Genomic DNA, 144,179 nt, shown 5'->3' with positions numbered 1-144,179 from the left:
TAAAATCATTTATAATTTGAAGATGAGAATCATGATGTCTACAGCATTGCTCTTATTGCTCAGAATTGCTTTGGCTATTTGGGTCTTTTATTTGTCCACTGAGTAAAATTCCATTAATTTTGGAACTGTTCTTTTCTAGTTTTGTGAAGAATGTCTTTGGTATCTTGGTGGGGATTTCATTGACTCTATATATCACTTTAGGAAATATGGACTTTTTAACAATATTAATTCTGTCTGTCCAATAACATGGAAGTTCTTTCCATTTTTAGTGTCATCTTCAATTTCTTTCTTCAGTGTTCTGTAGGTTTCACTGTAGAGAATTTCACTTCCTGATTAGATTTATTCCCAGCATTTTTTATTTACTTGTTTATTTTTGTTTTTGAGGCTACTGTGAATGGAATTGTTTTCCTGACTTCTTTTTCAGCCAATTCATTACTGGTATATATAAAAGCTGAAAATAGTATCTTTTGACATCAGAGCCCTTTAGAAGTTCTCAGTGCTGCTGTGTCTTGCTCAAACATCACCTGTAACTCAATATTCAGAAGAAGGTCAGTTGGTATTTAGACCCATCTGAGTCTCCTACAGACAATATGGATCTGCATATTCTTCTGTGAGCTATAATGAAGAAGGAATCTTTCAACCTGATTACCAAGGAGACATGATGATACACCCATCTAGCCACTCCTAGAAGCCAGGCAAAAGTAAAGCAGAAAGGATTACATATAAATAGGACAAATCAAAGCAGATACTGAGGAAAACAGAGTTCCTCTTACTTTTTCATTTAAGAAAATGCCCTCCTCTCTTCCCTGAATCAATACCAAACAAAAGCTTAACTTACATAATGTTTTAAAGATTAACACACTTGAGCTTTGCCAGACTCCAAAATAAGGGGAATGAAAAAACTTGAGCTATCCATTCAGAAAGATCTTCTGCTCAAGTTCAAGTTCATGTCTTCCAGATGTTTACTCTTTTCCTCCAGGTTCACTTTCTTCTTTCTGACTTGAATCTGCCCTTACTGTATTCATGAATCTGGATGGAGGCAGCCACTGCTTACCAAGAAGCTTCCTACAACCCATGCTAAAGGGCCCACTTGACTCTACTCAAAAGGGACAGATGCTCTGTTGAGGAGCAAGGATAAAATCAGAGTTATTATTCAGGGTTCTCTAGAGGAACAGAATCAATAAGAAGTATAATTATGAAAAGGGGATTTATTAGGTTGGCTCATGAATCCAGAAGCTGGATAGTGCACAATGGCCATCTGCAGGCTGGAGATCTGGAAGAATCAGTAGCTGCACAGTCCAAGAGGCTGAAGCCCCAGAACATGAGGGATCAATGGTGCTACCCTAGTCTGAGACTAAAGGCTTCTGGAGAATCACTGGCAGAGCCTACTTTGGAAGAGTGAAGAAGTGAGAGTCCGATAGCCTCAGATGAACAGAACAGCAACCAAGAACCTGTTCAAGAAGAACAGAGCTTGCATCTGCTGCTGCTTCCTTGTTCTTCCAACTTTTATTCCATCCAAGCCACCATCCTATTGGATGGTGCTTCCCATCCTTAGGGAGGGTCTCCATTTCAGCCAGTCATTCCTAGACACACTCTCACTGACACACCCATAAGCCTCTTAATCATTGGCTTCTCTTAATCCAATCAAGTTGACAATTCAAATTAACCATTACATGGGGATGCATGCAGAGTATAATGCAGTAACATTTAAGGAAATGATGTCAAAATTCTCATCTCCCTTGTTATTTTTTCACTTCTTCCTCCTTACCTTATCTGCATGGTGTAGTACAGAGTCACTTAGGGGTGTCCCCTGCTCCTAAAATAGGATTCGGTGGAGGACATACAGGTTTCTTTGTAGGGCCAACGGGAATTCAAAGGCCCAGTTCATCATAATGAGAGACAGGATTGCAATCTAAAGTTGAAACTCTAGTGTGTAATAAAGAGGGGAAATTTTCTAAAGCAGAAGTCTCAATCTGGGGACTATCTGTACAACAGACTAAATGTTTTTGTCCCTTCCACCTCTACCACCACCAGAATTCATATGTTTAATCCATAACCCCAGTGTGATGGGATTTGGTGTCTTCAAGAAGTAATTTGGGTTATTTTGGGTTATATTTGGGTTATATTGGTTGGTTACGTTGGGTCAGAACTCTCATGATGAGATTAATACCCTTATAAGAAGAAACATGAAAGAATTTTCTCTCCCCACCATTTGGGGACACAACAGGATGACAGCTTTCTGCAGACCTAGAAGGGAATCCTCACCATGTATCAAATCTCCTGACACCTTAGTGTTTGACATCCCGGCCCTTAGACCTGTGATAAATGTTTGTTTAAGTCACTTAGTCTGTGGTATTTTGTAATAGCAGCCTATGCTGGCTGAGGTACTCTACATACATTGAATGGTTCAAGGGACGTGTTTAACCTTAAAAATTATAATTAATATTTTTCAGAAAAGGGGCCTGAACTCTCATCAGAGATTCAAAGGAGAAAATCTGACACCACACTCAAAAGATTAAAGACTACTGACTTGGATTGACCTTTATGTTCTTACTCTGTAGAATTGCAGGAAACTAGGCTTATTTCATATCCTACTTGAACATATAACCAATATCTAACAGTACTTAGAAATAGGAAGAAATAAGAAACATTCAAGAGTATATATACACATTTTATTTGTCCAGTGTTGTTAATGTTCACCTGAGAAAGTTTATTATCCACAATAAAGTGAGTAGATTATTAATAAACAGAATGGATTCACTCTGTTTACAAAGTAAAAATCTACAATCTTGGGCTGGGGTTGTGGCTCAGTGGCAGAGCGCTTGCCTCACACCTGTGAGGCACTGGGTTCGATCCTTAGCACCACAAAAAAATAAACAAACAAAATAAAGATATTTTTTTAAAAATCTATAATCTTCAGCTTATATTCACACTATGTTCCCTATAAGCTTTAAATAATATCAAGTTTAGCTTCCTAGAAAACTAAATCATTGGGCCTATCCCTATCCCTGCTTTTTTCCCTGTTCTCCATCTACATATTATAATGTATCCCAAAGTCAAATATAGCTTTTTGATTTTCATTGTGATGAATTTTCTGTTCCACTGAGCCTATCCAAAGCACAGGTAATGCAACTTTGGAGCAAAAGGTAGGTGGAAAAAATATTTTTTGTACCATATGGACAGTATAGCAAAGGTCAAGGGACAGTATGAGTATTATTACACCATTGAGTGAAAAGCTTTTCATGAAAAGAGACCAAGAAACATATGACTCAACACAGATGAGCCTTAAAAACATTTATGCTAAGTGAAAGAAACCAACACAAAAGACTACATATTGTGTGATTCCATTTACATGAAATGTCAATAGGCAAATCCTTAGAAACAGAAAGTAGATTAGTGGTTGCCAGGGGGCTGAGGAAAAGGGAAAGGAGAGTGACTGCTAATGGGTATGGGGATTTCTTTGGGGATGATGAAAAAGTTTTGGAATTAGTGGTGATGATTGTACAAGTTTGTAAATATACAAGAAAACACTGAAATGTACACTTGAAAAGACTGGTTTTCTCATATATGAATTATGTCTCAAAGAAGAATTATTATCACTTATTTAGCAATTAATTTGGGACAGGCTTGAGAATTATTATTGAGTATTATTCTGTGCTGTTGAACCTCTACCTCAATCCCAGCCAATGGGTATCATTTCTTTGCTTTCCTATTTACAAACTAGTACATATGCACTTTCTGAAATTCAGAGAATACAAGGAGACATTAAAATAAAATAACTTAAAGAGCAACCACCCACTATTAACATTTTAATGTTATTAAAATACAATTTGGTGTATATTTTCCCAGATTATTTTTGTATGCATACGTAAAAAAAATATTTTTGAAATATATTAATGAGATTTTCTCTTTTATACTTCCTTGTGTGTAACCACTCCTCATCCTATATGAAGCAATAAATTTTTCCTTAGATGATTGAGATTCTTAGAACAGGAAAACATGGAGTGGGAAAAGAATGAATGTTCATTTTTTTTACTTTCAAAATAATATTTTTGAGCAGATATTAAGAGTTTGGCAGTCAATCTTTGAGATCAGAGAAAATAATTTTTTAATGACTGCTTCCTACAAACATAAAATAGAGCCATCACTTCATAAAGTTTTACAAAAAGCCAGGAGTAGAGAAATCTCAAGATGCAGGAAATATATCTTGGGGTGGGGGTTGAATCAGGGGATAGTGGGAAAAAGAAAAAAATGGAGAAAGGGAATGTAGATAGTTAGGCATATATATCTCCATGGACTAAAGTCCTGCCAGGAAAAAGAATGTTAGAGAGATGGAGGGGTAAACTCAAGGAGAAAGAAGTCTTAGTCCTGCTCCCCTAAGAAAACTGGGAGGAGACTTCAGCTCAGGAAGATCCCATTCTAGAAGAAGGATGGGTCCTGAGCCATAGCAGAGCCTAGTGGGGTGTGACTAAATAGACCAAGCAGAGTAGCAATCCCAAGTAAGTCTGGGATCCACTGTAAGGTAAAGGGACTTCTCCAGGGGAAATCTAAAAATTAGCCAAGCGTTAGTTGGGGAGCATGTAGTATACTTGAACGGGACAAACTGCCTATAGTGAAAACCAGCCCTCACCCAATACCATGAAGTTTGGAAAGTGCCCAAAGTACTCAGCCATTCTGAGAAGGAGGAAGCAGGGGAAGAAACAGTCTTATTAGGGAATTGAACTTTGAAATGACTATTTATCTGACATTGACCAATTTTAATGAAAGGGCAGGAAATTGGATAAACTAAGAAAAGTAAAGAAGCTACATGCTTTTGCTCCCAAGTAGCATTAGTGAATAGTCTGTTTTTCTGCTACAGATACTACACATATTTTTATCAAGGACTAAGGATGTGCCTCAGTGGTAGAGCACTTGCCTAATATGCACAAGACCCTGGGTTTGATCCCCAGCCATGCAAAAAAAAAAAAAATCTTTTTTAAAAATTAAAAATGTATGATATTTTCAGCATACACACTTTTGTAGCCTGATGCTTTTCACTTTACAACATTAATATTTCTGTTTAGAATGTCATTCTCCCAAGTAGGCTATAAATACCTTGAGGATAAGGACTGTGTTTTATCCTTCTTTGTATACTTCTTTGAGTCAACCTCAGTGCTGAGCACAGATACTCCATATCATTGCCATCTGAAATATTGCTGTAGACATGAAAGTAAAACAAGTACACAAAAGCCTTGAAGCAAGCAAAAGATAGTTTGGAAGAAAATGCCAGTGGAAGGAATTGAAGAGGCACCTGAGTTCTCATCCTAAGCAGTCACTGACAGGCAAGTCACTTCTCTTACTGTCTCATGATCCCCATCGGTGATCTGGGGATAATGTTTCTATTATCCTACAAGCATGTCATGAGCCTCAAGTAAGGACATGTACATGAAGTCACTTACAATGAAAGATAATCAAAAACAATGTTTAATTCCAATCTAATTTTACTAGTGACCTCTGACTAGACTAGAAAGTGCCTGAAGGCAGGCTTCCTTTGCCGACCTCCCCCCTTGCACAATCGGATTTCTAAATGTGTTGCTAAAGCATCTGCCATCCCCACTAAATACCACCATCAGCTTTGTCTGTCGTGATCTTCTAGTAAATACCGACTTTTCAAGAACAACTGCAATATTTTTATTTAGCTGACTTGTGACAATTTCCTGGACATGGATGGAGAAAGGTTAATTAGAGGCAGGAAAACAATCAAAACATTTTTCATTCTAACAGTGATTAAAGACCTTTAATCATTTCCACTTCACTAATTAGCAGGTCTTATAGGTCTTGATTGAAAACAAACAAAAAATAGGGATTTTCTCCACATGCCAGTAGTCTTAATTTAGGGAATAAGTAAGCTGTGGAGCCAGAATATCATTAGGCAAGGCAATGTACCTTGATTTGTGACCAGGAGGCCTCTGATATCATGTTCTGTGACATGTGGCATATAGTTCTAGTGCCTTGGTAAACCCCAGAGCCACCTGTGGTGGGCTCACGAATGAAAGCAGGTATAGTCCTGAATAATTTCATCATTATGTTTTTCATCAAATTCCAATTCAGTTATTATTCACTATTTAAACAGATTTCTGAGAAGAATATTTTGAAAAATAAAAACACTTCCTAATGTTGAACAGTTATTTATTAACTTAGAAAACATTAAATGAGCATTTGTCATGTTTCAGGAGTTGTGTTAGGTACTAGGATACAAAAATGAATCAACTTCAGTTTTGGGAAGGGAAACACATATGTCAAATAAGGCATTCTTCTGCAGTGTGAAAGTACAGTAATTGATGTCCACACATAGAAAGGGGAGAGAACTCAGCCTGGGTGCTTCAGAAAAAGGTTAATGGAAGAGGCCCTTGAGCAGAATATTCTCATTCATGCGTTCATTCCACAAATAGTTACCAATCTATGTGGCCAGTACTTTCCTAGGAATTGGGTTTGTAGAAGTAAAAAAATACTTGAAGATTGCTGCTCTCATTGAATTTGCATTCTTGTATAGACAATAAAGAAGAGTTGTGAATACTTATCTAACTAGTGGTAAGTGCTAAGAAAGAAGAATTAAAACAATGAATGTGAACTTAACATTGTAAATAAGAAAGTCATGGAAGGTTTCACTAAGAAAGTGACTCTTGGAGCTAAGGCTATATTTCAGTGGTTGTGCTCACTTACTATATATGAGACTCCAAAAAAAAGACAATGACAAAAACACTAAATATCTGAAGAAAGTGGAGAATGAGCCCTGGGGTTAATAGGGGGTAATATGGCAGAGGGAACAGCAAGCACAAAGGCCCTTAAGTAGTCTTGTGCCTGGAGTGTTTGAGGAATAAAAATAAGTTCAGGGTCCTTAGAGAAAAGTAAATGAGGGAAGAGAAGTAGGGAATGAGATTGGAGAGGCAGACTTTAGACAGGAAGTCATTGGAAATAGATTGTGAAATATGAAACAAAGGAGTAAAAATCAAGTATAGTGGCACACACCTGTATTCCCAACAACTAGAAAAGCTGAGGCAGGAGGATTACAAGTTCAAAGCCAGCCTCAGCAACTTCATTGCTTAGTAAAGCCCTAAGCAACTTAGCAAGACCCTGTCTCATAATAAAAATAAAAAGGGCTGGAGATGTTGCTCAGTGGTTACCCCCCTACCTCCAAAAAAAGAAAAGAAAAAGAAAGGAGTAAAAAAAGTACTAAGGTACTTTACTAAGTAAGGTATTTGGCCTGAACAAAAGCAAAGATGGAGTTGCCATCAACTGAAATGGAGCAGTGGCAAGAGCTGGTTTAAGAGAACTCATCTAGAGTATAACTTCAACATATTTGGGTTTGAGATATTTATTATATTCAACTAGTAATATAATAGTCAGGGCAAAGGTTAGGTTTGAAAATATAAATTTGGGCATCATGTGTATATATCAAATGTAATACTATTAATTTGTATAAAATCACCTAGAGAAATATGAAGATATCCAAGAGAATAAAAGGAAATAAGTAATTAAAAAACAAAAGCAGGGCTGGGGATGTGGCTCAAGCGGTAGCACGCCTGCCTGGCGTGTGTGCGGCCCGGGTTCGATCCTCAGCACCACATACAGACAAAGATGTTGTGTCCGCCAAATACTAAAAAATAAATATTAAAAATTCTCTCTCTCCCTCTTTCTCACTCTCTCTCACTCTTTCTTTAAAAACAACAACAACAACAAACAAACAAAAGCATTCCATGAAGACAAGAGAATGAGTACAGGAATTAGTTTGTTAAGCTAGAATAGGAGTTGACAAACTTTTCTATAAAGGGTCAGATTACAAATATTTTAGATTTTAATTATTTTAGACTTTGTAGGTCATATGACTTCAGCGACTCAACTCTGACATTAGCCATAGACAGACAACCACTGTAACTATCAGAACCAGCAGGATATTAAGGAGGAACTGACTCCCATGGTTATAGAGGTTAAGAAGGCAAGCTTGAGACCCAAGAAAGCCAGTGGTGTAGTTCCAGTGCAAACTTGATAGCCTGAGAACTGAGGAGCTGACCATGTAGGTCCCACTCTAGAGATCAAAAGCCTAAAACCCAAGAGCACTAATGTCCCAGGGCAGAAGAAGATGGGTGTTCCAGCTCAAGTAGAGAGCATGTTTGTCTTTTCTCCACTCTTTTCTTGTATTCAGACTCTCAGTTGATAGGATGATGCACAGTCATATAGGTGAGGGCAATCTTCCTTACTAAATCTACTGATTAAAATGCTGAACTCTTCCAAAGCATCTTTACAGACATATCCAAAAATAATGTTTAATCTAGGCACCCTAAACAGTCAACTGGACTCATAAAAGTAGCCATTGTTATACCTAATGAATGAGTTAGCTGTATTGAAATAAAAGATTTATGGATATTAGACATTGAATTTAATATAATTTTTACATGCCACCAATGTTTTTTATTTTTTCAATCATTTTTAAGAATATAAAACTCAGGGCATACAAACACAGATTAACAGGCTAGATTTGGCCCATAGGCTAGAGTTTTCTGACTTACAAGCTCATGTATGAGATGAATAAGAGGGAACTGGAAAAATGAAGTTGCAGAAGTAGTCAAAGTTTATGTCATGGATCAGAAATATTAGGTACAAAGTGACTGGTACATGATATTCATTAATAAATGGTAGATGATATTAGTATTGATTTGATGGGTCATATGTAGAAAGCTAGACAACTTTAAGGAAATGAGATTTATTTTCAAACTAGGATCTATAGTCATGGGTTTTTAGCAATAGCTAAACCAACAGGAGAAAGAGGATAAATGGGGCCTTAACAGAAATAGGATGGGGGATGACTTGAGGGGCCTCACAGGTACCAGCAAAACATACTTTGTCATAGGTACTGTATGAGGGTGCATGCTTCTAATCCTAGCAGCTGGGGAGGCTGAGACAGAAGGATCACAAGTTCAAGGCCAGCCTTGTCCATTTAGCAAGGCCCTAAGCAACTTAGTGAGACCCTGTCTCAAAATAAAAAAATATAAAGTGCTGGGATGTGTTCGATGGTAAAGCATCCCTGGGTTCAATCCCAGTGCCCACCCCCCACAAAAATGCACACATGAATGATGAGATAAAATGATACTTTAAAATTTTATAAAACATGCATGGAAATTTATTGCAGGCATGATTTACTTGTAGCCCATGAACTATGATCTTAAAATCACTAAAACAAAAGGTGCTTCAGAGCAAATGAAGCATACTTCTGTCGTGTAGAAGCTTCTTTAATTATATACAAGCTTATCAAACCAGAGCTAATCATGGTGTACAGATGAGATTTGAGTTTGGGTTTTCTTGTCATTCTCCCATTTAGTTGAATGATCTTAGTCCAAGCCCCTCACTCTTTAGGACTTTGCTCTTCTCTTCTATAAATGGAATGAATATATTTACTCATTTGAAAGCTTGAAAATAAATTATTCACCTTTTTGTTTCCTTCAGTTAATTATAAATAAATGAATAAATAAATAAATAAATCATCCCAATGTCTTGGTTATAGTTTGGATCTTAAATGTCTCCCACAAGGGCCAGGTGTCGAAGGCTTGTTCCCCAGCCAAGGCCCTGTTGGGAAGTGGTGGAACTTTTAGTAAGCAGGCCTCATAGAAAGAAATTAGATCAGTGAGGTGTGCTGTTGAAGGGAATATTGGGACTCTGTCCCCTTCCTCTATTTTTGTTTGCTTTCTGGCCACCATAAGGTGAATAGTCATCTTCTGCCAAGTGTTTCTGCCATGATGCCCAAAGCAACAGAATCATGGACTGAAAGCTCTGAAACCCTGAGCCAAAACAAACCTTTTCTCCTCTGAATTGATTTATCTCAGGTATTTGTTACAAAAGTAACAAAAGCTGACTAACACACCTGACCTGTATGATTCTTTAATTACCATTATTTTGTTTGTTTATTTTGTGATGATGGGGATTAAGACCTGGAACTTGGGCTGGGGCTGGGGCTCAGTGGTAGAGTGCTCGCTCTCCTTGCACACCTAAGGCATTGGGTTCTATCCTAAGAACCACATGAAAATAAAATAAAGGTATTGTGTCCACCTACAAATAAAAATATACATTAAAAAAAAAGACAAGGACCTTGTGCATGCTAGACAAGCACTCTGCCACTGAGCTGCGTTCCCAGCCCTTAATTATCATTATTTTAAAAATAAAATTTATTTTATTTCATTATAGAAAATATGAAAAATACCCAAAAGGAGAAGTATGGTCAATAGGGACAGAAAAACATCCCCATATTCCAATAAAATTTTGAAGTAGTTCTTTTTTGTTCTTATGTAATTATTATTAAATTTACAATTTTCAAACTTTTTGTTACCACAAAATTTCAAGACTGCCATAAAAATAACCCCAAAATACTAAAATATATTAATGTTATATAATAGGCATTGTCTTTCAGTATACAGAATAAAACCTCATAGTCCACCAACAATATAGGATTAAAATTCTTGAGGCTGTGCTTCAGTATTGTTTGTTGGATACTTAAAAATAAAAATCAGTGTTTCATTCTTAAAGAACAGCTGGCTATGACTCCTCTGCAGTTTTGTGTGTGTGTGTGTTTTTTTTTTTTTTTTTTTTTTGCTTTACAGTCCTTTCTAATCCTTAGCCATAATTAATTTACTGGAAAGATTTTATGAGATTGAATTAATAATGCAAACATATAGTTGTATGATAAAACTCTGTTTTGTTACTGTCTTTGTGCCTCTATGTTTTTTAATATTCTAACTATTTTTCAAGGAGGCTATCAGATACAGATCAAATTATATTCCATGGCAACTATAAAACTCTTTTTTAACCACAATAAAAACATTCTCAAGAATCATCTAATAGCCTACAAATGAATTTAATTCCAGTCCATCAAGATACTTTCCCTTAAAAAAAAAATGTTTAAAAGAAGCTAGAGCTATCATAATGAATTGACAAATGACTGTTGAGTGTTTCCTGGCTGTTTATAAGTTCCAATATTTCTGTTTTGCCCTCCATAATATCATTGTTGTGGTGGGGAAAAGGAATCCCTAGTTAATGATTTCTGCCTCTGTTGTTTTGCCCACATTCTCCAGAAATCCTTTTCAAAATTGTTCTTTAGAGTCTGGTTTTACGCATGAAGGCCAAGTCAAAGTTGGGCATTCGATAGTGAATTCAATGTCAGCATCCATTGTAGGGTCCAGGAACCTTTCTGTGAAAGGCAAATTGGTTTAGAGGAAAGAGCACTGGACAAGGTTCCTGGGTCCTAATTCGAACACTGTCCCTTTTTAGCTTTGTGTCCCTTGATGATTCATTTAAACTAAATGATATTTCATTTGCCCATCTGTAAAATGAAGATAATAATGATTGTCCTGCCTATCTCTAAGAGTCATTATGAAAAACAAGAAAATGCAGGTGACAGTGATTATGAATTTTAAAGTGCTAAGTAATATCAAAGTGCTAAGTAACTATGGTAAAATATAACATAAAATTCTCTATTTTAACCATTTTTAGATATACAGCTCAAAGGTATTTAGTGTCACATTGTAGTACGACCATACCTAACCAACTTGAAACTACTCATTAAACAACAGTACCCTATTCCCCTCTTCCCTTGGGTCCTGGAAACTACACTTCTGCTTTCTGTATCTATTTATTTAACTTTATAAATTTATTTTAGTAGTACAAGGGGTAATCTACCACTGTGATACACCCCCAGATCTTTTTATTTTTATTTTGAGACAGGGTCTTGCTAAGCTACTATAGCTGGCCTTGAACTTGCCATCCTGCCTCAGCTTCCTGAGTCACTGAGATTACAGTTATGCCACCCAGTTCAGAATTACTCTTTGTATATATGAATTTGACCACTTTAGGCAGCTCATTTAATTGGAATCCGTCTGGCTTATTTCACATAACATCACAGTCCATCCATGTTATGGCACATGTCAGAATTTCCTTCTTTTCGATTTTTATTGAATTCTTTAATCAGCCGGGCGTGGTGGCACAAGCCTGAAATCCCAGTGGCTCAGGAAGCTGAGGCAGGAGAATTATGAGTTCAAAGCCAGCCTCAGAAACTTAGCAAGGTCCTGAGCAACTTGGTGAGCCCCTGTCTCTAAATAAAATATAAAAAGGGAGGGACTAGGATTGTAACTCAGTGGTAGAGCGCTCGCCTAGCATATGTGAGGCGCTGGGTTCGATCCTCAGCATCACATAAAAAAATAAAAAAAATAAAGGTATTGTGTCCAACTACAGCTAAAAAAAAAAAAATGTTTTTTTAAAGAAAAGGGATAGGGATGTGGCTCAGTGGTTAAGTGCTCCTGGGTTCCATAGTGGTTCAAAAAAAATGTTTTTTTTCTAAACCATATGGTAATTCTATGTTTAATATTTTGAGGAACTACCATACTGTTTTCCACAGTAGCTGCATCATTTTATATTCCCACTATCGATACTCAATAGTCATCCTAATAGTTGTGAAGTAATATTTCATTGTGGTTTTGATTTGCATTTTCCCTAATGATCTATGATGTTGAGCATCTTTATTATTATTATTATTATTATTATTATTATTATTATTATCAGGAATTGAACTTGGGGCACTTAACCACTAAGCCACATCCCCAGCCCTTTGTTTATACTTTATTTAGAGACAGTTTCTTGCTGAGTTGCTTAGTGCCTCACTAAGTTGTGGAGGCTGGCTTTGAACTCTCAATACTTGGGCCTCAGCCTCCCAAGCCACTGGGATTACAGGTGTGCACCACCATGCCTGGCTGATGCTGAATGTCTTTTTATGTGCTTATTGGCCATCTTTCTTTGTTCTGTGGATAAATTTTTATTAAGTCCTTTGTTTATTTTTAAATAGGGTTTTTTTGGTTGTTGTTGATTTGTAAATGTTCTTTATATATCCTGGATTTAACTCCCTTATTACATATATGGTTGACAAATATTTTCTTTCATTTCTAAGTTGCCAGTATTTTTTTATTTTTATTCATGTACAAAATCCTATAAAAATATTTTTAGCTCTTGACAATGGAACTCTAGGAGCTGAGAACCCTCCCCCAAACAAACTTCATCTATATTAAAATAATACCATAATTTAAAGGTCAGAAGAGAAATTTTCACTGGCAAAGTTTTTTCTTCAGATTTAAGTAATAAAAACAATATTTCAAACTTCCTCTATTTACAACCTGCCTCAGTAAAATACAGTCATGCTCCACAGTAACAATGACTTGGTCAATGACAGACCACATATACGATGGTGGTCCCATAAGATTCTATCATCTTTCTTAGTTTGTATTAAGTGCACTCTGTGATGTTCATATAATGATGAAATCACCTAACGACACATTTCTCAGAACTTATGCCCATTGTTAAGTGATGCATGACTATGCTTAGTTTATTAGCAAGCTGGAAAGTGGCTTTCTTTACTGGCACAATAATCACACAGATTAACAGATTTGACAACAGAAAGCTAAAGCTGTGTGTGCCTGAGGGGAGAATATAAAGACACTTCTTTTGTTTTTTTCTTAACTTTTTTTGGTGGTGCTGGGGATTGAACCCAGGGTCTTATGCATGCAAGGCAAGCACTCTACCAACTAAGCTATAGTCCCAGCCCCATAAAGACACTTCTTTAGAATAACATTTCTTGGTTGTACCTTGGCATTCATTGTTTACAAAGGAAAAGCCAACAAGCCATATCCTAGCAAAGAATAAATTCTCTTTCCAGAGACAAATTAAATTATATATGTGGGGGGAAATCATTGAAAATACATTGAGTATCTGAAGGTCCCTCATTCATACTTCTTATGAACTGGATAGGTTCAACTCTACATTAGGCATGGGAGAACAAAAATGAGTGAGCATGGTTCCTGCCTTCAAGGAGCTCTCTGATTGGGAGGGGGAAATGATCAAGTAAACAATTACCATACAATATGGTGAATATCAAGGTCTAAGATGACCTTGATTTTAAGATGCATTCTAAATTCAAGTGTGCTAAAAAGTAAGGAGAGAATAAGAAGGATTTTGGTAAGCACTTGAAGTCATGGATTTATGTGTGCAGAGAACAGAAGCACCAAAGTAGGCCTGGGCAAACTGTACAGGAGAATCAGAAAGAAACCTGGATTGCATGATTAAAAGAAGATGCTATGGGGCTGGGGATGTGGCTCAAGTGATAGCGCGCTTGCCTGGCGGGGCGCTGGGTTCGATCCTCGGCACCACATAAAAAAATAAAATAAAATAAAGATGTTGTGTCCACCAAAAACTAAAAAATAAATATTAAAAACTCTCTCTCTCTCTTAAAAAAAAAAAAAAAAAAAAAGATGCTATGTAGGTGTGGTGGCACACACCTATAATCTCAGTGGTTTGGGAGGCTGAGACGGGAAGATACAAATTTAAGGCCAGCCTCAACAACTTAGCAAGGCTCTAAGCAACTTAATGAGATCCTGTCTTAAAATAAAATATATAACAAGGAAAGGAAGGAAGAAATGAAGGAAGGGAGGGAGGGAGGGAAGGAAGAGAGGGGAGGAGAAGCTGTTCATTTTCATACTAATGTTTTGTACTTCCAGGTGAACTTTTAGGAATATTAAACTAAGAGGTGACCATTCCCCCAAAGTCTCAGCTCCTAGAAGATGCTGTTTATATTCCCAAAGTTGTACTTAACACCTTATGAGTAGGTTAAATGATCCTCACCCTTTGGAAGATTTATTTTGTTTTACTCAAATGAAACTTTTCCTGGAAGAAGATAAATCTCTAGTTTCTGAAACATTGGTCAATATGTATATATTGGTCCCACATGGACTGAACAAATACAAAGGAGCATATGGCTTTTTAAAAATTCATTGCCCTATATTTATTTTCTGTGCTAAAATCCAAAGGGTTTTAAGAAATGAAAAATGTTGGGATGTAACCTGTCCAACCGTCAGGTTGCTTTGTCTCAGAGACATTAAGGAAGTAGTATGCTATAACATAGTGAAACACAAAGACCTGTGTATGGAGAAACCTGGGTTCTACTCTTAACTCTACCACTAATTAGATGTGTAATTTTAGATAAATCATTTAACCTCTCTAGACCTCTGTTTCTCGTCTCTAATTACCCTATCTAGTCCACAGGTTATTAAGAAGATCAAAAGAAATTATAAATATGGAAGCATTTTTAAAATGTAGCACATGCATATTATAAGATATTATTAATACTTACACTTATTATTGGTCTGTAATGCCACTCTTAGACAAGAGGAGCCCCTACCCTGAGGACTGTATTTCAGAGGGCCCTGCATATCAAAGCACACAGGCACACACATTTATTAAACTTCTATCAACATGTTCCTAGGAGACATAGCCTCAACTCTGATAATAGCATTGACATTCTTTAGAGTGATTCAAAAGATTATATACAATATATTCTGAAGCATCTTGATTAAACACACATCAAATTTGACCTCATAGCCACTCTTGATTAACAACAGATATGCCACTTAAAATGCTGTTAAAGCAGTTAGATTTAATTGAGACCAGAAAGTGAGTTGTTTAGGAGAGTTAAGTGAAACAGCAGAGGATCCTCAAATAATAAGGAATTGAAAATACTTTAGATTTTGTGCCAACCACAGTTTTTAGTGTGGACTATTTCTTGCTATAAATGGTATTAGCAAAAGCTTATAAAAGGCATTGGACTAATCTAAGTTTGGCTAGTTCCCTTTTAAAATAATTTAATAGTTTTTAAATAAAATTTTAATAGAAAAATACAAAATGTGGCATATGTAACAAAAATTATATTCCAATAAAAGAAAATTGAAACAGGAAATCAAAATTATATGCATGATTATAAAGGAGAAGTTCATATACAAAATCATATCTATATGTATGTGTCATTTTCTATATATTCTAGATTGCAGTATGGTCTCCTTGAAAAGAGATTTGAACAAATTGAACCACATATTATTCTTTTATTTTTCTTTTTGATATCTCAGCATTATAAAAAACAAAGGTTGGGCTGGGGTTGTGGCTCAGTGGTAGAGTGCTTGCCTAGCACACGTGAGGTCCTGGGTTCAATCCTCAGCACCACATAAAAATGAAGTAAAGATATTGTGTTCACCTACAATTAAAAATAAATAAATAAAATAAACATTTAAAAAAAACAAAAAAACAAAGGCAAATTAAATACTATATGGATAGGTACTGCTTTAAGGGCTAGCAAAAAATAAAAATAATAGAATTCATGTGATAAAATTAAAATTATAATATTTTCTATGATTATCATTATTGTAATCTCATTAAAAAATGTCTGAACATGGTATTTAAAATTTATGGTTCATTTCCAAATTTAAGTATTGATTTGGAAATTAAACTGACAATGCCAGTTGCTTATGCCTCAGCAGAATAAAATTTCTCCAATTGCACTGAAATGAATTTGTAAAATATGTTTTAAAATATAGATATCTCTTATATAACATCCAATGATAAATTTTACTGATAGAACAAAGGAAAAGGGGTTCGGGCTTCTAAAAACAGAAATTGTGGGAAATGTATGGAGGAAACTAATGGAAGATAAGGTTATTTTAATAAGATTTGTTTGTACAGACCCATTTCAGTGCTGACTTTCTGTCTCCAGTAATAAGGGTTGTTTAGGAGGACAGCTTTTTTTTTTTTTTATTTGCTACTGTTACATATTTATTTGTTTTTGCAGAGCAAAGGGGTGGAACCCAGGGCCTCATATTCTAAGCAAGTGCTCAACCACTGAATTATATCCCCAGTTTCTGCATTTGCTACTTCTTATTTGCCTTCAGTGCAAAATAATCCTTATGCCAAAGTAGCATGTTTTAGAGTTGCAGACTCTGACACCACTTGAAATACCTTCATTGAAGAAAAGTTGTCTATTTTGCTATTATTGTTAACAGAGGACAAATTACATGAAAATATGGATTATGATATAATTATTTGCCGAAGAAATTCAATATTCTATGTAATACATAGTAATTTCTAAATTGTGTACAAATTTGTTTTATAAACATCAGCAGTTGATCAGCAGACTGCCCAAATACACAACAGCAAAGTCAAGTCATTTTTCTGTTTCACTTTCAGTCATAAAATTCATTGCTTTACACATTTTTAATAATATTGTCATAATAATGGCATACATGACAATTTATCAAGGAAAGTGGATATAATATATTTATGTAATAGTTTGATAGCTTGATATTTATTTTATTTATGCAGTACTAAAAGCCCATGAGTGCTCTACCACTGAGCTACATCCTCAAGCCTTTTTATTTTCAGACAGGGTCTCGCTAAGTTGCTCTGCCAGGCCTCGAACTTGTGACCTTCTACCTCAAGCCTGAGTAACTGGGATATAGGCATGTATCATCATGCCTGGTTTGATTTATAATTTTTAATGATTTCAACCTATTATATGTAGACCTCTACTTGTACTCTTGTCCTGAATACTACAAATGTTAGAGACAAACACATTCCAAGAATTTTCTTTCTTTTAAAATTTTAACAGCCAACATTGTTTGGATGAGGATCACTAGAATAGTTTTATTCAATTTATAGTCAAACCACAATATTTTAGAAAACTACCATATAATTTTACTGAATATTGGAAATGGGCCTCAGAAATCTCTGAATATTTTACCCTCAGCAGGAGGCATGTACTATAGATTTATGGTTGTGTTGATACTCAGCCTCAGTATAAGATAGTTGTCATCACTCTAGCAAGAAAACATAGGGTCATTGGGTGTGGTGGTACATACCTATAATCACAGCTACTTGGGAGGCTGAGGCAGGAGGACTGCAAGTTAAGATAAGCCTTAGCAACTTAGACCTTGTCTCAAAAAAAATGGTGGGGATATAAGCTTAGTGATAAAGTTCCCCAGGTTCAACTTCTAGTACAAAAAAAAAAAAAAAAATGGGTCAAGTTATAGTTCTTTCAGGAAGACCTTAAGGTGGTTTGAGATAAATGGTCATCCACATCAAGAATGTTCTGCAGAGAGTTTTGTTTAAAATCTACACTTTTGGTCAATATAAATTTATGACTTACGACCATTAACGTGAGGAGATAGTTTGAGATCCCTTATATGATGGAAACATTTTACTTCATATTTCTTTTGCATTTGATCCCCAACTAGAAAATTCAAAAGGATAAGAAGGCTGAGGTAATTATTAGAAAAGTTAGTCCAGATAACCAAAAAAGCAGTAAGTTTTGTCTAAACTATACATAAATTCCTTCCCCAAAGTCCTTTTTCATCTGTATAAAGCAAATCTCTGTGGACATTTTATTTTTCTTGAAAAAATAGGTTGTGTCCAGTAAGGTATATTAACCACGACATTTCTTTAGTTCCAAGATAGTTTTTATTATACAGTTGGCAGAAAAGGTAGTAATTACCTTTTAAAGAGAGGGAAAAAGACAGTAAAATTAATTCCAATTTCAGAAACATTGAAATGTGGAAAAGGCATGTATGTTTTAAAATTTAAAAAAACACTAAAATATTTTTTAAAGTCCCCCATCCCCACCCTCTCTTTCAGTTCTGGGGATTGCCAGGGTCTCATACATGCTTAAAAGTGCTCTACTGCTAAGCTACACCCCCAGGCCTTTAATTTTTTTTTTTTTTTTTAAATAGGGCCTCCCTGGTTGCCTAACCCTTAGAACTTGGGATCCTCCTGCCTCAGCTTCCAAGTAACTGAGATTATAAGTATGTACCATCACACCTGGCTTAAAGTGTTTTTTTTAGAATTAAGAAAGGTAATATTTTTATGGCAGCCTTAGGGAATGACAGGAGCCAGAGAAAAGTATGCATGTGTATCATTATGTAGAGACAGCATTTTGTCCCTTAGCTATGCTTATAAAGGCATAGCATCCAATAAGGATCAAGTGGAGAAGGATTTGAAGGCAGTTATGCAGGGATGGGGCATAAAGATATGTTACATCATGAAACTTGCCTCTGTCTGGCTCTGACTCCAAATAATCCTAAATAACCAGAAACCTACATGAGTTTATTCAGGCCCCCACTTCTGAAACTTCTTACCTCTATTTGTTTTCAAAACCTGACCATCAGGAAAAGAACACAATTATTTAGCCTGCTTGAGAAATTAGGTTGAGTGTTCTGTATTCTTTAGCATTTGACATTAATCTCTTTTTAGTGTAACATTAAAATATTTTAAATTCTCTGTGTTAAGAAATGCAAAATGTTTTTGAGACTAAATAACAGAGGGTATAGTCATCAGGTGCTACTGTGTTTACCCAATAATTGACTTCTTTTCTATAATGGATGAATCTGTTTCAAAGTAGAAAAATAAATTAAGGAGAAAACAAATACCCTACATAAAGGTCATATGAAATCTTTGTAACCAGGAATGAGGTATTACAGTAAGTTTACTGAGCACCTGGTATTTAGTTCAGGCGGCTTGCTTCACTCTGTAAATGCCAATAACTAGTGCTTGAAAGTCTGAACTATTATAATGGGTACTTTCTTGTAATAATCACATTCTTATCCTCTGAATAAAAAATAACTTAAAAATCGTGAATACTCTATGAGTAAATAGAGGAAATAAGTATCTTTTAATGGTTTGGGAATAGGAACAGTGTTTGAAGATGGAAACTAGAAAAGGGCATTCTAGATCTTCTTGGAAATTTTGATTTTGTCTTCACCATTTCCAAAGTCTCAAGTAGATATATACTGCTAGAAAGTGACTCTCCAACCAGCGAATAGTAATTAGTCAGATGAAGTGTGGTAAAGGAGTGTGAAAGAGCCCTCTTGTCAGAAGGGACAAAAATACAATTGACAGAAATTGGTGAGTCATCAGATGGGGGGCTGGGGCAAAAAAAGAAAAAGGAATATCACAGACAGTGCTATGTTTGGATATAAAGTGTTCCCCAGAAGCTCCTGTGTTAATTCAGGAATACTCAGAAGTAAAATGATTACATTATGACAGGTGTAACCTAATTTGTGGATTAATCCATTTTATGCATTAATCCATTTGATGGGTTAATCATTGAACAAACTAACTAGGTGGCAACTATAGGCAGGTAGGGTATGGCTGAGGGGAAGTAGGTCACTGGGGGTGTGCCTTTGGGGTTCATATTTCCCTGGCACCTTGCTTGCTTTCTCTCTCTCTGCTTCCTGGTGGCCATAAACTGAGCAACCTTTTTCTGCCATGCCTTTCCCCCAGGATATTCTGCCTTACTTTGGGCCCAGAGCAATGGAGTTGGCCAACTATGGACTGATTCTCTGAAACTGTGAGTCCAAAATAGATTTTTCCTTCTCTAATTTGTTTTTTTTTGTTTTTTTTTTTTTCAGAAATTTTGGTCTCAGTGGTTAAAATCTGGCTAGCACAGAAATTGGTACTGAGAATTTGGATTATTGTTGTGATTAACTTGACCATGTGGTTTCAGAAGACTTTGGAACTGCTTTTCGGAGAAGTTTAGAGATACAGGATAGAGAAGCTTTAGAATGTTGTAAGCAGAGCTTAATGGGTGATTCTCAGAAAACCAGAACACCAACAGGAATGTGGAAAGTAAAGATTGTGCTTAACAAGGTTTCAAAAGGGAATAGGGACATTTTTGGGAATTGGACTAGAGGTCATCCATGTTACATATGGTGAAGAACTTGTCTACATCTTGCCCATGTCCTGAAACTTCATATGAGGCCAAATTGAAAGGTGATGGGTTAATTAATCTGGTGAAGGAAATTTCAAGACAGCACAGCATTCAAGTGGTGGCATGGATATTGCTGGCAGCTTTTAACCAGGTTCATTGTGAGAATTGGGAGCAAAAATCAGACAGAAAATATCTGAAAAACTTGCAGTTTGTCTAGAGAAGAAACGCATGTAAAATTCGGGGCAAGGAAAATGTGACTGTTAAAAAAATTACCACCTCTAAAGAGAAGCTAAGTACTTTGCACAGAAACAATAGAAAAAATTCCCTCAGCAAGACCACACACATGGTAGGTTCAAGGGTGTAAAGCTGAAAACTTATTTGAGAAGAAACCTTGGGGCACCCTGCTTGCACAGGGGTGCCTAAACATGTGCTTCCTCGGGATTTGTTTCACCATGCTTGGATACCCAAGCACTCAGAGGCCACTGCAGCCATGGCTCAAGAGTTACCACTTGAGCTAGTGGCAGATCTTAGTATCATTCATGTGGTGTAGATTCTGCAGGAATGCAGGATGATGGCATTAAATGGTCATGGAGGCTTCTGTTGAGATATGAAAGGAAGGCCTGGGAGTTCAGGCAAGTGCAGAAGGGTCAGGATCCCTGTGGATAGCCTCTGAGAGGTCATTACATGAAGTGAGAAGGAAGCTGAAGCTGCAGTGGAGACCCCCCAGGATTAAGAGATGCTACTAATATGGAATGTCTGCCAAGGAAAGCTGCTGGCTGTGGACAGAGCCAGCCTAAAAGATAGGCCACATGGGCTGCAACCAACAAGGCCAAAGAGGTGGGGCTGCACGAGCCTTTGAAGATCACATCTCCTCACTATATGCCCCAGATGCTGGACATAGAGCTACAGGACTTGTTTGCCCTTCTGGGTTTTGGCCTTACTTTGGTCACTTCTTTCTATGTTCCTATTCTCCCCTTTGGAATGGAATGTTTACTATGTGTTGGCTGTGTGTAACTTTCTTTTTGAGTTTTACAGAGGCTCACAGCCAAGTATTTGTCTTAAGTCATAGAGAAGACTTTGGATTTAGATAACTGTTAAACTATTTTGTCCTGGAAATGGACTAAATGCATTTTGCATTGTGAGATGGACATAAGCTTCTAGGGGTTGGGTGGAATGTTATAATTTTTTATGAGGTGTTCCTCAAAAGCTCCTGTGTTAATGTAGGAATGTTTGGGGATGAAATTATCATATTAAGATAGCCTTAACTTAAACAGTGGATAAATCCATTTAATGAATCAATAATTTGAATGAACTAACAGGGTAGCAGCTATTGACACATAGGGTGTTGCTGGAGGAAGTCGGTCACTGAGAGCGTGCCTTTGGGATTTATATTTCCCTGGTGCCTCTCTCGTGCTTTTTCTACTTCTTGGCTGCCATGAGCTGAGAAGCTTTCCTCCCCAGTGTCCCTTTTTTAAAAAATAATTTTTTAGTTGTCAATTGACCTTTATTTTATTTATTTATATGCAGTGCTGAGAATCGAACCCAGTGCCTCACACAGGCTAGGCATGCGCTCTACCACTGAGCCACAACACCAGCCCCACATCCACCATGTCCTTTTGCCATGATATTCTGCCTGTCCTCAGTCCCCAGAGTAAGAACCTTTGAAACCATGAGCCAAAATAAGCTTTTTCTCCTCTAAGTCAGGTATTTTGGTCACAGTGACAAGAATCCAACTAACACAGATGGGCAGGTAGAAGCTACAAATTGGTGGGCAGAGCAATCAAAATTAGATATCAATATTTCTTTTGTCAGCTCTGCTTTGGGAATTGCCCCTTCCCTTGTTGATTGCTTCCTTCATCTTAACTCAGGTCAGCTTTTTAACCTGGCTCCATTAAAGAAGAGGCCAATAACTAACCTCATCTCTCTGGGTTTGGCAAGTCTTTCTAGCTCCCTCCCTGCTCTCCTTCCCCTGGGTTTATTCTTGTTGAACCCTTTCATTCAGTGGCTTTTGCTAGGGTTTTGTTGCTGTTGATTTGGGGGGCTTGGTACTCTAGAAGCCTAACAACCAGGTAAATCAAACTTAGTTTTTTTATTTATCAGTTTCCCTTTGCTAAAAAGAATACACATACTTGAATAAGAGGTCTGTTAGATTAAAAATATATATATTTCCAAAGAAGAGCCAAGAGCTGAGAGCTAAGGGCGAAGAAAGGCAATAATAATGATAATAGCTACTATAGTAGACATTTGTTGGTTGCCTCCTCAGTGCATTAGTCCTGCCTTCTCTTCTCCATGGTTCCTTGACTTGACTTTGGAGAATCTACTCCTTTGGAAACCCATGTGCTTCCAGAGAAGCTAGCCTCACTCTCTGGTTAGTTATAACCAGCCATCATATTCTATCTTTGTATGTTCAGCTTTTGGTTCCAGATACCAGGACAGGCATGTGACTTAAGCAAGCGAATATCAGGATACTTGCTGAACTGCTAGGACCAAGTCATTCTCTCTGGATATGGACAAAGGAAGATGTACATCTTTGGAGCTGATGGTAGCTATCTTGTGATCCTGAGGGTTCCTGGCCATGGGACAAAGCTGACATTGTAGAAGTCAGTGGGAAAATGAAAAGAAACTGAATTGAATCCTTAGTGACAGTCCTTAGTAACTGAAGGCTTAGAGAATACGAATTCTTAGTGATATAAACTAACCCCAAAATTTGATCTACCTCTGGACTTTTCCATTTCACGAATCAATACATTTTCTTAGTGCATAAGCCAATTTGAGCTATGCTTTTTTTGTTATTTGCAACAAAAAATATTCTATGCTGTGTAGTTACTACTTGCATATGCTATACAACCTATGTGTGCCAGGCATTATAATGGATGTTGTACAAAGACTAATTCTCATCCACCATATTTTTTTCCCTTTTAAAATTGTGTATAATATATATAACATAAAACTTCCCATTTTAATCATTATTTGATATACAATTCTATGGCATTAAATACATTCACAATGTTGTGGAACCATCACAATTTCCAATCACAACCATGTTTTGAGGTGGGTATTAACATCCTCATTTTACTAAAAAGGAAACTTCCTCAGAGAAGTGTATTATCCAGGTTGGACCACCAAGTCTGCCGACTGCAAAACCCATGTTTTTCTACTTCATTATAGTACTAAATTAAATTATAAAGCATGGAAATAGGAAATCTTACCTGCTCAGGGTCCACAACATAAAGGGTCTTGGGAAAAGATGATGCAAAAATAGGAAACAAGGTCAGGAACAAAAAATGATCAGAATGCAAGTCACCAAAGGCAGGACATTAAAGGTTGGAATCAGGGAAATAGGGGAACCATTTAGGTTCATGAAGGGGAGTTAAAAAGGGGGTTCATCCATGGAGATTTCAAGAATATGTGGTTGTACTTGTTCAACCTACTTCGGTTTATAGGTGAACAATCCTTGCATGACCACTTACTTCTCTAAAGGATCCTGATCTAAAGACTAAGAACAAATGATAGTTTCAAATAAAATACCCTCAATTTCATGTTAAGCATTCATTAACATAAGTCATATAGGAACGTTGATCTGTAGCAGGAGGGAGACGAATCCTTTGGTGAGGCCTGGCCCTTTAAATGAGGTCTATAATGACTGGAGAGCTCCAGTTCCTTCTTGTTAGGACAAGATGGGTTCCTGGTAGTGTCCCCCACACCCCCCAAATCACAAGCATCTGTGCTAAAAGCTCTCCACCTTTGATGAGTATCTCTTGTTTGCTTTTTAACTAAGGATTTTAACTAAGCTATTAAAAAGCTAGAAGGTGTTTAATCTGTTGATCTGTTTGTTTTCAAAAGTCTGACTCCTTTCATTTGTGATACTAAGTAAGTAGTAGCTTGAAGGGTTTTACTTGTATAAAAAGATCAGTTCCCTAATTTTCAATTTCCGAAAGTTCTACAGCGTCAGAGGCTATCTTGCAATGTGGGAGGGGAAGTCATGAGGATGGATTGGGTGGGGAAGACTCCTTGATGTTTTTGCACGTCAAAACCTGGAACTCCACACCAAGGCCTCTTCTCCAATTGTGTACTGAACAAAACTAATAACATTTTCTCCAAACCATTTTATATATATAAATGTGCTGGCTGACCTTAATGATTTACTCACTGCCCACTGAATATAAATAAGGGACAGAGGTAGGAGCACCAAAAAGTCAATGTCATTTGATGTAGTTGACACATATATGAGGCTTATCACTCTTCTTCCCCTGGAACAGCATTTGGGGAGAGAATTCTGATCATATGGCATAGTCCGTTGTGTAGTAGTGGATTTTTTTTTTTTTAAGAAATTGAAACATAGAAGACTGAATTCTTTTATCTTCTTTTCCTTTCAGTTTTTGCCTTTGTCTTCTTCTCCACTCCTACCAGTCCTTGCAATAGGGAGTCATGGAAGATGAGGGCTGTGCCACACTGTGTAGTAGGCAGCATAAAGTAGGAAAACAGCAGACAGATTATAGGGTGAAAGACATGCTAAGTAAGGATTGGCTCATGTCACATGGGAGCCTTGGGAAAAAGGAGCAATCTGGCACTCCTTCAAACCAATTCTATTCTTTAAATATCTGAGGACAGAGAGAAAATCATTTTCTATTAATATAAAATGTATAGCTCTTTATGGCCAAAATAAAGAATTTATTACATGCATTGACTATAACAGTATTTTCACTTCTTTGGAATTGTCTTTCATTTTACTTTTTTTCCATCACTTATAACTTGAATAGCAATAGTTACTCATTCACTAAGCAAAGAGGTAAATTATAGTTACAAAAATCATGCTCAAAATACATTTACAAGTTCTTTTATTTTTTTTCTAGTTTTTATAATGTCATAAAAACAGTTCTAACTTTTCCAAAAGTTCTTGTTCTTTCATTTTTCTTTTGGGAATTTCTGAGATAGACAACCTCTTATAAGACATGTACATGGTTTTAGAGCATAGAATATAACCATCTGTCCTCAAAAACAACGTTAGAAATTTAGGGTAGAATTCCAAACATGAATTCTACCCCAACCTTTAACCCAACTGATTCCCCTGACAGAGTGTGTACATCTGTATCTACCCCAAGTACCCCAGTACCATTTTAACTTCAAAAAAAATTTTTTTAAATGGAGATTGAACCCAGAGATGATTAACCACTAAGCATTGCATCCCTAGCCCTTTTTAAATTTTTTTTTTTTTTTTTTAGGGATAGTCTCACTAAATTGCTTAGGGCCTTACTAAATTGCTGAGGCTGGCTTTGAACTTGCAGTCCTCCTCTTTAGGCTCCCAAGTTGTTGGGACCCCACTACCGTTTTAATAATAAACAAGCAAATGCCCTAATTTCTTCTTCTTGTAGTATTGGATCGAACCCGCGGGCACACTATTTCTTTCTTTTCCAACTCCAAAACTAAATCTGTGAATCCCTCAAGTGTGTCAGAGAAAAAAGGCATGACACCTAGGATAAGAAAAAGTCTTAGATGGAGAGATATCAATAGCCAAGTGCAAGTTCACCCACACCACCAGGTGTCAGGATGAGACTGGCTTGCCAGAACCACGGAGTTGGAAGTAAAGGAAAAAGGAGGTCAGGGGTTCCTCAAGAAAGCTAACCCACCCACTTCCTCTCAACACTCTCTTGTCTCTTGGTTTTCTTACTACTTGGACAAAAATATACAAATCAGCCTGTTGCTCGTAAGGGTAGGAAATTTAAAAAGCAGGTACATGGCCTATAGGAAATTAAAGTGAATGCTTTTCAGTGTCATGATCCCCCTTCTATTGAAGTGTCTTTATTGTCTCTGTCTAGTCACTTTTTTTTAACACAATACCTTTATTTTATTTAGTTTGCTTATATGGTGCTGGGGATTGAACACAGTGTCTCCTGCATGCTAGGCAAGTGCTCTACCACTGAGCTACAACCCCAACCCCCTAGTCACTTTTTCTATATAATAAGATCCTGTAAGATGGGATTGAAGGCAGTTTAGAGGAGTTCTGGAGAAAGTGCAGGAAAAGATGCTGAACTACTCCTTACCCCTACAAGCCCTATTATTATATTCTCTAACAGGTAGGCTTAAAAAACAAATTCCTGTTCAGCTAGAACTATCCAACTAGGAGAGATTGGCAACAACCTTAGTTTTTACCATTGATTCTTGCTGTAGCTTCCTTCTTGCATAGTTAAGTTGTTCCTCCCAAGATTTTCTGCAGTGGGCCAGAACAGAATAGATCATGAATCAATTTAACTTCAAGGCCATACTGCACCCTAGATCAAATATTCACACTCTATTTTGTACTTGAAATTGTGCTTACTAATATTGTCCAAATTGGTCAAAGGATGACTTTTAAAAGTCAAACAACAACAACAACAAAAAAAAAGTGGCAAAAAAAAAAAAACAATTAAACAATGAGGAGACCTTTCCATTATTAAATTCCCAGGACAATTCAAGTCCGAAAATGAACTCCTCTTCCTATTGTAAACTGAACTCCAAAGACCTTAAAGCTTGATATTCCTCTCCCTTTTTTCTTGATTTTTTTGCAGTCACAAGATTCTCTCTCCAAATACCTGGGGTTTCTAGGTTCTTGCATGGCTACTACATCTTCTATTACAACAGGTACCTTTAAGTACCTTCAAAATTGAAGTGATCCACCCAAATCTCTTGTATCTCATTGATGTGGAAGCAGACATAATTCCTGCAGTGATAGCACTTTGCAAGCAAACTGCTGCTCTAGAACCTAGTGTATAGAAATTTGTTCCTGTTGCCTATCAAATAGCTGGGGGAAAGAGAATAACCCATAGGGAATAAAAAATGGAGAGAGAACATCTTCTTGATTTCTGCCTTGCCAGGATGCCTATTAGAACATATCAGTTTTCTACTAGGTGCAGTAGCACATGCATATAATCCCAGCTACTAGGGAGACTAAGGCAGGAGGATGGCAAGTTCAAGGCCAGCCTCAGGAACTTAGTGAGACCCTATCTCAAAATAAAAAGGACTATAGATGTAACTCAATGGTAAAGTACCCCTCAGTTCAATCTCTAGTACCAAAACCCCCAAACATCATTCTCCAACTACTGTTAGTGAATTTAAATTCAATTGGAATAGATTTCTCCAAGAGATATCTGCAATGTACACCTTAGTAAGGATATAGTTGACTTCCATACAACATCATTGTCATCCCCTCACCAACCTCATTTTTTTTTTCTAGGAAATTACATTTCTTCATCCAGCTTACACCACCCAAAGCAACACATGCAAGTTTCATCCATCCAAGAGGAATTCATGAATAAGTATAAGGCCCTATTAATTACAAAGAAACATGAGGAGGTTTTAAGTGGTAGCATCTACAATGATGTCTAGATCATTCCCAAGTGTTCCTTTTTTCTATTCATTTCCTTTCCCCATAATTTGAATATTTCTATTTCTATTTCCGTTTTGAGCCTTGTGTTTCTGGTCTGGAAGCACAATGCTGGATTGAACCTATTCTGGTTTCTATCTAATGACACATCTTCCTCTCCCATGTGTGAACATAACATCCCACATTTACACTAGGCAACCCAGCAGTCCACACTTTCAGACGGTGGATGTCTTCCAAGGATTTCTTCATCCACAGCAGGAACCTAAAACTTTTAAAACCTTATGACACATCTGCTACCATTGTTTCCTGTTTAGAACTCCTTAGGTCTATTAATCCTGCTTCCAAGACCCTCTTTTCTAAAATGTGTATTGGTTGGATAATCACTCTCAACAGATTCCCTAATCTGAAGTTGCTATTGATGCTTCCACAGGCTGTAATCTCAAGAGCACAGTGGAGTGCTCTGACATGTCTTCTTCCTTTAACTTTTGGATTCTCTAGCCTTTGAGTAACTTATGCTACTGTGTGTATTACTTTGTGCCATTTCTTTGTCTATTCCTATTCCATTTGTTTCGATCATTTACTACTTTCAAAGGGGCCCAGATGAATGTTTAAATTTCAACCTGCTACTTAAGTGGATGCAATTCTTTCTCTAACACAAACCTTCAACGGATGGCTTCCCCCCCGCTCTAAACCTATGCATTTATTTCTTGACCTACTCCTTTGACTCTTTCTTGAGAGGTTCTGATAGTGAAAAAACATTAGGGTATTCTGGATCTACTAAAAATTCCATTATTGCTTGAGTAGAGAATTCTGTACAGGTCTCCTCCCATCAGTCTCATCCTGCTTCCCTATTACAATATCCATGTAATCTTGAAATTCATCCCTGAAATACCAGCATCAGAAATTAAAAAAAAAAAAAAGGATAACAGTTTACTGAGTCTTTACTATGCACCATGCACTTTTTAAGCATTTTATAGGTATTCATTACTTAACTATCGTGACAATCCCACAAAATGAGGACTGTTATCATCCCATTTTACAGACACAGAAATAAGCACAGAGGTTGAGGAATTTGCCCAAGGTTAGATTGCCAGTAAGTGGCAGAACTCTCTCTTTGTCTCCCACTCACATCTGCACACATTTCTGTCACCTACCAGGACTTCAATAATTGGACATACTTTTATTGTTTTGGCCTAGTCTCTCTCAACACTTAAAATTGGTTCTTCTTTTAAAAAGCAAAAATAAAAATTTATATCCATATATCACAGCCCATCCTAAATTTTGAACATAATTAATTTCTTTTAATAGTACTGTGTCTGCATTATTCCCTAGGGAAGAGTATTAAAGATAGATTCCATAATTCTTTAAAGATAACCCCTATTATGAGTATCACTGAATTGTGTGCTTACCAGGTTTTCCCATACATACATTAAATTTAAATCCTTAGTTCCAAGTTAATTTTCACTACCTAGCTGATAAAATATTATCTGAGCATGTACTAAAGAATGAATTTTTACAGCTTAGTGAGATAAGTCATTCATACTCTAACGAGGATATTTTAAACAGAGCTGGTTATTCCTGTAGGGAACCATATTCAGATCAAACTAATTTCTTAAATGACATAAAAGGAGTGAGCAGCTTCGAGGTGTCTTATGTAACTGACTGAGTGCTGACGGCTTGGAACTAGATGATGGAATGACGGAGGAAAGGGAAGATGAATCTTTGAAATGGCAAAAATTATAATTTAAAAATCATAGTAAATATCACCTGCCAGGTATTAAAATGATTAAAGAGCTTATTTTCTACACTCCTATTGTGATAGGTTTTACAAACAAATAATTTTAAGTACACTAACCTGTTAAGTACCAGTAATTAGTTCAGGAAAACAAACACAAATGTTCTTGAAGAGAGAACAAACCCTGAGGGAATTCAGGCCTCTGAAATTATGCTAAGAGTTACTGAAATAATTCTGGAAGACTCCTACCCCAAATAAAAATACCCTTTAAATTTTTCTTCTGTTTTCTCTTATATATATAACTTCCGTGATAGCTAATTGACGGGATTACTTGCTAATAAGACCTGGTAATAGATCAAACTGGCTGTAGTATTTTGGGTTTTCACCAGAATTAGGGATCTATAATACCTAAGAATGGAAAAAACACTGGATTGACAGACAATAGTTTTGCTACTAAGTAGTATAATGGAATTTGGTTTTGCCATCTCCCTTCTTTGGACTTTAGTTTTCCTGTCAAATACAGAAATGAGATTACATGATCTCCAAGGTCCATTATAAAAACTCCCAAGTTCCACAATTTTTTTGAATATTCTTTTATATATGGAAACAATATCTTCATTTTATTTATTTGTATGTGGTGCTGAGGATTGAACCCAGTGCCTCAAACGTGCTAGCCCAGTGTTTACTGAACCACAACCCCAGCCTGAAGTTCCACAATTTTAAGATGGCTTTGAACACGTTTGTACAAACAAGACTATAACATTTAATCCTGTGAAATAAACAAAAAAAATATGTAGAAAGTGGCAATATGGGAATAGCATAATATTTTCTTAAGTATCTCCCCATAGATCCATTGTTGTTAGTTTCTCTCTTGTACTTCATCAGCCCTCATGGTTCCAAGAAAGGAAGCAGAACAAATCTGGAAAAGGACATAGTACACATAGTACACATAGAAAAGTTTCTGACATATAAGGAGAAAAATTTGCCCTTTGTAACCCTAGAGAATGATGGAAAGAAGAGGACAAGGAAAAAGTAAGACCTAGTGTGCTTTCTTCCCCTCTCTGGGTGGAAACTAAAATTGAATATATGTAGTTGACATATTCACATAAATAATGAGGAAAGTCAAGAGCTGGGGATAATGGTTTGCTTTTCTGGGAATTCCTCTGAAAGGTCAAGACCTCTAGGGGCTCTTCTTTCAGTTTGACACCATACTTAATATGACACAAGGAAATTAATGCAACAATGGAGAAGTGAGATGGTCCAACAAGCCCAAAGCAAGGCCCTTGGTTCATCAAGTCCTACATGAAGTATCTGGAAAATCCAGAAGTGCCCATGGGTCTCAGTGAGAAGATAAAGTGGCATCCAGAGGATCAATGGCCTTGTGGAAACCTGGGGTCAGTAAATATGTTATAGTGTGTAGAGGGGGGAAATGCCTCAGTATGGACTTCAACAAAAAACTGACACTTCTGAAGGACAGAAATAACCAGTTTTACCTTTTTTTTTTTTTTTTTTTTTTTTTAAGGTATATGGATTGAACCCAGGGTCTCACACATGCTAGGTAAGCAAGCCTTCTACCACTGAGCTACATCTCCAGGTTCTTTATTTTTTTTTATTTTGAGACAGCTAAATTGTTCGAGCTGGCTTCAAACTTAGGATCCTTCTGCCTCAGTGTCCTGAGTTGCTGGGATTACAGGTGTGTGCCACCACACCCAGCCTTTTTACTTCTGAGGCTTGCAGCCCTACTCTTAGACCATATCAGCTACTACATCCTAGGACAACATGGCATTTATGGCTTAGATTCTCTTCCCTCATGCCATGTAAGCCTCTGGGCAATTCCCAGCCCACTAGTCACTATGTAAATTTTAAAAAAGGTCCTCCCTTTTTGAAGACACTTTACTTTCATCTTTAGAAAACTGTCAAAATAGAAAAAGAAATGTCACATTACAAGAAGTCACATTTACTGCCATTGGCCAGAGAACTGTCATAGTAGGTTTAGAAATTAGGATATATACAAAAGATACCCTCTATACCTTATACAACAACTCTCTTCCCCCATACATATTTTGGATTAAGGAGAGAAGAAATAAAATCTGAAAGATGATATTTATATAAAATAAATTGGATAAGAAATTCCCGACATACAAGAAGGAGACTTGTATGGACTTGAGGTTAAAAAATACAGAAAACAAGTTACATTTTCTTTGTACATTTGAATAAGTAAATCTTCAACCCTACCACATCAGAATACAAACTCCCTATGCCATTTATTTCATCAATATTTCCCATAGCACCTCACATATTATTTATTCATGGAAGGAACAAATAAGTACTTGAATATAAAAGTAAAATTTTAGAAAAATCAAAAATATGGACACACATTGTAAAAAGTATAGTATCATGTGACTTTCCTGTATTTTTATTCCCCCTGTATTTTTATATTTATTTGAAACAAATGTAAAAATGTGTTTATTTGCACCTAGCCAAACAACCATAACCGTTTGAAGCTCTTCAAGCTGTTTTTTTTTTTTTTTTTTTTAAATAGGTGACCTTTTCAAGAATGTTTTTGAAAAGGAAACCTGGATGTAAGTTTCTCCATTTTCTGGACCAAGTACAGATCATCTCAAAAACACAGAACTTTATATCAGAGAAAACATCTGGAATTTGTTTTTTTGGAATTGGCTAACTTCACTTAGCATTATCTTCTCTAACTCCATCCATTTACCTGCAAATGCCATGATTTTATTTTCTTTTATTGCTGAGTAATATTCCATTGTATATATATGCCACTTTTTAAAAAAATCCATTCATCTACTGAAGGGCATCTAGGTTGATTCCACAGTTTAGCTATTGTGAATTGTGCTGCTATAAACATTGATGTGGCTGTGTTCCTGTAGTATTCTCTTTTTAAGTCCTTTGGGTATAGACAGAGGACAGGGATAGCTGGGTCAAAGGGTGGTTCCAGTCCCAATTTTCCAAGGAATCTCCATACTGCTTTCCATATTGGCTGCACCAATTTGCAGTCCCACCAGCAGTGTATGAGGATTCATAGTGGCATAAGGAGGGGAACATGGGAGGACTAGAGGAAGTCTAGACAGGGCAGAGGGTAAGACAGGAAAGGAGGGGGCATGAGGTCAGAAACAAGGATGGAATGTGATGGTCATCATTATCCAAAGTACATGTATGAGGACACAAATTGGTGTGAATGTACTTTGTATACAACCAGAGATATGAAAAATTTGTGCTCTATATGTGTAATATGAATTGTAATGCATTCTGCTGTCATATATAAATAAAAATAATAAAAACAAAACACAGAACTTTAAAAAGTTAGAAACACCATTATATAGTACAAAATAAGTTCTTATTTAAAAGGGAGTGGAACCCTAATGTCTAGAATGATGGAAATAATTTGCCTAGAGTCACATATCAAATCTGGGACTCAAACACACTATATGATACTGGCTTACATCTCTTGTGCCTCTCCTTCTATCATGCTTTTAACAATTATCTGTCTCAAACCCAGGCAGCAATTGATGAAACTCAAATGAGAGAAAAATCACCAATAGAGCTGAAAACCAGAGAATCGAGAGGTAAGCTCATAGTTTTACCACATCTTAAAAAAAAAAAAAAAAAAAAAAAGATAAACAAAAGAGAGCAAAGAGAATTGACAACAGCTAAGGAATCAAAACCTGTCTTCCTTGGGGAGAGATTATGCTGAGGGGACCAGATACAAATACTAAAGATAAAGCCTCTTGGTGTTTTTCTTTTCTTTTGAGTTTGTGGGTGTGGAATCTAAGTGTTACTGAAATAATTCTGAAAGAATCCTACCCCAAATAAAAATACCCTTTAAATTTTTCTTCTGTTTTCTCTTATATATAACAAAAAAGGAAAAAAGCAAATCACATAAAAAATCTGTCTCAACACATTTACTTTATTTCTTTTCTCATATATTATTTTCTCGAATAGTACATATAGACCATTTTTTCAAAAACCAAAGCAAACTGACCAAAGGTCAAAACCTTCTGAAAGCTTAGATGACTATGATTAAGAGTCAACTCCAAACTTCGGTTACCAACTTCAAAGCTCGGCTAAGTAGATCTCAAAGATTTGCAAGTACCCTCAGCTGGGCTAAAGGGCACAGAACCTCTAGCGCTCCCTACAGCTCATATTTTAAAACTACCCACCCCAGAACACCGGAGTTATCAAAGATTGGCTCCCTCGCTCCACTTTTTTTCCGCTTAAAAAATCGGGGGTGGGGGGGGTGAAACGGCGAAATGAAGGATTAATCACTTCTCCCCATTACATCAGCAGCCCCCGCCCTTTCCTCCGAGTACCTCCTCTCCTCAAACAGTCGCTACGTACTGGCGCTCCCTTCGCCTACCCCCAGCTCTATTATATGCCCCGATACCTCCCCATTATCACCCGCCCCGACACACTCCCCCTTCCCTCTTTTCCCCTCCTCGGCGGGGGAGGGAGGAAACCCAAGAGAGGAAACAGGGCGTTGAAGGAAGGGACTTCGCGATAAGAGCAGAGGTTCCATTGGCCCGAAGGTTGTATGGCCGCTTCCCATTGGTCGTCTGGCCAGAATCCCCGCCTCCAGTATTCCCCGCCCATTCACCCCTCCCCCCCGCCCCGAGGCCCTCCCCCGCGCCCCTGGCCAGCCCCGCGGCGGGGAGGGACCGACTGGGCGAGAGTGAAGGCTCCGGCGGTGTCAATGGCTCCTCCTGCCACGGAGCAGCAGCAGAAGCAGCAGCAACGGGGCTGAGGAGGAGGAGGTGGAAAGGTTCCTTTAAGGAGGAGGAACGACGACGCCTCTTTTTCCCCCAATCTCCTCCCTTTACACTCATTTCCCCTTCGCCGAGGAGAGAAGGGGGGAGGAGAGAGAAGAGGCCGAAGAAAGAAAAAAAAAATTCCTCGCAGAAATCTCTTTCAGGGGGTGTGGGGGGGAGGAAGAGGGGAAAAAAAAGAGCCGGGCGCCCCCCGCTCCCTCCCTCCCTCTCTTCTCCTCCTTCTCCCTTCCTCACCCGCCCGCCCACTCCCCCCGCCGCCGGAGACGCCGCTCGGGAGTCGGCGGGACCCGGGTCTGTCTCCTCGGCCGCCGCCGCCGCGCTTCGTCTCGGGATCCCCAAGCGGGCGGACGCCCTTTCTTTCTTTCTCTCTCTCTGCCCGTCTTTCTGTCTCTGTCCCTCGCGGCCGCCCCGCCCGGCGGCCTCGGCCTTCCCCGTGCGCCAGGCCCGCCCGGCCGTCCTCGCTCGGGCTCAGTCTGTCTCCCCGGCCTTTCTCTGGACTCGGGGTCCCGCTTGCCCCCTCCGCCCACACCATCTCCCCTTCCCCTCGCCCCTCTCTTTCCTCCCCCTCCCCACCCCCTTCTCCTGCCCCGGAGCTCGCTGTGCGTGTGCGCGTGAGTGTGTGTGTCCCTCCGCCAACGCCGCCACCTCAGCCCGGCAAATGAACTCCGTCCGAGCCGCCAACCGGAGACCCAGGCGAGTGTCGCGGCCGCGCCCGGTGCAGCAACAGCAACAGCAGCCACCGCAGCAGCCGCCGCCGCAGCCGCCCCAGCAGCAGCAGCCGCCGCCGCAGCAGCAGCAGCAGCAGCCTCCGCCGCCGCCGCAGCAGCAGCCTCCGCCGCCACCACCGCCGCCTCCGCCGCTGCCTCAGGAGCGGAACAACGCCGGCGAGCGGGGTAAGGCCGCTCTCCCTCCCCGCCGCCCGCAGGTTCGGGCGCCTGGCCGGCCGGGCACGGCGGGCGGGGAGCCCGGGCGGGTGGGGGCGGCCTGTGCGCTCCGGGGGTGGGAGACGGAGGCCGAGCGGAGGCGGGTCCCGTGGTGCCGCAGTGTCAGCCCCGGCCCGGCCGGGCCGTCAGGAAAAGCCGCGGCTTTCTGTCTTTCCTGGGCTCTTGCTCAGGCCGCGCTTTGTTTGGTTTCGGGGGCTCGGCACCCTCCACCCCCACCCCTCCCTGGGGCTTCTCGCCTCGTCTGCGAACCCCGTGGGAGTCTGTAGGTGGCTGGAGGTAAGGCTAAGGGTGGGATTTCCCCCTTTTCTGCCGCCTTCCACGGTCCGATCTCCCCCTTTCTGTTGGTAGGTGGGGGAAATGGCTGGGAGTGATGGGGCGGTGGGGTTGGCTGGGGAACTTGTTTTCCCCTTTTCTCTCTCTTCGCCTCCCCCTTCCTGTGGAGGAGGGGGAGAGGGGATCCGAGTGGTCCGTGGTGTTGGCCAGGGAACTTGTTTCTCCCGGCCCACCCCCACCCCCACCCCCGGTCACGGGGTAGGGGGAGCAGCGACTCCTCTTCCAACCCCACGATGTTTGCTGCGTAGTTTGTCTTTAGTTATAGAACCTCTGGGAAAGACCCGTTAAATCGAGTCCTTTAGATAAATAAATATAGAATCCATCGGCCATTTCCATCCCCCTCCCTCGTGTGCTGTGCAGTTACCCTTCCGCTCTGTCGGCACCCCCTGGGTTTTTCTCCCCTCGCTACCCTTCCACGCCGCGGTGCTCCCCTCCATCTCCTAGGGGGGTTTGAACACCCCTTCCATAGAACCGGCCTCTTGGGAGTGAGTGTGTGTGTGTGTGTGTGTGTGTGTGTGTGGGCGGGCGCGCGCGGGCGCTCGCGTGTGTGTTGTGACCAAGGCCTAGTGAAATGTGTCATTTGGACCCAACTGTGCAGCACTGTCTGGTAACCACCATTGTCTAAGGGCTGAGGCTCCCCGGGGTTGGATTCCTGCTTTAGCAAAAATAATGTTCAGCTTTACTTGGATGATATGATTATTTTGGGAGGTTTGTGAAATAGAGGTGTTGCTCCTGGATCTCTAAACACAACTATTTTCTTTATTAATTAGCTGCTTGCAGTGGGGTGGAGGTCAATACCGTATTTTTTGTGTATGGTTGTTGTTTTAAGGAGGAGAATTGTTAGGAGACATTTTGCCTGTTTTAGTTGCCGGATTAAGGTTAATTTCACTTGCGTTGGTTGTCACATCCCCGTTGGTTAAGAGAACTAAAGGCATTTTTAAAATTATACATTCTTTCCTTAAAAACTGTTTCATTGTTTTGATCCAAATATTTAACCAGTGAAGATGTTAATCTGAAAAATAGTTTATAGGTTTTACTGTAGTCACTGTTACGGATAGTCTTTGAGAAAACAGTTTGCTATATGTTGCTTGAAAGATGTTTCAAGCCAGTTAGAAGTCTTGTGCAACATAATTGGTAAATATGTTTTAATGATTCTTTGATGCGTTTACTAGTTTCTTGGCATATTTAAAAATTTTGAGTCTCATCATTTCCTTTCACATATATCAGAGTTCTGGTATTCCATTCAAATTTTCAAGTCTCCTTCCAGAATTACTATTATGTATGATCATATATTAAAGTGTTTTTGAGAAAACAATGACAAAATTGAAATTCTAGCATTTAATATTAAGGATTCTGCTACTACAGTAAGCTTTTTCAAGATGTGATTTGTTAATAACATGAGCACTGAATCAAAATATTTCAGCCAAACTTAATTTACTCCAATTGTGTATTTTTTTAGATGTTTATTCTGCATCTCCATTTTGCAATTTGTGTGTAATTTCAAACCTGGTTCAGGTGATTTTTGGACAGTGTTCTTCAAAATTATTAGCTACTGAACTCTTTGTACTTAAATTGGAAGTAAAGTGACTTGGTTGTTGGTAGTAACAAACTAGTGGTAGTTTTCTCTTTAATTGATATTCATAAACTGACAAATGATGTTCATGAATCAGAATTTCAGTATGTACCTAACCAAGTGGTAAATGAAATTGTACTGTAGGATTGTTCCCTTGCTGCAGCCAGTAGGTTCTGGAGGTTCAGTGTTGGCACTGAGGGGAACTATTTTCCCTGATTAGCCTTCAGGGAAAATAGTCTCTCAAAGAGCAAATAAATGGCCTCAAAATGAATTAAACATTAAGAAAAATTAAAAGACTAAAATAATCAAAGTTTTGCAGGCCTTAGTTAAAATAGACCATTTTTTGAAAGATTGGCATTTTGATTACATTTTTAAAATAGGAAAGTCACATAATGTTCAAAAGTTAGCTAAGAAGAACATTATCTTAAGTTTTATGGAACATACAGAATATCACTACTTCTAGTTTGGAAAAGAGGTTTTGTTATTGGTATTTGTTTAAGAATATGCTGGATTTAATTTGATAAGGTTATTAAGGAACTAAAACAAGTGTGTGCCCTCCCCCCACCCCCAAACCTTTTACTAACTCTTGGTGAGTATGTAACTCTTGCGTTAGTCTTGGATAGAATTACATAATAGTGGACCAGCCAACTTTCCGGTAGGAAATCAAAATGAGACTCACTGTTTTAAGGTTAGTTCAATATATTTAAAATCATGTGCTTTAGGCTTTCAAAGAAAAATTTTAGCACCCTGGTTTTAGCTGCTTTCTCACCCACAGGTTAACTGGAATAAAAACTTGATAACACTTTTAAATATATTTACATATACATAACATATTTGTGTTGCACACACACAGACTTTCTCTTACATGTAATACCAGTGTTTGAAGAGACAGAAACTAAATATTGGCCCGGGTATTTCATGGAATGTTGTCTTCACTCCTGCTATTTTAAGTGGTCTGTTTGTTGTCTTAAGACTGAATACTGATCATTAGCTTTCTTAGACTTGAGTTTGGGGGGCTGGAGATATAGCTCAGTGGTAAACCACTTGCCTATCATGCATGAGGCCCTGGGTTCAATCGTTGCCAGCACCACAAGAAAAAAAAAGTTTGAGTTTCAGATTTCACACCACTTTAAATTAGTAGAAAATAGTTTGTGTTCCATATGGTCACAATTTGATAATATATTCCATTAGTTAATGAAACTGAAAATAGTGTGGTATTGGGTCTAAAATATTTGTATATTTTTTATATATATATATATATATATATATATATATATATATATATATATACACGTATGTACGTACGTACATATATTTTTGGTACTGGAGATTAACCCAGGGGGGCTTAACCACTGAGCCACATCCTAAGCTCCACCCACTTTAAAAATTTTTATTTTTGGGGGTGGGGGAGGGCTCACTGAGTTGCTTAGTGCCTCCCTAAGTTGCTGAGGCTGTCTTTGAACTGGAGTTCCTCCTGCCTCGGCCATCCAAGCTGCTGGGATTACAGACACAGCCTTAGCCACCATGCCTGGCTTATTTTGTATTTTTGATACATGAAAATTGTACATATTTATGGGATCCCATGTGATTTTTTTTTTTAATACATGTTTACATCATGTATTGTTCAAGTTAGGGTAAGTGCTATCTGTCTTCTCGAATATTTATCATTTCTCTGTGGTGTGAAAACATTGAAACTCCTTTTTTCTAGCCTTTTTGGAATATGTAAGACATTATTGTCATTTGTAGTCACCCTACTATGCAGTAGAATACCAGAACTCATTTCTCTTTTCTGTGTCTTAGTACCATTAACCAACCTTTTCTCTTTTCCTTCCCTCAAATCTGCTCAGCTTCTAGTAATTACCGCTCTACTCTCAACTTCTATGAGATCAACCTTTGTAGATTCCACATATGAGTGAGATCATGTAGTATTTTTCTTTCTGTGCCTGGTCTATTTCACTTAACATAATGATGCCCAGTTCCATCCATGTTGCTAAAGAAATGACAGAATTTCGTGCTTTTTAATGACTGGATAGTATTCGTGTGTGTGTGTGTGTGTGTGTGTGTGTGTAGCATATTCTCTATCGATTCATCAGTTAATGGACACTTAAGATTGTTTCCATTTCTTGGCTATTGTGAATAGTGCTGCAGTAAACATGGGAGTATAGATGACTTTTTAACAATGATTTTATCCTTTGTTTATGTACCCTTGTTTTGTTTTAAAATTCTAGAAGGATTTAGCTTTTGCCACCTGTTCTCAGTTTAACTTCTTTATCCTTGGAATCTGTTTTTTAAATTTTTTTCCTTAGAAGTATGGGCAAACTTAAAAGTGTGCTGAACTGCTATGTAGTAATCAGTAGTTTTTGGTTAAAATTAATTTATCTGAATAGATTATAAATGTATATAGTTTAAAATTTGAAAGTCCCTTTCTTTTATCTGCCTACAGTTATTAAATTCCTTTTTTTTTTTTTTGGATGGGGGACTAGGGATTAAATCCAGAGACATTTTATTCCAAGCCCTTTTTAAAACAGGGTCTAATAGTGCCTAGCATGGTGGCATACACCTGTAATCCCAGTGACTCAGGAAGCTAAGGCAGGAGGATTAAGAGTTCAAGACCAACCTCAGTTACTTATTGAGGACATAAGCAATTTAGTGAGACCCTGTCTCAAAATAAAAAATAAAAAGGGCTGGAGATGTGGCTCAGTGATTAAGCACCCTTAGGTTCAGTCCCCAGTACCAAAAAAAAAAAAAATTGAAGACAGGGTTTCAGTGAGTTGCTTAGGTCCTCACTGAGTTGCTGAGCCAACTATTAAATTCTTCTACCTGGAAGCAGTCACTATTATTAGTTTTTCATTCTTTATGTTTTAATAAAAAATAAAATTTGAGTTCTGAAAATAATCTTTGCATGGAAGATTTTGAAAATAGGTGTAAAATTTTTTTCTCTAGTTACTGGGAAAGCATAGGACTGTTTGAAGTGCTGAAAATTTAGTGATGTAGTTTGAGAAATTTGGAAATGTCATATATTAATAGATTTGGCTATAAACTTGTAGTCTGAAACAATTATAGAGTAAATCAGTCTATGTCCTATATTTGTGGGATAAAAAAATCTCACCTATGACCATGGAATTCTAGAATTTCTTTCAGAACATATAGCATTGCATAAAATATTTCTGATGGAGCTACATATTCATATTATGTGAATAGCTAGTATACTTGTTGGTCTTTTAAACAGGTAGCCTAGTTAGTACCTTCCATGGAATTGTACTAGCTTATGATACTTTTAGGTTCTTATACTGCTCATAAAATAACCTGTGCAACCTTAATAGAGTAGTTCTGGACAAGAAACATGATTTTCCCTGTTTAGGAATTAAGTTCTGTGGGGCACTACTCTCCCATCTGGTGGCTTAATCTTCAGAATGTGTCCTATGAGAGAAGTGTATTTAAAATTTTTTATTTTTTTCAGCAAAAGAGAGCCTGTTTTTCAGAGCATAGAAATAATTTGAAGGATACAAATTGGGTACTATCAGTGCTAATGTTGAAGTTCCTCTGATCAGGCCTAAAGGCTGTCCTAGTACTGCTTTTCTCTTTACTTGAAATTCTGGCAAACCCACAGCAAGGCTAACCAGCTTAAGAGAACTATCAGGTAAGGCAACAACCAGCAGTATATCCTGACTTCTTAGGCCTCCCTTTTCCCCTCTTATCAACCCACTTAGATTTGGCAGAATTCAAGAATAGTGAGTATAATCATTAGTATCCATGGGGGATTGATTGTAGAACACACACACACTCACCAAAGTCTGCAGACACTTAAGTCCATTACATAAAATGACATGGTACAGAATTTGCATATAACCTCTGCATATCTTCTCATATGCTGCAAATCATCTCTAAATTACTTGTAATACCTAATACTATGTAAATAGTTGTTACTACATATATTGTTTAGAGAATAATGACAGGGAAAAAGTTTTGTACATGTTCAATATAAACTTTTTTTTACTCAATATTTTCAATCCATGATTGATTGAATTCTAATGTATGAAACCCATGGACACAGAGAACAGGACCAGATATGTTTTCTCAACTTTTAATTTTTCTTATGTATATTTTAACTCTAAAAATAACTGGTATACAAATGAGTTATTTTTAATATGAGATCTCTTTTTGCCTCCCTATTTATTTTTTAAAAAAAATTTTAGTTGTAGTTGGACACAATATCTTTATTTTATGTATTTATTTTTATATGGTGCTGAGGATCAAACCCAGTGCCTTGCATGTACTAGGAGATCGCTCTGCTGATCCACAACCCCAGCCCCCCTATTTATTTTTAACTAACAAGTTACTCTTTATTGTGTGTTTATCTTGTCTCCTATCTCTGAAGCATTATTCTCTTTTCGACTTTCCATCTCATTAATTTATTTGCTATTTGAGTTGCTTTATTATTTTCCAAATAACTCTGGTTAGTATATGAGTTTCTTGACAAGGTACCGTTTCCCTCCAAATTTAGTTGTTACCCTCTGAAAATAAATTATGAAGACACAAAATACAAGGAATGAGACAATTGGGTAGTATGATACACAGAGATCTGAGCTAATTACCTGCTTGACATTGGGTAGGCAGTCTTAACCTCTCTGTGTTTCTAATCTTTAAAATTGGGATAAGATTTGCCTTAGAATAATTGTACAGATAAAAGATAGTAAAGCACCTAGCACATGATAAATATTCAGAAAATGACAGCTCTTGAAATAATGAGGTTTTGGATCAACTGTATATAAAATTAAACTCAAGAGACAAAATGTGTGTGTTTCTGGTATATTCCGAAATATAATATCTAGATGATTTGGTATAAACTTAGACTGATTTGTAATTGTAAATAAGTAGTCTTATATCTAATGAATTAAAATATTCATTCATGGAAGAATAAGAAAACAAAAATAGGTATTTGGGATAATAAACATTTAACTGTTTCTGCTCTGTGCTAGAGTCTATTCCAGGTAGTCACAGTTGTGTCATTTAACCCTTTCAGCAAGTCTGTAAAGTAGATGTTGTCATTCCTTTTTTTGGGGGGTGGGCGGGGTACTGGGGATTGAACCGAAAGGCACTTAACCACTGAGCAACATCCCCAACCTGTTTTACTTTTTTATTTTGAGACAAGGTCTTACTAAGTTGCTGGCTAATTTGCTGAGACTGGCTTTGATTTTTGCCATTCTCTTGGCCTCAGTCTCCTGAGCCAGTGGGATTACAGGTGTGTAACACTGTGCCCAGCTCATTTTTCTTTTAATGTAGTTGTGTATGGACAGAATGCCTTTATTTTATATATTTATTTTTAATGTGGTGCTGGGGATCTAACTTAGTGCCTCATATATACTAGCAAGCACTCTGTTACATGCTATAGTTCCAGCCCTAGCTCATAGTTTTGTTTTTTGTTAAATTAGGAGACTGAGTATCCTAGTTACCTAGCAGTAAGATCCTTAGGAGGTAGCTGGAAAATTTTTCAAAATTTGATTTTGATCACCCAGTCACTCCATAAACAAGGTGAGCTAGCAAAACACATTTGGTAATCTGTTTCCACCACTTTAAGAGGAGGGAGTACCTTGCCCTTACAGCATGTCTGTCTTCTGTCCTATCCCATCTATCACTTGGAGAAAGATAACATTAGTTTGAAGCCATTAATTGTTGAATCATCTGAGTTCACATTTTCCAAGTAACCTTCTTATCATAGTTTTGCCTCTCATGTAAATTTGTCTCAAGAGCCTACACTGATTGATCAGCATGCTTTTTCTTCCAGTGCCTTGATGAGATCACTAAGCACTTATTGCACAAAGAAGGGTTGATTTCCCCTGAATTACTCATGAGTTATGAATAAAGGGTGTTAAGTCATTTTAGCTCATGGCTACAGATGGACTATTTGAGGAAGGGAAAATGTAAGTTAAATGATAGTGTTAGATTTCATTAGTAATTTTGACTGGTTTGTGGACTAAATATCCTTTACCAGAGTTTAGCATATTGTATGTGTAGCTTAGAGTTTTTATATGTTTGGTTAACATAAGATGTATGTTTAAATTTAATCCTTAGAAAGTAAAGAAATGAAACCAACTAACTTCCTTTATGTTAATTTATTTTGGTTTTAAGCAAATATCAAAATTATTAACTTTACTTTGAGAAACATTAATTTTATTTTAAAACATTTCAAGTAAGAGTATGTTAAAGCAAGTGTAAAGTTCTATATGTTTATTGCTTAAGTTCTATATGTTTATTGCTTATTCTCCCAATTTCTAGAAATCCAACTGTTAAATGTTTTGCTCTTTTAACAAATGGAACATTGTGGAATTATGTTCAAAAAAGGGGCAAATTATTAAAAGCAATTTTCCTATCTGATGACTAAACATTAAAAACTATTAAGGAATAATACTTCCTTGTCTCATCAGAGAAAAGTGGCACTCACCAATTTTTTAAAGAGGTTTTTGTTTTCTCAAGTTTAGAAATTATTTGAAGGTTGGATATGGATTAAGAATCTGTACTTTAAATTACTTTTCTGGTAATGATGATAATCTCAGTTTAGCTATATACCTCTATAATCAACAAGAAAATTCATTTTCCAAATGGCTAAGTTGGGTCATGGCAAAATCATTGTTGAAAATTTTTCTTTAATGTGGAATTAACTGGCTACTATGTAGGCTCAACCATTAGCATTGGTTTCTTTAGTACCATAATATAGCCATCTGACTTGAATCAGATTAGTCTTTGCTGATTTGCCAGTTTTACTTGGGTTTAGGTGCTTTCTTGCAAGTATTCTAGTTTTGAGTGAGAATTCTTTTTCTATACTCAACCATTGGTTTTTGTATCTTATATTCATAGTTTTATAACATTGTATGTATACACAAATACATATGAATACTTGGTTTTATATAACACTGAAGAGGAAGGGTTTAGGGTGTAAAGGAAGAGCATATAGCTTTTTTATTCATTTGTTATATTTTGAAATAGGCGGGATTGGTGTATATGTGTCAGTCGTAATTGTTTCTTACACAATTAATGCATCTTTTTTTTTTTTTTGAAAAAAATAGGCTTTCAGGAGAATTAAAAGTGAATGAAGTTTCAAATTGAAAAGTAGGAGTCTTTACAAGTTATATCATGGCAGCAAGGAAAGATCAAAGATAACTTGTTTGAAAGAAATGGGAAGAGAGGTATGGCACTATATTTTGAAATCCAGTATTTTTCATAAAGTGATCTTATAGTAAAGGAAATAGTGAAATCACTTGTTTTCTTTTTTTAATATTAAGCTCGGGTGTATGTTAAAAGTAGCCATTGAACTATTCACATTTGCTTATGAATGACTGGTAACCTCATAATCCTCTGAAAGACATGCATTTTTAAGAGTCTGATTAGGATTACTTCTCAAATGTTAGTATTTTAGGCCCAGTTAAAGAGATAAGCTGTGACTTCATTTGTTTTCTTCAAGTTTTTTTCTTTTTTCTTTTTCTTATTTACTTGGTGCCAAGGGTTTGAGGGGGTACTCAACCACTGAGCCATGTCCCCAACCCTTTTATTATTTATTTATTTTTATGTGGTGCTGAGGATTGAACCCAATGCCACATATATGCCAGGCAAGCACTCTACTGCTGAGCTACAACCCCAGCCCATCCCTAGCCCTTTTTATTTTTGTTTTGAGACAGGGCCTCACTAAGTTGCTGAGGCTAGCTTTGAACTTGTGATTCTCCTGCCCTAGATTCCCAAACCTCTGGGATTACAGGTATGCACCATTTTACTTTTCTTCTTCTTCTTTTTTTTTTAAGTGGGAGAAAAGATGGAGAAAAGTAGAGTTGGAGCAGTAGGTGTGGTAGTATATACAGGTCATTTGAATAAGCAGTGGTCATTTGAATTAGAAAGTCTGCGTTTTATATGTATATGGGCTATAGATGTGATTTTATAGTTAAATTATAGAAATTTTATTAATATTTTTTAAATTGAAGTGCACAAGTCATTGGTATACAGTTTGATGACTTTTCACAAAGTATATATAGCTGTGTAACCAGTGATATGTAGATCAGAATCCTAGAAGTTCCCTTTAAGGGCCTTCCCAGTTACTGTTCCTAGCCCCATCTTTCTAATTGCTTGGATTAGTTGTACCTGTTTTTGAACTTTATGTAAATCCAACTGCCCAGTGTGTACTCCCATGTGTCTGGTTCTTGCCCTTAATATTTGTGAGCTATATACATGTTGTTGCTGGTAGCATTAGTTTATTCATTTTTTTGTTGCTGTTTACTATTACATTGTATGAATACACTACAATTTATCCATTTTACAACTTATGGGCATAGAGATCTTAGAGTTGTTTTTGCTTGGCTCTAAAGACATATGAATATGGCCTTTCATAATTATGTTGCTAAAACCGTTGACTAGAAAGGATGATTCTGTTCAAAAAATCAGTACTTGTTTGTTTTTGTTTTTTAATTTCTTGGTATGTTTGCTCTTGTATAACAACAGTGCAGTCTTGGAGCTAACAGTTAATCCACATAAAACAGTGTGGACAGCCATGTTCTTTTCTCTTCTTTTGGCAGATAGCTACTTTTGATATTAAAATACACTAAGTTATCCTAAACACTTTTTGTGTGCTTTTTTTTTTTTTTTTTTTTTTTTTTAAGAGGTAGGATCTCACGAGCCTTGAACTCTTGGGCTCAAGTGATCCTCTAACCTGAGCCTCCTGAGTAGCTGGGTCAACAGGTGTGCACCACTGTGTTTGGCTCATCTGCTAATAATTTATGTACAAATTTTAATCTTTTAAACTTTGGGAAAAGTTTTAGTAGGTTTCTTTAATTTTAATTGTTTTTGTAAGAATACAGTTTTAAAACCTGAGGAACGTTTTCCCCAGTGGTCAGAAAGTTTACCTGTCAACCTCGTACACTTCAGTTTTCCCCAGAGATTGCAAGTTATGTTGTTTTGAGGCAGGAGGATATCTTTTTTATGTTTAGGCATTAAGAAAAAAAATGGACTTTAGCATGTGATTCTGAGCCTTCATTCAAAATCTATTACTTTTGCTACCAAAATGGTTATAAATATTTTTGTTCATTTAAATTTGGAAACTTTCTTATTCTTTTTAAGCCTATCCTTTCAAACTCATTTAAAAATATGTACTAGTTATTTGATCAATTATTTCATTCATTTTTGGTTTTCTGCTTATCTTTGATTGCCTTTTATTATCTTATTTAAAAATTTCACAAAAAATTTGAGGCACAGTTTGCTTTCAAAGATGTTTTCCTAGTATTTAACCAGATCTATCCATTTCTGATGTGTAGGAGAAAGATGAAAAAGTGCCTCTGCTAGCATCCTTGATAAATTGTTCTTCAAGTGAAAGCTTTGTGCTAAAGTGCTCACGGCATATGTACTTTTAGTCTCTGTGATACAAGTATTCCTTGAGAATATCAGACGGGGCTGTTCTTAAGGATCTACTTGCTTGAAATTGATGATATGGTATACTTACATACAAAAGGAGGAAGATGTTTTAATTTCCATCTGCTCCTTCAGCACTTGGTAGTGCATTGCTAACAGTTGCTCTTTGTCCAGAAAAAGCAGTGTAGAGAAGACTATTATTTTTATTAATTTACACAGTTCCATTCAGTAAATGTTGCCCTTACATTCGTGGGTAAGGAACCTGAGCTGGTTTTAGAGTGGCTCTTCCTCTGGTTTGTTTGTTGCTTTTAATTTATTTATTTTTGTGTGTGTGGTACTGGGGATCAAACTACATCCTCAGGCCCTTTTTATTTTTGATTTTGAGACAGGGTCTTGCTGAGGCTAGCTTTGAACTTGTGATCCTCCTCCTGCTTTGGCCTCTCACACCTGGCCCCACTTCTTGTTTTTTCAAAGGGATTTCTTAATTAGGGGCTTTTTGAATAAGATGACTTCTGACATGCTCTAAGATTCTTTCTGCATTATTTGAGTTAGTTTAAATCAGTATGATTTGAATTTGTTAGTTATTATATAAACATAGTTCTTGCCTTTATAGAACTTAAAGCTGAGTTTAAATAAAATTGAAATCAGGATGAATTACAAATAAGCTTTATGGTACTGATTTTATTGTCCTCTCATTTTTTCCCTCATGCTCTTTTCTTGTAACAAGTAGAAGTTAGCATTTCCATTGATCAATCAATAGTGTATCTCCTGAGCCAGCCTATATTTTTCTGCCTGTGTCAGATACACATATATTTTATTAGTCTGTATCTAAATTTGTTTATCTCCAGGTATGTTTAAAGAACTGGACTTGCATTTGTTCCCTTGATCCTAGGCTATTTTTGAAAACTAAAATTTGTTAAGAGTTTTCTGTGAAATTTTATTAAGATGATTTGTTATGACCCCATATACTCTGTCTTTTAATCATTTTTTGATTACTTTTTTGTCACACTTCAGGTGATTGAAGCAGAGTTTTAGCTCAACAATTAAGCTAAGTTTTCAAATTTTTATGTACATGATTTGAAAAAAAACATGTGCCCAACTAAAGAAATACTTGCAAAGTCAGGGTCATTAATGTAGTGCCCTTCTTTATGCTCATTGTTTTGCCCTTATATCTAGAAATTGGAGGTAGGAGGATAGGTTTATATTAAATCATATGTTGCTATATTCTAAGCACTTTGATTGTAGTTAAAAAATAACACTTAAGGCTCCTCAAAGCATCTATAATCTCATATACCAAATAACTAACTCCCAGGGTAACTTTATGAATCTTACTAATTCATCTTAATATTTCCATTGTGACATTTTACAGGAAACCTATAATGTATTTTTGTGTCATTGTCACTTGATTTGAGAACCTCTTACCTGAAATTTCTGTTGGTTGAAAAACGGATGGGAGATCTGGATATAGGGAGCTTGACCAGGATATGTAAAGTTACATCTTTCATGAGTCTAGAAAAATGTAAAGTAAGATATATGTTAACATACAAAATGAAACTAGGAATATATACTCTTGATTTGGTAAAATGTCAAAAAATTTTTGGCAAGATATAAGGTAGTAGTATCTTGGGACGTACAGGTGAGATAATTTTTGTTACTCTTAGGTAGTTTTTCCAATACTGTATATGGAATTAGAAGGGGGAAGAAGCTTCATGACATTGGTCTTGGCAGTAATTTCATGAATATGACAACAGAAGCAAAAATAGACAAGTGGGATTACATCAAAGTAAAAAGCTTCTGCACAGCAAAAGGATATATAACCAACAGTGAAAAAACAACCTATGGAATGGGAGAACATATACAAACCTTATATACAAACCTTATATCTGACTCAGTGTTAATCACCAAAATATTTAAGGAACTCCTACAACCCAGTAGCAGAAAAACTAGTGGTCCTATTAAAAAAAAGGGGCTAAGAACTTGAATAGATATTTCTCTGAGGAAGACACAAGTCTGAAAAAAAAATTGATGTCACTTATCAGGGAAATGCAAATCCAAACCACAATGAGATATTTCCTCATCTCTGTTAGAATGGTTGTTATCAAAACAAGCAAAAGATTGGGAAGGCTAAGGGTGTGACTCAGTAGTAGAGCACATGCAAAGCCTGGGTTCAATCCAGAGCATCATCCCACCCTTGGAAAAGGGGGCGGGGGAGACATGTGTTAGGATATGGAGAATTGAAACCCTTGTACTCTGTTGATGGAAATGGAAATTGGTGTAGCTGTTATAGAAAACAATATGGAGATTCCTTAAAAAATTAAAAATAGAAATATTGTTGAGAATGTGGCTCCGTGATACAGTGATAACAGCACTTGCCTAGTATGCAAGTATGCATGAGGTCCTGGGTTTAATCTCCAGCCCTGGGTTGGAGAGCTGTGTGTGTTAGACCTGTTATTCATTAGTTCCACTTATGAGTATTTATCCAAAAGAATTGAAATCAGGATCTGGAGGAGATACTGGCAGTTCCATGTTATAGCAGTACTACTAATAATAGCAAAGATGTGAAGACAACCCACATGTTTATTGACATACGAATGGGTGAAGCAGGGCTGGGGATGTGGCTCAAGCGGTAGCGCTCTCGCCTGGAATGCGTGCGGCCCGGGTTCGATCCTCAGCACCACATACAAACAAAGATGTTGTGTCCGCCGAAAACTAAAAAATAAATATTAAAAATTCTCTCTTAAAAAAAAAAAAAAGAATGGGTGAAGCAGATGTAAAAACATACAGTGGAATATTATTTAGCCTTTTAAAAGAAGGAAATTTTGTAATATGCAATGACATTGATGTATCTTGAGGACATTATGTAAAATAAGTAAAGTAAAATAAACCAGTCACAGAAAGATAATTACTGCACGTGGAATGAGATTTCCAGCAGCTGGAAGGAGGGGGTATTGAGGAGTTAATTAAAAAGCATAATGTTTCAATTAAGCACAGTAAATAATTTCTAGAGATCTTTTATAGCACTTTGTACATATAATAAACAATATAGTATTATACACTTAAAATTTTAAGAGTGTAGAACTGGGAATGTAGCTCAGTGGTAAAGCCCTGGCTTGAGGCCTTGGGTTCAATCTCTAGTATTGCACCGAAAAAACAAAAAACTAAATCTCATGCTAAGTGTTCTTAACAAAATACAAATTAATTAAAAAGTTATAATTTAATAGTTTTATTATGGGAATTCATACTTCTTGGTTTATGACAGTTCTATCATTTTAAATTTGAAAACTTAAACTTATGTTTTTCAATGCTGTGTTTTAACTGCTTATTATAAATATTTTCAGTATATGTAGTCACAGTAACTTTAGGATTATAATTGGCTTAGATAATTTTTTTAGAAAGTAAGTATAACTGATCATCAGAAAGTTCAGAATTAAAAACAAAATTTAGTATTTGGAACTTTGAGCCATGATTCTGTCTTTCCCTAGAATTCTTTTTGCATCAGGTTATGAAAGTAAATATATACAAATATTTTGCTTACATCCTGGCTAAATGTTGGAAGATAGAAATTTAGTGTGTAAACAAACTGAATGGTTAGAAAAGAGAAATTTGTTGGTCATAACAAGTGACTCTTTCTTCTCCAGGATACCTGGTGGTGTAGTTTCATGTCTGTTAATAATTTTGTGTGGGGAATATTTTCCTAAAACTGGGTTTAGTTCTGAAAACGACTGTCAGTTTATGTTAAGGGAAATTGAACAGATTGCTAAGGAGAATTATTTCTTCATCATCAATTAAAACACATCCCTTACTTTCTAAGATACTATATAATCTAGGAAATTTTGGGTAAGTGATACCTAATATATTGGGGAATAATTATGAACTTTAAAAAAAATGGGCCCTTGAAACTCAAATTTAGTGATTAGATTTAATTTTAATAAAGTGCTTACCTTGTGTGCAGGTTTTTAGGTTTGATCCCCAGCATCACACAAATTAAAGTGCTGGTGTGGTTTAGAGAAAATCAGTAAAATTAGATTTTAGGCAATAACATATTTAATATGTTTTTTTAAAATACAGATTTTTGGTAGCTAAAGAAGAAATGAGCAGCAGATTTAGATAAAACTTATTGGAGCACTCATTGGTATTGTGTCGGGGGAAATATTCAGAAGTTGTGTTAGGTGGATGCTGTAACCTATAAAAACAGTGGTGTTTGCAAAAAGACACTTAATATGATTGTTTCCTTCAGCTTTCTCTTTGGACCCATGTTTGATTTGTTCATATAATTGCTAATTTACATTACTGAGACTACTAAATATATTCATAGATGATAAATTGAGTGAGATTAAGTATTTGAAAAAACAAGAATAGGAATCAATGTAATTTGAGTAGTATTTTTAAAATAGGTGAATTGCATTAATTTGTGTAGAAACAAACAAAAGAGACTCTTAGAAATATCCAGCGAAGACTTAATATAGCAAATACGGGCTATAGTTGAAATTCTGAAATGTGATATTTGTGGGTATGGGAGTGTGTGTAGACATGACATAGTGTAATAGCAATAAGATTTGTAAAAATTTTGAAAGGTTTAACAATTATATCTCTTAGAAATTATTAAATATTACTCTTAGGGACAAGCCTCAGGGTAACTTAATCTTTCACATGGTTGAAAGTAATTCTTAAAAGTGTTGCTCAAGTTATTTTGTATATGATTAAGAGAAAGCTGGAGAAAAAGAATTAAATTGTTAGATTGATTTGGAGTGGTGTAAGTAACATAGTAAATTCTAAAATGAAGAGCTAACACTTATACAATTTCCCCTTTTAGTGGCAGCTATTGGTTCTAGATATTTTATCTTAGAAATGATGAATTAGTTAGAATTATAGAATGCTTAAAATTGAAGGAACCATAGTCCTAATTCTTAAGGTTTATTCAGTTATTCAAAGTGGGGTTAGAAATTAGAACCCAAGTCTCCTAACTCTGAGTCAGTGATACTGGTGTTATCTTTTCTTGTTAATAGAAAATTTATTTCTATTCATTTTTCGTTTTTAGTAAGTTTTTGGAACCTATTGAGCTGATAAATGTTTCTGTAATTCCTCAGTTGGGAATGCTTGTCTTGTTTAACTGCTTATAGAAGTATGCAAGTAAAATTATTATTTTGTTTCTTATTTGGTTTTTGGTTTTTCTTGTGCAGTGCTGGGAATTATCAGGCTAGGCAAGTGCTCTACCACTGAGCTACATCCTTGGCTCCTGTTGTTTTGTTTTAGTGGTGACTTGTTAGGGAAAAAAAATATGTTAATCAGTATAAGGTGAAACATATTGATAGATTAATGTGATTCTTCCCAATGGAACTGATTTAAAAACTAGTTAATGCTTTTGAAGAAGGAAATCAGAGTTCTTTTCACTGTGAATTCAAGTGGCCATTTTTGATAATTGGTGATATTTCAGATCAATGATAAAAGGATTTACCATTCAATAAATGATATTGATGCTATTGATTATTCATTTGGAAAAAAACATTTAGTTAATTTCCTCCTTTATTTAGTACCAGAAAATTCATTCCAAGTGATTAAAGGCTTAATATTTTCAAAAATGTTATAAAAGAATTAGAACTACCTTTTCCTTAACAGGGTCAAAAAAATACAAAGGCCTTAAGGAAATATTAAGAAATTGACTACAGGGGGTGGGGCTGTAGCTCAGTAGTAGAGCTCTAGCCTAGCATGTATGTGCATAAAATAGAAAGTTTTATGCAGTGAAAAGTGCTAGAAACAAAGTTAAGGCAGTGAGAGGCTGAAGGAAAAAAGATCAGCTTATTTAACGTATAAATGATGAATATATGAATTTTTATTTTAAAATGTTTTAAATGTGCTGCCCTGTTGGCCCTTAATCTCAGCTACTAGGAGATGGAGGCACGAGGAGCTCAAGTTCTAGGTCAGCCTGGGCAATAATTTAGCAATATTCTGTCTCAAAATTAAAAAATGCTGGGAATTGTAGCTCACTGGTAGAGTGCTCCTAGGTTCAATCCCTAGTACCACAGAACAAGATATTTTTTCTTTAAACGTGAAATATTATTTATGGAACTCTGAACTCTTTAAAAATCATCTTCCTTGTCATGCCTTTCCTTACTTTACCCTCTTTAGAAGCAACCAAAATTAAGACTTTGATACAAATCTGTTCATTCTATTTTTTAATACTTCTGTATATAAATATGTATTTGTAAATACTGAGTTTATATAAAATCATGTGGTTGTTGCTATGAGAAACAAAGACCATGTCTTCAAGATATTTGTTTCTGAGGTGTAGATGAGAAGTGCCAAGTGAGTAGTATAGATCGTGAATGTCTGGCACCCTAGGAATTCTTATATAATTATTAAATTATATATAAATTAAAGAATATAGAGGCATAAAATTGTAAAGGAGAAAGTCAGTTTTTTGTTGTTCTTTACTCTCTGGAGATAACTGTTATGTTTATTTTTGAATTTTTAAGATGCATGTGTTTTTATAACCACATCTTGCAAAAAAACACTTTTTTGCAAGGTGTGGTTATATACCTGTAAATCCCAGTGAGGCTGAGGCAGGAGGATACCAAGTTGGAGGCCATCCTTACCAACTTAGCAAGACCCTCAGCAACTTAGACTCTTGTCTCAAAATAAAAGTTAAAAAGGACAGGGGATGTAGTTAAGTGGCAGAGATCCCTTGTGCTCAGTCTCCATTACCAATAAATAAATACACATACTTTTTTCATGAAAAAAAATACATTTTAGTGTATTAAAAATTATATGTGAATGGGACTGGGGTTGTGGCTTAGTGGTAGAGCACTCACCTAGCATGTGCGAGGTTCTGGGTTTGATCCTCAGCACCATATAAAAAATAAACAATAAAATAAAGGTATTGTGTCCAACTGCAACTAAAACAAAAAATTTTAAAAAATTAAATGTGAATGAATGAATGAATAAATATACAAATACTTAAAAATAGAGGGACAACTAACTAGTCTTGGGGCTCAAATCATTGGGAAGACTGACCAGAGAAAGTGGTATTTAAATTAGAGCTTAAAGAATGAATATGTCATAGATAGAGGAATGGGGAGTGGAGGTAGGAGTCTTAGAAGAAATGTCAGGCAAAGGTCATGGAAGAGTTATTATCAGGACAAAATTTTTTGCTCTGTCATCATACTCTTTTCGTCACACAGTTAACTTTATGTTGGCTATTACTTTTGCAAAAATGGAAATTAAGTGGAATTGGGCACTTAAGGTTTTACCAATATGGAATAGTCTAATTTGAAGTCTTACTCACTTTTATGGCCTATTTTTCTTTTACATGACTCTTGGATAGACCATCTACATATTGTACTTGAACAAACACCACAACTACTGCCTTTAAAAAAAAGAAAAAACCACTGTTGTAAAATTGTAAATTCAGTTTCACTTCAGTATTTAATCATTTCCTTTTATGTGCCTCATGTCTTCTTGATATGTACCCTTATCCCAATCTTGGGTGCTTGCTCTCGTTTCTAGTTAGTGTAAGGCCCATTTGTGCTTAATAGGTGAAGAATTATTAGTAAATATTTTGTTAATATTTTGTATAGTAATCTCATTGTTCACTGCTCTGAATGTTTTCTTTATACAGATTGAACATCCCTAATCCAAAAATCCAAAATGCTTCAAACTCTGAAATTTTGAGCATTACATTGCTGTTTAAATTTTTTCAGATTTTGGATTTTCAGATTAGTGTTGCTCAACTGTGTACACAAACCTGTACAAAAACTCCAAAATCCCAAGCAATTCAGATCAGGGACATTCCACCTATAATACTGTTTGGCAGTGAAATTTCTAAATAACTCGCTGGAGTATATTTTCCTTGTTAATAGATGTCTGATATTAGTGTGTGGACTTAGAAATGATGTATAATTTATAAAGCATAATAAAATATTTAAAGCATGTATGTACATACTTTGATACCTGAAGAACATAGAATTTTTATGTTATAATTACTGTTTAGTATTAGCTGTAATAATAATCACTTTCAGATATTTGTTTTATTCTTATAACAAACAGCCCCATCAGATAGAGAGTATTTTACATATGAGGAAATTGAAGGTTAGGGGATATAATTTAGGTATTAGAATCCATGTCTTTCTGATTAAACAGCCGGAGTGAAGTTTTAATTCCTGTATTATATTGTACTAGTAATCGTTATCTAATATAAAAGTTTTTAAAAATATTTCTAGAAAGAATATAGACTTTTGTTACATGAAAATGATCACTAATTGCACTGCATTTATCTGCTTTTAGGAGAAGAGAGGATTGATGAGTCATGAGTTATATGCTTATGAAGAAAATTTTAAAAATTTAGAAATGCAGCTGCGTGCAATGTAATCTCAGCAGCTCAGGAGGCTGGAGGCAGGAAGATTGCGAGTTCAAAACCAGCCTCAGCAAAAGCGAGGTGCTAAGCAACTCAATGAGACCCTGTCTCTAAATAAAATACAAAATAGGGTTGGTGATGTAGCTTAGTGATTGAGTGCCGCTGAATTCAATTCAATACCCCCAAAACAAACAAAAAAACCCTAAAGATTAGAACAGTTGAACAAACTATAGAAAAATATTTCTTTCATTTGGTAAATGTCTATAATAGAAATTATGTAAAATTACATATACTAGAGCCATACTATGTGCATACTTTATAATGTTCCCTTATTTAATATATTATTTTTCCACTGTAAATATATGTATACTCACTGAAAATGGTTCTCAATGAGTGCATGATATATTTTACATATATAATGGAATTTATTTACTATTGGCAGTCATTATAGGTTACCTCTAATTCTTCTTTAAGTTGCACTGGTGAGTACAAACCATCAGGATGGTGCTGTGGATTTTAGCATTGAGCTTTTCCATCTCTCCAAAGACAGCTATAACAGATTAAACATACACAATTAATAATCAGTCTTTTGCAATGAATATACGTGCATAGGTAGGTCTTTGTCTTTCCCTTCTATCAATTATGAGAAAGAAAAGAATGAGGAAAAATGCTTTTGTTTTCAGTGAACTAAAAAATGATATTATTAAGGGCTATCAAAAGCATCTGAGTTGGGCAGAAACTATGAGATTAAATATACTCACTGAAGGTGAGGGGTTCACCTTGAAGTATCAAAGCTAAATCTCATTTGTAATCACAGGGTTGGTGGCAGAAGTACCTGGTTTGATTTAGGAAAGGAGAAAAAGAGCTATACAAAACCACATACATGTACACAGAGCCATCTGTGCAGGAACCACCTTTTGTCTGTATTAGTTATGACATCAAAAGAAGAGAGTCTTTGGATTGTGAAATGTCCTTTCTTCCTATCCTCAGGAACCTATGTAAATAGCTGGTTCAGGAAAATTCTGTGATGAAGTTGGGGTGGGGGAACCCTAACAGAATGGTCAGGTGGAGACACTACGTGTCTTATCCCCCAGCCCCCAAGGAATTTATAAGATGTTAAACTCAGGCTGACCTCAAATTTCTCCACAGCATTAAACACCAGTAGAGCAACATTTAAAGACTTCACTGAAATATAGAAATCATGATGGTCACACACAGTGTTAATGTTATGTACACCAATGATGCATAAATGATAAAAACTAATAAAATCTGAGAGAGGAAGGCTGTAGGGTAAGTTTATTGATTGCCTCATTTTAATAACTGGTAGTCAGAAAGATATTTAAAGATCACAAATCAAGTAATGAAAGTAAACATATTTAACACTTAAAAAGAAACATGAAGGGGCTAAGGCTATAGCTCAGTGGTAGAGCATTTACTTACCATGTGTAAGGCCCCTTGATTCCCAGCACCCCTTATCCCCAAAAAGGGCACATTAAAGATAGCACAACTAAATACTATTAAGCAGTGGAATGAAGAGGCAACTCCCTAATTTTAACATTGTTCATTTTAAGGAATTGATGTATGTTTTCCAAAAAGAGAAATCTAGGAGAATTTTGCCAAATTATAATTAGTTATGTGCTGCCCAACAAAATTTCAGTCAATAATAGACTGCATATACAAGTGATCCTATAAGATTATGTCCTCTAGTGATGTCATAGCCATCTTAGTTTGTGTACGTGCACTGTATTGATGTTCATACAACAGAATCTCCTAATTACACATTTCTTAGAACATGTTCTAGTTGTTAAGCAACATAAAGGTAATCACTATAACAAAATATAAACCTTCCTAAATATTGAAAAAAACTGAAAACTCATCAGAGATATCAACTACATACAACCACACATGTAACAAAACATGGCAATTTGAGGACCAAACATGCCTTTCTTATGAAAACAACAACAAAAACCCCTAATGGGCTAGTGCTGGGGATATAGCTCAGTGGTAGAGTACTTGCCTAGCATACATGAGCCTTGTGTTTGATCCCTAGCACCACAAACCACAGCAAACTAATAGACCTAATTCACCTCTAGAAGAAAAATATCTTCAGATTAGACTCAAGTCAAAACCAACTTTGTGACTTATACAAGGTATATACACTTACAGCAATGAAAGATCGACTTTAAAAAAAAAAACATTTCTTAGTTGTAGTTTAACACATTACCTTTATTTTATTTATTTATTTTTATTTTTAAAAAATATTTATTTTTTAGTTGTAGTTGGACATAATACCTTTATTTTATTTTTATATGGTGCTGAGAATTGAACCCAGGGCCTCTCACTTGCTAAGTGAGTGCTCTACCACTGAACCATAACCCCAGCCCGAAAGGTTGACATTTTAACCCATTTTATCCCATCACCCCAGCTATGGAACACTTATAAAAACTTAAATCGAGCAACGAATATGCTGCTAAATGGTAACTTTGAAATAATTACTGTGTTTTTAGAGACCTGTTCTTTTGAGAAAAGAAGAGGTTTATGATTATAGCATTTGAATATGTATTGCAGTATATGTGACTATACATATAAAGGATACATAAACTCTAGATTATTATTTCCAGTCTATTTTAATGGCACCTGTATCAATTTTGTTGAAACATTTGCAAAATTGAAAACTTTGGCTGGGCACAGTGGTGATGCCTGTAATCCCAACAATTTAGGAGGTTGAAACAGGAGGATAGTGAGTTCAAAGCCAGCCTCAGCAAATTAATGAGGCCCTAAGCAACTCATCGAGACCCTTTCTCTAAATATAAGGTATAAAAAAGGCTGGGGGTGTGGCTCAGTGGTTAAGTGCCTCTGTATTAATTCCCCAGTACAAAAAGAAGAAGAAGAAGAAGAATTAATGAGTTAAAAGAAGGTAGACAAAGGTGTAAGAAAACAAACACAAAATGGAAAAAACAGGAGTGTTGTGATTTTAACAAACGAGATAGAATTAATACTAAAAAGCAGTAAAGAATGTTTTACAGCTGTGAATTTGTGTGAAAAATAATATAGCAACAACCTTGGTTAAGCAAAAATTATTGAACATACAAGAAGAAATGGAAACATCCATGGCAGAATATATTTAATTGAAAGACATAAAACAAGCCTTGAACAAATGAAAAAACATGTTTTTGGAAGAACAACGTAAAGATAATAGTTCTGGGATGGAGATGTAGCTCAGTAGTATAGCACTTTCCTACTGTGTACAAGGCCATGGGTTTAATCTGTAGCACCACAAAAATAATAAACATTTCTCACTAAGTTTTTCATAAATTAATTTTAAATCTTAGGTATACTGTTGCCAAAGTTCTTAAGGAAAAACAGACAGGAAGAATAGCTAAGAAAACTGAAAAGAAAGAAATTGAATGTTTTTTCAAACCTATATCAAATGTATCAGTGTAAAAATACTTATCAAAATACTAAAAACAGCTGGGTGTTATGGCACATAACTGTAACTTCAGCAGCTTAGAGGCTGAGGCAGGAGGAGTGCAAGTTTAAGGCCAGCCTCAGCAACTTAGTGAGACCCTCTCAAAATAAAAGGGGATGTGGATGTAGCTTACTGGTAAAGACCCCAGGTTAAGTCCCTGGTACGGGGAGGGAGGGTGGTGGAAATGTCTTTTTGTAATTTTGGTGTAGGGAAGGCATTTAAAACTTGTCTTGGGCTGGAAATGTAGCTCAGTGGTTAAGTGCCTGCTGAGCATTCACAAGACCCTGGGTTCGATCCCCAGTCCCGCCAGAAAACACACACAACAAACAAAAAATCCTCTTAATCCAGAAGTCATAATAAAGTAATTGATAAATTTTAATATTGAAAATAAAAAAACACTGGATGGATAAAGAAAACATATGTACATTTAGTGATATTTTATTTAGCCTTAAAGAAAACTTATGTGATATAACTCAGATAAACCAAAGCAGTGGTCAGGCACTTGCATCTGACCCTGAATTTGATCCCAGCACTGCAAAAACAAGACAAGTATTGCATGATTTTGCTTATATGAGGCATCTAAAGTAGTCAAACAGATAGACCCAGCAAGCAGAACCATGGTTGTCAGGGCTGAGGGAAGAGGGGAAAGGGAGTTTGTTCAGTGGGTATGAAATTTCAGCAAAGTGTATGTGCAACCTAAAACTTCAGTTGCAATTAAAAACTAGCAAAACTTACATGCAAATCATGTTACAAAGGGTAATCTTCCTAATGCACATATGAAGAACTCCTGAAAACTGAGTAAGAAAAAGTCTTTGCAACCTAAAAGTAAGTGGGCAAAGATATGAATAGATGAATTCAAGTGGTCTTTAAGCATGTGAGAAACTGCCAACCTCATTCACAGAATGAAAAAACTAATGATACAGTTCACCTGTTAGGCAAAAGTATAAAAGTTGAGCAACATACTCAGTTGTGGGCCTCTGGGTACGGAAAGGCACTCTTATATATTGCTGTTGAGATCATCCCTGTGGAAGTCAGTTGGACAGTACCAGAGTAAAAATGTATTTACTGTTTGACCTAGCAGGTTATATTTCCACTGTACACAATGACATGTGCAGCCAGATTATTTTGTAGAATAGTTTATAACAACAGAAGTTAAACTCGGTGTCTATCAATAGGGGATTAGTCAAAGATATGATGGAAAACCATACAATGGAATATTACAAAATTATAAGGAAAGCAAGAGAAAATATCTAGGATTAAGTAATTTATGTTTGTATATTTTTAATTTATGTTTGCATATTCATAAACTTGAAATGGATGGATGCACAGGAAACAATAGGAGTTACTTGGGGAAAGGGAAGAGGAACTAAAGCAATAAAAAGATTGAGAGGGAGACTTCCCTCAAAAAAATTTTTTTTTAACCTACTCAAAACTAAAAGAACATGCCAATATAAAGATAAACATTTCTGGACTTAAAAGAACAAAATGCAAGGTGTTAAGTAGGTACTAGATAAACATGGGTGTAACAGAATATGGTTTGAAAATGGGCATGTTCCCCAAGAGTTCATCTCCTGCAGGATAGTTACCAAAACTACTGTATTTTGGTGGATAGTTAGGGAAGAGATATGCAGAATTTTTCATTACCACCCAAGAAACTGGAGTTCTGAGTCAGGAATAAACTGATACGGCTTGTTCAAATTACAATAAAGCAATTGAAGACTCTTGGATAAGCATTGGGCCAACTTGGATTGACAGGAAGAGACAGCTATAATAATTAGAAGACCTCATTCTGAGGTGGGAGGTTTGGGTGATATGTGGCTGCAAATGAAAATTGTTAAGAGTGAGGTACACATACACATATGCAACTTTGAGTTATGATGAGCCTACAAACAAAATTTCAGATATACATAAGAACAACCCATCAGTACTTTCATTAGAAAAGAAAATGCTTTCTATGGACTGGCAAGGAATTATCTACAGGATTTGTTACTTTAAAGGGAAAAGGAACCATGATTATGTTTATTGTATATTTCTTTTTGTGCAGGAATGAGGAGATAATTGATGATTCAAGTGAATCTCTAGTCTATGAAGAGTAAATAATAGAACAATTTAAAAATGTATGTTTAAGATTCTCACAGAAGCCAGGTGCTGTGGCGCACCCCTCTAGTCCCAGCTGCTCGGGAGGCTGAAGCAGGAGGACCACAAGCTTCAGGCTGGCCTCAGCAACTTGGCAAGGGCCTGAGCAATTTAGCAAGATCCTGTCTCTAAATAAAATACAAAATAGGGCTGGGGATGCTGCTCAGTGGTCAAATGCCCCTGAGTTCAATCCCTGGTTACTCTGCTTTCCCCCAAAAGAAGAAAGGGCCTCACAGAAGTAAAGGAATAATAGCCTTAAAAGAAAACCAGAATTACATAGATGTCAAAAACAAATGGATATGAATGAAAACACTAGAAATCATTTAACTAATAATCATAAAATGAGATTTACTCTTATAAACATAATTAGTGAAAGAATTAGTGATTTGAAATATAGTATTAAGGAATTCATCCAGAATGTAGCAAGAGAAAGTAGAAAAGCATGAAAAAGTTATTAAGAGTTACATTCAGAGGTTCAAACATGAGTACCATGTCCAAAAGAAATTTAAGAAGGAGATTATAGTAGAGAAACAATATTCAATGAAATAATGATTAAAAGGTCTTCAGGCCTGGTGCAGTTATACATGCCTGTAATCTCAACTACTTGGGAGGCTGAGGCAAGAGGACCCTGAGATTTCAGGACGGCCTGAGGAACTTAGTGTGAGACCCTATCTCATAAGAAAATTTATAAAGGGCGTGGAAGCAATTCACTGTTAAAGCACTTGCCTTGTATGTGTGAGGCTCTGGGTTCAATCTCCAGTACTAGTAAATAAGTAAAGACATAAATAAAAGTTTTTCAGAATTGAAGTTTCATACTGAACCAAGTTTAATATTGAATTGATTTCATTTTGAAATTGCACTTCACTGAACAATTACTTAGCAAAATGAATTTTAAAGAGTCTACTTCTAGATACTCAATAACGAAAAGTTATTTTAAAAGATGGGGAAAATACTGTAGTATCTACACCAAAGCATTAGTTAAACTGACAACATATTTACCAGAATAATAACTTCTCAGAAGCTAATGGGATCCTCTTTCATGAAAATGTAGAGGGAATTTAACTGTTTACCTTGACTTCTGTACCCACTTACACTATTAGCCTTCTGTAATTATGAGGTCCAAAATGAGGAATATACACAAAATGAAGAAATCATCAGTTATAAAATCTTGATGTAAGAACAATGATGTATTTCAGCTGATAAAAAAGTAAAGAGGAACCCACTTGATTCAAATGTATGAAATATGATATGTCAAGAGCTTTGTAATGTTTTGAACAACTAATAAAAAAGAGAGATGGAGGAATTAATTAAAAGAATACAGTGGCAAGCAAAGAATCATTAAAATAGGTTGATTGTAAATGTATATGTAGTATTTTTTTTTTTTTCAGTAGAACTAAAATTCTAGACAATAACAAACTCAGAGATGCCGGGCAGGGTATTCATTTAGTCAATACTGCTTTTTTCTTTTTCACAGTAAAATAAATATAACTGCCAACTTCAGTGCATCTTAGAAAAATAAATAGCTATTTTTGTGATACAATATCCAAAACTACCTGGATGAAGTCCAGGCTTATCCCTTACAATCTATGTGAAATTAATGAGTTATTTCACCTTCCTGTTCCTAAATTTCCTTATCTATGAATAGGATGATGATAATACTTTATCATGGGAAAGGTTAAGTAAAATAAATATAAAATCATTAGAACACTACTTAGTTTATGTAAGGACTCAATCTGTGTCTGTTGCTGCTTTTTTTTTTTTAAGAAGAGTAACTAGAAATAATAAATATATTCTAGGCCAGCAGAACTAAAATAAGGGAATGAATAAAGCTTGACCCTTTAGTACACCATTTGCATCAACTGGGTAAATTTTTTTTTTTTTTTTTTTGGTGGGGGATACTGGGGATTGGACTAAGGGGCACTTGACCCCTGAGCCACATCCCCAGCCTTATTTTGTGTTTTATTTAGAAACAGGGTCTCACTGAGTTGCTTAGTGCCTTGCTTTTTGCAAGGCTGACTTTGAACCTGGGATCCTCCTATCTCAGCCTCCGGAGCTGCTGAGATTACAGGCATGTGCCACAGTGCCCAGCTCAACTGGTAAATATAAAAGAAAAATTTTTTTTAGTAGTTCCAATTACTTATAAGGACTGATTTGTTGTTATTTTTTCTTAGAGATCTTCCAAAGAACAAAGAAAATTTACTTAGTTTTTAAAAATCATTCTGTCTTGGCAATTACCATACAGACCCATTAGACTTAAAAACGCAAGTAAATTATGGGATCTTAATGATCTTACTTTTCCTATAGATTGAAGTATTATTATTTGATTTTAGGAATTTTGTTTTATACCATGTTTAATATACAATTATACATAAACTGTATAAAAATGTGTATAAAAGGATAAAACTGTGCTAAAAATGACTAAAATAAGTAATGAAAATGATAAAATGTCTTGGAAGGTGCAGTAGTGAAATAATCATTTTTCAGTTTTCTTATTACATTGCCCAAATACCGTGTCCTCCTCCAAAAAGGTTTAAAAGTGTTCGGAGGACACACAGATTAGATAAATGCAGAGAGAGAAATAGCACTGTACACCTGAATTGTCTAAAATAGTAAGTCATGCTTGCCACTTGTGACTATTTATATTTAATTTAAGTTAATAAAATTTAAAATTTTGTTCCTTACACTAACCACATTTCAAGTGGTCATGTAGAGGGAATGTAATTGTTGATTATTCTTATAAGCAAAAGTAACTAAAATAGACTTCAGCAGATCAGCAAGCTGTCTTTATTAAGCAGTGGCAGAATGGCACATTTTCAGGGAAGAAAATGGCAACTGCTTAGAAGAGTGGGCTGTTTTCTGTAGGTTTCAATGAGCGTTAATCATGGCAGAATGTTTAGTGTGACTTAATGGTTACAGACTTGGTTAGTCAGGAAACTAGTTTTGCAGGTTCAAAGCCTAAATCAGGAAAACAGTTGTAAAAGTTTGAATTCCATTGTTACTGGGATGAAATTCCAGAGCCCAAACCGGGCAGACCCCATGGTTTGGCTTCTCCACCCAGGACTTATTGTTGGTGGGAAAGGATGAAAGCCCAGACCCTATTGCTAGCCTTCTTTCTCCCTGGGGGTTATTGTTCCTTATCCTTCAATTCTCATTTCACTATGACCACTATGTTGCACTACACACATAAAGAACATTTTCATCTTTGTAGAAAGTTCTGTTGAATATCACTACTCTAGACTCTCATTGAAAATAAAATTGATTATATAAGTGAGATCTGAGACTACAATCCTTGAGATAATAACATTCTATATGAGTTTTCTTAAAAAATGATGAATGTCCAAGATATTTCTGATGAATGTATGATGTGTTTCTAAGGGTAAAAGGAAAATATGCAATTCTGATCCAGTTAGTCATTGAATAGGAATATTTTTACATCATGAAGTTGAACCATCTCTTGCCACAAAATTTCCTATGACAATGTTCTTTGATCTTTTATGAAGTTTATATGTTAAAACTTGTTACAAAGAGGTTTGCTGTGTTTTAAATTCTTATTTATATAATAATATATATTATTTATATATGTAAATAACATGTACACACAGCATGTTTGTCTTGCATCATCCCTTTATTATTCTGTACATTATTTTTAAGATGGCAAAATACTTTTCTTAAAGGTGTCAGACCCCTTTTAAGATCAGGAAAAGGGAGAGTAGGAAGTTAAAAAAGCAGGATAGATGTAACAAAACAAAATAGTAGAAATATAATTAATAACAATGAGTTAAATATATGTACTTAAATTATGTTTTTTAAAAAACAAATCAAGTTAACCTTCTTTCCAATACGTGTAATCAAAGCAAAGGAACACAGAATGAAAATAAGGAGATAAAAATGTGATGAATCAAATATGTGTGTATCTTTTTTCTTCTTGACTATTTTTTAAGACACAGAAATAAGAGGGGATGGTGGAAGGACAAAAGAAATCAACATTTTAAAAACTGAGAAGTAAATAAAAGGGTAGTAACCAACCTAGCATACCCCAAAAAGTTGAAACTAAGCCTGCAGGCATGGAGGCTACAAGAAACAAGCCAAATCATGCCAAAGAGCTCTAGAAGATTAAGGAATCAGGGGACACAAGTACCTTTGAAGTCTGGGTGTAGAGTTAGGAAACAATTTACAGTAATGGTTGTAAAGACTGAGAAAACAATTAGATTTCCAGCTCCCTTCCTGCATCCTATGCAGTCAGACATTTGTTTTGTTTACTGTCAAACAGAAAGTTGGAGGTTTATAATGGGAGAGAATGCACCAAATATAATTGGACCTTCAAACCTAACATGGTGATTAAATGGAAAGTCTTCATATCAAAAATTGAGAATCCCAGTGCCTGAACCTACTTTGCCTCTTTGAATGCTAGCTTCTAGACTTAATGCCTTCCAAGGATGACTTTAGAAAACTCTCTGGGAAAACTAACCTATCTAAAATAAAGTTGTAGATTTGCCAGTATTCACACTGAAATTTAATTTGTCACTACTTTATTACTCTATAGTAGCAAGTGTTTTTTTTTTTTTTTTTTTTTTTTTTTTAACTTCAGGACCCCTTTAACTGTGTAAAAGTTGCTGAAATATCACTAATGTTTTGAATACATTATAGTATTATTGTATAAGAACAAAAAAAGTTATTCTTCTTGAAATAACAGTAAAAATCCTTAAATACATTAACAAAATATACTTCATATGAAAATTAACTTTTAAAACAAAATTTACAATAGCATTTAAAATTTTTGTGAATTTAATGTTCAACTTAAATTGACTAAATTTTAATATTCTGCATTTGATCTGTTGTGATAATCCTACATCATATATGTAGCCTCTGGAAAAGACTACTGTGAAAATAAGAGTGAAAAAGGCATATTATATCTTAATGTCTATTAATAATTAATAGTTTTTGATCTTAATACTCTATGAACATCATCCCTTGATGACTTCCAAGGATTCCATTGATAACAGCTGCTCTGCATTAAAGCCTACCGTAGAATTTCTAAACAGTATTCATTGTCTTAACTCTAATATATGAAGGGACAGCTGGAGATTTCCAGGCAGTTGAAGGGAAAACCTATAAAATGAATGGTGATACCAAGACAGCAATATGGAAAAAATAACTTGAAAGAGACAGAATCTGCACAGGGGGGGAAAAAAAAAGGCTTTTAAGAAAGTCAAAGATTCAGAGAACTAAATGAAGATATATATTCCTGAAGCCAGAACCGGAATATAAACTAGGGACAACAGAGAACAAAAATGAGCTTCTGGTAAGTAAACATATAGAAGTAGATATTAAATGTAGGAGATTCTACTAAAGTAATATAAGGAAATGTTGACATTATTTTCATAATATAGAACTTGGAAGAGCATTGTCTACAGAAACTTCAAAAGCATGTTGCTTATGTCAAAAAGTGGAATGAATTTGTTTACATCAGAATTAAAGAGTTCTGTGCATTGAAGTGGTATCATGATAAAATGGGAGAAGATACTTAACAAAATGTGAAAACAACAAGGGGACTGGGCATGTTTGTGCATGTCTATAATCTCAGCTGCTTGGGAGGCTGAGGCAGGAAGATTGCAAATTTGAGGCCAACCTGGGCAAGTTGATGAGATCCTGTGTCCAAAAATAATTCAAGCGTAAAGATGTAGTTCACTGCTAGAGCACTTCTTACATTTGTGAGGTCCTGGGTACATTCAATACCCAGTACTGCAAAAAAGTTTCATAAAGGAATATTTACATGGATATTCATTGGCATTATTTATAGTGGCAGAAAGCTGAAGGCAGTCTAGTTCCATATATAAATTTGAGTATAGATAGGTAAAATTTGGAATGCACATTGTATTATTTTCCTAGGGCTACCTTAACAAAGTACCACAAACCAAGAGCTTAAAACAACAAAAATGTATTCTCACTTCCTGAAGGTAAGTGAGTTCTCTCACTTCTGTCCCAAATCAAGGTAGCAGCAACTCCATGCTTCTTCCAAAAATCTAACCAGAATCCTTCCTTGCCTATTCCTAGATTTTGGTGTGATGGCTATTAATTTTTGGCATTCCTTGTCTTATAGCAGAATCACTCCAATCTCTTGTCCATGTGGCATCCTTCATGTGTGTCTTTGTCTTCACATGGCATGTTTCTTCTAAGGACACCGGTCCTATTGGACTAGTCATTTTAACTTAATTGCATCTACAAATACCCTATTTTCCAAATATCGTCCCATTCACAGGTACCAGAGGTTAAAAGACTTCAATGTACCTTTTTTTTGAGATGAGGTCTCACTGTCGGTCAGACTGGATTTGAACTCTTAGCCTGAAGTGACCTTCCCACTTCAACATACATTTTTTAAAAATTTATTTATTTAATATATTTTTAGTTATACATGAACATAATACCTTTGTTTATTTTATGTGGTGCTGAGGATTGAACCCAGTGCCTCACAGGTGCTAGACAAGTGCTCTACCACTGAGCCACAACCTCAGTCCCTTCAATACATTTTTAAGGAATATTATTTTACTCAGGCACATGGACTGTTCTGTTCTAGTCAGAAGCAACTAATTAGATGTGAATATAGTACAGAACAAAAAATATATATGTGAAACCGAACAAGAAGACAGTAACATAAATTAAAAATCCATATGTATTAAAGTGCTTCAGAAAGACAGAATCAATAGGAGATATGGAATTGACTCACACAATTATGAAGCCTGTAGCCTCTAAAATCTGCAGTGTGAGATGGAAGCCTTGAGACCCAGGAAAGCTGATGGTGCAGATGCATTCAGAAGTCAGTTGACTAGAGAATATCTTACTGCTTGGGAAGGCCAGTCTTTCTTCTCCCATCATTCATTCCAACTCACTGGATGAGACCCACTCACTTGCTGATTGATTTAAATTTTAATCTCATCATAAAACTAAATTGATGAGAAATTAAGTGTCACCAGTCTATCCAATCTAAATTTGGTATCTATATGCATCCCCTACCTACACTTGAACAATAACAAAAGGGGCTAGGAATGTATTTCTGTGGTGGAGTACATTCTTAGCATGTGTGAGGCCATGGATTCATTTCACCCCCAAAAGATAACAAGGTCATACTTCTGCCTAACTTGTAACATTTATCCTGCTCACAACTGAAAGTGAATTACCCTTTCCCCGAAAAGCCTTTGAATGGGATTTATTATTCTTGATATCTCATAATTTAAAATATGTGATGTAAAGTTAACAGTATTTAAATACAAAGAATAAAAAGCTAATGGGTCTTATATTACATAAGAGGGTAAGAAATGAAAAAGATTTTGCCATTTATACTGTAAGTGTACACACATAGAACAAAATGAGTAAATACTCAAGACAGTTATAGTCCTTGTTTCTGTAACTGCTTGTTTAGTAATAGCTGCTGTTCATAACCACCTTCCTCTCCAACCCATTCTATGTTCCCTTTGCCTTCAGCAAACACCTCACCATCACCTGGTTGAGTAATCCAAACCTTCATTCCTGAAGAGTCTGGGCTATTAGCAGTGCTGTCTGAATTGGATTGTAGTATTCTATTCACTTTCATCACAAGCAGAATCACAGGCACCTCTACTAAGAGGTGCCCTGGGGGATTTTCTGTATTCCAGGTATGTTCATCCTTCCTCCATTATGGAGTCCAAATTTCTCTTGGTAAGATCAGACACTCCAACTGGCATAATAACTTCCCTCTTTGGTTTCTGGTTCAAAAACATGAAGAATTCAAAATGACCAGGTGGCATTGTTAACTTAGAACTCAGTGAAATTATTATGTCTCCTGGTTTAAGCATTCCTTCTTTTGGACCTAAGAGCTTTAGGTCAGAAGAGCATAAGCTCTCATGAACCAGAAGTAAAAATTTTGTTAGTGGGTCACTAGGAGGAATAATAAGAGATGTCATTCCCATTTCTACCTCTTGATTCCTAGGTCTGGAAAATCCTGGCTATGGGAGAAACAGTACCCCGATGTTGAACATTGATTTAGAGAATATATAATCTCCTAGAGCCCCTCTCCCCAGCCGTATAAGCTGTTATCACCTAATAATCTTCAAAAGACCATTGTAGGAGCTAAGAATGTAGCTCAGTGATAGAGTGCTTACCTAGTGAGTTTGATCTTAAGTACTACAAAAAAAAAAAAAAAACGAAGCAAACATTCCACTGTTCTGCAAAGCCAACTGCTTTAGGATGATAGGGAATGTGGTATGATCAGTGAATTCCATGAACTTAGGTCCATTGCTATCCCTCCTTTGATGTATAGTATCTTAGAGTAAAAACAAATGCTGTTATTTTCATGGTAGAAGTGATCCAGTGTGACCAGCCTTCCATCAGAGAGGTCACCCCCAGGCAAAGTGTCATATCAGGGACTAGTAAGTGTTGGTTTCTTCTGCTTCCCTGTTGGGCGCTCAGTTGCAGTGAGAGCCAAATCAGCCTTGGCAAGTGGAAGGTCATGTTGCTGATCTTGAGTATAACCTTCATTCCTGCTTTTGTGGGTAGTTTATTCATGTGCCCTCTGGGTGATGACTAGTGGCTAGGGAAGAAGGCTGACTGGTTTCCACAAAGTGGATCCTTCTTATCACTCAAATATTAAAAATCCTCCCCTTCTGATGTCATCCTTTGGTGAACACTGAGATTTAAAAAAGAGAAAAACATGTTGTTTCGCCAACTCGGGTTTGTCCATATACCTCTTCCCCAGATTTTGTGACAGGTTTTCAGTCGTGTTCCTCCCTCATCTTGATCCTCTAGCCAAACCATTAACCACAGCCCAGGGATTGATAGATAATCATGTATCTAGCCATTTTTCCTCCCAAGCAAAATGAGCATCCAGGTACACTGCCTAAAGTTATGCCCACTAGAAGAATTTTTTTTTTCACCACTGTCCTTCAGCATGTCCCAGAATGGGACTGTGGTGCTGCAGCTGCCAACTTTTAGATGGTTCCTGTGTAGTATGCAGACAATTTTCCATGGGACCTTTTGTGCAGACTGGGAGGAAAAAGACAATGTGTCACAAAGGCAAGGACCATGGGTATTTGGGGCACATCTTCATCTAAGTTACTTGTACTTTCAGGGTCTTTTTTTCTTCCTTCTTTCTCCCCCTGCCCTCCATCTTGTATATACCACTTCCATTTGATGATAGAATACTATTTTCATGTCCAACTTTATAGCTTGGTTGGTCAGATGGCACCCAGTTTATGATGGGCAGCTCAGGTTGCCTGGTAGCATGATGGCCTGTGGTTGAATGTTTCATCTCTACTAGGCCTAGTAGCAAGGCAAGAGCTGTTTCTCAATAGGAGAGTAATTTTCTAAAGTGGGTGGCATAAACCTAAAGGCCTGTGCCACAGTTCAACTATAGGGGCCTACCAAAGGCTCCAAAAAACATCCCTGCCTGTCATTGCCACTTCAGCACCATTGAAACTGGTGGATCATTTGGCCTAAGTGGCAGAACAGCTTGCATGGAAGCTTAGACCTGTTGCAGATCTATAGTATCTCAACATGCTCCATGCCACTGAACCCCTAGAAATTTCACTGATCCCCTGAATTTTTGTCACATTTATTTCCCACCACTGGCATGTAAATGTCTTATCAGTAAGTTTAGAGTAATTGCTAGTTCTTGCTCTCTAGGTCCAGTCAACATCATCAGCATAATGGACCTGTAAATTATTTAGGGATAGAAAAAGGCGATCGAAATCCCTCATCACAGCCAGGTGTGGTGGCACCCATCTGTAATCCCAGATACTTGGTGGTTAAGGCAGGAGAATAACAAGTTTGAGGTCAGCCTCAGCAATTCAGTGAGACTATCTCAAAATAATAAAATGGCTGGGATTTAGTTCTGGTAAATCACCCTTGGACTCAATCCCTGGTAATCTTCATACACTTTAGATCCCTCATCACACCATGTGTACAAACTAATGCTTGTTTTGTAATAAACAAAGATTAACATTAAACATTTTAGAATAGTTGCATTTGTGTGCAGAGAAGAATGAAAATGGGAAATCAAGATAAAATAAAGAATTTAAAATACAAATAAAATTGTTAGTTAGTAAAGCTAAAGAAATCTTCCAGAAACTAGAGGAATTGAAATGTGGAATATGGACAAGACAAGTAAAACACTGCCCATCTGAGAGGTCCAATTCTCAAATATTAGGAGTTCCAGAAACAAAAATTAGAAGTAGTAATTCAAACAACTGTTTTAAGAAAATTTCTCAAAAATAAAGGACATGACTTTGCAAGTTGACCTATATCAAGCACACAGTGAATGTTAAAAGGCACACATTATGTATGTTACAGTGAAATTTTGATATATCCAGGAATAAAGAGAAGAACCTAAAAGTTTCACCACTGCCCCCTTTTTTCCTTATCCTCTGAACATTTTGGACTATCTAATAACACTGGCTTGAATTCCAGCCTGACAAAAGTTGGTTAGGGGTTAGCACTACCTACGGATTTGTGTGGACCATAAACTCTCCAGTTCTCTGCATCCTCTGCCATTTCTTTCATTTCTTCCTCCCTCCCTCCCTCCCTCCCTAGGCTGGCCCTGAATGTGTGAGCTTCCTGCCTCAGCCTTTTGAGTCACAGAGACTAAAGTTGTGCACCACCATACCCAGGTTCCTTCACCATTTCTTTATACTTCACTTCGTTCATTTTCTTTACCTGTGACTCTTGCTAACTTTGGGGCTCAGATTCAATTAAGAGCCTTTTTAAAAAGTTTGTTGCCCCCGATTGTGGGATGGGAAACTAACAATACCAGGGGGTAGGTTAACATGGTTTTTGTTTTTGAGATGGAGTCTTTGCCATGTTGCTCATGCTAGTCTTGAACTCCTGAGCTCAAACCATCCTCCCACCTCAGCGTCCCAGGTAGTTGTGACTACAGTCTTTTACCACTGTGCCTAGCTAAGGGTTTTTGTTTTGTTTTTTAAAGCCTCAAATTTGAACCAGCATTGCCATCTCTGTTTCCTTGGAAATGTATTATGTCTTTAGGAGAATTTGTTTATGTATATTTGTATGTATTCATGTCTAAATAGATAACAAATATATAGATGTGTATATCAGTTGTTTAATTGTTGATTTTAAGGTTTAGTTTTGTTAAACCCAGAGCTTTGTACTTGCTAGGCAAACACTGTATCATTGAGTCACATTCCTAGCCCTTTTAAATTTTTATTTTGAAGCAGGGTCCTCTAAGAGTTTCCCAGGCTGACCTCAAACTTTGATCCTTCTGCCTCAGCCTTCCAAGTAACTTTTATTACAAGCATATGCTACTAAGCTGGTTGTATATCAGTTCTTTATCTACTTATTCTGTGCATTTTTAAGTGATTACCCTGCAGTCTTGTAGTTTCTATAAGAAGAATGTGAATTCAGTTAAGTTTAAGGACCTGGTTTTGTAAAGTAATGATGTGACAAATAAAATCAATAATTTCTCAAATCTGTATCACTAAAAACACTTATAACAGCTTTCATATTTGTCATTGACATATTGATTAGGCATTTGGGTTAGTAATATATATGCTGCTTACTAAATATTTTTTGGCTCTCATTCATCTGGCACTTTCTGTGAGTCCTACCTACCTCTGACAAGAGTTGTGGAATGGGAGTGAGGAAGATCCAAAGAAAGAATTACATTTTTTTCCATTTTTTGAGATTTGCACTTAAATCTTTGTGATTAAGAATTCACCCTGTAGATTAGGTTTTGATTTTTGGTTTCACTTTTCCTTCCTAGTTATTCACATCACTCTGCTTTGTTTCACTACTTTTGAATTTCATTTTATTCTCTAGTCCATCATCTTGTAGCCCCAGTTGTATATCACGAGCAGTGGAACTTTTTCAGAATTGCTTTTGGATGTGAGTAACTTAAGTCTGACTCATACTGGCTTAAACATAAGGAAATAAATCTCACATGATAAGAAGTTTTGTCTCTGATTTTCTGTAGTTGTTTTAGTTCTGCCCTTCTCATTGTGTCAACATGAACCTTAGGTTAGTTCTCCTCAAGGACCCAGGATGACTGCCTACCATAAATAATGCAACATTTACCCTTGTTTGATTCTACCAAGAGAAAAGAAAGGATTACCTCTTTCCCATATACAGACACACAAGGAAGGCCACATTGGCTTTGGCCTGACTACCCTTGAGGGCTATGAAATGACCATAAATGGCCACACTATTCATGTTGAGTGGAATGAATATGTGAAGCCATTTACAATGTCTGCTCCATAGGAAGTATGGATGTATGTTTTTACAAAGTCTGCAGGTGATTTGCTGTACAACTAAGTTTGAGAAAGGCTACACTTCTCAATTTAAGACTTAAAAGTAGGAGGGGAAGGGGCTGAGGTTGTGGCTCAGTGGTAAAGCATTTGCCTAGCATGCGTAAGACACTGAGTTTGATCCTCAGTACCACATAAAACTAAATAAATAAAGGTAATGTGTCCACCTACAACTAAAATAAAAACTTTTTTTAAATAGGAAGATAAGAAAAAAAACTATTTTTTTCCTCTAATTTTCCAGTGGAATAAGGTTCCTTTTTGAATAAAGGTAAGTTTGGTTTAACTTATCTTCATTTCTGCTGAAGAGAATAAAGTTTTAATTATGTTAAGACTCTAGTGTAAAAAATTTTTTTTATTTAAATTTATTAGTCATCCATGTGACACGGGCATTTTCTGATGTCCTGCTTATTGGAGCTTCTTTGGTTTTGTACCTTCAGGCAGATGAGTTAACCACTCAGGACATAATGAGAAAAGGAATTGTTTTAGGGCTATAGATGCAACTCAGTACTTGGTTATCCTATCCTGGGTTCAATCCCCAGCATTGCAAAAAGAAAAAGAGAAATACTTTTAACTATTTGGGGTAAAGTGCCCATCAGTCTTAATTATCTTAAATAGCACTAAGAAACAGAAGCAATTAAGACTTCTGAGCAGCATAACATAGTGCGAAATTACTATGTACTTTCTTGGAAAAATCTCTTAAGGTTTCAGTGCCTTTCTCTTTGAAAACAGAAAGGACTAGCAAGTTTATTTCTTTGGTTTATCAAAGAAGAGAGGATTCTATAGTCTCATATGAGACAGAAAAAATGACAAACATGACAGAAAAGAGGAAATATCTATAAAATGCAGAAATATCTCAAGAAACCCCAGTTTAGGACAGCTTACTCTGGAAAATAGCTTTGTACCAGTAAATATGTAGGGACTTGGGTCTCATTAATAGGCTATTTCATGATCCTAATGGGTGTCATATAAAAAGACAAAATAATTTACTTCGGAAATATTTTAAGTCAAAATTATTAAAATTCTATTTTAGTGCTTGAAGCATATAAACCCTCAGCTCTCTTGAAAACATAACTGTGAAAACACTTTTGAGAACTACAAATAAGAAAGAATAAAGCTTTAAGTATTTCTATATGATGAATTGGAACAGAATCTTAGTCTCAACATAAGAATTTGTGAAAACGTATATTTTTCCTCTGTGTAAATCATCCAGAGCCTATTGCTTTTAAATCTTGCCAAATTTTCCTCCCCCAGCTTTCACTCCCAATTAGTACAAATTAATTTACTCTTGATCTAACGCATATATCATCATAAAAGCAAACCATTGACTGGTACAAATCATTCCCCAATCTCCAATTTTTTACATTTTAATATTTTGAGACTGATCATAGTGATACATGCCTGTAATTCCAACAACTTGGAAGACTGAGGCAGGAGGATTGCAAGTTCCAGGCCAGCCTAGCAATTTAGCAAGACTTGTCTCAAACTGAAAAATAAATAAGAGAGCGGAGGCTATAATAAAGTGCCTCTGGGTTCAATCATTAATACCAAAATAATAATAATAATAATAATTTTTTGAATTTAGGATGAGTAGATACAGTTTATTGTGATAAGGTTCTTCCTTTCTTAGAATCAAGAAAAAGATGCATTTTTTGTGAATAGTAGCTTAAAATTACCCGTATTGCTGATCAGTTCTGTTCTTGCCTTTAAGAGTTTATTGAGGGGAAAGGGAAGAAGGGCAGTGGAATGAGATGGACATTATTACCCTATATTCACATATGGTTACACTGCCTGTGTGACTCTGCACCATGTTCAGCCAGAAGAAGGAGAAGTTGTGCTTCGTGTACAACGTGTCAAAACACATTTACTGTCAGGTATAACTAATTAGAACAAATTAAAAAATAGTTTATTAAGTAATGTTAATATGAATCCCTTTAACTTTGTAGATACTAGCACTTCTTCTAGACTAGTAACTCCTTTGTAAGGTGTAAATTTTTTAGTAAACCAGAAGTACTTACTAGTCAGTTGAGTTTTGTACATTTTAATTTTAAAAATTTTATTATTTACGCTGTAGAATATTGTTACTGACTTCAGTTGTTGAGAGTGCCACACTAAAACTTGGATAATTTATAATTTTTTTCCAGTGTACACTTTTGGTTCTAACATGAAGGGTTTTTGTTGTTATTTTCCATTAGCTTCAGTGAATCTTTGTCACCCTAAGGCAGTAATGTTTTTTTAAATGGCATTTTGGCGCCATCTGCTGTTCTTTAATATGATACTTCATTATATTGGTAAAACTTGTAGGTAAAGGATTCAAAAATATATTATTTCTTCTTTTTGCCCATATAAACACAAAAATAGAATTTTTTTTAAAACCCATAGGTTAACATCTGCCTTATGATTCCTATGTTCCCAGCTGTCAAGGTTATCTTTTGTCGTTTTAGTGGTAGGAAATAGACTTGTATGGGCTGGTTGTGTAGCTCAGTGGTAGAGCACTTGCCTAGTGTGCACAAAGCCCTGAATTCAATCCCCAGTATGGAAAAGAAAAAGAAATAGACAAAAAAACTTTCTGTACTCTTGCCTGTCAACAGTTTTGCATGTTCATTCCATGCCTTTGAGTTGCTGAAGATTTCCTTTCTCTAGCTTTCTGTGTCTCTTATGATAAAGGCTTCTGAGAAAGACAAATTCACTGAACCTCCTTACTTACCTTTGCTAATGTTTATGTCCCCTTTTTCAGAATATGTGGCTTTTCATCTTTCATAGTCTGTCATATCTTAGCCCTGAAGCCCTGCTTCTTTTCATACTATGAAATTTCACCCTATGATTTCTAAACTATATTTACTTTTTAAATCTTATTTCTATAGCTGCTTTTATGTAAATCATTTGCCTTGCAAATATAGCATCTTGCTTTATATTTATAATCTTTAATTGTATCACATGATCTGGTATTCTGTATAGTAGTGTGTGTATATATATATATATATATATATATATATATAGTATTTTATATATAGTAGAATACAAATATATATTTGTATGTATGGAATATAAAATTACTGTATTACTGATTAATTACCACCTATGTCTTTTTTCCCAAATAAGTGGCATGTTTTTTGTTAACTTGTACAGCTTATGTACTGATTTTGTAATCTTGGAAAACAAATCATGCGCTATTAGAAATGCAGACTTAGAAATCTCTTGCTCTAACTTGAAAAATTATGTGCACAGTAAAGATAGATGAATCCTGAGCAGTGAATTTTTAGTAAAATGGATAAATTTCTGTACATAGAGTAATAATGTCTATGATTTTTGCTGTGATGGTCTACTTGCGGCAGTTTTGTACTCATCCCAATGTAACTTTAATTTGTCTTTAATTTTTTATGAATGTTTGAATTTTTTTCACATTAAATTTTGTATTTCCTCAACTTGACTAATGTCTGTAGGCACCCTCTTGTATAACAAAGACATTCGTGGTTCTTGCATTTTACCACTGTGCTGCCTAAGTACTACATTTTCATTATTAAGGTTGACAGTGTATATATTCCATTATTGAATTTTCTTCTGTCATTTGTATGTAGAGTGATTATATAAGTTGAGAATATAGTAATAGTGTTCACCTTATGAACATGGATGAATATGTGCTAGAATTCTGTTTCTCCTCTAGTTGATATTATCCTCTTTGGATCATTCAGAAGAGATCATTGTAGCTGAACTGGTGTGTGTGTGTGTGTGTGTGTGTGTGTGTGTGTGATTTTGATAGTACTGGAGAGTGAACCCAGGACCTTGTAATGCAGGTCAAGCACACTATCACTGACCTACATCACAGACCATTTTACACTTTTTTTTTTTGGATACAGGTCTCACTAAGTTACCCAAGCTAGCCTCCAACTTGTGATCTTTCTGCCTCAGCTTCCCAGATAGCTGGGATTACAAGTATAAGCCTTTTCAGCTGGCCAGATGAATTATGTTAAAAATACTACTGTGGTTTTTGTCATGTTCTAAAGTTATCCTAAGATTTACTACTATCTAATCTATTTTCTCCCCACCCCCAAAATTTCATTTCTGGACTCCTCTTTCAATGTGTACTGGTTTCTTTGGACCTGCTTCATTCATACTGTATCTTGGGATGATTTCTTTTTGTTGCTTTTCTGAGAAGATTCCATTAATTGCTGGATACCATGTCTTCCCTTTCTGTGTTTAGCTGAAATTTGTGTTTAAGTAACTCCCAAATAAAAGTAATTTAGGAAAGTAACTTTATAAGTCTCTGCTCATCTGGAAGTTTTCTTATTCTACATTTCTTCTTGTTTAATATTTTTAAAAAGGGAAATTCGACTTCCTTTTGTTGACTTAGAGCGTTTTGAGATCCATGTATCACTGTTGTCCTTGGATTTTCAAAGTTGAAAGCTTTATTTAAAGTTTTGAGGGTATTTGACAACTCTCTCTCTTGCTGTAAGCTCATTCATACTTTATTAGGCATAGCTGCTTCAACTTCATTTCACCAGCCAACATTTCTTTATTTTTGTGTCTTTTAGAAATCTATTGAATTCTGTAACGCCCTGATGGTCCACATACTATTTTCTTTGTAGTAATTTAAATTTTAAAAAATTTCTTTTTTAATAACATAAAAGTTTTGGAGATAAAATGGGTATATATAATCTGTCATTTTCCCCCAAATTTTTATTTTTCAAAGTTTGAAAGTGAAATGTACTAAGTAACCTGAACATTAGATCCCTAGCAATATTTTAGTGATTTCACTATACTAGAAAATGATTCCTGGTTTCATGTTCTGTTTTATAGATAATAGTTGTGTGTGTTTGGGTTTTTGTTTAGTCCTCTCCTCTCTTCCCCTTTCTCATTACCCTACTCCAGGCCTTTTTGTTTACTGCCATTATTGACAAAGTCTTAATTGTTGCATTCTAGTTTCTTATGTACACATGGCTATCTAAGTCTTCTAATAACAAAACCTTGATAAATGTTATAACACCAAAAATGTTACTTTTTAAAAAAAGTAGAATAAAGTCAAATTCATTTATCTTGGCATTCAAATTTTTTTTTTTTCTTTATTCAGCCCCAAGTGGTTCTCAAAGTGTGGTTCTGGCCCAGCAGATCCTGAGAACTTATTACCAAGGCTCACTCCTCCCCAACTTTCTGAATCAGAAATTATGGGGGAAGAGTTAAGCAATCCGTTTTATAGGACCACCACCCAGTTCTGAGGATGCATGCTTTGAGGACTGCTGGTCTAGTCTCCCCTTCATTATGTAGGTAAAGAATTTGAGGTCTAGAGAGTTTAACTAACTTATCCAAAGTCATACAACCTAAAGAGTTTACTTTCACTTTCTTTTCAATCTTCACATTTGATTTCACTTGTAAAAAGCCTTAAAGAGAATGAGGGTTTGACCAAACATTAAGTGATATCATTATGTAAGTACAGAGAGAGATGGATGTTCTAAGCAGGAAGCCCACAGTGAATAAATATACAGATATACACACATATACATATATAAAATATATATAAATAAACATGTTGTCTTGGCAACAGAATAGACAAGTTGAACTTAAAAAACTAGATCTTCTTTTATACAGTACAGAGATAATTCATGTAAAATAATTTTTATAGTTCCTGATACATTGGTAAAATGTGCCCTGCAAATTTTGTTGGTGAGTGTTATTGATTGTATTGTTGATTTTGTTGTTAGGAAAGCAAAGTAGAACAGAAGTTAGAAATGTGGATTCCTGAGTCAGATCCCAAGCAGTGTCAGTTGCTGTTAATTTCTAAAAAGTTAATCTCTCCTAAAGCATAGTATCCACATTTATAAAATGGTACTAAAAGTATCAATCACATAGGTTGGTAGTAAGGATTAAGAGAGAAAAGTGGATGTTGATAACCATGCCTATTTGATAAGTACTTTAATAAATGCCCTAACTTAATAAGTTAACATATGATGCTGAATGACTTAATAGGCTAATATCAAAAATCGTATCTATTTTTTTTTTTAAATAGAGCTTTATGGTTATACATAGTAGTTGGGTTCATCCTGACAAACTCAGTACATGCATGGGAATCTATTTCAGTTCATGAATTCCCCCTTTAAAATCATGTCTGTTTTTAAATGAGCTTATAAATACAGCTAAGGGTTAAAAAACAAAACAAAATAACGGGGGACTGGTAAAATTAAAATGTAAATTTCACTACATGAGTTGGGTGCAGTAGTGTGTGCCTATATTTCCAGCTACTTGGCGATAAGGTAGTAGCAGAATCACTTGATCCCAGAAGTTCGAGGTCAGCTTGGGCAACACAGCGAGACCATATCTCAAACAAAACAAAAATTTTATGACATATAAATTGAACATAATTCATATGCATGATGCAATAAAAATGAAATCGCAGAATACAAAGCAGTACATGGTCTTCCCGTTAGAATTTGTATATGGGAAAATAGCTAAAATATTCCTAAATATTAATAGTATAAAATTTGATGAAACTTTTAATAACCTTCCTTTTTGTGCATTTTTTCTTTATTGATCAAACTTTTTTTAGGTTAAAGTACTTTTATTATTTAAAAGTCTTTGAAACTGGCAGGATTGTTGTTACCCAAAATGACTGCTAATACTTTAAAGGGAACAGTTTCATTTTTTACCTGTAAATCAGCCATTGGAGTTTATGGATTGAACACCATATTTTTTGCTCTTCAAGATCACTCTAAAACCATGAATAGAAGTTTGTAATTAGAGTAATTTCTGTCTCATAGGGTTTTTATATTTTGTTTTGTTTTTATTTTTGCTTTTGTTTTATACTGGAGATTGAACCCAGGGATGCTTTGTCACTGAACCACAACCCAGATCCTTTATTTTTTTAGTTTTCAGACAGTCTTGCTGAATTTCTGAGCCTGGCCTCCTGAGTAGCTGTTACAGACATGTATACACACACATGCCCAGCGTATAGTAAACTTTTAAAATGATATCCAAAGTATATCCAAAGTGAAAAATAAAAACATTGTACTTAGGGACTGGAATGTGGCTCAGTGGTATAGCAGTTAACTAGCATGCACAGGGCCCTAGCTTTGATTGCCAAGGCCACAAAAACAAAACAAAACCATTAGTTAGTTGACACTTTACCAGCACTTCCTGGCTTTCTAATCCCTCAGTGGTTCATTTAACCTTAATGGACCTCAGGTTCCCATCAATAAAATAGGCCATATTAATCTTTGCTGTTAGGTGATTTCTTGATCTGTAAAAATATTACTAATAACTGATGATGTCTTGTACTCCCCTGCCCACAGTCTCTTTTCCTTCTTCAATAAAATAGTTGCTTCTTGTATGGAAATTCACAACAGAAAGGTTAAGCACTTAATGCTTATAAGAATGATAGCCTTGTTCCCATTTTGCTCTTCATACTTTGTTTTCCTGATCTTAGTGGTTCTTCCCCCCATAAACTAAACCAATAAAAGGCATTTCCAGGAATGTCTAAATTTCATATGAAAATAAAATTATGGACTGGCTAAATTGTTTTCTTTTAAGCTGAGTATGTATAATGACTTGTGGGTTCTTTATTATACTCCTGTAATACCATTCATATGGTTTTAGTATGGCATTTACTATGTTGCTTCAGTTATTCATTTATGTCCCATTCTCATAGTAGAACAAGTTCTTCAGTGGTGGATCTTTATGTTCACAGTGTCTGCAAATAGGTGAAAATTAACAGTGGTTAATTGATGACTTGTGTGAATTCTATTTTATTCTAAAATTTCAGTTTCAATCAATTTGGAGCTGCGGTTATTCTGATACTAAATTAATGATAAATTTCATACTCTGGTCACATAGCTTCTATTTAGGTTTAACACTGTTGAATTGTTGTTTTCCATTTGAACTTAGGTTCAACTTAGAAAATGCTTAAAATTGGTGAAAACTACTGACTTTAAATTTTCATGCTTATTAAAATAAAAGTTGTATTTATGATGAACTGAAAATGTGAAACTGGATGAACAAGTATGAAAAGAGAAGAGAGGATTTTAAAATGTTTCATTTTAGGAGACAGTTATTTTAAACTCATTTTCCTGAAAACAGTGGGAGAAAATGTATTGGGAGAACCGAATGTCATATAGAATAGGAAAGAATCAAAATAAAGCTAAGTTGTACATGAGATATTTATCCCTAAGTTGTCAAAAGTTTGGAGATTTTCTTTTATTTTTCACAAACTAAAGCTATGACATTTTGTAAATTCTGGGATCCACAGACATGGTATTAACAATTTTGACATCAACAGACACTAATCAACTTTATCTTATAAGACTTTCTCAGGAGTTGGATTACATATATAGTACTAAACCATCAGTATTGTACTATATGTACAGTACAATACTGACCTTCTACTTTTTGACCTTCTACTCCTGTAGTGTGTTTTCAGAGTGACAAAATTCGTAACTCTCTATCTGCAACCCATATGATTCACTGGAACTTGGGATCCAAATATTTAGTTTTATGTTGGGCACCTCCACTTGAATCTATCACAGGACCTCAAAACCCCAAATCCAAACCCTTAATTCATCTTTTTCCTTCCCTCCCTCCCTCATTTTCTGAAAATCCTTGCCTTACTAGATGACACCACCATCCACTGAGTTGCCCAAATCAGTATTATTCCTGGCTTCAACCTCTTTTCCATACTTATTCGTATCTCACCAGTCATTCAAATTTTATGAATTTTGCCTTATAAATATATCTCAAATATATTCATTTCTTCCATTACCAGAGTTAAAGCTATCTTCATCTTATTTGCTATTTCCAATAGCATGGTTTTTATATTTGGTTCATCTTCCTAAAACACAAGTCAGTGTATATCATTGTTCTTTTTTTTTTGGTCCTGGGGATTGAACTCAGGGGCACTCAACTACATCTGGTAGTTCTTTTTTTTTATACTCAAAGTAAGCATCTTCAGGTCTTCACACACATTATTCCTTCTCTTGACTAATTCCCAGTTGTCATGTAATTCTTACCTTGGACTTTATGCTTATGCTGCCTGTTTAGTTGTCTGTCTTAAGCTTTTGGAGGGCAAATGCAGTACTCTAGTTGATCTGTTTCACCAATACCTAATACCATGAACAGTCATTTATTTTTACTCATTCAGCAAATATTTGTTGAGCATGCTCTGTGTCTGGCAGTTTAGAATGAATAGGTCTAAATTTCTTCTGTTGAAATGAAGCCTCGTGAATTTGTGGTAGTTATTTATAATATCAAAGATTTGGTTTCTGAAGTAGTCAAAGGGTATGTGTATTTTCTTCGAAGTAGGCTTAAGTAATCACTATAGCTTATGTGTATGTTTTCCTGGGAACAGTGGTGCATGCCTATAATCCCATCAATTCTAGAGGCTGGGACAGGAGGATTAGTTCAAGACCAACTGGGACCATACCCTTTCTCAAAATAAAAAACAGGGCTGGGGATGTAGCTCAGTGATTAAAGAATGCTCCCTGGGTTCAATTCCCTAGTACCATGAAAGAAAAGAAAAATTTATTTAACCCATCATACCTAAAATATTATTTAATAACTGAATACACTGAATACACAAGTATTTTATAGCATTATCCTGAATAAATCTTAAAATTGGTAACTGTAAAATATCAGAAACATCTGATTACAGCAAGGCAGACTTTTAATTAGCAGTTTTTAAATACTGGCTTTACTTTTGGTCTCCCTCCCTTTTAATATTTAAGCTTTGAGTAAAATATTCAAATTAAATATTTTTTGAGTAAAATATTCAAATTAGTAAAGCTTTGAGTAAAATATTCAAATTAAAATTTTAAATAAATTTTCTCTTGATTTCAGTTAATTCGTGATTTTTTTTTTTTTTTTTTTTTTTTTTTTTAATTGAAGAGCTGTGGTAGTTTCCAACTGTGTTAGAAACAGTTGTCAAGTGTGGTTCTTTGCACTGTGAGACTGGGAGCTGTTTCTAAACACACAGTTGTTAGTAGCACAGATTTGCCTAAGTTTCCAATCTGATCTGTGTCTTTGGGTAAGTAGTTTGGAATATGTATAGTACTTATAGAAAAAACTTCCATATATTAAGTTCTATAAATTGATCTTGAACTTTAGGTTAGTTTACAACCTGAAGTATTTAGACTTTTAAGTCCCAGCCAATTAGTAGCATAGTTTTTTACACATCTTTAAGATAATTGTATTTAAAAATGAGGACATTTCTGCTTGCCTGAAAATGAAGTCATAGAGTTCTTAATTGAATTCTAATAGAAATTTTCAAGATCTCAAAGGTAATTATTTAGGTAAAAAGTATGTTTATTTTCCAAAAGACTTTACTTATCCCTGTGGTTCCTACTAATAGTGAAGATTCTAGTATATTTATAGGATTTGAAGTAAAATATAGAAATTATAAAATAAATTTTACTATTATAGATGTGTATGTATATAGTATTCTTTTAAATTGTATGCTATTAACTTTTTCCTTTCAAAGGAACTGATAACCTGGGCACCTGTAATCCCAGCTGCTCAGGAGTCTGAGGTGGGAAGCTGCAAAGTTCAAAGCCAGCCTCAACAATTTAGTGAGACCCTGTCTCAAAATAAAAAATTAAAAGAGCTGGGGATGTGGCCTAGTGGTAAGCACCCTGGGTTCAGTCCCTGGTATTAAAAAAAAAAAAAAAAGGAACTGATAAAAGTTTAATTAAAAGATATATGTATATGTGTGATATGTAAATAATACAGATATGAAATAAATATGATTATACTGTCTAATTAGGGTAGCCAGTAGCTATATATGGACAATGAACACTTGAATTATGATTAGTATGAATTGAGGCATGCTGTAAAATATGTAAAAATACATATTGATTTCAAAGATATGGTATAAAAATTAAAATCTCAGTAAATTCATATTGAGTACATGCTAAAGTAATATTTTAGGTATGATGGGTTAAGTAAATGCATTGAAATTTGGTACTGGGAATTGAACCCAAGGGCATTTATCATTAAGTTGCTGAGGCTGGCCTCAAATTTGTGATCCTCCTGCCTCAGCCTCCTGAGTGTCTGAAGTTAAAAACTATGTATATATGAATCACATTCTCTTTCTATTGGAACTTTCTGGTCTAGAACGTTTTTTCTAATAGAAAATTGAGTCCTTTGTAAGTTATAGCTTGAGCATTTTTTGTATTAAAGAGTTATTTTTAGTAGTCTTATATTACAACTTGACATCTATTTCTAGGTCTTGTTTTTAAACTTCTTGTTAGCATGAAACTATAATCCTTCATGATTTCATGGTTCTTGCATTTGAGCCAGTTTGGCAGCTAACAATGGATCATTCATTTTATTTGTTGTTTTATTTATTTAGGTAACAAATATTTTTTGATTGTTTATTGTGTGTCAGGTTGGTTTTGGGAAATACATCTCCTTAATATTAAAGAAAAAAATTGGGGGGAGTGAGGGAGAGAGAAAGTAAAATGAGTTTGTGGATTTGGAGGCAGAAAGAAGCTGAGGTGGATCTTGTCTGGGGTGTTTTTGTTTTTTAGCTCTTTCTTTTGCTTCTTACCACAGTGGTAGCCAGGTGATCATTCTCTTGTGTAAAGTACTATCTGGCACTACCAATCTCAGAACAGTCAATGGTAATTTATTACGAGAATGATATAGAAATGTAACACATTCTTTACCTTGGCACAGAGTTTAGTGATGTATTTTTAGAATAGAGCTTTGAGTGCTTTAGAACAGAACAGTGTTTATGAATATAAAGTTGAGGATTTTGTGATATACATGACTCAAATCATGTGGCATCTTAAGTTTATTTACTGTTAACTTCAGGTTGCCCCAGGGTTAGCCATAATACCTTCCCTTTCTGATTACTTTTACCAGGGATTGAATTTAGGGGCACTCAATCACCAAGCCACATCCCCAGCCCTATTTTGTATTTTTTATTTAGAGACAGGGTCTCACCAAGTTGCTTAGCACCTTGGTTTTGCTGAGCTGGCTTTTTGATCCTCCTACCTCAGCCTTCTGAGCTGCTGGGATCATAGGCATGCGTCATCCCACCCAGCCTATTACTTTACTTTTAAGTCTTTAATGTTTGCTGTGTTGATGGTGACAAAGAAGGGATTCCAGAATGGGGTGGGTGGGTATCTATAGTAATAAACAGGTGAAGGTTGCTGAAGAGAAGGGATTGTATATGATAAAAAGTTTTAGAGTGTATTTTTTAGTATTATAGGAACTGACTACTGGCAGCCTGGCAAACCAAGCTAATATCACACTTACCTGTGCATACACGCAAACATCTGAATAAATTCATGACAAGAACAAAATTATAAATGCACAACTAAACTTGAAGCAAGGAGAGAAGAGGAAGATACTCAGATACCAGAAATGAGAGAAATAGAATCAAAGGACTAGTGGGATCTTGTTTGCTATATAGCTTCACAGCAGCCTTTTGGTCCTGTATATGTATTCTGTGGGGATGGAATTGTAGTGTGTAGATTTGGGACCATAGGAAATGTGATCTTAGAACTTTCCAAATAGATCTGGTACATAGCTTTTAAAACTTGAAATAATTTATCTAATTGTATTAGATTAGAAATTAGATGGGGCTGGGGATGTGGCTCAAGCGGTAGCACGCTCGCCTGGCATGCGTGCGGCCCGGGTTCGATCCTCAGCACCACATACAAACAAAGATGTTGTGTCTGCCAAAAACTAAAAAATAAATATTAAAATATTTTTTTTAAAAAAAAGAAATTAGAAAAAGTGACCACTCGTTGAACACTCAAGAAGAAATTCAATGATAGCAAAGTCCAAAAGAGAATATAAAATGTGTGTAAAATAATTGAAGAGATAAAAGAAGGAAACAAAACATGATAAAAATAACAAGCCAATATGAAAAAACCAAATCAGCTTCTAGAAATTAAAAATATAATCATGAAAGTCAACTTTAGATGGGTTCAATTTCAAATTAGGTAGATATGGTTTGGCCAAAAAAGAAAGAAAATCAAATAATAAATGGTTAAGAAACAAATCTAAAATGTAATTACACAGAAGTAGGAAATTGAAAATATAGAGCTGAAAAAAAAATGGTTGATTAAAAACAAAAAGCTGATAAGAAAATGTTATTGGGCAAAAATAGATTTTTAAGGCAAAAAGGACAAAGCCATTACATAATGATGAATGGAATAATTCACCACATAGAAATAGTGATTTTAAATCTGTGTGGCCAGATAACATCAAGAAATATATAAATCAAAGATTTTATAGGCTAAAAATAAATAGAGTGCCAAGAAGGATAGTGGGAAATTTTAACACATTTCCTTCCGAAGCCAAAGAGAAGCTGTAAAGTGCTTCCTTTTAGTGAAAAGGTAAAGTTCTCAACATACCAAGGAAAGGAAAAAATCATGCTAGAAGTTGCTAAAATCTACACTAGGAATGAATTTTCTGTTCCTGAAATTGTGAAGAAAAATAAGAGATTCCCACTGTTCTATTCTTGCACCTTAAAACTGCAGAAGCTGTTGGCCACAGTGCATAAGTCTTAGTTAAAATGGAAAAGGCATTATAGGGTTTGGTACTATACTCATGGCTGTAGGCATTCACTAGAGGTCTTAGAAACATACTCCTTGTGATTAAGGGGGAGACACTAGTTATCTTTCACAGGTGAGGAAATTTAGGCTTAAAATATAAATTTACCCAAAGTCAATTGATTGAAAAAGCTCTACTTTTCAATACCCCACCCTTCTTTGTACATTGATTATTACAAAATATAGGCCAGGTAGAGAAACTCATAAAAAAGTAGAAGCTGAATGTGGTAGTGCTCACCTGTGATTCCAGCACTAGAGATGGAGGCAGGAGGTTAGCAAGTTGAAGATCAACCTCAACAACTTAGACTCTGTCTCAACATTTAAAAATGTAGAGAGGACGGTGATTTAGCTCTGTGGTAAAGTACCTTTGGATTCAGTCCTCACCCCCCCCCAAAAAAAAAAAAAAGCAAATAAGAGTTTGAGGGCTTACCTTTATCCCTCCAACTCCACCCCCCATGCACAGAAGAAGCATTTTGGAAAGCTAAGATGATCTTTTCCTGGTTATGATAGAACTTGCCCTCAGAATTGTGTCATGTCATTTTTACATATTCCATCCCCACCACAATATCATTAATTCAAGATATTAAAGTTTTACAGACTGTGGAAGAGATATATCACATTTTGAACTATACTGAATTAATCCAAAATAGCAACTGTGCCAGTATAGTAACTAGTGCATATACACTATTCAATAAATATCCACCAAAAGATATTGGACTTTTTCCCTTTAATATTGATGATGCAGTTTTTAAGTGTTGCTTGTTTTGGAATTCTTTGAAAGTCAAACAATAAAGTCATCTTGGGGAGAAAGAAAAGTTTTGAGTTATTATAAAGGTATTATTTATTACCTTTGTACTATAAACAGCTCAAGAGAAAAGGTTTGTATGTGCCCCTTTCTAATCTTATCCCCCTCTCACCATTAAAAGCATTTGTTTCATTGGTGGTGGTGTTTATTGGTACATTATAATTACACATAATGTGGGGTTCATTATGTCATATTTATCCATCCACATAATTTGTTCAGTCTCCTTCCCCAGCACCTTCCCTTTCCCCTCCCCTCCTTCCTCATTAACTTGCTCTACTCTCCTGATCTCCCTTCTATTATTCGTACTATTATTTTAGTTCATTATCATTATATATGCAGGATTCAGTATGGTATATTTGTACATAGGTGTAGCATAATTTGGTAGATTTCCTTCGCCTGTACTTCTCTATGCACTCGCTTCCTCTCTCTTTCTCAATCCCCTTCTTCTACTCTTTTGGTTTCCCTTCTAATTTTTTGAGTGAGTCCCATTCCCCCTATTTAATTCTCTCTCCTCTCTTTTCTTTTATTTTTATATTTTTTATTTCTATTTTTGTACCTGAGATTAAACCCAGGGGCACCTAACCACGAGCCACATCCCCAGACCTTGTTTTATATTTCATTTAGAGACAGGGTCTCACTAAGTTACCTAGGCCAGCTTTGAACTCATGATTCTCCTGCCTCAAGTCACTGGGGCCTGGCTCTCCCTCTCTCTTTTGCATAGAAAACATTTGAACCTTGACTTTCTGAGGCTGGCATATTTCACTTAACATGATTTTTTCAAATTCCGTTCATTTACCAGCAAATTACATAATTTCATTATTCTTTATGGCCGAGTAAAACTCCATTGCCTGTGTGTATACACACACCCCCCTCATTTTCTTTATTCATTCAGAATATCTGTCGACTCGCACCTAGGCTGGTTCCATAACTTGACTATTGTAAATTGTGTTGCTAAAAACATTGGTATACACATACCATTGTAGTATGCTGATTTTTGTTCTTTTGGATAAATAACAAAGAGTGGGATAACTGGGTCATACAGTAGTTTCATTCCAATTCTTTTGAGGAATCTCCAATCTTCCAAAGTGGTTATACTAATTTGCAGTCCCACCAACAGTATGTAAATGTACCTTTTGCCCACATCCTCAGTAGCATTTATTGGTATTTGTGTTCTTAGCTATTGTCATTCTAAATGAAGTGAGATAAAATTGCAGTGTAGTTTCAATTTGTATTTCTGTAATTGCTAAAGATGTTGAGCATTTCTTTCATAAATGTGTTGGCTATTTATATTTCTTTTGAGAAATGTCTGTTTAATTCATTTCCCCATTTATTAATTGGGTTATATGTTTGATTTTGGTGCTAAGTTTTTTGACTTTTAAAAGACATTCTGGTATTAATCCCCTGTTGGGAGAGGATTTTCTCTCATTGTAGGCTCTTTCTTCTGCTCTGCAAAACCTCTTTAATTTGATGCTGTCCCAGTTGTTGATTCTTGGTTTTATTTCATGAGCTTTAGGAATCTAACTAAAAAAAATATGTCTGTGTCTGTGCCAAGTTATTGGAGTTTTGACACTGTATGTTCTTTTAGCAATTGCAGTTTTTCTAGTCTGATTCCTAGGTCTTTGATCCATTTTGAGTTGATGTTTGTACAGGTGAGAGATCGGGGTCTAGTTTCATTCTTCTACACAGGTATATCTGGTTTTCCTAGCACTAATTGTTAAAAAGCCTATCTTTTCTTCAATGTATGTTTTTGGTACCTGTGTCAAGGATCAGATGACTTATCTAGGTGGATTTGTCTATGCGTTTCATAGGTCCTTGTGTCTGTTTTTATGCCAATGCCATGCTGTTTTGGATTACTATAGCTCTGTAGTATAATTTGAGATTGGTTATCACAATGCCTCCAGCATTGCTCTTATTATTTTTTTTGGGGGGGGGGCTATTCTGGGTGTTCTGTTCTTCCAACTGATTTTTTTTTTTTTTTTTTTTTTAGTTGTGGATAGACACAATACTTTTATTTTTATGTGGTGCTAAGGGTCAAACCCAGTGCCTCACTCATGCTAGGCAAGCACTCTACCACTGAGCCACAACCCCAGCCCCTTCCAACTGAATTTTAGGCTTGTTTTTTTCTAGTTCTATGAAGAAAGTCATTGGTGTTTTGATTGGGATCACATTGACTCTGTAGATTGCTTTTTAATGATATGACCATTTTGATGATACTAATTCTGCCTGTCTGATAATACGGAAAGTCTTTCCATCTTACCTTCTAAGGTCTGCTTCAATTTCTTTCTTCAGTGTTTTATAATTTTCATTGTAGAAATTTTCACCACCTTTGTTAGATTTATTCCTGAGTATTTTTTTTTCATTTTTTTTTAATTGTTGAGAGAGAATTTTTTTAATATTTATTTTTCAGTTTTTGGTGGACACAACATCTTTGTTTGTATGTGGTGCTGAGGATCGAACCTGGGCCACACGCATGCCAGGCGACCGTGCTACTGCTTGAGCCACATCCCCAGCCCTATTCCTAAGTATTTAAAAAAAATTTTTTTGAGGCTATTGAGAATGGAATTATTTTCTGGATTTCTTTCTCAGCAGATTTATTCTTGGAGTATAGGAGAGTTATTGGGTTTCTTGGGTTGTGTGTGTTTGTGTGTGTGTTTCTTTTTTTTCTTTCTTTCTTATTTGTATGTTAATTTTGTATCCAAAAAATTATCAGCTCTAGAATTCTTTTGGTGGAGTTTTGGGGTTTTCCGAGTATAAGGTGATGTCATCCACAGATAGTTTGACTTCTTTCTTTCTTATTTGTAACCCTTTACTCTCTCTTTCTCTTGTCTAGAGTTTCAACAAATATATTGAATAGGAGTGGCAAAAATGACCATTTGTCTTGTCCCTGATTTTAAAGGAAGTGCTTTCAGTTTTTTTTTCTGTTCAGTATGTTGTTAGCTTTGGTTTTATTGTATGTAGCCTTTTTGATGTTGAGGCAAGTTCCTTCTGTTCTTAACTGCTTCAGTGTTTTTAATGTGAATGAGTATTGAATCTTATTGAATACTTTTTGCCACTATTGAGATGATTATGTTATTTTTGTCTTTGATTCTGTTTATGTAATGAAATATATTTATTGGTTTGTGTATGTTGAACCAACTTTGCATCCCTAAGATGAATACAACTTAATGTGTTTCTGGTATGGATTGCTCATATTTGATTAAGGACTTTTGCATTTGTATTCATCAGAGATATTGATCTATAGTTTTCTTTCCTTGGTGTGTCTTTATTCAGTTTTGGTATCAGGGTGTGATACTGGCTTCATGGAATGAGTTGGGAATGTTCCCTCCTTTTTTGTTTCATGAAATAACTTGAGGAGGATTGACATTAGTTCTTTAAAGATTTGGTAGAACTCAGCTGAGAATCCATCTGGTCCTGGGCTTTTCTTTGTTAGAAGGCTTTTTATTGCATCAGCCTTGTTGCTTGCTATTGGTCTGTTTAGGGTTTCTGTATTTTTCTTGGTTCAATTAGGGTAGATCATAATGTTTTTAGAAATTTGTCAGTATCTTATAGAGTTTCCAATTTATTAGAATATGTTTTCTAAGTCATCTAATGATCCTCTATGTTGCAGAAATTTTTTTAAATCTCCATTTCATTAGTTTTGGCTCAGATCTTAATTTTCCTGTCTTATTGATTTGGGAATCAGTTTGTTCTTGATTTGCTAGGACCTTGAGATGTAGCATTAAATTATTTATGTGGGTTCTTTCATTAATTCAGGCACTTAGTGCTATGAACTTTCCTCTCAGAACTGCCTTCATAATGTTCCAGGAATGTTGATACATTGTGTCACTATTCTCCTTCCAGTTTAGGAATTTTTTTTTTAAATTTCTTTGTCCATTTGTCATTCAAGAGTATTGTTCAGTATCCATGTGTTTTGTGCATTTCTGTAATTTTTGCTGTTGATTTATAATTTCATTCCATTATGATATGATAAGATGCAAGTGGCTATATAGATTTTTTTTCTTTTTTTGTACTTGCCAAAACTTGCTTTGTGATATAAAATATGGTCTATTTTAGAGGAAGGTTTCATAAGCTGCTGAAAAGGAATTGAATTCCATTGTTGTTAGATGGAAGTGTTCTAAAAATGTCTGTAAGGTTCATTTGATTTATAATATTAAGTCAGAAGTGTCTGTTGATTTTATGTCTGGAAAACGTGTCTGTTGGTGAGAGGGTGTGTTGAAATCATGCAGTATTATTGGATTGGTGTCTGAAACTTTTTAATATATAATTTTTTATTTGTTCTAATTATACATGACAGTAGAATGCATTTTGACATTGTACACAAGTGGAGCAGAACTTCTCCTTCTTCTGGCTGTACATGGTGCAGAGTCACTTTAGTAGTGTAGTCATACATGTATATAGAGAAATAATGTTTGTCTCATTCTATGGTCCTTCCCATCCCTGCAGCCCTACCCCTCCCCTCATACCCCTTGGGTCTGAGATTTTATTAAGAAGTGTTTGTTTTACATAATTAGGTGTATAGACATTTGGGGTAGTATCTTCTTATTGAATTGTTCCTTTTAACAGTATATAGTGATCTTCCTTGTCTTCTGATTAATTTCTGCTTGGTGCCTGCTTTGTTGGATATGAGAATAACTACTCCTGCTTACTTTTGAACTTCATATGCATGGAATATCTTCCATCCTTTTTTTAAAATTTTTTTTAATATTTATTTTTTGGTTGTAACAACACAGCATCTTTATTTATTTTTATGTGATGCTGAGGATCGAACCCAGGGCCTCCCACAGGCTAGGCGAGTACTCTACTGCTGACTATAAGCCACAATCTCAGCCCCAATCTTTTTTCTTTTAGTATTTTCTGTAGTGGTGACTTAGTTATCATGAATTCTTTTAGTTTATCCTTATCTTGAAAATATTTTATTTCTTCTTTGATTCTGAATGATACCTTGCTGGATATAGCAATCTTGGTTAGCAGTTATTTTCTTTCAGAGTTTAGGTTGTCTCATTCCATGTCCTCTTGGATTTTGAGAGCTTTACTAATAAGTCAGAAGTAATCCTTATTGATTTACCTATAAATGTGACTTGATGTTTTTCTCTTGCATCTTAATATTCTATCCTTACTCTTTGATTATGATGTATCTTGGAGAGGTTCTTTTTTGATCTTGTCTAATTAGGACTGTGTATACATTCTGTGTCTGGATGTCCGTCTCATTTCTAAGGTTTGGAAAGAACTGAAAAGGTTCTTAATATCATTAGCCTGTAATATCCATTCCTTCTTCAATCCCAATAACTCTTTAATTTAGTCTTTTAATGTTGTCCAGAGTTGGGTTGTTTTTTTGTTTTGTTCTGTTTTTTGTTACTGAGTCTTGAACTCAAGGGCAATTAACCACTGAGCCACATACCCTTTTTACTTTGTATTTTGAGACAGGATCTCATTAGGTTGCTTACAGTCTCACTAATATGCTGAGGCTGGCTTTGAACCTATGATCCTCCTGCCTCAGCCTCCTGAGCTGCTGGGATTATAGGTATGTGCCCCAGTTCCTTGCTCAGAGATCTTCTATATTGTGATCATGGTTTTTATTTTTTCTTTGCCACTTACTGAGTATTCAGGTTCATATACCCTGTCTTTGAGACCAAAGTTTTATTTTTTGTTTAATCTGTTGGTAATATTTTCAAGGGAATTTCTCATTTACTTTATTGTGTCTTATTTCCAGGAGTTCTGATTGGCTTGTTTTCAGAATCTCTCTTTTTTTGAAATGGTCTTTCACCTCCTATGTTTGCTCTTTCTTTTTTTGTTGGTAGAGGAAGGGGGTTTCCAGGAATTGAGCCTAGGGGCACTTTATCACTGAGCTACAACTCCATCTCTTCTTATATTTTATTTTTGAGATGGGGGCCTCACAAAATTGCATACGGTCTCACTGAGTAACTTGAGGCTAGCCTCAAACTGGACTCTCTTGCCTCAGCCTCCCAAGTTGCTGGGATTACAGTTGTGTGCCACTGCACTCAGCTGTATTTGCTCTCTTAATTCATGGTCTTCCTCTGGAATTTTATCCCCTTCAATATCTGTGGGTTCCTTTGTTGAGTAATTATAAATGGGGGGGGGGTATATGCCTGTTCCTTCATGTTTTCAGGGGTCTTAAATTTGCATATCATAGATTTGTTGAGATGGATTTCTCTTTTATGAGGAAATCCTCTGGTGAGCTCTTTTGTTATAAGACTTCTTCTGTCTGTATATTTTAGTTCCTACACATAGGCTCAGCATAATCCAAGGGTTAGTTTCAACCTCAAATGCTTTTCAGTGTGCAGAACTGTTGATTTGATTCATTCTTAGCTCCTTCAACACTGTGGATTCCTCTCAGCCTCCATCTTGGAACCTTTCTGGTGTTTTGCTATAGGAACAGATGTTTGTGAGTGGGACCTGAAGGCCTTACCTAATTGTTCTCCTTGGGGCCTGGTCATAAGTTTGGGATTTTTTTCTCCCCAGTTTAAATGTGAAAGTATTGTTAAAATTTGAGCAGGAGGGGCTGGGGTTGTGGCTCAATGGTAGAGCGCTCACCTAGCATGTGTGAGGCACTGGGTTCGATTCTCAGCACCACATATAGATTAATTAAAGGTCCATCGACAACTAAAATATTAAAACAAAAAAATTTGAGTAGGATTAATTTGTGTATGAAGCAAGGTGTCCATCTCTTGGCTGAATTGTGGGTGTAGCTCAACAATAGACACTACTATCCTGTAGATTTCCAGCATCTCTCAGAAAAGGAAGGAACAAACAATAGCAGCAAACAATATACAGCATTAAAATAAATGCATGGTATCTACTATGACAACTACAACACCAGTTACCACAGTACAGAAATGGCAGGGTCAGTAACAGTAACTAGCCATGAGCTAGATCTAGCCTTAAACAGTAGATATCAACTACACCCCACAATACTAATAAATGCAACAATTTGAATGATGGGGACAAGAATTATATAAACCAAACATTTCTGAAAGGTGGTAAAAATACAGTTAAAAGAAAATGAGGTAGGAAAGCAGAAAAAAAATCAGAATATCTGGAACGTTAAGAAACAAAGCAGAAGAGAGAGAGAACAGGTGATAGTAGCTATAAGAAGGAAGAAAAAAATAAACAGAAGAGAATTTGGCTACTAGAGGAAGAAAAAAGGAAAGAGTAATGAGAAACAAACAAAATATTATCAAAACAAAACAAGTAAAAATCCCTAACCCTGGAGACAAAATGAATTAACAAATGGTTGCTGAAAAGAAAAGAGGCTGGGTATGGTGGCGCCCATCTGTAATCTCAGCAGCTCTGGAGGCTGAGACAGGAGGATGGTGTGACTTTAAAGCCAACCTCAGGACTAAGCGCTCAAGCTCGTTCGTTCTCTCTCTCTCTCTCTCTCTCTCTTTCTCTCTCTCTCAATTCTTTAGTTGTAGATGGACACAATATTTTTATTTTATTTTTATGGTGCTGAGGATCAAACACAGGGCCTCGCGGGTGATCTACCGCTGAGCCACAACCCCAGCCCAAGCCATTTCTCTTTTTATGTCGCGCACCTAGCTATCATCCAGAGTGGCCTGGAACAAAACTGGCTGAAATAGTTCTCAGCTTCCCTTCTCACCATTAAAAGGTATGGTGGACTGGAAAGTTTGAGTTTGTTGGGACATACTAGATCAGTGCACTCCTAGGGTGGGGCTGATGCAGAGTTCTAAATGGGAAGTTCCAGCAGCTAGCTAGGGTTTAGCTCTGATCTGAACCTTATCCTGTGGTATCTGCTTTGGAGAGATTAGATTAACATATCCTAGGGCCAGGCAAATGCCAGGCTCTGCTGGGCATCTGGATGTTCGTGTCCTCCTAAGAATTCTACTTGTAGGGCAGAACAACCAACCTTGCACAGGTCTTGCACACTGTACCACTCATAACTTGGCCTTCCCAGGCTCAGTTCCAGAGTGCAGTTGCACCCACCTATGCAATTTATAGACCTCCTTCAGATGATCTTGTGAGCTGTTAGGCTCAAAGGGGAAACAAGCCACATTCCCCTTGCTAGCCCTAAACCTGAATTTTCAATCACATTCCACTAAGCACATCCTAGGCCTGATGGTATGCACTTGCTGAGACAGGATGGCAGTATTTTGTATGATCTCTCCTGGGCTCCTGTAGCAGCAGGCTACAACCTGGCCTCTTCAAGATGGTTCCCAGCCTCAGCTCTTCACTTGCTGGTTGAGAAATTGGAGCACTTTTCAAATACCATCTCACTATACAGCCTCTAATTCAGCTAAGTTTAGACTGCTTTTTCTGTTCTATAGGTTTTCCCATGCCATATTAGCCTGCTGTTTCTCTCTCTCTGTTTGTATCTCACCTTCATTCTGCAGTGAACTGGCACCACTTCTGCTGCTGGCTTAGCTCAGCCTTTCTCTAATCTGCAATCTTTGATCTCCTAAAAGGCAATTTCATGATAATCATTTTCTGCCTTTTTAAAAATAATATGACAGTATATGTTCTCTTTTGTTTTTTCCCTACTCTCCATCCACCCCCACTACAGTTTGACCTGTGGAATCTCTATTATATGTTTGATCAGATTCAGACTTAGTGTTTTTGATAAGACTTTATAGATTATGGGCTCTTGTTTCATCAAGAATTATAAAGCTTTGTTTTTGTTTTCTTTTAGTGATGTTAGTGACTATTGATATTCAGCAGTTAAATCAGTTCACTGCAGATTCAGAAAGTAATGATTCTCCATTTTTATTATTTCTTATTCACGTATTGTTAAAATGTTATCCTCTATAGAGAATCTTTCCCTTCTCTAACGTGTGGTTATCTGCTGGTTCAGTTTATATATGGAAGAATACATAGCTAGGCATACTGTGCTGCATGCCTGCATTCCTAGCTACTCTGGGAGCTGAGGTAGAAGAATCACATATTCCAGGTCAGCCTGGGAAGTTTAGCAAGAACCTATCTCAAGACAAAATTTTAAAAAGGTCTGGGGAAGTTGAGTACTGTGATGTGTTCCTGTAATCTTAGTGACTCTGGAGGTTTAAACGGGGGTTGCAAGTTTGAGGTTAGACTCAGCAATTTAGGCCATGTCTGAAAGTAAAAAAGGCCTGGGGTTGTAGCTCAGTGTTAAGAATCAGAAGATTCAGTCTCCAGTACCAAAAAAAAAAAAAAAAAAAACAAGGTTTAGGAATATGGTTTAGTGATAGACCTCTTATCTGTCCCAGGATTTAATCCTTGGTACAGCAAGAAAACTAAAAATAAATGTTTGTTTCTCATTTTTTACCAGTTTGGGAAATGATGGGGTTTTTACTACATCTTTCAAAGTAAGCCATTTTTTTCTTAATAAGTATCTTCATGAACACATGATTACATTTCTTTCTATTCATTGTAATTATCCTTACTGATGTTCAAATTGTCCCATCGTTCCTTATTTTCTTTGGCCAACAGGAATTTATCTCTTCATGTTAGATCCCTGTCCTGTGGTGTTTATATTTGTATGTGTGTGTGCGTGTATATGTAGCTTTTAAAGCACATATACTAAACATGTTCCATATATGTAACTTTTTCCCATTTTGAGAATTGATCCCAGTGCCTCACTTATGCTAAGCAAGTGCTCTACCCTTGAGCTAAACCTCAACCCTGGTTTTTATACTCAGTATATATTTAAGGTAATTCCACATTAAACTATATAGAACTGCTTTATTTTATATAGCCATATAATGGTCTCTTATATAGCTATACAATAGCTTATTTAACAGACCCTGGCTGATGAACTTTTTAATTTTTTTTGAGTGGGGAGTTCCAGGGATTGCAGTCAGGAGCATTTGGTCACTAAGCCACATCTTCAGCCCTATTTTGTATTTTATTTAGAAACAGGGTCTCACTGAGTTGCTTAGCACCTCACAGTTGCTGAGGCTGGCATTGAAGTTGGCTTCTGTCGCAGTCCGGCTGGGCAAAATAACCGGGAGGTGACAAGCAACTTGAAGGTTGAAAGGGGAACTCCTTTATTGCGAAGGAACTCAGCGGGAACTGAAGGTAGCAGGCACCCAAGGTAGCAGGAGCCGCTTTATTGCGGGACAGAGAGGTATATATACCTAACTGATTACACACAGCTTGACTCAATTAGCATCATCTAGATACAGCAGTCAGCCAATAAGGAATCCCCACCATCTTAATGGCTCAGTGGCGTTGCTTCACAAACCACTCCTCCTGGCAAACAGGCTTCCTCCTGCCTCAGCCTCCTGAGCCGCTGTGATTACAGTTATGAGCATTTTGATTGTTACCCTGAAGTATTGTAAACAGTACTGCAGTGTATATCTTGATATGTACTACTTTGCCAACACATGGAAGGATAGCTGCAGGATCATTTCCCAGAAATGGAATGGCTGAGAAATAGTTATTGCCAAATTATCCTCAAAAAGCAATGAAAAACTACTTTAAAAAAATTCCTTAGTATCCTCTGATAATACTCGTATGCTGGATTAAAAAAAAAAAAAAAGAAAACAAACCTTGTTGTAGTCTTTGTGTTTCCTTAATTGGCTCAATATAAATAATATTTATTTATTGAATTCTTAAATCTTTTCCATATTGATTTGTGAGCAGTAGCTATAAAGAAATTATCCTTTGGTGATTATGGGTGCACATATTTATTCCTAATCATGTTTCTTCTTTTGATTACATTTGTGTTATTTACTTTCTAGAAGTTAAATTTTCTATGTTACTGAAATTGGCTAGGCTTTAAAAAAAAATCGAACTTAGAGAAGAAGAGTTAGAGGTACAACAGTTTTTACTTTGGAGCCATTTAAGAGTTGTCGACATATTTCCCTGTCACATTCCAGTGCTTTAGTGTATATTTTCTACAACAAGGATATTCTCTCAAATTACCACATAGAACTATTAAAATCAGTATGTAAAAATTGATTCATTACTATCTTCTAAACTTTAGACTTTAGGTTCACTAATTGATGTGATAGATTTAAGACTTTTCAGTCTTAAATCTGCTTTATCTCTTCAATCTTCAATTCCAAACAGCCTTTAATCTGGAGCAGTTTCTCAAACTTTTCCTGATTTTCATGACTTTGACAGTTTGACAACTGTAGATCATTTGTGTTATAGAACACATTAAAACAACTTTGTTCGATGTTTCTTTATAATTCAGCTCAGGTTATGATCTTCGTTAGAAACATCATAGAAGTGCTGTGATTTTTTTTTTTTTTCCAGTTTGTCCTGTTGATGTTTACTGAGCACTTGATTAAAACATTGTCTGGTTGACATCACTACTATGGAATTATTATTTTTCCCCTTTCTACTTAAGTATTTTGTGGGAATGTAGTTTTATCTTATGCATTCTCAGACTTTTAGCATATTTATGTCAGTACAGGTTTGTGAGTTGATATCCATTCTGTGGGTTATCCTTTTACTTTTATTATTAATCTTTACCCTTCAACATACTTTTGCCAAGTGGAGCCTTTTCAGGTTGGCTTTTATGACCTTTTAACATGTCCTTATCATTTTTTGAGCACATTTTAGTTTTTTTGCCACAGATATTCCAGACTCATTTTGTCCATTTCTGCCCAACTCTGAAATCAGCCATTTTTCCAAGGAGTCTTTATTCCTTTTATAGAAAATAATATTCAGAAGCCAGGATTCAGTTATTATGCTCATTGCTTTTGGAAGATCAGTGTTCTCAGGCTCTTTTAGTGAATAGAGCTAGGAAATATAAGTATACCTATGTCCACACACATAGGAACATTTACATCTGTGTGATTATGCTTGGAAACCATAAGTTCACACTTGAAATCTCCTATTCAAAGGGTTTATTCTTGCTTTCTTTGTATATTTACAACTATCTTCTCTGACAGTGAGGTTATCTGGCTTCCATTATCCTATTGACTTATTTGATACATCATACATCTCTGCCACACCCTCTCCTGTGTAATTCCCTCCTGTCTTCTCTGACTCCCCATTCCAGGCCACTCCTCCTCCCCCATGCGGACTTATTTCCTACCCCTCTTAAGTTCCAGCCCACATACCAGACTATGCTCTGTGTGGACATCCTTTTTACCCTACTAGCATCAGAAACTAGAGACTGAACTGACCCTCCTCATTGATACTTTCTTCACTCTGCTTTGATTATGGTGCCCTTTGCCAATCTGTCCACCTTACCTCACCTCCCCATTTAGGCTCTAACCATGTAATACCAGTTCCCTTCTCTCTTCTTTAATCAAGCAGATATCGTTGTCCTGCATTTGTTTTCCTTTTTAATGTCCTCTGAGTTTTATAGAACTTTAATTTCTCCTTTGAATTGTTATCTAGTTGGCTGGAATTTTATGTAAAATTTGTATCTCTTCCTCTGTCCCTCCAAATTTGAAATCTTAAAAAATTTACTGCATCTATAGACATTTTTTAAGTGATTATTTTTCTTATTGCTTTTGTTTATAACAGATGATGATGTACCTGCAGATATGGTTGCAGAAGAATCAGGTCCTGGTGCACAGAATAGCCCATACCAACTTCGTAGAAAAACTCTTTTGCCAAAAAGAACAGCGTGTCCTACAAAGAGCAGTATGGAGGTATGTTAATTATAATTTCTTTCGTTTTTGTAATGAAATGCTTTTTAGGAAACAAAGGGAATGTTATCTGTTTTAGAAGTAATAAATATGTATGGTAGAAACATTGCTTTATTTTATTTTATTTATTTATTTATTTTGAAGGGTGCCTCAACTTCAGCTACAGAAAACTTTGGTCATCGAGCAAAACGTGCAAGAGTATCTGGAAAGTCACAAGATCTATCAGGTATTTCCCATGGGGAAACTAAGGCATAGGGTAAAATAATTTTTAAAACCTTTTTGCTTCAAGCCAGGCAAAGCTGTGCACACCTGTCATCTCAGTCTGAAACAGGAGGATCACAAGTTCAAAGCCAGCCTCAGCAATTTAGCAAGACTCTGTCTCAACATATAAAAAAAAAAAAGGAGGGGGGGCTAGGGGGCTGGGGTTATAGCTCAGAAGCCTGGCATATGTGAGGCACTGGGTTTGATCCTCAGCACCACATAAAAATAGAATAAAGGTGTTATGTCCACCTACAACTAAAAAAATAAATATTTTAAAAAGTTGGGTGGGGCTGGGGCTCAGTAGTCAAGCACCCCTGGGTTCAATTTCTGGTAACAAAAAAAAAAAAAAAATTTTTTTTTTCCTTCATTCCAAAAAATGGAAATATATATTTGTTATTACATTTTAGAGTATTAAATAGCATTTGAATGCTTACCTCTATATCTTGAGCTTTTATCCTTCTTAAAAATTCTTCATAGGGGCTGGGGATGTGGCTCAATCCGTAGTGCCGTCGCCTGGCATGCATGCAGCCGGGGTTTGATCCTCAACACCACATACAAACAAAGATGTTGTGTCCTCCGAAAAAGAAAAAAATTCTTCATATATTTATTCTGACTGATATCTTAAATAGCACATTAAATATACTTAAACGAATACTTGTTAAGTCAAGATAAGTAGAGATATATATTTATATAGAGATATAAATCTCTGAAGTAAAATGACCATTAGCAAAAGCAAGTTATTCATTCTATAAAATGAAAATTGTATTCTTTAATGAGAAAGGCATTGTTAGCATGATAGATTGTTTTATATTGTTTATTCTTTTTTTTTTTTAGCAGCACCTGCTGAACAGTATCTTCAGGAGAAACTGCCAGATGAAGTAGTACTAAAAATCTTCTCTTATTTGCTGGAACAGGATCTTTGTAGAGCAGCTTGTGTATGTAAACGCTTCAGTGAACTTGCTAATGATCCAATTTTGTGGTAAGTGGAAAACCTATTCCTTATCTTGATGTATTATTTACTGCTTCAAATGCTAAACATAGTAGAAAAGTATGAGTTGATAATTACAATTAAGTAGTCAGAACAGAATTATGAAGTCCAAGTTACCTGTTTATCATAAATGTGGATTGTCAATCCAAGCAGTATTTATGATACAGTAAATGAAATACTTTCTCTGCTTTTTTTCAAGTAATAGCAATTGAAAGATCAAGGGAAGTGTTTTTCATTTAATTGCTTTGTAGAAACACAGCTAAGTGTAATTTAAAATAGTTAATGAGAGTTAAATCTGATAGTTTAATGAAAGTGTGTATTTTGTCCATCACTTTTGAAACAATATTTTATATTTATGAAATATTTTATTAAATTTTTTATAACAGCATAGATAATAATAAGGAAAAATTAGAGATAATATAAATGTCCAGCAATGAGAGCATGAACTAAGGAAACTATATGACTTCTAATTGGAGGGTTGAGATATATCTGCTAATTGTGATTTTTTTTTTTTTTTTTTTTTTTTTTTGGTACCGGCGGTGAACCCAAGCGCTCGACCGTTGAGCCACAACCCCAGCCCTTTTTTTAAAAAAAATTTTTTTTTTCTTTTTTATTTGTAGTTGGACACAATACCTTTATTTTATTTATTTATTTTTATGTGGTGCTGAGGATCAAACACAGCGCTTCCCATGTGCTAAAAGAGCGCTCTAACACTAAGCCACAACCCCATCTCGAGCCCTTTTTATATTTTATTTAGAGACAGGATCTCACTGAGTTGCTTAGGGCCTTGCAAATTTGCTGAGGCTGGCTTTGAACTCATAATCCTCCTTCCTCAGCCTCCTGAGCTGCTGGGATTACAGGCGTGTGCCCCTGAGCCCGGCCTAATTGTGATCTTTACAAAAAATTGTTTTCTGCTTTTGGGAAGTGTGGGGCATGGTTTATGGCAAGCACTCTACCCCTGAACTATACCCAGCCCTACGTAAGTTTATTTTATTTATTCTTTTAAATTTGTTTTTGGAGTTGTTGTGATACTAAAAATCTCTTATTTGCTAGAATAGGATCTTTGTAGAGCAGCTTTTATATGTGGACAGCCTTTATTTTTATTTGTTTATTTTTATGTGGTGCTGAGGATCGAACCCAGAGCCTCACACGTGCTAGGCAAGCGCTCTACACTGAGCCACAACCCCAGCTCACTATATAAGTTTTTAATAAGATGGAAAAAAATGCTGTTATATAATAAGTGAAAAGAACAGAATATATAATATTCTGTTTAATTATAACTGTAATAAATGAAATATCTGTAGATAAAAATACTGGAGGAGAATATACTAAGCTGTGCTTGTATTGAAAAGGTGTATTTACATTAGAAATGAAAATTGAAAATGAAAAGTAGAAGAAAAAGCCCTTTGCATTGTATAAGAAATTAAAAGTTATTATTACTTCAGTTCTAAGATTTTATGGTACTTAATAGGATGTAAATAAACTGAAGATATAGGCAGAATTAAGTGTTTTATTGAAAGTTGTCTTTTAAAATAAAGTGGCATGAAGCATTTATAGTAGGTGTGGCCTATTCCCCCCTCCCCCTCCCCGGTGAACAATTTTTGAAGAAATTGACGCTTCATTTCTTCGGGTAGGCTGATTTTCATATATAGTTATATTGTTCTAGCCAAAAACTATTTTCACATTTAAAATTCTATATGTTGCCTTGTGTGGTGGCACATGGTTAACAGTGCTAGCTGCTGGAGAGGCTTAAGGTGGTAGGATTGTTGGATACCAACCTTAACAACGAAAGTAAGACCCTGGCTCAAAAAAGTGAAATAAAATTTTGTATTTTTACATTAATTTTTGTCTGTTATTTTCATTTTTTTTATTTATATGAGACAGCGGAATGCATTACAATTCTTATTACATACATAAAGCACAATTTTTCTTATCTCTGGTTGTATACATAGTATATTAACACCAATTTGTGTCTTCATACCTGTACTTTGGATAATAATGATCATCACATTCCACCATCATTAATTATCCCATACCCACTTCCTTCCCCTCCAACCCCTTTGTCCTATCTAGAGTTTGTCTATTCCTCCCATGCTCCCTCTCCTTATCCCACTATGAATCAGCCTCCTTATATCAAAGAAAACATTCGGCATCTGGTTTTTGGGGATTGGCTAACTTTACTTAGCATTAATTTCTCTAACTCCATTCATTTACCTGCAGATGCCATGATTTTGTTCTCTTTTATTGCTGAGTAATATTCCATTGTATATATATGCCACTTTTTTTTTTAATCCATTCATCTATTGAAGGGCATCAAGGTTGGCTCCACAGTTTAGCTATTGTGAATTGTGCTGCTATAAACATTGATGTGGCTGTGTCCCTGTAGTATTGTTTTTAAGTCCTTTGGGTATAGACCGAGGAAAGGGATAGCTGGGTCAAATGGTGGTTCCATTCTCAATTTTCCAAAAATCTCCATACTATTTTCCATATTGACTGTACCAGTTTGCAGTCCCACCAGCAGTGTATGAGTATACTATTTCCCCCACATCCTCGCCAACACTTATTGTTTGTATGCATAATAGTTGACATTCTGACTGGAGTGAGATGAAATCTTAGAGTGGTTTTGATTTGCCTTTCTCTAATTACTAGTGATGAAGAACATGTATTTGTTGATTGATTGTACATCATCTTCTGAGAAGGGTCTCTTCAGGTCCTTGGCCCATTTATTGATTGGCTTATTTGTTTTTTGATGTCTAGTTTTTGAGTTCTTTATATACCCTAGTGAGAGTGCTCTATCTGATATGTGAGGGGTAAAGATTTGCTTCAAAGATGTAGGCTGTCTGTTCACCTCACAGATTGTTTCTTTTGCTGAGAAGAAACTTTAGTTTGAGTCCATCACATTTATTGATTCTTGATTTCAATTCTTGTGCCACAGGAGTCTTATTAAGGAAGTTGGGACCTAGTTTTTGAGGCCTCAGATATTTGTTTAAAGTTTTATTTACTCTAAGGATATTTTATAATGAGATCTTTAATTCCCTTTAGGAAACGATTATACATGGAAGTATTTGAATATACCCGTCCTATGATGCATCCTGAACCTGGTAAATTCTACCAGATTAATCCGGAAGAGTATGAGCATCCAAATCCTTGGAAAGAGAGTTTCCAGCAGTTGGTATGAAATATAAGCAAAAAATATTAATTTACATTATGCATATGTAAATAAAAGTTTCTTGAAAAAATAAATTTAAAGTCAAGAATAGGTTTTGAAGATCAGCCACTGACCTTTTATCAGCCATCAAAATATTTAACAATTCTTTCTTCTACGGACATGTTTATTAATAATTTATCTAGTGGTAATAAGCATCAATAGTGAGAGAACACTTAATGATTTCAGGTGGTATGTTTGAACTCATATTTAAATAGTTTTCAGTAGCCGTTTTAAACTTCCACATTTAGTTTATTCCACTTTATGTGGTCCCCCTACTCCCCTTTTTGGCACTAGGCATTGAATCCATGGGTGTTCTGCTGCTGAGTTACATCCCCATCCTTTTCATTTATTTTAGTTTTTTGAGACAGGATCTAAGTTGCTGAGGCTGGCTTCAAACAATAGATCTCCTGCCTCAATTTCCCGAAATGTTGGGATCACAGCTGTACACACAAACTTATTATGGTCCTTTATAATGGCTGTCAGTTGGAAGTGATTTGGTCTCTCAAAGGCCAGGAAACATTTGGCAATGTCTTTACACTTGAGAAATTGAAAGAAGATGGTGCTAGAGGTATCAAATTGGGTAGAGACCAATGATGCTTCTAAATATCCACCAATGAATAAGAATAGTAGTGGTGAGATTGAAAAACTTTGCCTTTCTTACTAGATATTACTGAGTCATAACTTATTATAGATTTTATTTTGTACTATATGACAGAAAATTAGTTTGAGTAGTTGGGATTTTTTATATTTAAAAGTTATACTGTGAGGCAGGGGCTATATATAGCTCAGTTGGTAGAGTACTTGCCTTGTAAGCACAAGGCCTTGGATTCAGTCCCCTTGGCAGGGGAGTCATACTGTGGTATGTTTAGAATATAATATTTATATTAGTAGTCAATATTTGGTTTTGCTTTGTTTTTGACATTTCAGTATAAAGGTGCACATGTAAAGCCAGGATTTGCTGAACATTTCTACAGTAACCCTGCAAGATATAAAGGAAGAGAAAATATGTTGGTATGTTTGATTTGTTTTTTTATGAATTTAAAATAATAATCTTTCGGTTCTGTACTAACACTTTTATCCTTTTTTTAGTATTATGATACTATTGAAGATGCCCTTGGTGGGGTACAAGAAGCTCATTTTGATGGACTTATCTTTGTTCATTCTGGAATATATACTGATGAATGGATATATATTGAATCTCCAATCACCATGATTGGTGCAGGTATTTTGAAATACATTGTTATTAGAATTTTAACATTTTATTCATATTATTAAATTTCTAGATGATTTTTTTTAAATGATAGTAACTTAAAAGCTGGTTGAGCTTTATTTAATACCTTAATAGTAGGAGAGGAATAGGAATGAAGATATCTCATACTTTGTGGAGAAAATGAAAATATGAGAGTTCACAAATTATAAATGTATGTATTTCTTGATGTTAGCCCTTTCTCCAGTTGCCTTTCCTCATTAAAGAAAGAAAAAAATTTGCTAGCTCTATATTTATTGTGAAAATAAAGATGGAGGAAAAAATAAAAAAAATAAAAATAAAGACAATGTTTTTAATGCTGTATTTTAAAGGAATTGAAATGTAACTTTTAAATACATCATATACTGTTTCAAAGATACATTATGGTCAAATTTGTAAGAATAAATACAGTGAAATGTTTGTTGAACACTGATGAGTGATTGGAAGGATTGTGTTGTCTCTGAGTTTTTGGGGATACAGTACATAGATCAATTTAAGATGGCAAGCAATTATTATTTGCTAATGAAATTTGCATTTACTGCCTGTTTCCCTCCCCTTTCTCCATTATAGAGGAGGAAAGGGCTGGGTGTGTAGCTCAGTATAGAGCACTTACCTAGCATATGAGCCTCTGGGTTCAATCCCTAGCACCAAAAAATTAAAAAATAATTTTAAAAACTGGGAGAGAGTATAGAAGACTTTTGCATGCTGATTTTATTACTTTCCAAGTTGAGGGTACTGTTGCAACAAATTTAAAGAGGTCTCTTCTCTGCCTGAGCTGGTTTTTCCTAGTGTATTACTATACATGGATTTGAGGATAATGGTAAAATAATATCTTCTTTAAATATCATAAAGACTGATAGTTACCTAATAAAGAGAGTATTAGTCCTACTGCTTAATACTGGTGTTTTTTAAAAATATTTATTTTTTTAGTTGTAGTTGGACACAATACCTTTATTTATTGTTATGTGGTACTGAGGATTGAACCCAGGGCCCCACAAGCGCTAGGCAAGCGTTCCACCACTGAGCCACAACCCCAGCCCCAATACTGGTGTTTTTTAAAGAAGTCCCCCTCTCCATAAAAGTACCTGGTTGGAATGGAATAAAGTAATATGCCTTAAAATATCTTCTCCACAGCACCTGGGAAAGTAGCAGACAAAGTTATTATTGAAAACACTAGAGATTCAACCTTTGTTTTTATGGAAGGTTCTGAAGATGCTTATGTTGGATATATGACAATAAGGGTAAGAAATTTTTAAGATTTAAAAAATAAATGTTGAAATCATTAAAGTAATGGTGGTTTATTTCAAATGAAATTTCTACTTTTCCAGTTTAATCCTGATGACAAATCTGCTCAGCACCACAATGCACACCACTGCTTAGAGATTACAGTAAATTGTAGCCCTATTATTGATCACTGTATCATCCGAAGTACATGTACAGGTTAGTGTTTCCTTTATCTTTTACAGTAAAATTAAATCACTGTGTTGCCCAGGTTATTTTTAATAAATACTTTTTCTTATAGTTGGTTCTGCAGTATGTGTTAGTGGTCAAGGAGCATGTCCCACTATCAAGCACTGTAACATCAGTGACTGTGAAAATGTTGGACTTTATATAACAGATCATGCACAGGTATTTTTTTGTTTTTTTTGTTTTTTTCTTTCTTAATTTCTTTAAAGCTATCCTAAAGTTTGTTTCTGATTAAATGTTATAGGGAATATATGAAGATAATGAAATTTCCAATAATGCTTTAGCTGGAATTTGGGTTAAAAATCATGGAAACCCAATTATTAGGCGGAATCATATTCATCATGGACGTGACGTTGGTGTGTTCACATTTGATCATGGCATGGTAAGACCTTTATTCTTAAATAAGTTTCAACATTATTTTTCACCATCAGATTGTCTGAATTGAAGCAATTCAGCATTATATTTAAAATCAACATGTAATATTTATTCTATAATGTCAGACATTACATCCAGATAAGCATAGTGATGAGAAGAGTCCTTATGGAATTGATGTGATCTATAAGGAGAGTCTAATCTAATAGTGTTGGTTCTCAAATGTAATTGTACATAAAAATCACCCAGAATCTTTATTTTTTAATGAAAATTCCCATTTCTACCCCAAGTATAAGAAGTCAAATTTTCAAGGTTGAGGCCAAAGAGATGCATTTCTAAAAAGCACCATGAGTAAGTTGAACACAGGTTGTCTGTAGAGAGTACACTTTTAGAATTAAAGGTCTTGTTAGTTTGATTTCTATTTTATGCCTCTTATCTTTTTTTTGGGGGGCGGGGGATATTGAGGTTTGAACCCCCGGGCACTTAACCACTCGTACCCAGGGCTTTTTTTATTTTTTTGTGTTGACACAATGGTCTCATGAAGTTGTTTAGGGCCTTGCTAATGTGCTGTGGCTGGCCTGGAACTTGGATCCTCCTGCCTCAGTCTCCCCAAGTTGCTGAAATTTCAGGCATGAGCCACCTCATCCTGCTTAAATTTTGTAACAGGCAAAAGGTTTTTTTTTCTTTATGGTCCTGTGGATTGAACTGAAGGATGTTCCTATCACTGAGCTATATCTCAGTTCTTTTTTACTCTGTATTTTGAGACAAGAAAATAGACATACTTTAAAATTTCAACCTAGCTTCATTTCATCATTTATATTATTATTTTTCTTTTGTGAAGGTTTAAAACATTTACATTCCTACAGTTATTGGTCTCTATTTACATTTATTCAGCAGTTCTTTTTTCACATTTTGTCCATTCCTGATTTTTTTTTTTAATGTTTTAATTTTTGTCAGTGCTGGGAATTGAACTCAGTGAGGCAAGCACCCTGATTCTAAGCTATATCACCAACCCACCTGAATTTTTTTTTAAATATTTATTTTAAGCTTTAGGTGGACATAGTATCTTTATTTTTATGTGGTGCTAAGGATCGATCCCAGTGCCTCATGCATGCTAAGTGAGCAATCTACCACTGAGCCACAACCTTAGCCCCAACCACCTGAATTTTAAAAATTTTGATTCTTTTGGTGTGACTGGGTATTATCATCATAACTTTTTTGATTGTTTTTTAAAGAGGATATGGGCCAAATTATATAGTTATGTTGTGTGCATATTCTAATATGTAACAACAGATCCTACCATTATGTACAGCTATAATGCACCACTAAAAAATGTGTATTAGGAGTGTTGTGAGCATTGTAGCTTGAATTCTTGCACTTGAGAATGCCTGTTACTTAACTGAGTTAGATTATACCTTCTTTCCTTCTGAATTCTATAACATTTTTCTGTTGTAGCATTGAGTGTTTTTTAGAACTCTGAGATTACCCTGGGTTTGGTTTTGTTTTATTTCTTTTCTTTCTGGGAGTGATTTACTTTTCTCAGTATTCATATGTTGGTTTGTTGTTTTGTGATTTTTCTGTTCCATGTGTGCTTTTTTTTAGAAAGTTGGCTCTCTTTGTATTTTTTATATTCCTGTGTTCTTTTCCTTTCAGTATTGTGTGATTTCCTTGTATCTAATTCTTTTATTTCATTTCCATGGTTCTAGTGTCTGTTTTGTTTCTGTGGGGTTTGTCTTTTAATTTTTAAAAAAATTTTAAATGAAATCTTTCTAATATACACAGAAGGAGAGAGAATGAGCCAGGCACGACGGCATATACCTATAATCCCAACAGCCCAGGAGGCTAAGGCAGGAGGATCACAAGTTCAAAGCCAGCCTTAGCAACTTAGTGCGATCCTCCCTGTAAATAAAATATTTAAAAGGATGGGGATGTGGCTCAGTGGTTAAGTGCCCCTGGGTTCAATCCATGGTATGGAAAAAAAAAAGTAGTAGAGAAATGGTATAATGTATCTCCATGTATTCATCAACACTCATGGCCAGTTTTGTTACATCTCTACCTCCCCATTCACTTTTTATTCCCTTCCTTATACTTTGCATTATTTTCAATCAAATATAGCAGCATGTCATCACTAAATATTTTAGCATGTTTTTTGTAAAAAATGACAATTTTAGCTAGGCACAGTGATGCATGCCTCTAATCCTAGCACTCTGGAGGTAGGAGTTTTTGCAAATTGGAGGCCACCTTCAGCAACTTAGTGAGATCCTGTCTCAGTAATAATAATAAAATTTTAAAAGAAAAAGAGCTGAGAATGTAGCTCAATGGTAAAGCACCCCTGGGGTCAAACCTCAGTACAAAAAAATAATAATTCTAAGCCAGGTGCAGTGGCACATGCCTGTATAATTCTAGAAACTTTGGGAAGCTGAGGCAGGAAAGTCACAAGTTCAAAGCCAGCCTCAGCAATTTAGCAATACCCTCCTTAGCTAAACCCTGTCTCAAAATAAAAAACAAAAAAGACTGGAAATGCAGCTCAGTGGTCAAGTGCTTCTGGATTCAGTTCCCAGTACCAATAAAAGGGGAAGTTCTAGGGGGGTAAAGTTATAGCCCAGTAGTAAAGCACATGACAGCATGTATGAGGTTCCGAGGTTCAATACCTAGCACCTTCAAATAAAGGGAGGAGATTTCACATAACACAATATCAGTAAAAGTAATTAGGAATAATTGCTTGGTATAATCAAATTTTCTTTTCAGTATTCAGTTACCCACTTATGTTTGTTTAATATTTAGTCCATTGCAGTGTTACTTTTGTAAAATGATTAAAATATCATAACAGTTTCAGATTGCTATAAAATATTTGAAGTGTTCTAAATTTCTGAATTTTTCATATGACTAGTGATACATTTTCTGTGTTCTTTGTGTTGAGATCTTCCTGTTCTCTCTGTTCTTCTTTCACTTCATCTGACTTTGGATAGTCTTCCTTAGATGATGAATTTAAACTTATTTTTTTTAATTTGGTTCTTTTTTATTTATTTGTTATTTTTGTGATGTTGGGGGTCAAACTCAGGGCCTTGCACTTGGTAAACAGGTGCTCTTAAGCTGCACCCTCAGCTACCAGAAATAAAGTTTTAGATAAGAAAAATTGCATGTTAGTTTCCTTTCTTTAGATTTGCCTTTTCTGCCTAAAGTTATTTCTATGAAAATATTACTGTGGCGGAGGAATTACCTTCCTTTCCTGTGGCCTCATTCATTGCCATCTGTATTAGTCGGTTTTCTCTTGCTAATAACCCATTATTGCAGACTGTATAAGTTATAAATACAGGAGGTTTATTTTGACTTAGGGATAGAATTCTGGTCCAGGGTTGAGCAGCTAAATTATAATGACAATTTCCTTTTCCACCAAATCATAAAATTGGCCCAGGGCATCATGTGGAAATAAATTGGCACCATGGATGTGTCCCCTTTGTTCTCTGTCTCTTTTATAAAGCCACAAGTATTCAATCATGAGTGCCCCATTTCTAAACACTATGATTGAATTAAGTTTTTATACCCTGTTATCTTTGTTTTTTATATATTTTGTTTTGATTTGTTTGTTGTGCTAGGAATTAAGGCCTTGCACATGCCATGTATCCTGCCCATGAGATACACCTCCAGCCCAATTTTCTCCACCTCCTTTTTTTTTTTTTTTTTCCTTGAACCCAGGAGCACTTAACCAATGAGCCACATCCCCAGTCCTTTTTATTTTGAGACAGGGTCTCACTAAGTTGCTGAGGCTTGTCTTGTTATCTTCCTGCATTAGCCTCCTAATTAGCTGGAATTACATGTATACTACACCACTATGCTTGGCTGTGTTTTGTGAAACTCATAAAGACCTTATTTCACTTTAAAAAATACATATATATATATATATATATATATACACACACACACACCTTGGAGCTTTTGTGATTTGCATTACAAGGCAGTGTTCTTATAATTGTAACTTATAGTTCTTATTACTGGAGCATTTTACATTGGAGATCCCTCTTTAACAAAATGAATAAATTGCCTTAAAATATTTGAAAGGAAAATGCAGCTAGTTCCCTATTATTGAGTTAGTATGATTTTCTTTTTTAAAAATATTTTTGTAGTTCTCAATGGACTTTATTTTTTTATATATGTAGTTCTGAGAATCAAACCCAGTGCCTCACACATGCTAGGCAGGCACTCTACCACTGAGCCACAACCCCAGCCCCTAGTATGATTTTTTGTGGTGTTGGGAATTGAATCCAGAGCCTCATGCATACTAGGAGAACTTTTTTTTGGGGGGGGCGGTGCAAGGAGGATTACCAGGGATTAAACTCCGGGATACTTGACCACTGAGCCACAACCCCAGCCCTATTTAGTATTTTATTTAGAAACAGGGTCTCACTGAGTTACTTAGCACTTCGCTGTTGCTGAGCTGGCTTTGAACTTGTAATCCTCTTACCTCAGCCTCCGGAGCTGCTGGGGTTACAGGCGTGTGCCATTGCACCCAGCTTTAGGAAAACTTTTTTTTTAATTGAATGTTTCAATTAAACATATTCTGAATATGTTTTTAGGTCACCCTTCCCCCACTCCTCTCTTTCCTTTGGGTCTTGCTGTTGCCTAGGCTGGCTTCAAACTCCTGGACTCAGGCAATCCTCATACCTCTCAGCCTTCTGAGTAGTTGGAGGTTGGGACTACAGGTGTATACCACTGTACCTGGCTTCAGGTCAACTTTTAGAAGTTGATCTGTTGGGAGTTTATTGTGGATGTGGGTATGGGTGTATGTGTGTGCAACCCAGCCTTGACATGCTAGGCAGGGATTCTACCACTGAGCTACATCCCTACCCAACACTGTTAAGGCAACCAGAGTTTATTTTCTTTATGTCTTCAGCCTTTTGTTGAAGGACGCACACACACACAAACAAACACACTCTTTGTCTCTCTCTCTCTCTCATACATATATGTATTAGATAATGGTATTTAATTGCACTTTATAATAGATCTTTCCTTGTTTCCTGTCTTTGAATGCATTTATAATAAGTAGAAGTTCATAGTTGTTTTACTAAAACATTTAAATCTGTTTCTTTCCATATTCATCATTTGAAGGTTAGTGTTTATTTTTCATCCTTATACTTGAACATTTTTGATGCTTTATTTTGAAATGTGCATTCAGAAGTTTTTAAAGTTTTATTTCTTTTTGGAAAATGGCATTTACCATCGGATTTAATTTCTGTATTTTTTCAGGGTTACTTTGAAAGTTGCAACATACACAGAAACAGGATAGCAGGCTTTGAAGTAAAAGCCTATGCTAACCCCACAGTGGTTCGATGTGAAATTCACCATGGGCAGACTGGAGGAATATATGTCCATGAAAAAGGAAGAGGACAATTTATAGAGAATAAAATCTATGCAAACAACTTTGCAGGTGTATGGATTACCTCAAATAGTGACCCAACAATAAGGTATTTATCTATAATTATGGATAGAAATTACATTTAGCTTCAGGGGTTTGTCATATAAGAAAAGTTAAGATACCAAGCTTTGACTCTTATTAAAGTATTTGCATCCAATTGAGAATAGTTATTTATCATTTGGTTTTCTGTCTTCTGTTTACTTTTATTAGTGACTTATGCCATACACAAAATTATTTTATAAACAATTGCAAATCCTGTAATTTTTATTTAAAATTAATCAAACCACATTATTGATGACTAAGTAGAGCTGAGATTTTCTCTTGGAATTTAAATTACTTTGTCTTCTCTTTCTCTAAAAGTCAAAAGTTAGAGTAACTTAAGAAACAAATTATCTGAAAGATTCTTGGACAGAGAAACTATGAATATCAAAAAGTCAAAACTGTAGACTGGTACTTTCCCTTATAGTTTGTACCCCTATAGTCACAATAAGAAGTGAAATAAATCTAGTCTTAAAAGCCATTGTCCAAGACTGGGTAAAACAGAGAGCATGGATTATTTTTTAATTATCAAATTTTCTTTTCCACTTGCTGTAGGAAAATGGATGTTGTGTCCTCTTACACAAATGTTTGTAGATCAGCTAAAAGAAATTTAATTTTTTGAGAGGAACTTTTAAGAATGCTATTTGGTGTCAGGGGCTGTAGCTTAGTGTTATCTAACAGCACTTGCCTATGCCTAGCATGTTTAGTGTCCTGGATTTGATCCCTAGTACTGCAAAAAAAAAATGGAAATGAATGCTATTTTTGTCTCAAATAATAGGTGACATTTCCCAAGTCTTAGGATTAGAAAGAACTAAAAGAATTTAGAAATCATCTAGTAAGTGTGTCTCAACTTTACAAGTAAACAGAGTAGAAGTTAAATAATTTATCACATAACTATAAGTAGTCTTAATAGTTGCATAAAACAAGCTTTGTTAAAATAGGTACTATTATTGTTTACATAATTATAGGGGAAATTCTATATTTAATGGAAATCAAGGAGGAGTTTACATCTTTGGTGATGGACGAGGCCTTATTGAAGGAAATGACATTTATGGTAAGCATATGGTTTGTTTTAGAAAACGTCTTCTTGACATTAGCAAAATAGGCTATTTTGAAATCATCTGAGTGGAGAACTGATCTAGTTTCTTTAAATTCCCAGTAAATTCTGCAGTACTTACTTATTTAACAAATATTCCCTGGGTATCTACTATATACTATGCACTATGCAGATAGCTGGGTGAAATATAAATAAGACCCTAGTCTCAAGAATTATCTACGGTTTCCTTGGATTCACTCCATTACTTAACAATAAATTAATTCTGTGGTAGTTTAATACACTTTCAACTATGTAGAGAAGGAAAATATTCCTCATTATAGCTTTAGAAGCTTCATTCATGTTTCTAGGCTTTCTGTTCTGGTAACTTACCTGGACAATATATAATGCTTATTTAAATGCCAGGCACTGTTTTGAGGACCTTACCTGAATAAAGTCAACAATATTCACATCAACCCTATGAGGTAGATATTATTAAATATCCCCACTTACCGATCAGGACACAGATGCACAAAGAAGTTAAATAATTTTCCTAATGTCACATAGAATCTCAGGAATTGTATTACTTCCTATGCTTGGCAGCCTGGCTCTAGTAACCACTGTACTATACATACTGTCTGCAATCCTTTTTTGTGTTTACACTATAGTCCCTTAGTTTTTCTTCTAATGCCCACTAAAATTCTAATGTAAGAATTTTGGGCCAGGTGCAGTGGCACATGCTTGTAATCCCAGTGATTTTGGGAGGCTGAGGCAGGAGGATCACAAATTCTCAGCAATTTAACAATGCCCTAACAACTTAGTGAGACCCTGTCTCAGTAAAAAATAAAAAGGACTGGGAATGTAGCTCAGTGATTAAATGTTCCTGGATTCAATTCCTGGTACCAAAAAGAAGAAGAAAAAAAAAGCATTTGCTACTACCTTTTGTAAAACACTTAATGTATCCCACTAGGCTCTTGAATATTGACATTGTAACCTTTATTTTTAAATAGGCAATGCATTAGCAGGAATTCAGATTAGGACAAACAGTTGTCCAATTGTTCGACATAATAAAATTCACGATGGCCAACATGGTGGAATTTATGTGGTAAGTTAACAAATACAGTTACATAAATTCGTGCACAAAAATCATGGGACAAAAAAAGGGGGAGGTGAAGGCTACATGTAGCTATTCAATATTTGGAGTATGAATTTGTAACTCTTTAGTATTTAGGCAGGATATAAAACTGTCAGTATATGAATGACTTCTTATTTTATACTATATGTAGAGTTCTATAAAATTTAATCAGCTAAATTTGGGCATTTTTTTTGGTGTTAATTATTGGCAGTGTGTACTAAACTCTCAAAACTGGCAATCTTTGAGACTGGTTACATTGGAATTTTGGTAGTGTTATTGTGAGTCTCTGAAATTCTACAAAAGCATTTAGACTTGAATATATTATGAAAAGAATTTTTTTAATTTGAATTTTTTGAAACAAATATCTTTCAAAAATTTGAAAGCTGTGTATCAGTTGCATTTCTTCTATCATGATTATCTGAAACTGTTAACTAATTCAAGTAATACAGGCAACATCATAAAGGTTTTTATTAGACTAGGTATGACTTAATTTTTATTTATGATTCTAGGCTCATTTCTCAAATTTAGATAATATGAAGACCTTACTTTGAAGTGATTTCACTGGTAGAAGTTTGGAATAACTAAATACTAAAATGAAAGGTCTAGTTGGTTACAAATATCAGAATGAAATAAGTTCTTTTGCTAAAGAAAACTGAATGTTTCCACTCTTGCTATGATAGATTTAAAGGTATAAAACCACATAATAATATAAAAATCTTAAAACTAATATAAAATTCTTAAAACTCAGGTAGAAGCTACATCAAAAGACTGTTTTGAAGATGGAACAGTCGCTTAGTGGTAGAGTGCATTTTTAGTATGCATGAGGCCCTGGGTTCAATTCTCAGCATCAAAAAGGAAAAAAAAAAAGGTCATTATCCCACTATAAAAACAAAAATTGAAATTTTATTCCTATCTATCTTTAAGGAAGGTCCATAGTATATACTACTACTTGCTTATAGAAGAGATGTATATTGTAACCAGTGTGACTTTTATTTAGCATGAAAAAGGACAAGGTGTAATAGAAGAAAATGAAGTTTATAGTAATACTCTGGCTGGAGTCTGGGTGACAACTGGCAGCACTCCAGTATTGAGAAGAAATCGGATACACAGTGGCAAGCAGGTAGGATGAGCTTAAACTCTTGGGTGAGAAATGTTGATTTGTAACCCTTGTAACTTGAAAAAATATATATTACATTTTTAATTTTAGGTTGGTGTTTATTTTTACGACAATGGACATGGAGTGCTAGAGGACAATGATATCTATAATCATATGTATTCAGGGGTTCAAATAAGGTAAATGTTTTCACATTTGGCTTTCTTTTGAGAGAAAGTTGGGAGTAAGTGGACTATGTAGAAGGAATTTCTTGTTTAGTGTCCCGTCTTTTGTGTATATCCCTATATTATTTGTAATACACACATTCTCTCTCTCTCTCTCTCACACACACACACACACACACACACACACACACACACACACACTTTCAATTTGAATTACCAGAATGTAGTTAGTCTAGATGATGACAGGAACCAGTGACATATGTAGTAAGAAATTTTCCACTGTTGTGCCATCCATTATGAATCACATCAGCTATACTATTTATGTAAAATTGTTTTATAGCCAGGAACAGTTGTTCACACCTGTAATTCCAGCTACTCAGGAGGCTTGAGGCTAGTTACGCAACTTAACAAGATTGAGGCTCAATATAAAATGAAAGGGGCTAGAGACAGTTTGGTGGTAAAGCATCTCTGGGTTCAATCCCCAATTCCAACAAAATAATAAAAGTTTTTTATATCCCTCTTGTATGTTTCTGGAACTCTTAATGTTCACATAATTTGACCCTTCATTTTATCTGAGGGGAGTATACAATAACAAAATTGAAAAAGTCATTTAATATAACCCTCTCAGTGTATTTTACATATTTGAAGGCTCCGTAGTGATATAATCTATAGCAAAGTGTCGTAACGGGATAAGCAAATTAAATTAACCATTTTCTTTACTGATAGACTTCTCTGAGGATCTTCAAGAACTCCAGTGCATATTTATTTATTTTGATACCAAGGATTGAAACAACTGGTGCTTAAACACTGAGCCACTTCGCCAGCCCTTTCTTAGAAGTTATTCTAAGCCTCCTGAACTGCTGGGATTTTTAGGCATGCACCCCACCCCCACCCCCCAGGCTATTCTTACCTGATTAATGTGTGACTTTCTCCAGTGATACCCCGTGTAACATGGCATATGGGAGTAGCAGCAATTGATGATGGTATTTCTATCTTATCCATAGGACTGGAAGCAACCCCAAAATTAGACGTAACAAAATTTGGGGAGGACAGAACGGTGGAATTCTAGTTTATAATTCTGGTATGTTTGACCCATCCATCATCTTTTTATATTAACAGACTTCAGGTATATCTTCTAAATAATATACCTAAATTTTTGCATTTATAGGTCTAGGCTGTATAGAAGACAATGAAATATTTGACAATGCAATGGCTGGAGTCTGGATTAAGACAGATAGTAACCCTACACTAAGAAGAAATAAAATCCATGATGGAAGAGATGGTGGCATCTGTATATTTAATGGGGGTCGAGGTATTATTGTTAATTTTGCACTAGTGAAAAACACAGTTTTCCCTTATTCTTCCATATCTGTAATGATCAGTAACATTGCCAACTAATATAATTGAATCCAGCTAATATAATTGAATGATTAAGTCTTTATCCTCATCAATACCAGATTGAGATGGTTTAGATAGAGCCTAGAGTTAAAGGAGACAAATCTTTACAGTACTTTATTTTGTAGCCACCTTAACTCTGCCAGTTGTCAGGAAGACTTTTTTTAAATAGACAAATTTGATATCAGTCTGAATCTTATTTTTCAGAATAGTGAATGATATAGTAAAGTTACAGCAATAGGTGTGAGGAAAATTGATATAAAAATGTCTACATAGGTATTGCTTTTATAACTTTTATTTGGAGAGTGAAATTAACAAAGCGAAAGCATGTCTGATTTGATATACAGAAAGTTTGGCTCACTTTGCATTGAAGCAGAAGTTCCGCAATGCCTGCCCCTTGCAAATTCTGCAAATTCTTGGACATTGGAGAATGCTGAATGCAAATCTATTGCTGTTACTGAAATGTCAGTAACTCAAAAATGTACATTATTTTTTATGGAAGAATAGGCAAACATACCAAGACTTAAGTGACCAAAATTTGGTATAAGCAAGCAGTGATGATCTCGTTGACATAAATTCTCATGGACTTTAGAATCCAATAGTTCAATAAAGTGCCATATCTTTAATAGGAGTCTTTCTTTACGAGATTATAGTGAGGACACAAAATGCAGAAAGGTTGGTTGGTTGCAAGGTGTTGAGAAAATCTTTGTATAGTAAAATCACTTGAGCCGTCTCAGGAAATTGGGGAGGGGGGAGAGGGCAGAGACAGGGTTGGTCATTCCAGTGTAATTATTGCACTCTTTTTCTGCAAATAATGATTGAACACTTCTGTACCAACCACTGTGATAGAAATGGTGAACACAAAGAGGACAACAGCATCCATAAAAATTAAGAGTGGCACATTGTCTAAAGGAAACAAATGGTTTAGTTAAATCTAGAGGTATGCAAAGTTGAGGCTGAAGAGACAAGGCCCACATCATGAGAGGTTTTCTATGTGAAGTTTGGACTTCATCTTAGTAATAGTACTTGAGAAGGCCGTAACACAAATATGCAAGATTAGAAGCAGAGACTTAGAATATCCTAGGCAAGAAATAATGAGAACCTGAACTAAACTGATTAAGAGTGACTGCAAACTGCAACAGATGACAACAGAATTAAAGGAAACTCACCAGGGGATGAATATAGTAATAAAGAACAGAAGTAAGGTCTTGATAAAACAGCACAGTTTCTAGAAATATTTCAAATTAATTGATTCACCAGTACTGGAATCTGGAAACTTATATACCAGACACTGGGGATGAAGTAGTGAATAAACTTAGGTAATACCCCTATTGTCAGAACTTTCAGTTCTGACATTACATGTTATTTTAAGCAAATTTTGGTTTAAGTTTTACCTTACATGCCTGAGTTACAAAAAATATTTTGACTGAAAAAACTTATGTATATATATACAGTACTAATAAGAAACTAAAAGAAACCCTAAATACCATCAGAGGCTAGTTAAAATGTTATATGCATTAGCCTTAATCTGAGGAAATATTTTATTATAGGTCTCCTTGAAGAAAATGATATTTTCAGGAATGCTCAAGCAGGTGTTCTCATCAGCACTAATAGTCATCCAGTCTTAAGGAAAAACAGAATATTTGATGGATTTGCTGCAGGTTTGTATTCTCTTTTGTTAACCTGTAGCTTCTTTATATAGTGTCATAAATTTTTGGTATGTTATGAAGTACCTGAATGCTTGTGAATAACTTAGGAATCTAGTCCAAGTTCTGAATTCTTCAACTCTATGCACTCACTGTTGCATAGTAATAATGAAATATTAATTTCATAATAGACTACACGCAGGCTCATACCATTATTAGGAATACAAAAAGTATGGTCTCTCACTTCAGACATGCTTGTAGGTCTACTCCAAGCATATTTCATATATATTTTTTGAGTAGACCTACAAATTGCCAGTGAAAGTTACTTTAATTATTTAAAATAACCATGTAGCTGTTTTCTCTTCAATATGTAAACTACCTACATCTAAACACACTTATGGGCAATTAATTAAAAGTTTGAGAGAGCTTTTTTGGAGGATGTAGCTCGGAGCACTCACCTAGCATGTGCAAGGCCTGAGGTTCAGTTACCCCTCTACCACACACAAACAAATGCTGGATAGTTAGTTGACTGTCAGAATGTTACTGTCAGTGATTCAAGTTAAAATGTTTGCATTTTATCCTTTAGACAAAAAAAGTGATTATGTATCCACTTGTTTATAAATTTTACTTTAGGTATTGAAATTACAAACCATGCAACTGCAACATTAGAAGGCAATCAGATTTTTAACAACCGATTTGGAGGCTTATTTTTAGCATCTGGTGTAAATGTGACAATGAAAGGTATGTTGGAGTCTATTATGCCTATGATATGCCATATAAAGATGATCAGAAACCTTTATTTAACTTTGATTCTTTTGTCACTCTCCCAACTTAGCAAAAATTTAAGAGAGAACTATTTGAAACAAAATAGTTCTTTATTCCTGGGTTGGAATATCTTACACATGGAAAATCCATTTATAAGCATATTTCTAATTACATCATGACTAGCTTTGTTTAAAATCTTAATCCTCTAGATTTTTTACTCCTTTTTTTCTTTTATTACAGATAACAAAATAATGAACAATCAAGACGCCATAGAAAAGGCTGTTAGTAGAGGCCAGTGTTTATATAAAATATCAAGTTATACCAGCTATCCCATGCATGATTTCTACAGGTATATTTCTAAGTTATTTGTGAATCAGAAAAAGGGAAGATAGCGATTTCCTTTTCAAAATTGAGTAGTGCCTAGCATTTTTGGCTACGTGCCAATGGAAAGAGGGTATAACTTAAAAAAGCTTTTGTTGTCCACATTGAATTCTATAATCAAAGACTATATTAGAACAGGAAAAATGCAGTATTATATGAATGAAGTGAGTCTTTAAAATATGCATGAAGTGATAGATCCCAGTAACAAATGTGGAAGTACCTTTTCCCAAAATTGATTCAGCCCAGAAAGACTTGTTTTAGAATCACCTATTCCACTTAAGTTAAATCTGACCTACAGCCATAAAATCTTGATTTGGCCCTCTTAGAATCAATCCAAAGATGAATGGTGACACCCCACCCCCCACATGCAATGTTTTGTATTAATGCCATGTTCAAAAAGAATAATGTAAGGTTTTGCTTTTTAGATGTCACACTTGTAACACCACAGATCGAAATGCCATATGTGTGAACTGCATTAAGAAGTGCCATCAGGGACATGATGTAGAGTTTATTAGACATGATAGGTACGTAGCACACTTATTGCTATGTTACCCGATTATTTTACCCTCACTTTCCTAATTTTTGGGTTTTCATTTTGCTTTAGGTTTTTCTGTGACTGTGGTGCTGGAACACTGTCTAATCCTTGTACATTAGCTGGTGAGCCTACACACGATACAGATACATTATATGACTCTGCTCCACCTATAGAATCTAATACATTGCAGCACAACTGAATTCCTTCCCTAAAGAAAAAGTCCTGCCATTCTAACACCATAACTTAAAAACTTTTTTTGTTTTGTTTTGGAAGAAGATTTAAAATATTTGCCCATGCTACAGGAAGAGACTGTATTAAAAATGGATACACAAGGTCAGTTGACACTATGAAGCTCAAGCTACCAAAAAGAAAGTGGCAATATATTGACTCAGGATCTCAAAGCTGGGTGTTTTAGCATTACTGTGTAAAAGACTTTTGAAGGGACAGAAGTGAAGAAAATAAGCTGCAATTTTGTACAGATACCAACTTCTGAAAAGCTGGTGTTTTTACAACTAGCATTGAATGCAGTCCAATTTGCAGTAGTAATCTTCAATAGACAAGCAGCTTTGTTGCTGCTTTTATGGACATGGGTACCAATTGCTTTTGTAATATGGTAAAAATGTGAGCTAGCACTTCTGCGTTTCTTTTGATTTTTTTTTAACATGTATTCAGATTGAGAAATATGATTTTAATGCTTTAATCTCATGTAGTTTGTTTTTAATTTCAAGCAAAATCTTATTGTACTTGAATGTGCCCTGTTTTGTTAGCACACCTAGACTTGCTGTAAACTGTACTCATGTCCCAGTATGTACGTTCTTTCTATGAAAGAGAAAACACTAATCTTAAATTATATCCAGCAATGTTTCTGGTATCCTTTAAGAAAAGTTAAGACTATTATTTCCTTCCCTTCCCTGTGCAGCATTCAAAATCACCCCTAGAAAAAGTGAGTGTTTTATTGAGACTTCCTAGGAAGGGATGCACTGTAAAACAAAAAGTATTCTTGTAACTCAGTTTTGTGAAAGGTAAAAACTACTATGTTTTAAAGTACACTTTAGAAAGTCTCTTCAAAACAGTCCTGTATTTGAACTCTGTTCATAGTTTTTTTTTGAACAGTTTAGACAAAACTGCTGGAAATTAAAACAATTTCCTGCATTAAGCTGAGACCAGTATATATATATATATATATACAGCCCTATACAGTTTCATAGCTCCCCCTCCCCCATTTATGTGTATTGGTGACAGTGGGTATAAACAGCCTGAAAGTGTATGCATGTACCATAACATCTAGACTTAATATATTGTGGAGTATTCAATAACCATTATGTAGAAGGTAGGTAAGAATTAAAAGGGTTTAATTTCCTAGAAAGAAAATGGAAAAATGGTCATTTTTAAAAAATAAAGTTTATTAGATCATAATGTTGTCTGAATTTACCACCTTTGTCAAGTCAAGGCTTCCAATGTAGTCTATAACTCTTTAATCAAACTCAGCAACTTATGGACAGCTTCAGCATCTAGAGTTGACCTTTCACTAGCCAGGCAAACTTCCCTTAAAATAAAAATAAGAGAGGTTTTTTGTTTTTGTTTTACTTTGTCACAGTGCATCATCCCTCCCTCTTTACCATTTTTAAAAGAAAATTTAAGGCCAGTTGTGGATCTAAATATAATTACCGAAATAGTCGTAGTGACTGATTCATCTTCTCAAATTCTCTTGCTTTTCTATGTCCCTTTTGAATGACTTCCTCTGGAAGATTAGCAAGCCTTGCTGCATTAAAGCCATAGCTCTTAGGACAAGCTCCCTTAATGAATTTATAGAGGAAGGTAATAGTCTCCTGGCTTGGGTCTTCACACTCATTTTCTACCATGCATGCCTTAAAGAAAAATATTTTATCAGCTATGTTATGTGTTAGCAATTGAAATGTCAGTTGATATCCTCAAAAAAAGTGAATAATTTTTGAATAAACAGTTTGCACATACCATATGTCCTAGGCGCACAGCAACATTTTTAGAATATTCTTCTACCAATGAATGATAGTGGGTAGAAAACAATGTACGACACTTTATCGTCTCAGCAAGTTCTTTAACAACTGCATTTGCTATTGCTGTCCCATCAAATGTTGCAGTACCTCTTCCTGTGAAAGTGAAGATATAAACTACATGTTATAAACTGCCTTTTTAATTACAAAGGAATACTACAGGGGAGAGGCCCAGTAAGAACAATAGGTCTGCTTCTCAGCCCTTGGGGAATAGAATTTAAAGAGTACTTCCTATTAGTGAAATAAAAGTATTCTCATAATTTTAATAAAGCTGAGAAAATCTAAAGCCTTTATTAACAGGGAATCAAAAATCTCTTGCAATGTAAGGGATGTCCTTCATATAATCTAGAGAAGTAGTCATTTTGAATGAAAACTCCTTTTTTTTTTTACATCTTACCTAATTCATCCATAAGCACAAGGGAATGTGCTGTTGCATGTGTAAGTATGCTGGCAGTTTCACTTAATTCAACAAAAAATGTACTTTCACCTAGAAAAAAAGAATGGTATCACACAGGGATAATTATTTTAAGAATCTTATTAATAGCAGATTCACTCTGTATGGCGTATCCAAACCTACCACAAGCTATTTAATGATTTAAAAGATTCATCCTAAAAAACTATGAAATCCTTAGAACCTAAGTAATGTTAATGTCTGAAGCAATCTGCTTTGTATAACACACACAAAAAAATTTCTTTTACCACTTCCAAGTGAACTGTCAAAGCTTGTGGGGGCTAAAGGGAACCAACTTACCTGACATTATTCTATCTGAGGCACCAAGTCTAGTAAACACTCTGTCAACTGGTGTGAGCCTACACACTTCAGCAGGTACATAACAACCCATCTGGGCCATTACAGCTAACAGGCCAGCCTGTGAACATGGAAGGTAAAGGTGTTGAAGTTTCAACCTATACATTACCTTTATTAAGAATCTGAGTCTAGCCCTATTTTAAAAAAAAAAATCTTCACAATCCTATAATACCTCCATTTATGATAAGCGAGGATTAGGGAGTGTCAACATGCTGAGGACCTCTGGCCTACATACTAATCCCACTACACTAGTGAATCCCAACCTTCTAGGAGCTCCTCAAGATGCTGAACCAATCCTGGATCAAAACAATCTACTTCAGGGAAATGCAACCCCTATATTTTCTGTAGCCATGTTTTGGGGTTTTTAGAATTTTTTCAAAAAGCTGAAAACCACTATACATACTGTTAAACCTCTGAGAGTCAGCAAACTATTTTTCCTTTACAACCTTTTAAAATGTGAAAACAATGCTTGGTTGCTGGCCAACCCCTGACATCTAGAGAATCAAAAAGGCCATCATGCCTTCCCTAAAAAAGCAGTTCCCAGTAGATCCCTGTCTGAAAAATTCTGCCATGGGTCTTTTACGAGGATTCCTACCAAAAGGTGGGCACTGGCAATGCATGCACTTAAGTGTTTATAAGACCTTGGGTTCAATCGCCAGCACCAAGAACAAATAGAGGAATATAACCTGCAGTATTTCAAGCGTTCATAATCCTATTCAACCAAGTCAGAGAGCCTCATGACCTGAAACCTACCTCCGTTTTATTTGGTGCTTAGGGTTGAACCCAGGGTCTTACACTTGCTTGTAAAACACACAACTGAGCTACAACCCCAGGCACTTTCTGATATATAAGAATAAGTTACCTGTCTTATGAGTGTAGACTTCCCCCCCATATTCGGTCCAGTAACAAGCACACAATAAGCTTTGCCATTTTCTTTCTCTTCTTCCTCACAGCCTATTAGAATGTCATTAGGAATAAAATCATCTCCAAAAAAAGTCTTCGTAATGCAGGGATGTCGTGAACCTTTAAGCTCTAAGAAAGGGAGAGTGTCTTCTCCTGGTAACAGAATCACTGGGCGACACATAGGACCATCACCACCTTGACTATAGTTAGCCAGACATATTAAGACATCTGTCGAAGAAATAAAAGTGAGACTTCATTTGGGGGGAGTGAGGATCTTGACAGGTAAACTCAGACCCCCCACTGGATAGCACAAACCCAGCTTCTTTGAAAAGTCATCAGAAATGCATTTCACTGAGTGGAAATGGTAATGTTTTATAACACTTTAATGAATTAGAAATAACTTGGATTTGGGCCTAAGAATTTTTCCCTTCAAGAGAGTTAAGCTCTAACATCTTAGATATTCAATCTTGGTAGCTAGATCAATTGACCAATTTTAAACACCTGTACTAACAATTTTTAAATTACCTGTTTACTAAGTGCAGTATACTACAACAGAAGGATGCTACTTATTCTATACCATTGGATAAAACAGTTTTCTGTGATAAATTTTGGGCATGGGTTGGGCAGGGGATGTAGTTCAGTAGCAGAGTACATGCTTAAGGTCCTAGGGTGGAGCTTTCCACCCCATCCCATACATACATACATACATCATATGTACATAACACACACAATCTAGGAAAACTATGGTTGCTGTTTTTAAGCAAATTTTTAAAAAAAGAAAATTATAAACCTAAAATATAAGACAAAAAAAATCTCTAGACACATTCATTGGTTATGACATTTTTAAAGATTATCAAATTTTAAGTACACAAATCAGGGCTTTTTGGGTTTTTGTACTGGGGATTGAACCCAGGGGTCCTTTACCATCCTGCACCCTTCTAATTAATTTTTTATTTTGAGACAAGGTTCCACTAAATTGCTGAGGCTGGTCTTAAAACTTGAAATCATCCTGCCTCAGCTTCACAGTCACACGGGATTACAGCAAGCAGGTACCACCACGCCTACCCAAACAAAGCAGGGCTTTTTAAAATCAGGGTAGAATGCATATAAGGCTCTGGTCATCCCCAGAACTCACAAAAATGCAGTAAAGAAAGCAAGATAATTGGTTAAAGAGAAAAAGGGAAATTTTGAGTTAAATCGCTGTGGGCAACCTTGTCATGTTGCCTAGTGAGGCAAAAATACGTATGTCAATATATATGCCTTGTTGGGATACACAACTAGGACACAGCATTACTAACCAAGTCTGAGCAACAAACTTATTCAAAGTCTTACCCAACACTGCAATGCACTCTACAGCAGACTGCCAGTCCTTGTAATTTTTATCAAAATTATAGAACAGTCGCCGCATGCAGTCCTTCAACGATATATCTCTGCGTTCTTCAGCATTTATCAGATTAGCCAACTTCTTCTCAATAGTTTTGGTCCAGTATCGTTTACAGCCCTTCTTGGTAGATTTCAGCTCATATTCTTCTGGCAAATTATGGGTGGTAAAATTCTCTGGAATTTCCAACTGGTAACGGTTCCTACCAATCCCCCAGTATACTATGGTCCTACAGCCTATTCGATTGCGCTGTTTCTCTAAGTATTCTAAGAGGCTCTGCTCATTTTCTCTTATGTCGGCAAGCGCTTGGTCATAATCAGAGTCAAATCCTGCTTTGGGAGTAATCAGTCCAGTCTTTCGAGCTTTTTCGTGGTCAAAAGCTGTATCCCATCGATTCAGTTCTGAAGTCAAATCAGGGAAGCAGCCTTCAGGATTTTTTGTCTGTAGAGTAACGACCTGCTTAAGGATTTTGGACTTAAAATCATCAACAACTTCTTCCATAATTCCTATAATTTTACACATTACTTTGAATCCTTCAAGTGCAGAAAGAAAATCAATGATCTTTTTTTTGCTATATGTAGTTTCTTCATACATTATAGCCCTGCTATCAGGGTGGTTCTGGCTCTTTAGGGGAGACCCAACATTATGAATTTTACTCAGTAGCCTCTCAAGATCTGGCAGCTTCTTTAGAAGGTCTGTGACTTCAGAGATTTTGTCAGGCACGACGATGAGGTCTTCTATGGCATTTAAACGGTCATTGATAGCAAAAGGGCTACACAGCGGAGCACAAAGCCACTGTTTTAGAAGCCGTTTACCAAAAATAGTATGGCAAGTATCAATTCTTTCTAGCAGGGTCCCTTCAGTAGAACCATTTGTCCCATTTACAAAAATCTCCAAGTTGTTTAATGTCACTGCATCTAGCACCATTCGTTGATTAGCTTTAGTAAATTTAGCACCAGATCTTGTATTGACCATGTCAGAATCCAAGGGAATATATTCTTCGAAATTAGCCATGGATAAAAGCTCCTGATCAATAAGGCATTTTTTGAGGTAGAAGACACAACCACCTAGAGCAGAGAGAGCCAATTCACTTTTTTCTCCTGGTGTCAGCCCAATGGAATCAGACTCTGAGGTCATATCTTTAAGCACCTGGGGCAACATTACCCCACTGTCCTCATTTAGTTTTTCAGTAAAATAGCCCTCTTCGAGGAGAGTTCTCAAAGTTTTAGATGCATCCCAAAATTGAGACCCTGGTATCAGACCTTCCTGAAGAGAGGAGGATAATGAACTCTTTAGAATTGTCTTTGTCTCCACTGAGAGATTTCCTTTTTCAAACAAGACTTGTACTGGAGGATAGTGTGCTACTAGAGTCCTAAATCTGGAACAATGACGATCATCTGAAAACTGACCTATGAAAAACTTTCCCAGGGAAGTATCAACAAAGCACACACCATACATGCGAGTGTGGCCAGAAGAATCTTCCTCTTTTTCTTTGAGGCTAAGAAGATATTTACTGTAGTTCTCAGAGGGATCACCTTCCAGCACACTATAGGTCTGTGTACCCTTAGTAATGATCCTACAAATTTCTCTCTTCACCACTCTATCATGCTTAGATATATGTGCCATCTTTCGGCATCGTGCCTCCATCATCTCAGGAGTTTCAGTCTGTTCCACTCGTGCTACTTTATAGCCCTTCTGTACCAGGGAATCTGAGTACCGGCCAAATGCAATTTCAGGAAAACCAGAATGGGCCCAGTTGCCTTTCATGAATACTAGTCCCAATTCATTGACTCCAATGAGAGCATCCATGTGATACAGTTCGTAAAACTTCCCCACCTTATAAAAGATAACAAGATCAAAGTTCTGAGACTTAATCTGCCACCACTTCCTCATACCAGGAGTACAGGAATTAAGGAAATCTTCAGGCACATAGAGTGTGGATGCATCAAAATCGGGGTGATCAGGCCGCCTCCTATGCTCATCTCTTCTCTTTTCCTTCTTAAGCCATTCTAAAGTTTCATGATACCAGGTAGTGGGGCGACTACTATTATCACCCCCTCCACTAACATGGGCTTGAGAATCAGAATTTTGAGGAGCAGAGAAAGCACTCAAAGTATTTTTGGTTTCTGATAAAATGCCAGCTGCTCGTTTGGTGGTTGAGGGCATTTCTTTCCTTGAACTTTTCCTTTTAAAAGCACTACTTCCTGTTACCATTCTCTTACGTTTTGGAGCAACTTTGACAGGGCTGTCCAGGCCTTCACTCTCGCTATCCCCCACTCCACTGCTTATTTCATCACTGCTTCCTTCCTCCTTAGCATCTGGTTTGAATTCCACATCAGAGCCACCAATGTCACTCTCAGAGTCTGATATAACCCTCCTTTTTTTTACTTGCCGGCTACTTCGCCTAGATCCTTCCATCTTAGGCTTCACTTCCTCTTCACTCTCAATTTCATTATCTTCTTCACTCTTATCTGATGCATAAGTTGCACCTACCTGCCAAACAAGGAAAGGTATTTAAAAACAGTAGGAGAGTGCATACATTAAAACAAGTGTGTCACTACAGGATTGATTGCTGTCATGGGAGTTCTATCCTATACAACAAAAATTAAGCTTTAGCATGAACATGTACCAAAGACTAGTAAGTTATATCCTTATTAATAGTCAAGACTGTAAAAATAATTTTAATTTCCCCTTATCTGACAGCTTTATTTCAGGATCACCTCTCCTCCTAATAAATAGACATTTTATAAAACCACTTTATGCATTCTTTAGCAAGAAAACAATTAGTAATCTATACTGATTCTAATGCTTGCTCTTCCACAAACCAGCTATATCATCTTGGGCATGGCACACTGTCCTACCATAGATCTCTTACACATGTAGAGTAGTATTAGGGTTAACTGTTCCCTAATCTCAATCTTACAATTAAAATACTATGTAAACTTGCTTATTCCCTTTCTCAACTACAAGAAAAAGGAACAGAACAAAATTGAACTTAGTTAGAATCTCCTTTGAGATGCAGCTCATTATTTTCCTATGGAATGATGATCTTGTTTGTTTTAAATTAGCTCTTTGTTAATTTCTTTAACAGTTTTAATTCAGTTGAAACAAATGTTATATTCCAAAGTTATTTGAAATCTACTTTTACCAATGCAAGATACAAATAATAATAATAATAATAATAATAATATTTGCAACCAACCTCCGAAACTTAGTGAGGCCCTAAGCAACTTAGTGAGACTCTGTCTCAAAAAATAAACAAGGTTGGGGATGTGACTTCAGTGGTAATGTACCCACCCCACAAAAAATATTAGAACTAAAAGCATAAACCTAGAGAATTTTAATTACCATGGCATGACTACACCCTCATATAGAAGCCTACTAGACTCCATGACCAATTTTATGAACATGTCCTTACTGTTCCTTTCTACTTAACAAAACATACTACCTCTTATAACATATGCCTTGTCCTGCTAGCAGACTTTAAAAAAAAAGGACACTAGTAGTTGAAATTCTATGTAACCTAACCTAACCTCCCAAGAAAGTACAGAAATGTGTGCACACTGCACGCACATGCATGTGTGTAACTTCTAAACTGGGTATGATATCACATGCCTATAATCCCAGCAACTAGGAGGCTGAGGAAAGAGGATGGCAAATTCAAGGCCAGCCTCAGCAACTTGGCAAAACTGTCTCAAAGTTAAAAAACAAACAAACAAAAAGGCCAAGAGATAGCTCAGTGGTAAAGGGCTCCTGGGTTCAATCCCCAGTACCAAAGAAGGGATTATCACATTAGTATATCCCTCCCCATACCATTTTCCCCATCACCCTTTTAACAGAAATAACAATTAAATGTAATATTCCACCTCCATCTCTTCCTCCTCTTCTGGCTCTGAGGGCTCATCACAAACTGCCAATTCAAGCCTCTCAGCCTTGTCTTTATTTAAGGCTTCATCTGCACGTTGCATTGCTCTGAGTATTTCAGGCTTTGAACTGTAAAAATGGCCTCCCTTCTGGGCCTCCTTTGATTTTGAACCTAAAATGGATTTATTAAAAAAAAGAAAGAAATGTATTTATAAATAAGAATTTACTGGACAGTTGGCTCAATTACAACATTTGCCCAAATGAACAAGAATGACAACAATCAGCTAGGTATGGTGATGTGCTCCCCTAATCCTAGTTAATTGGCCTGTAGTTCTGGGCCAGCAGGGGAAATGTATAATTAGCAAGACCATGTCTCAAAAGAAGGGCTGAGATGTGATTTAGTGATTAAGCATTTGCCTTAGCATACACAAGACCCTGGGTTCAATCCCAAGTACTATTAAAAAAGAAAAAAAGAATGGTAACAACCCAGTATAATTTTTAATGTCCCATTATTCACAGGAAGAAAACTTTCAGGAGAAAACTACCAATGAAATTGAAATCCCCAACTTTACCTCCTTAAAATCACCCTGTTGGGTTACCAAGAACCTCTCATTTAAAAGTCAATCTTCTAATGCTTTTAAGACCAGACCAAGGCCCTAAACAGGCATGGGACACCTCTTTATGTAAAGCAAGACCTGTACATGTGGTCTGAGAGCCAAAGATAGTCAGATTCCACATATTTAAATAAAATAAATGAATAATCAAATTAACTGTAAAGGACCTACCATTTTGGGACTGTAATCTAGTTCACACTATGAATATGTTTAAAAAAATTTTCCCCCACAAGAGTATCAAAATGCACCTTTCAAAATTATGTTTTAGCATTAATTCCAGTGGCTCGGGAGACTCGGGCAAGAAAACCGCAAGTTCAAAGCCAGTCTCAGCAACTTAGTGAGACCCTGTCTCTAAATAAAAAAAAATTTAAAAGGGGGCTGGGATAACTTTATCCCATGCCCCTGAGTTCAATCCTTGGTACTCCCCAAAAAATCTGTTTTAAAGTAAAATCTTTCCATGTGGCCAAAACAGCACCTAAACAGGAATTGTTTTTCTCTCATGTAAAATTCATTTCATAGGGCTTGGGGTGTGGTTCAGTGGTAGAACACTTGTCTAGCCTTATATGAGGCCCAGAGTTCAATCCCTAGTGCCACCAAAAAACAGTTTCATTGAATTATTAAATGACACTTCTATCCACTCAGCAAAAGGTTAGGTACAGAGGATCACAAATATAATATTATAAATTATTTCTTTCCCAAGGGACACAGCTAGAAATGGAAATGTCTCTGTTCTTATAATCATTATTGGGAAAAAAAAAACCCTAATGTCTGAATCAAACATATCCAAATCATAGTATTTCAACAGAACAAGCAACTTTACATGTTACCTAAAACAAATTAAAGCTACGATTTCCCATCTCTCTCTCTCTCCCTTTTTTTTAAAACATTTTTATTAGTTGCTGATGAATTTTTTAATTTTATTTATTTATTGATTTGTATGTGGTGCCAAGAATTGAACCCACATGCTAGGCAAGCGCTATACCATTGAGCCACAATTCCAGCCCTCTTTTTTTCTATTTGGTACTAGGAATTGAACCCAGGGGCACTTTACCACTGAACTACATCCCTAGCCCTTCTTATTTTGAGATTGGGGCTTGCTAAGTTGCTGAGGCTTGCCACAAACTTGTGTGATCCTCCTCCCTCAGCCTCTAGAATTGCTGGAATGATAGGCATGCACTACTGTGCCCAGCTCATTTCTCCAATTTTCAGAAGAGGTGCACTAAAGGTATGAGCAAGATAAACTGGATAGTGAATCTTAACTTTTCCCAAAATGCTTAATGCAGCTGCACTCCATGCACCACCCCCTCCAGTCCCCCCAACCTATCTAGAGATAAAATTGTTCCAGAACACTTGATACAATCTCTACAAATCTAAGGCAAAAATTCAACAAAAAAAAGGCAAACTATTTTTCACCCATGCCTCTCAAGTGAATAATATGCATGCACTGAAACAATGCTATCTTTTTTTAAAAAAAACAGGGTTAGGTTTTGGACCTGGGACCTTGTGCATGCTAGGTAAACCAAGCTACATCCCCAGCTCAGCAACTGAGAATTTTAAAAGGCAAAGAGCAGGGCTGGTGGTATACTCAGTGGTACAGTGCTTGCCTTGCATACATGAAATCTTGGGTTCAATCCCTAACATATCACACGCAAGCCTCAACATATCACATGCATCACACACAGGGCAAAGAACACTATGTACAGGAATAATTTTATAAAATAATGACAATATAAGAGTTAACATTTTCTTGATCTCTTTTTAAGTCATTCAGCACAGGCTTTTTTAAAAGCTCAAAACTATTCCTGAAGAAACCTCATTTAATGTATGAGTAAAGTATCAGGAAATAATTTACTTTGGTCAGTTGGCCAAGTTTATAGAACAAATTAGAGAAGACAGAAAGAATCAAAATTCCCTGATTTTCCACCCATTCTGTATATATCTTTAGCTATCTTCAATCTCCTCCACCTTCTGTAGGATGAGCACATGAACAAAGGTTTTGATTCCTAGGTATCTCTGGGAAATCTACCCTCATTCTGATTCTACAGAATGGAGCTAAACAACATATTAAAACGTCTGAAGATCAAAGACAAGGATTTGTTCATGCCCTACTGTATAGTGGGCAATATTCTGAAATCATATTTTGTATGCACAGTATATACTAAGGGTACACCAAGTAAGGCTAACTATGCAGGACTGCTCACGTGCGATAAAGCTTGGCCTTGGGAAAAAGTTATGGTTCTAGAATTTTGGTGTAAAACTCAACTCAGATGTGCTCGTGGGTGACAGTTTTGAAGGCTAGTGTGCATCTCTGTCATAAAAAATGTCACTGATCCATGCCTTATATCCTGTTCACATTATCTGTGTTTTAATAGGTTCCTTCAAGATGGTGCAGTTTACCTTTCTCGTGTTTGAATTTCCTTTTTTGGTTACTAATTTCAATGAGATCATTTTCCCTTTAAAAGCTTTTAACTGCTGTAACTCATCCAAGTACAGAAATAAAAATCCCAAACCAGGTGTGATGGCACATTCTATAATCCCAGCGACTTAGGAGGCTGAGGCAGGAGGATTACAAATTCAAAACCAGCCAAGGCAAGTTAGTGATACCCTGTCTCAAAATAAAATAAAAATATAGGCAGTGATAGAGTGCTTGCCTGGCATGCATAAAACCCAGGGTTTAATCCCAAATACTGCCAAAACAAAACAAAATCTTGGCTAAACACAAACTCTCTCATGTGCATGCACACATCCCCACAATGACTCTTACCTGTATATGGCTTTAATAGCCTTTTGCTAACCCAGCCCCTTGTTGGGCTGTCATCAAAAAACTGTACATGAACACGGACTGATTTCCCTTTCTCGCGTATGAATGTTCCATCAAAGGGGTGGTTGTAAACCAGGCAAGGCCACCAGGGATAACCCTCCATCTTGGCCCAAACCAAATCACCTGGTGAGAAGTCACAAGAACTGTTGCCAAAAGAAAATATATGAGTTAGTTAATATTGAATTACTTCAAAGGCAATTACCTATAAATAAAAAGTAAAATAAACTAATATGATGCTTTTTTTTAAGTTTTAAGACAAATACAAAAAATTCTGGTATTGAAGTAAGAAACTACTTCTCAGAATCAAAGTTCAAAAACCATGAAAGAGCCAGGCCCAATGGTGCAAGCCTAAAATCCCAGCAGCTCAGTAAGGCTAAGGCAGGAGGATCACAAGTTCAAAACCAGCTTCAGCAACTTAGTGAGATCTTGTCACTAAATAAATAAAGATCTGTATATGTTTCTCAATGGTTATGCACCCCTGTGTTCAATCTCTGGCTGAAAAAAGCAAACTCCGGAAGAGTTCTGATAAAATGATGTTGGCAGGGTAAAGACACAGACTTCATTAATATAAAACATACCTTTAGCTAATTAATTATGTAACATTAGACTTTGTTTAGAATCTGTTTCCAGTTAAGCACCTATGTAATCCAAACACTCCAGAAGCTACCTAGCATTCTACCATCCTCTATCTCCTAGTTCGATGGAAAAACTTAAGTCAATAAATGCCCAATGTGCCAAAAACAGTGAATATATAAGCCTACAAAATTAGAAAACATACATTCTTCATAACAGCCAACTTATAGCTAGACATAATGCATACACCTATAATCCTAGCTACACCAGAGGCTGAGGTTCAGAGGTCAATCCAGACAACCTGGTGAGACCTGTCTCAAAATTAAAAAAGGGGAAGTGGGGTGGGAATATACCTCAGTGATAGAGCACTTGCCTATCATGTTTGAGGCCCTGAGTTCAATCCCCAGGATGGCTGGTGGGGGTAAGGCATGACAATGATTTAGCCATGAAGGCTCTTCTTTGAGAGGAAGGAACAGGGAAAAAGCAAAGACTCTAGGTAAGAAACTATAAAAGAGACCCACAGTAATGGAAAGGCCACAAACAGCTGATAATCACTAAGTGTATTAAACATGAAGATTCTCTATACCTGCTTAGAGGTCTTTATTGAAGAACTATGAAATTAAAATAAGCACATTACAAACAAAATTTTTCACACTTCTGAAAAGCAGACAGTTGACACAACATGATTTAGCCAATTATGAAAACAATATTTATTTCTCCAAAAATTTGAATGTAGAGCTGGGGTTATATATAACTCAGTGAAAGTACATTCCAGGCTCTGGACTCAATTCCCAATTCAAAGAAAACAAAGTAGAAAAAAGGGGGGGAGGGGGCCACATAAATACAGAAACAGAAAACTTCAGGTTAGAATAATTAGAAGAGACATAAGACCAGATATATGATTTCAGCTTATATCCTTCTCAGGAGCCTGTGCAAGTTTATGAATATTGCCTGCCTCAACACTTACGTTATCTTCAACAGAAAGCTTTGCCTTCACAATTCAAAACTCTACCATAGCTGTTTCCTCCTAACATATCAGTTAACAAGAAAAACAAAAACAAAACCTACTATCGCCACATGGAATACTATGTTCCCAAGCTTCTTTGTGCAGTTTTATAAAATAATTTTTTTCCCTAAGCTGTACCGCTTTATTCTACTGCTAAAGAATCTGAAACCTGCCAGTTAACTTCTGAAACATTAGCCAGACAGAGCAAATAAATGGCAATGAACACATCTCACCACATGAAGCATATTTCAGGCTTCAAACGTGTATTGATGAAGCCATATTTTTCTGAAGGAAGGAAGGGTTTAGTCACTGGAGCTGGGTGCAGTGAAGCATGCCTGTAATCCTAGGGGCTAAAGAGGCTGAGGCAGGAGGATCATGAGTTCAAAGCCAGCCTCAACAATTTAGCAAGGCCCTAAGCAACTCAGGAAGACCTTGTCTCAAAATAAAATACAAAATGGGGCTGGGGATGTGGCTAAGTGGTTGAGTGCCCAAGTTCAATCCCTGGTACCCCCAACTCCTGAAAAAAAAAAAAGACAGTCATTAGTTCAAGCCTATCTGAATAATTTAATGGCAACTAAATTCCTTTAGAAATGGAAACTACAGTAAGGTTTTGGTGTGTATACAGTGCAGCTTTAACTTGATCACAGGCCAGGAGGAGGCAGTTCTCCCCTTGGTGTGTTGAAATTTTAAAATACTGAGACCAAATATGGACTGAGGTTTACAAAGTGTTCTTGGTCCCTAAAACTGAAAATGATTATGTGTAGGAGCCTTTCTCTCCCTCCTCCCTGTCTGAACTTAGTTATGTAAACTAAGGACCAAAGAGGGACCCAACTGGACAGCAGCTATTTCATTTTGCATATGTCTACAGGGTTAGAAATGGAGTTAATGCATCAGAGATTGACAAATGCACTTCTTAGGGCTGGATACCTCAGTGGTAGAGCTCAATATGCACAGAGCCCTGGGTTTGATCTCCAGCACCATAAAAGAACTGCATTTTTGCGGGGGGGCTGGGGATGTGGCTCAAGCGGTAGCGTGCTCTACTGGCATGCGTGCAGCCCAGGTTCGATCTTGAGCACCACATACAAACAAGTGTGTCCGCCGAAAACTAAAAAATAAATATTAAAAAAAGCAAATTTAAAAAAAAATAAATAAATAAGAATCAAAATAGGGGTGGGGATGTGGGATGTGGCTCAGGGGTTGAGTGCCCCTGAGTTCAATCCCCTAAACTCTACCCTGCCCCAAAAAAAAGAAAAAAAGAAAAAAGAAAAAGAACTGCATTTTTGGTTGTTGCTGTGTTGCCCTGGCTAGTAGCTAGAACTCCTTCCCAGCTCATCGGCCTCCCACCTCAGCCTCAGTCCCAGAGTTGAGACTACCATGCCCCCCCCACCAAAAAAAAAACATACTTTTCTTTGCAGTTTTGAGGACTGAATCCACATGTACCCTACAAGTGAACTACATCCCTAGCCTTTTTTATTTTGAGACAGGACCACCAGACCTGGCAAGAATGTACATCAAGTTTGTCCTAAACCTGGTGAAATTCTATTTAGCCTATTATGAAAGGCAAAAAAGATTGTCACAGCAGCTTCTGAAAAAATTAAATGACCTGAGCAAAAATGTGAGATTGACAAACCTTCCTCATAAAATTCCTTTGTATCCTCAATTAAGAGTGACTCAGCGCTGGGTTGTGGCTCAGAGATAGAACGCTTGCCTAGCATGCACAAGCACTGAGTTGGATCTTCAGCACCACATAAAAATAAAATGAAGATATTGAGTCCACCCAAGACTAAAAAATAAAAAAGAGTGACTGAGAGCTGGACACAGTGGCACACGCTTATAATCCCAGCAGCCCAGGAGGCTGAGGCAGGAAGAGCAAGGGTTCGAAGCCAGCTTTAGCAAAAGCCAGGAACTAAAGCAACTTGGTGAAACACCATCTCTAAATAAAATACAAAATAGGGCTGGAGATGTGGCTAAGGGATCGAGTGCCCCTGAGCTTAATCCCCAGTACCTGACTGAGTTGACTCAGGCAAAGTGGCACATACCTGTAATTCCACAGCTCCAGAGGCTCAGGAACTTAATGAAGTCCCAGTAACAACAACAACAAAAAAAAACCCAGCCTAGGAAACAGTGGGTTACAAGCCAAAAAGAGAAATCAAGCAACTTAATAAAACTAAAGATTCAAACATGTCTCAAAATTTTTCTTTAATCAACATGTGTGTATGTATCTGTATGCATACCTGTGTATATTCTGCTGGGGATCAAGCCCAGGGCCTTGAGCATAGTAAGCAAGCACTCTATCCCTCAGCAACATCCCCAGCCTCTATTGTGCGATTTTCAAAGGGCCAAAATAAATGGAACATATTTTAATATTTGCAAGTATTGGGATTTTTCTTCTTTCTGGGGCCGGGGTGTGGGGGTGATATGCCTCCTGACTCAGTCTCCCGAGCTGCTGGGATTACAGGTGTGTGCTACCCCACTAATATTTGGATTTTTCTATCAACAATACATACTGATATATGTAAATATAATATAAAATAGGATCAGAGTTGGAATTTGCTAGGAAGTGAAATCTGCTATATATACTCAGTCGTAAGAGCCCAAACAATCTTGTAAAGTCAGAGAACTATAAAACTGGCTCTCTTAAAACTTTATGTCTCTTTATCAGTCTTCTGTTAATTTTACTGTAGTTTAATATCTGGCTACATTTTCAGCCAATCCTAATATCTTTCTCTTTTCATTTAACTAGAATGTATTAATATGGATCCTCTTAGTCCTATGCAGAGTAAACAAGTGGAAAATATCAAAGCCAAAGCCAACTCACAACCCCCAAGTAATTAAAAAATACCTTGATTCATCCCAAAGCCCAAGATGAAATGCAAAACATTAAAATTATCTTATGATATAAATAAAATTACATTGTGATTTTACAAGTGTTTTTTTAGAGTCATAATTTATCTTAAAAAGTTTTTGGTATGCTTGGGATTTTAAAGATAGGAAAGGGGAAAAGCTAACAGCTCAAAAAAAATTTTAAAAGCTTTTAAGCTTTCATATTCCAGCATGATGGTGTACACTGTGATCCTAGCGGCTTGGGAGGCTGAGACAGGAGGATAGTTTGCACCCAGCCCCAGCAACATAGCAAGGGCCCAAGCAACTCTGGGAGACCCGTCTCTAAATAAAATATTTTAAAAGGGCTGGGGATGGTGGTTAAGAGCCCCTGGGTCCAATTCCTGGTATAAAAAAAAAACACACAGAAATAACAACAACAACAAAAAAAAGCTTTCATATATACAAACCAATCTTAAATAAAATAAAATGCCATGTCCCCCAAAAGAGTAAGCTTTCATTTTTTTCTTTTTCTTTCTTTCTTTCTTTCTTTTTTTTTTTTTTTTTTGTGTGTGTGTGTGGCGCTGGGGATCAAACCCAGGGCCTTGTTCATACAAGGCAAGCACTCAACCAACTGAGCTATAATCCCCAGCCCAAGTGAACTTTCAGATAAAATAATCAAAATCAATTTTTAAAAAGTTGCTAAATCTTGAGTCCAAATCCAAATATTTCTGTAAAAGGTTTAAAGTTTACTCTCATTGTGTGATATTATTTGGAATATATTGATATAAATATTTTAACCATGTAAATTCTCAGGAAAAATACCTACAACTGGTACAGTTTACTGTAAAAACTCTTTAAAATAAAAAGATTTGTCAGTTCTGACATACCCCATCTGATCTATGATGGGAACAGAGGCATACAAAAAGATTTTTTTTGTGCCAGGCACAGTGGCATCCACCTGTAACCCCAAGAACACTGGAGGCTGAGGCAGGAAAATCTCAAGTTCAAGGCCAGCCCTAAGCAACTCAGTGAGACTGTCTCAGAATTAAAAGGGCTGGGGATATGGCTCAGTGAGTAAAGTGCCTCTGGGTTCAAGTGGCAGTATCCCGCCCCCCAAGGGCCTCAGCAAAGGCAAGGTACTAAGCAACTCAGTGAGACCCTGTCTCTAAATAAAATACAAAATAGACTGGGAATGACTCAAAGTTATATTCCACAATTTCAGTTCACCAAAAGATGCCACAAATTAAAGGGACCATTCAGGATGGAAGATATCTGCATTACACATTAACTGATAAGGTGGTAGGGAAGAATGGAAAAAGACTTTGACAACCATTAAAAGATGCCCAACATCTTAAAGCTTTCAACCAAGTCTCAGAACAAATAGAAATGTCTTTGCAGACCTCATCAGCCTATTGATTGGACCCCTGATATCTTCTCCAAGCTCTGTTCTCCTTCCTTCATTCCACCCACAATTTGAAGGTTCTCTTTCACAGCCAGATTCCCACTCTGGTCCAAGACATAATCTGGCTGGCCCTGTTTGCCCTTCTGGTTTCATTTTACAGAGCTCTGCTGGAGTTCCAGGTCAGCTTCTTCGCTTGTCTTGTTCACCGTTTCATACAGGATCCACAATGTCTAATATTGTGCTTGGTAGAGTAGGTACATGAATATTTGTTGAAATAAAGGGCAAATCTTTAAATGCCCATCTCCTGGAGTCTGTCTCCATCATGGGAGATCAAGTATATACAATCTTGAATGTAGACCTCAAAAAATAAAAAATAAATTCTGTGCAACACATATGTAAAGTACAACTTACAATAAATGACCAAGCGCAGATATGCATGCCTGAAATCCTGGTGACTCGGAAGGCGGAAGCAGTTCAAAGCCAGTCTCAGTGACTTAGTATGGCCCTAATCAACTAAGCTAGACTCTGTCTCAAAATTTTTTAAAAAGGCTGGGGATACTGCTCAATGGTTAAGCACCCGTGGGTTCAATCCCTAGCGCGCATACACACTCACACAAAAATCACAAGCCAATAAATGTAATCTTTTAGTTTGGATGCCAGAGGAATCAACTCATGCTTGAATAATCAACACATCATGCATTTTTCCCATGAAGAGCCATGGTGGATGATAACTGTTTCCCACAAGTAGATTCAACTAATACAAACTATAAGGTTGGTTTGCTTTTGAGGTGCTGGGGATGACACCAAAAGTCTTGCACTCTAGGCAAGTGCTCTACCACTGACCTACACCCCAGTCCACAACTTATATTTAAACAGCTGGAAAGGGTCACTTAGGAGGATAATCCTGGACTGGTATTGTAGATCAAGTGGCAGAGCACGTAAGCGCTTGCCTAGCATGCATAAGACCCCAAGTTCAACCCCCAGCACCGCAAATACATAAATAAATAAAAATTAAAGAGCTCAAATATTAAAAACATAAAAGGGTAAAATTTTTTTTGGTGGTCACGCCTTAATCCTGGCGACTCAGAGGCAAGAGCAGGAGGCCAGCCTCAGCAAATTGGCGAGATTCTGTCTCAGAAAAAAAAAATTTAAATTAAAACAGGACCGGAATGAAGCTCAGCAGTAAAGCGCCCCTGGTTTTACCAGTACCGAAAATAAAGAGGGTAACTGAGGCCCTGGAATCGACCCCCACCACCACACAAAAGAATATCGCTGTGTTAGACTTTGAAAAACCTGAGAATTCCTGTAGGACATCTTAAACAGAACATCTGAAATCAATACGCAGAACCACTAACTAGCTCTCTGATCCTCAATTGTTTTTAAGCCTTCATTTCTTCATCCGTTCAAGCGTCTACCATTACATTTTGTGGCTAACAGTCTCTGTTATACAGCAAAAGCGAGCTTTTCAAAATGTCGCCCGCCGTCCCAATAAAGGACCAGCCAAGCACTGGTACAGCACCGAACTACCCAGAAAGCGAAGAGGCCACCTCCGGGCAGACTCCCCCACAGCCGCGTCCACACATTCTTGCCAAGCAAGGCCCACCATCAACTCCGAAATTAGGTACTCTACCCTCCCATGGAATCGGAAATTATTTTTTAAAATAACATTTTTTTCACTCGACACGAACTTCCACGTGCTCCAGAACCGCTTCTTGCCATCTTTATTTGTGTCTGTGCATAAGCTGTTCAGCTACGAGAGGACCCTGCGGGATCCCAGCCCTGGCAGCGCTTCACACCCTGCCCCGCCCTCCCAACCTCACTCTACCCAATCAGGCCCCTCGGGCCGCAGGACACGCCCCCGGCGCTCATCCAGCTTCCACCCCTCACTCCCCGCCTCTCCCGGCTGAGGGCCAGCAGACCCCAGGGCGTCTAGGTGTTGGGGGCTCTTATCTACACCTAACGGTGTACTTCGACCATCTCCAGGATCCCCAAGTCTCTGTTCCCGCTCTGAACTAGAAAACTTCTCGCGCTACATACTTTGCAGCCCTAGCCTCACAGCTGCAGGCGTCCGACCTCCTGGCAGGCATCCCTCCTCCCCTCCCCCGCGCCGCGCACCAGGCGAGCAAAGCGCCTTTCTCCTCCGGCCCCACCCCCGTACTCCCATCTCCCTCATCTCCTCCCAACCCCGAGCTTCGTGCAGCTGCTCTTCCTCCCCCGGCCCCCAGCCTAGTGAAAAGGGTCCAAAGTCTTCCTCCAAAGTCTTAACTCTGCGCGCCTCCCCACCAACCTTTCCTCCAGCAGACTTATCTCCTCCTATGCTGTTTACAAACTACACTGTCCCTAAGTGGTACAAACGCAACCCCTGAATTCTAGATGCCGTAGGCCCAGCTCCTCCGAGTCCCGGACCAGGCCCACACAGCCGCCCTGCCCCCAAGCCCCAGCGACCAGCCTCCCAAGAGCTCAGGGCCCCACCGCCGCCCCGCTACCTGGCCGGGACTGCGGGCGCTGCCGACCTCCGCAGCCTTCCGTTGAGGTTCTTCGCCTCAGGAGGCGACGCGGAGGACCCCAAGGGCCTGTGCCCAGGCCCAGCCTCGCTCCGGGCCACATCCCCGCCAGGGGAAGGGGAGGCCCGGGTAGCCGCCGCAGCAGCACCGCCGCTATCGCGTGAGGCCCTGGTAGGGGCCTTGTTGGCATTATTCAACGCTGGAGACTTAGGGAAGAAGCTGTATAGGGTGCTTTGTCGCGACATAGCGACGGTAGGCGAGGCCCAACCGTTCTACGGGCGGATTGCTTAAAGGCTCCGCATCCACCTCGCGGCTCCGGCTGGCGGGAAATCTCGGGGGGAGGTGCGTTCAGCCTTAGGGACCCTGGCCCGGGGGGCCAATCGGCGGACGCGCCGGCGTGCGCGGAAGGCGTGAGCGCCAGGAGCCGCCCCCGGGGCGCGCGGCAACGCGAGATGGGGAGGGAGAGACACGCCCCGCAGAGGAGCGCGGGCTCTGACGTGGGCAGGGGGTCCCTGCTGGCCCCGCCCTCGCGCCTCGGGGCTGGCGCAGACTGGATCTCTCCGGCCCAAAGTCAGCTGTCGCTGTTGGATGGCGCCTTCCGAAAGACGTCCTTTTCTGGAACGGAAATGGGCGAGCTCGAGCGGTGCAGTAGCGTGCACCAGGGGTGCCTGATCGGCTTGGGACTCAAAGCAAAGCCAGGCGGCAGGAAGGGGCGGTGGCGCGAACCGCCTTCCGGCGCTAGCTAGCAAGAAAACCTGCCGGTGGGACTAAGATTAGGCGGGCTGTCTGTTGAACCCTGACGCAAAGAAAAGACCGGCTCCAATTTTAGATCAAATTAAAGCAAGCTTGCATTTGTGAACACAAAGCTGATCAGAAGCTCTCTCTCCTAACATGGGCTGGAGACCAGCCCCCCAGCTCTCCAGGAAAACGGTTTTATAGCACAAAAAGTTGCAAAGGGGGGGTGTCTTGAGAACCTACAGTTAACAGGATTTTGATAAGCATAATACAAAGGCAGATAGTAGGCTAATGATCTACATGGCATGGTATTTCAAGGTAGGGAGTAAATTCAGATCCCAACGTTAGAATTTATGAGATGCTGCTGAGGTTTCAGAGCCGGTTGTTATCTGGTGAAGGGGTTGTGGGGGACCCAGGATTTATGAGATGCCAGTAAGGTTTTAGAGAGGGTTGTTATCTGGTCAGGGAAAGCCAGACATGGTTAGGAATTCTAAACAAGTTTAAAAGTCTCAGTAATTTATAGTAAAATAGAGATTAACTTTTTATGATTGTGATGAGATGGTTCCCAATCTTAAAATGGATTTAGGCCCGGTTCATCACTGTCAGGAAGAGGAGAAGTAAAGATGGAAATGGAAATCAGTGGATGGAAGTCAGGATCTTTGGGAATAACCAGTCATGCTTGTGCCTTTAGTTTTATGAACAAAACCTCCAGCCTGTGTTTGTAACATATCAGCTAGAATGGTCGTATTTATGCCAAGCAGGTGCTCTAACACAGTGCTACAACCCCAGCCCCCCAAACAATTTAAACATCACCAAATTTAAAGACAATACAATGTGCCCACAAATGACTTATGGCTAGACTGTATAATCAAAAAGCAGTCTGAACCCAAATATCAAGTAATTATCATGGGATTTGATTTTTCAAAGAAGCTTCCCTGAAAACCTGCACATTTCTTCCTGTTGTGAGGAGACGGCTCAGAAAACACACCAAGGCTGAATTTGAAACAAATTAAAGAGCTTTATTATCTGGCCAGAGACAGTTTCCTGTAGAGACTGAAACTCTGTGGGAGAAGAGCAATTTCTTGGCCTGTGTCTTAAGGACAGAAACCACAGCTCAGGGCCTCATGTAAGTAAGCCAATCATAGAAGCTAAAACAACAGTTAGCAGAGCTACTCAAGACAACCACATCTTGAATTTAAATAGATGATAGACAATTGTATCTTGAGTTAGAACAAGTAGTTAGCAGGGGCGAGAATCTACTTCAAATTATTAGACCACCATATCCTGGGTTGAGTACATTTTATGGAGTACAAAGTACAGAAGACAATATATCCTTTGAATTTAGCAGAAAACAACTTTCATTTTAGTTTCTCAGAAACAGCTCTTGTAACCGTTTTCATAGAAGGCAGCAAAATGGAGTCTTAGGCCCGCCTATAACAGTTCTTGCTTTATAATTTTCTTATCTCACTTATCAAAATCTTATATCTAAAATCTGTATTTTTTACTAATCTATAACCTATAACTTACACTCTTATTGCTTTTATTGATTAGTTCACACCACAGCAGTCCCAGGAAACTCATATATAATCAGAGCCTAACCCACTCACTCAGAGAAGTGAGGGGTGCCCACGCTCTGCCTTTGGGTTATATGTACCATTATTTAAATAAATATTTGCTTCCTTGCATTTTCGGT

General features: G+C 36.5%; 2 protein-coding genes across 7 annotated transcripts; one reads left to right on the top strand and one right to left on the bottom strand.

Moving 5' to 3' along the window:
• The first annotated feature begins 34,393 nt into the window (after positions 1 to 34,393).
• Positions 34,394 to 122,435, top strand: Fbxo11 (F-box protein 11). Of its 4 annotated transcripts, none has more exons than XM_076833202.2 (23): positions 34,395 to 35,368; positions 99,733 to 99,860; positions 100,002 to 100,083; positions 100,956 to 101,097; positions 104,149 to 104,278; positions 105,242 to 105,325; positions 105,404 to 105,536; positions 106,695 to 106,801; positions 106,889 to 107,000; positions 107,083 to 107,189; positions 107,272 to 107,409; positions 112,644 to 112,861; positions 113,820 to 113,905; positions 114,895 to 114,989; positions 116,017 to 116,139; positions 116,227 to 116,312; positions 117,302 to 117,378; positions 117,466 to 117,609; positions 119,243 to 119,353; positions 119,972 to 120,079; positions 120,344 to 120,452; positions 120,910 to 121,008; positions 121,089 to 122,435. In XM_076833202.2, exons 1-23 carry the CDS (start codon positions 35,134 to 35,136, stop codon positions 121,216 to 121,218), a joined length of 2,784 nt encoding a protein of 927 aa, XP_076689317.1. In that variant the 5' UTR covers positions 34,395 to 35,133; the 3' UTR covers positions 121,219 to 122,435. The 4 variants fall into 4 exon arrangements, with proteins under 4 accessions (XP_076689318.1, XP_076689317.1, XP_076689316.1 ...); XM_076833201.2 differs by having other exon boundaries at positions 100,953 to 101,097; XM_076833204.2 differs by lacking the exon at positions 34,395 to 35,368 and adding an exon at positions 35,617 to 35,695 and having other exon boundaries at positions 100,953 to 101,097.
• Positions 122,402 to 142,184, bottom strand: Msh6 (mutS homolog 6). 3 transcript variants are annotated; one of them, XM_076833197.2, is made up of 10 exons: positions 141,734 to 142,184; positions 133,387 to 133,586; positions 130,011 to 130,180; positions 126,096 to 128,637; positions 124,723 to 124,991; positions 123,804 to 123,921; positions 123,450 to 123,539; positions 122,994 to 123,148; positions 122,688 to 122,887; positions 122,402 to 122,565 (listed from the first exon to the last, which is right to left on the bottom strand). In XM_076833197.2, the coding sequence occupies exons 1-10, from the start codon at positions 141,994 to 141,996 to the stop codon at positions 122,484 to 122,486; spliced, it is 4,089 nt and encodes a 1,362-aa protein (XP_076689312.1). In that variant the 5' UTR covers positions 141,997 to 142,184; the 3' UTR covers positions 122,402 to 122,483. The 3 variants fall into 3 exon arrangements, with proteins under 3 accessions (XP_076689312.1, XP_076689314.1, XP_076689313.1); XM_076833199.2 differs by having other exon boundaries at positions 141,745 to 142,184; XM_076833198.2 differs by lacking the exon at positions 141,734 to 142,184 and adding an exon at positions 141,285 to 141,320.
• Between the last annotated feature and the right edge of the window lie 1,995 nt (positions 142,185 to 144,179).

Source organism: Callospermophilus lateralis, chromosome 14 (assembly GCF_048772815.1).
Source record: "Callospermophilus lateralis isolate mCalLat2 chromosome 14, mCalLat2.hap1, whole genome shotgun sequence".
Taxonomy (NCBI): Eukaryota; Metazoa; Chordata; class Mammalia; order Rodentia; family Sciuridae; genus Callospermophilus; species Callospermophilus lateralis.
The sequence above is the reverse complement of the archived record's forward strand: the minus strand, read 5'-3'. Positions and strand labels throughout refer to the sequence as shown.

Bases quoted from the DNA above. Each gene is read 5' to 3' on its own strand.
- Msh6 (XM_076833197.2), bottom strand. From the start codon at position 141,996: ATGTCGCGACAAAGCACCCTATACAGCTTCTTCCCTAAGTCTCCAGCG. The intron at 122,888-122,993 runs GTATGTGCAAAC...TTTTTCTTTAAG, and splicing joins CTGTGCGCCTAGGACATATG to GCATGCATGGTAGAAAATGA. The intron at 122,566-122,687 runs GTAATTATATTT...TTTTATTTTAAG, and splicing joins CAGTCACTACGACTATTTCG to GGAAGTTTGCCTGGCTAGTG.
- Fbxo11 (XM_076833201.2), top strand. From the start codon at position 35,134: ATGAACTCCGTCCGAGCCGCCAACCGGAGACCCAGGCGAGTGTCGCGG. The intron at 100,084-100,952 runs GTATTTCCCATG...TTTTTTTTTTAG, and splicing joins AAAGTCACAAGATCTATCAG to CAGCACCTGCTGAACAGTAT. The intron at 117,379-117,465 runs GTATGTTTGACC...TTGCATTTATAG, and splicing joins AATTCTAGTTTATAATTCTG to GTCTAGGCTGTATAGAAGAC.